This window comes from Camelus ferus, chromosome 22 (genome assembly GCF_009834535.1).
Source record: "Camelus ferus isolate YT-003-E chromosome 22, BCGSAC_Cfer_1.0, whole genome shotgun sequence".
Lineage (NCBI taxonomy): Eukaryota > Metazoa > Chordata > Mammalia > Artiodactyla > Camelidae > Camelus > Camelus ferus.
Window position 1 is genome coordinate 17,127,951 of NC_045717.1, and position 113,083 is coordinate 17,241,033.

The 113,083-nt window shown below is 47.8% G+C and overlaps 2 protein-coding genes across 2 annotated transcripts; both read right to left on the minus strand.

Moving 5' to 3' along the window:
• Positions 1-384: 384 nt before the first annotated feature.
• Positions 385-36,206, minus strand: SIN3B (SIN3 transcription regulator family member B). Its single transcript, XM_032465350.1, has 19 exons — positions 36,065-36,206; positions 35,717-35,823; positions 34,290-34,443; positions 27,596-27,796; positions 24,146-24,289; positions 19,302-19,424; positions 18,097-18,186; positions 17,537-17,655; positions 14,016-14,223; positions 12,486-12,602; positions 11,155-11,393; positions 10,240-10,423; positions 7,370-7,973; positions 7,012-7,181; positions 4,408-4,581; positions 4,035-4,127; positions 2,837-2,931; positions 2,405-2,609; positions 385-2,267 (listed from the first exon to the last, which is right to left on the minus strand). The coding sequence occupies exons 1-19, from the start codon at positions 36,167-36,169 to the stop codon at positions 2,037-2,039; spliced, it is 3,363 nt and encodes a 1,120-aa protein (XP_032321241.1). The 5' UTR covers positions 36,170-36,206; the 3' UTR covers positions 385-2,036.
• A 5,202-nt stretch (positions 36,207-41,408) lies between these two features.
• Positions 41,409-104,138, minus strand: NWD1 (NACHT and WD repeat domain containing 1). Its single transcript, XM_032465351.1, is given in 22 exon segments — positions 41,409-45,111; positions 46,043-46,148; positions 47,875-48,425; positions 50,155-50,431; positions 51,721-51,875; positions 54,614-54,704; positions 59,232-59,504; positions 61,980-62,188; positions 68,067-68,189; positions 70,928-71,125; positions 75,598-75,756; positions 76,671-76,788; positions 77,584-77,743; positions 79,040-79,243; positions 86,290-87,562; positions 88,162-88,459; positions 94,638-94,754; positions 96,510-96,544; positions 96,547-96,595; positions 100,493-100,590; positions 102,262-102,373; positions 103,883-104,138. Coding segments are annotated over 20 exon segments (4,710 nt in total). The 5' UTR covers positions 100,505-100,590; positions 102,262-102,373; positions 103,883-104,138; the 3' UTR covers positions 41,409-44,809.
• Between the last annotated feature and the right edge of the window lie 8,945 nt (positions 104,139-113,083).

Genomic DNA, 113,083 nt, shown 5'->3' on the forward strand with positions numbered 1-113,083 from the left:
CCCGCGGCATCTGCAGGCTTTTGGACCTAGTGTCAGAAGCAGGTGGGCAGGTGCATAAAGCTCACAGAAAACACCACAGTCTTCAAATTAGGTTTTGCACGTGCAGCACTCCAAGGAATACTTCTCATTTCTACCGAATATAAAAACTCAGTTGGTAATGAACATAGAAAACACTCTGGGGGCGGGGCCACACCCTAGAGGAAACAGGACCCCGCTACCCTGCTGCGCAGGCCCAGGGAAGTCATAGTAGGAGTGGTTACCCACGTGGGGCTTGAGAACTTCCAGGTGCACACACGTAGACACTCCCTTCGGGCACCAAGTTGCCCGGCAGCAAGAGGTCACCTCCGGATGGCTCGCAAGAAATGACTGACTGAACCTCACAGCTCTAAGTCAATATTTAATTTTTAACTTTAATGTGCAAATAAATAGAAAAGGAAAACTACATTCAAAACAGCTGCAAAGGAAGTACAAGCCCCAGAACAGAAATTCTTCAAAAACAGAAGAGATGCTCCCTAGAAGCATGCAGGGTGGGGGCTTGGTGGGGTCTGGCCCGCAGCCCAGGCCCAGTGGAGGCACATAAGGGGCTGCGGGCTCCCAAGGACGGCTGCCGGGAGGGTCTGGTTTAGGAACTCTGGTAAGTTTCCTTCTTATAAAACAAGGATGCGTACAAAGTGCATGGATTACACTTGAGAAAACATGGGCCAGGAGACACCCGGGCGGACACACTGGCCTTGGAATCACCCAGGCCTGGAGTCAAAGGCTTTGCAAACCTCGAGTTCCACAGGTAACTTCTAGAAACATGTTTCCATTTCCCAGAACCTTGGGTTTGGCACAGCTCAGCTGCGGGAGGGTGAGGGCTGCGGCTGGGCGGAGGCAAAGGGATTCTGCCAGGTCCACCTATCGGTTGAGCCCACTCTCAGTCTGATGGCGCGAGGGGCCTGGCCAGAGCTTCTCATGGGGCAGGAAGTTTAAAGAGCTGGTCCCCAGCCCAAATAGCCTGGCATTCTTGGCACAGAAAGCCTTTGCCCCTCACACCCAGCCCCGCCCCGGGTGGTGGCTACAGAAATGGAGGCGTCAGGGCAGGTGTGTGGAATTCCGTGAAGAGGGCTCTTAGCCCCAGAGAAGCCGTGGGACTTGGCCGTTGTGGAAGTCACAACCACTAAGAGAGCATAAAGGAATAAATATGTGTGCATATACATACTTCTAGAATGTCCATCTTAGGTACACAACTGCACCCCAGGGCCCTCCCAGGGTGGGGTCCCTCGAGCTCCGTGGGTGCGGCAGGCCGGGCCCCCTCCCCTCACAGGCCTAGAGTCCAGCTGCTGGATCAACATGGGGTTTGGCATCTCTTTTTCCAGAACAGGGTCTCCCCGGCAGTTCCGGTACCGCCCGCCCACCCCGTGTCTGGATGTCAAAGCGTTTGGGTGACAGGGCGCTTCTCACTTTCAAAGTGACCAAGGAGCCCGGGCACCGGCTGGGTCAAGCTGATGCCGAACCGTCAGATGTAGGTGTCACCCAGCTTGGGAAGTGTTTCCAGAAGCTCTCAGAACTGCCTGGAAAGGACGTGCTTTTCAAGCAGGTCCACCCGGGCCCAACTCCTTTGATGTCAGGGTCTCCCAAACGCTGACCACCCTCCCGAAAGTGAGCCCTCGGGCAGCTCTTCAGGACCAGCGGTGCCCCTGCCTGGGGGTTTGGCACGCGTGACGGGAGTGGCCCAGCAGGCGTGTGAATACAATCACCTGTGCCCTGGCTGGTGTGCTGGCCCCTCCCTCTAGTGGGGACTAAGCCCCCAGAGTTCAAGTGCAGTGGGGTTCAGGTTTGGCACAGGATGGGCCCAAAGGAAGCGGGGAAGCCGAGAGGGACGGCAGCATCGGGCTGCAAGCCAACACAACCTGCCTTTCCCCGGAGCTCACAGCCCGTAGCAGCAAGGCTGGGGGACGCTCTGCTCCCCTCACGTTCATGAAAACGCCCAATGGACACAAAGGCCAAGGAAGCGACCGCGCCAAGCTGTGTGTGGTGGTGCCTGTGCAGGCACGTCAGGGCGAGGCCGGGCGGCGGCTGTACTGCACTCGGTAGCGGGTCACTGGCAGGCCGTGCACGTGCACTGTCTCGCAGAGTGTCTTGCAGGGCACCATGTCCTCGTCCTCCTCGCCCATCAGCCAGTCCTGCACCAGGCCAGCTGCCTCCACTGTCACATTGTCCTCCAGCCAGCGGCTGTGCCACTCCTCAAAGTGCTGGTGGTGGCGCAGCAGGACCAGGGGCTGCACCTGCAGGGGGGAGTAGGGAGGGGAGTCAGGGTGGCCCAGTCCCCCCAGGTGGCCATGGCTGGCTCTCAGGGCCCCAAGCACCCCAAATGGCTGTGGGCCGGAGCCCAGGTTCCCAGGTTGCGGGCAGGGAGGGGCACCTGCTTGGCCCGGCAGAGGGTCCCGCGGCGGTACATGTAGTCCTCAGAGTTGACGATGAACATCATCTTGTGGCTGCTGAGCTTGAAGCGGCAGTCCACGTTGCAGGCACTCTCCACCCCGACCAGCCGCTTCCAGGAGCTCTTGGCCTCACCGCGCAGGGCGCGCACCTGCTCGCACTGCCACCTGCGGAACTTCTTGAGGTTCCTGGGGGTGAGAGGAGGATTTGCAGACTAAGGAGTCCTCATGGCCCAGAAACACTGGGAAGATGGCTGACTTCCCAGGGTCAGAGAAATGCAAATTGAAGCAATGGAAACCACCACCCAACCCCTTCAACCCAGGGAGAACTAAAACCCAGTCATGCTGGGTGCTGGCAACAGTGGGGGAGACCTCCCTGGGCCCACAGGAAGGAACTGCGCTGTGGGTCCTCTCACCTCTGCAGGAACACAGGCTTCAGGAGGAAGCCCTCAGTGGGCGAGCTGGACGCGCCCTCGGTCCCCACGTACTGCTCCACGTATCGAGCCAGGTGCTGGAGAGACAGGGAGACATGGCCCATGTCATCAAGGGTTCCTGTGGACTTGGTCCCCACTCCTCCCCAAGTGTTAGGAGGACGGCAGCTACTGAGGACCCAGATGCATGATGGAAACCAGCAGACTGCAGCTTCCTATGAAGGGCCCAGCCAGAGCAGGACATGAACATCCAGACCACGATTTCAACTATCTATGCCAGTTTGTGCTTGGGTGGACAAATCCCTGCTATGTGACAATTCTGCTGTATCCATCGCGTTGTAAGTTCACACTGGGAATGGGAGGCTTCTGACAGGGAGGGGAGTGGGGTCCAGGGCATGAACAGACAGGAATGGACATCAGGACATGAACAGCGGGTAGGAAGAGAGAAAGCCAGGTAGGGGTTGGGGGTGAGTAAAAGGTGGGGCTCCAAGGGGCCACCCAGGGGCATAGCTTATACCATCCAAGCAACCCTTCATCCACTTACTGTCCTGTTTGAGCAGGAGGCTCCTCCAGACTCAAGCTTAACAAAACCACATTTGCTGGAAACTTCTGCAAAGGACAGAGTGTGCAGGCCTCCACCCTCGTTTGTCTTAGAAATCACTTCCAGTGAAGTGGGCAGGGGAGAACACTGCGAGGGGAGCCCCCGTGGCTGTGGTGGGTGGTGCCCCTCACTCTGTGAAGGTGGCTTGGGACTTACGGGCCCTGCTCCCAGTGGCTTGTGGGCACCAAATGGAATGTGCACCTCAGAGTTTGGGCCAGGGAGGTTTTCTCCTGGTACCTGGGGCATCCAGAGCTCTGAGCTTCTGAATCTGAGTGATTGGGCTGGTCATGGGCACCATGAGGATGGCAGCAGGTGGCAGGGCCAGGGTTTGTGGGGAAAGCTGGCCTGGCTTCCACAGGGCCCTCCTGCCCTAGGACACACACTGGCTCCTGAAAGATCACCTATAATTCTCACCTCCTTCTGGGGTTCCAAGGAGGGCATTCAGCCTACACAGAGGCTTCTCTGGTGGACATTCTGTGGCCTGTGCTTGGCCAGCGTGTGCACGGGCTCCCGGGATGGGAGCCTCACGATGCTGCCCGCGATGGTGCCCTTAAGGCGCACACACAGGGCTGCGGTCCTCACCTGGACCTCCACAGGGTCCTCCGTCTGTGCCTCCTCGGTGTCCAGGAGCTCTATAGTCATGATCACCTGCCCTTTGCGCTGGAGGAACATCACCTGGGGAAGGAGGCGGATGGATAGGTTGAAGCCAGGTTGAAGCCCCAGGAGAAGCCCAGGTTGACAGAGGACGAGGTCTAAAGGTCATCAACGACCCCCTTCCACCAGCCTCCAAGCCCCATCTTTCCTCCAGGGACCACAGGTGGGGCGCCTGCTGGGGCCGGGGCCAGCATCCAGAGGCCCAGTGGAAGGAGCACACACAACTGGCCAGCCCTCCCCTGCCGTGGGCAAGCCCCTGTGCACCCCAGCCTTGTGTGGGGCTGCGCAGGCCTGGCCTCACCTTGAAGCAGTTCTCATCAGCCATGCACCGCTCGGCTTTCCACTGGTAGCTGGTCTCCCTGGCGGCACGGACACAGCGGGAGGACAGGTTCCCGCCGGCGGCACCCCGCTTCTTCTCATTCAGGTAGAGCTCCACCACCTTCAGACAGACGTCGTCGCTCACGAGGTGGTGCAGCTGCCGGGGAGGGTGAGCCAGTGGGTGCCTGGTGTGTGTGCCCCCAGCAGGGGTGAGACATGCCCCAGCCCCACACAGTGGGGGTGGAGGCCAGGATCCAACCTCCATGCTGGGTGTGGGCCAGGCCAGACCAGACCAAAGGAGACCAGATTATGGCAAACCAGAGCAAATTGTATCAGACCACAGCAGACCAGACCAGACCAGAGCAGACCAAACCAGACCAGATGAGAGCAGAGCAGAGCAGCAACCTTGCCTGGGTGAGAAACACCCAAAAAAAATACACAAGAAAATGTACCAAAATGGGGGTGGTAATAACCTAAAAACAGTGCCATGGCAGATGGTTATTTCCTCCTAAATGTTCAGCTATAAACACAATTAATTTCTTTAATTTTTAAAAATACATTTAAAACCTTTAGGTTTGGGAAGAGACAGGTATTGGAAACAGCCGAGGCTGCAGGGTTAGACTGAGCTGGTGGGAGTCGGCCCCTCCGTGCACAAGCCGTGGCCCCGACAGGCTGCAACAGACTCAGGGCCTCGGGCTTTTCTCTGTGGGTCTCTTTGCTGAGTGAACGCCGTGACGTGGACACACGTGGGCCTCATACGGTGCCTGGCACACAGCATGTTTCCAGTCAACACTAGCTGCTGTTACTGAAAATGAGAAACGCTGATTAAAAAAATACACAAAAAGGCATAAGGAGTGTGGACACGACCCTGCAGGTGAGAGCCGTCACGTGGAGGGGCCCTGGGAGCCCTCACTGTGGCTCCAGCTACACAAACCCACTTCCATCGCTGTCTCTTTTTAACAGGTTTGTATTTACAAGAGACATTAGTGAAGATAGGCAGCTTCTCTTTAAAAAAAAATTGCATGAATCAAAGTATCTGGTCCAACCCCTCTGGTGCTACAGATGGAGCCTCTGTCCTGGGTGGTGGCCTGCTGAGGGGCTGACTCCCTCAGCCCAGGAGACAGATGAGAGAGATCACCTACTGGGCAAGAAGGGCAAGATGCAGAACGCGCGAAGAACCTGGAAACTGCCCCCAAAGCTGGCTGTGCCAGCCTGAGTACCCCTCCAACCTGGGGGAGAGGAGGAAATGCACACAGGTGGCCCACGGTGGATGCACAGCACTGCTCCAAGGGCCCAAACGGGAGCTCGTCCCTGGACTCCCAGGCAGATGATGAAGGAGCCACGGGCATCACAACAGAGAGGAATCTCACAGAATCACGCTGCCTGGATGCAGCCAGATGCTGCCTTTACACACAGCTTCAAAACCACGACTCTTTTCTCAGCGTCAGAAATTGGCCGTGGGTGTCCATGAGTGGGAGTGGCTGGGAGGGGGCACGGGTGGGACATCTGTGACGACCCACCGAGCTGCATGCTCACCATTCAGCACGCTTCTGTATGTGTTTTATTGACATCAATAAGAAATCTTTAAAACCTGGACGGAAATGCCACTTTTAGAATGTTTCCAGTGACCGTATCTGGCTGGGAGAGTAATGACGTTATTCTTTCCTTGGCGTCTTTTCCAGTTTACAGTGAGCAGCCTTACTTGATAATCAAGAAATGAAACTCACACTGAACAACAATTCCAGTGGTCACCAAGCGGGACCCATGTCCCGGAACCACCTCTGACTTATCTGGGCTCTGCTGTTTATGTTTATACGACCAACTTCCTCTTGCTGACCTTCAGCTGTAGGCGATGCTGAGGAACGTCACCAATACTCCCCCTCCAGAAGTGGGCTGAGGCTCTTCACATGTTGCCCAATCACCCTCACGGAAGGTTTGTCAACAGGAGCTCAAACACGCACATCCACACGCACATCCCTGCACACGAACATCCACAGCAGCACTAGCCATCGCCAAAAGATGGAAGCAACCCAAGTGTCCATCAGCGGATGCGTGGAATAACAAAGTGCGGTCTATCCACACAGTGGAATATTATTTAGCCGAAAAAAGGAATGACGTACTGACATGTGCTACAATGTGGAGGAATCCTGAAAACATGATGCTGAGCGAGAGAAACCACCGAAGTCCATGTGTTGTATGATTCCACCTACGTGAAATGTCCAGAACAGGTAAGTCCACAGAGGCAGAAAAGGGCTAGGGGAGAAGTGACTGCTAATGGGGATGGGGTTTCTTCTTGGGATGATGGAAATGTTCTAGAACTAGACAGAGATGATGGTTGCACAACACTGTAAATGTACTAAATTCCACTGAATTGTTCACTTTAAAGTGGTGAATTTCACACTACATGAACTTTACCTTAATTGAAAAAAAAAAAGGAAAGGTGCCAACCATGGGGCCAACCACAGGCATAGGAGCGAAGGAAAGGCTGGTTTACAACCCAGGGACTGGCAGGGACTTGCAGGGAGGTCCCGCCCAGCCCATAGTTCCAGCCTCCTGCCACCTGCTCGCTCACCCCTTGCCCACTCACCTGCCGGGCAATGCTCTGCACCAGCTTGTCCATGGTGAAGCCCACGTAGGCGTGGATGGTGAACATCTCTCGGAGGGTGTCCTCGTACTGTGTGGGGTCGATGCTGCCCTCCAGGAGGCTCCGCACCATGTCCAGGAAGGCCGGGTAGTACTCCTCCAGCTCCACCTCACCTGGAGGGGTGGGGACCGCGGTTGCCGAGGGCCCAGCACGCACAAGCCCACACCCAGAAGGACCTGGAGTCTTCACTGAACACGTCCACATCTCCCGCCACAGGCTTCCTAACGGCTCACCTGGCCCATCTCCCCTCCCGGCTCCCAGAGGCGAGCCTGGTGGTGGCACCCTGGGGCCCAGGGCTTACTCGGCTGCTTCAGCCGCAGCTCCATGGCGGGGTCATTGCCCTTCTCCCGGCGGCCTTCACAGAGCAGCTTCTCCCTCTCCTTCTCTGTCCGATACTCCAGGAGCTGCTTCTGCGCCTGGCGGTAGATCTTCAGGAGCCTGGAGCACAGGGTCTGATGGAGGCGCAGGAAGAAGTACCAGTTGTTGTTGGCGAAGAAGAGGCTGTAGACATCGTCCAGGGGCTTGTGCTGTGGCGGTGGCTGCTCGGTAGCCGGCGCTTCGCCCGCAGCCCCCTTCTCCTCTGGGGGGCTGCTCTGCGGCCCCGGAACTGGCTTCTTCCGGTCGCCGGGGTCTGTGCTCTGCCCCTGGGGGCTCCCCCGGCCCTCGTCGGCGGAGTCCTCGGATGCCCCCAGGTCCAGCTGCTGGGAGAAGAAGAGGCTGGGCACGAACTGGTGCACCAGCTGGTGGATAGTGCCCTGGTCCTCCTTCTGGATGGCCGGCTGCCGCTTCACATAGTAGCTGATGAGGGCGGCCGCATCCTCCAGGATCTGCCTGTCCTCGTACACGAAGATGAGGTGCGGCTCGCTGGAGGGGGCGCTGCGGCCCTCCGAGTGCTGCTCCTGGTGCTGGGGAGACGGGCGGCTGTTAGGCGGGAAGCGACCTGCTGGGAGAACTCCAAGTCGGGGGCCCAGGGCTATGGGACTCTAAGGGCATCATACCCTGGTCTGGGGCCCACCCCAGCTCTGGGACCAGAATGGCGCCAATCTCACTACCAAGGCCTGCAGCAGTGCCTCGAGGCTGGGGAAAACAAAGGGAGCAGCACCCCGATTACCGATTCCAGCTGACCCAGGCTGCCCAGTCCAAGCTCTCCCTGAGGATGAGGAAGACTTAGGGAGGACCACAGGCCCCTCTGCCCACCATCATTCACTTACAGACACTCAGCCAGACCCCAGAAGACCTGTGACTGCTCACACTTAGCCCCTCCCTGCCAGATCTGCACACCTGACACATCACCACCCACTAGTGTCCCCTGCCTCTGTCCTATCCCCACCTGCCTCCAGCCCCTCCATGGTCCTACTGCCACTTGGGCCAGCACAAGTCTCCCACCTGCCAGCTCTTGTTCTCCAGCCCATTCCAACCACTCTACTCCCTGAGCCCAGAGCCATTTGGCCCACAGGAGCACGGTCAGCCCCAGTCACCCCTCCAGGCCTGCCCAGGCTGCGCGGGAGAAGGACCTAGACCCTGGCACACAACCCTACTCTCCTCTGATGCCGTGGGGGTGCTGAGCTTGTCCTGCTGTGCACAGGACCCTTGCGTGCGCCCATCTGCTTTTCCTCCCTGGAAAACCGCATCCTTGGACTCACCCCTCCCCTCCATCTTTATCCAATGACTCTTCTTCCTGCAAACCTGAAGATAAATACTACTTCCTCCAGACTGCCTTGAGCCGCCTGCCGATGTCAGCCCCACACAGCGCTCTCTCCTGGTCTCCCGGCACCAGGCACAGAGGCAGACGCACCCAGGTCCTGGGGAGAAGTGTGTGGTCACCGTCCCTATAGGCAGGGAGCTCCCGAGGGCAGGACCAGGTCTCCCTGTTGCTCTCAATGACCAGCCCAGGGTGCAACACCGAGGGGCCTCAGATACCCACAGAATGAGTGACCAGCGGGAAATGGCCAGGGCCTCCCAGGCTGTCTGCCTGGCCAGGGCCTCGGCTTCCCGGGGTCAGTAACTCATGTTTCCTTCCATCAGAGGTCACGCTCCTTTATTAACTGTGGAATCTGCAGCAGCCAGAGATCTGTCCTTCTCACTGGCGGGGAAGGGCAGAGTCTGGGGGGTCCGGGCGGGGAGAGGTGGGGCATGGACGCTGCAGCTCAGCCCTGCTCCTGGTTCTTCAGTGTGATCTTAGTCCTACTGCTTCCTGAGTCCCCTTCTCATTCACACCCTTCAAAAACTCCTTTTTTGGAGCAAGTTCTGGTGCACATAACACAGACTGTCCTCTGCTAACCACACGACAGTGAGGGTCTCACTTCCCAGAGCATAAAGGACCATGCAGGCAGAGCTCACTAGGCCACCAGGCCACTCTACTGTCCCCTTTTCCTCAGACCCCAGGGAAGGACCTGCGGGACTCAGTGGTGGCAGTGGCGGGTTGATGCTGACCACAGATTCCGTGGGGGTCTTAGGCCTCGAGGACCCACTGGAGGACTAGAGCAAGGAGGCCAGACCATGGAGTGGAGCTTGGGGCTGAGAGGTGGGCACTGCCTGGGGGAGGGAGGCAGGAGGGAAGGGGGTCTTGAGGCTGCCGCCTTAGGTGGTCTCCACAGCCATGTGGAGGAACACGAGCTCTGGGCAGGACGGGCCCTCGGCTGTGTCGCCCCAGAGCCCGGAGGCCTTGGCCAGCGGCCTGGCTCCTCTTCCTCCAATTTCCTCAATGTAAGAGGAGGCACGACTGCTGACTGTGCAGGGCTCTGGGAGGAAGTGGGGGTAGTGAGTGACCCTACCAGGTGGGCACGTGGTCAGTGATGCTGTCCCATCTGTGACCTGGGCTCTGCCCAGGAAGTAGTGACCCCTCCTTCCCTGACAGCCACATCCAGCAGCCACTGCCTCCCTGCCAGGCTTCCCACCTTGGTCTCCCACAACCCTGCATGTATTTTTTAAAGCCCAAATCCTCAAGCCCGAGAGCCTGGCCAGCCTCAGTTCAGGCCATGAGCCAGATCACGCCGAAGCTGGGAAGAAGGCAGTGTGGCAGCTGGAGGCAGCGCCCCAGGGGTTGGAGTGGCCACGTTTTGTGCCACAGTCCCCGCATTGCCACAGAAGCAGCCATCCTCACCCGCACGCAGCCCTGCGAGGACAACAGACACAGAGGGCTGGCCGTCTGCCCGAGGCGGGGAGCCTCACCTCGTCGTACACGCTCTCTATCTCGTTGAGTAAGCTCTTGGAGCGAAGGGCCTTGGTGTCGTTCTGCTTGAAGTTCACGGCCTGGTGGTCCAGGGACTTGAGGTATGCCTTCTCATACTGCTCCCGCCAGATCTTGTTGAAGCCCTGCTGGGCCTCCCGCCACTCCTCCTCTTTGGCCTTGAGCCTGCAGGGTCAGAGGGGCTCAGCACAGGGACAGCCCGGGCGCCCACCCGACTCATCCCTGCCCACACCAGCCTGTCTTTCACCCACAGACCCGCCGAAAGCGTTCTAAACTCGGGCCTGCCAGCTCCTGGCCTATGCAGAGGGTTCTGTGCTGGCTGGAGGGAGGGGAGCAAGGGCCCTTAGAACCCACACAGACAGTTTAAGAGCTTCTCAAATAGCGCTGTCCTGGGACCTCCTCCCTGTCCTGGCCCACAACACAGACTGCACTCCGTGCAGCTGTTGGCTAGACCGCTGGGCTCCCTGCTCGACTTTTGAACCCCATGAGGAAAGGGACTACATTGGGCTTGTTCAGCTCTGCAGCCCCAGGGCTGGGCACAGCCCCTGGCCGAGGGCAGACACTTAGTATCTGTTAACCAGCACAGTAAGGTTCCCAAAATGTATGATTAGATAAAACCATGATATAGAACGGTCCCATTTGTGCCTTAAAATGGTTACTTTTCACGTTTAGATATGGTTATGTGCATGGCAGAAAGTTCTAGAAGGACACGAACAATCGTAACAGTTGTGCTTTCCTCTCGGGAAAGGAACAGGGAGGTGAAGGAAGACTAGAATACACAGCAAAGCAGGCTGAGACCCCCGGGACCCCCTCACATTACACCTGTGACAAACAGCACCAAGGAGCTCCTGGGGAGCTCCCTGTGGTGGGCAGGGTGGTCAGAAGCGTGAGGACACCTTTTTAGGACAACAGGGACAGCGGTGACAGGGTTCTTCTTAAGGCTCTCGATGATCTCTGGAGCCTTGTCGCCATAAATGCGGTGGATGGCGCGGCGTTGGATCACCTCCGATGTGCCCCCCAGACAGTCGTCCAGCCGGAACTTCTCCTGGTCTTCCGGCGCCATCCGGGACAGCTTCTTCTGCACGCTTTCCAGCACTCGGATAGTGGCCAGGTTGGTCTCCAGGACAACGTCTAACTATGGAAAAGAAGGCAGAAAGGGGTCAGCTGTCAGGGGGTCAGTGTGGCCCTGGGGACAGGCCTGGGCCGGCAGAAGGCATGGGCAGACAGAGCTGAGGAGAGGATGATGGACATCAGGATGTGGTGGCCCTGACGCGGGTCCGGGGATCCAGAGCGAGCACAGCTGGTTCCAGGGGTGTGGTCCGGACCTGGGCAATGGCACAGCCAGTAGAGGTGACGCAGGACTCGGCACCCACAGACTTGAGACCCATGGGCCGCTCGTCACTAGTGGACCCATCTGAGGGGTACACTTCCTGGGCTGACACTCTTCACAGGCTTCAAAAGCACGTTACACTCAGCAATAAAGAAGGGACGCATGGTACACACAGCCCCTGGGGTGACTCTCCAGAATACGTGCTGAGGGGAGCCAATCCCCCAGTTACATCCCACATGACTGATTCCATTTAGGACAAAGTGAATGAGGTGGAGGACAGGTCAGTGGTTCCTGGGAACTGGGGAGGCAGGAGAGTAGGGCTGTAAAGGGACAGCACAAGGGATCCTAGCCGTGGGGAAACTATTCACTCAGTGTCTTGCCTGTGGTGCTGGATACACAAAGGATACGCGTGCACACACTTATGCACAATACTCCCACCTCCACCAGGAGTACAAGTCCAACTGGGGAGATGTGAATATTACAGGCTGGGTCAATGTCAACCTCCTGGCTGTGACACCGGGCCAGAGATCCACAAGCTGTTACCACAGGGGAAGGGATACTGGGATCGCTGTTATTCTTCACGCTGCATGTGAATCTACAATGACCTTAGTACAAGTTTTTATTAAAAAATTAACTTAAGCGAACCTAATTTTAATGAACGAAACAGACACACACACTCACACATACTGAACAAGCAGAAAGAGAAAGCAGCGTGACCTAGAAAGCCCGGCGGCCGGTGAGGTGGGAAAGGGCCGCTCTCAGGAGCTGCCCCTGCTGGAGAGCACTGGGATCCCCGATACTCTGAAGGGGGCTAGAGGGGTGAAGGACCGTCAGGATACGTCCCCGGGTGCAGAAGTGGGGCCGGCTGGGAGGGCCCCGCAGCACCCACACACGCACCTCGAAACGCTCGTCCTCACAGCGGTGCAGCTGCTCCTCGTAGGGCGTCTTCTTGGAGCTGACAAAGGTGGAGTCCTCTGACCAGGAGGGGAAGGACACCCAGGTGTCGTTCAGCACCTGCGCCAAGAGGAAACGCCATCACCGGCGTGCCAGGGCCCTGCAGCCACGATGGTTTACAGGGTGGTCCCGTGTAGAAGATATAAGGATAAGTAACAACCCCTAATTTTACAGGAAGTTACCTTATCATACAAATAAAATTAAGTTTAAAGTGGTTTTAAGAGAAAACACGACTTTGGTCAAATGAACAGATCATACTATTTCAGAGTCGGCAAACTTTCTTTGTAAAGGGCCAGGTAATAAATCTTTTAGGCTTTGCAGGTCATCTGGTCTGTCAGGTCTACAGGGATGCCTCATTTTATTCAGCTTCACAGATTCGGCTTTTTAAAAAATAACATGGAGGTCTGTGGCAACTCTCATGGAGTAAGACTATAGGTGCCATTTTTCCAAAAGCATTTGCTCACTTTGTCTCTGTGGCACATTTTGGTAATTCTCACAATATTTCAGACTCTTTCATTATTTTTGTTAGTTATAGGGATCTGTGATCAGTGACTTGCTGAAGGCTCAGATTATGGTCAGCATATCTCAGCAATAAAGTATTTAAAATTTTTTTGTGGGGGGGGTAATTAAGTTTTTTCTCTCTTTCTTTTTTAGTCTTTAATAGAGGTACTGGGGATTGAATCCAGGACCGTGTTTATGCTAGGCATGTGCTCTACCTCTGAGCACCCTCCCCCAGCACTACAGTATTTTAAATTCAGGTAGGTATATAAGGTGTTTTTAGACATAATGGTATCGCACACTTAATAGACTACAGTATAGTGTAAATGTAACTTTTACATGCACTGGGAAACCAAAATATGTGTGGCTGGCTTTACTGTAATATCTGCTTTTTTGCAGTGGTTTGGAACTGAAGCCACGATATCTCCAAAGTACGCCTGTACTCAACTCTGCTTTTGTCCTGGTAGAGCAGCCACAGGCGGTGTGTAAATGAATGGGCATGTCTGTGTGCCAATAAAACTTTATTTACAAACACAGGCAGTGCGCCGGATTGGCTCATAGGCCATAGTCTTCTGACTCCTAGATGACATATCCTAGAATCCAGCAGGCACTCTTGAATTCTGGCAATGCAGTAACAGCCTATCTACTAACTTTGAAAAAGGGTTCACTGGTCAAGCTTAACAGAAACTGCTGAGGGCAGCGAGCCACGGCAGAAATAACTCTAAGTCTACACGATGGAGGAATGAGCCAACTCCTACGCTGGCGCCGTGTGCTCTGGGGCTGGCAGGAACCACCAGGAGAGTAAGAAACCACCACCTCTGGTCAGGCATTTTGTTTCGCCACATCCCCACACTATCCATTATTCAATGTCTGGGGGATCAACATTCAGTCTTCCATCCAGAACACTGGGTGCGGGAGGCGTGGGGTGAGGCACACGCACCACATAAGCTGACATGAGCCCCTGGGGAGTGCTACCTCCTTGCAGATGGCTGTCCTCCCGCTGCACTTGGGCTGCTGGTAGGTTTTGGGGAGTGCCCGGTAGCTGGATCCGATGCGCTTGCACGAAGCGTAGTCGATTTCCCGGCTTATTCCGTCCCCGGATCTGTCACTCATGGGGGGCGCGAAGGACAGCTCTTTCACCCCCAGGAAGGACTTGAACTGTGCAAAGAGTTCTGGAAATTTCCTTTGGAAATAAAAACAAATGGTTAAGTCGGCATCTAGAGATTTCAGAATGGCTTCATGTAGCCGGTTAAAGGTGGTCAGAATTCAACATCGGGGAGGAGGAGGGAGAGGCAGAACGAACATCAGATGTGTGTAAAGCCACTATGTGTGTGAACCTGCCCTGACCCCGTTGTCAATGACCAGGCCCCACCACTTGCAGAAGGTCCTTGAAACACGCCAGAGAAGATGACCAAGACTGGCAGAAGCTGGGGTAGTGATGTTCCTTGACTGAAAGAGGCTGGACATTAGGCCAGGGGTCAGTAAGCTATGGTCAACACACACACATCTGTCTGCAAATGAAGTTTTATTGATGCACAGTCACGCCCATACACTTGGTACTGCCTGTGGCTACCTGTGCACAACACCAGGAGCTGGGTAGCAGTGACCCTTGGCCATGACAGATAAAGTCTGCCATCCCTGCTCCAGAGCCCTCCTCTCTCGTGAGGGAGACTCCTCCCCAGAAAATCCTCCGTGGACAAATTCTCAGGAGTCATAGTGTAATGGTTGTGCCTGTCGACGGGAAGATTTTAATGCAACTGACCCCCAACGTCACCTGGATTTACATTTAAATAAATATCAATCCTACGAAAAGGGGGCAGGTGTTTGGACAGCTGCGGTGGTGATCTTGCCGTGACTAAGCCAGGTAGTCTGCCTTCATTAACTACATGCCCTCGAGGTGGCTGTCTGCTGCAGCCTGCCTGCAAGGACCCCATGCCAACCCAGCTCACAAGGAAAACTCACAAGCCAACAGAAATGCAGGGAGGGAAGCCATCAACAAAATCAGTGCAGAGGACGCCCAAGGTTACACTCTGAAGGGGAGGCTTACCCTGCAGTCCCTCTCCAGCCCCAACTCCAGCCATGCCGTCACCAGGTGGCAGCTCTCTGGGCCACTGTGCTAAGCCTCCCGTAGGTGTGCAAACCCAGAAAGAAACACACATGTGCAAAGAGGGAGCACCAGACTCTGAGCTCCAGAGACAAACTTCAATATGAGCTCGTGTCCAAATCCATGTAAAAAGCCAGCCACGTTTTAGCCAAGACTGTGTGATGCCGCCATCCTGCTCTGGGTGATTTTTCAGTGTTTACAGATTTTTAGCAGCCCCAGGAAGTTAGTCCAAGTGAAAAGATCACCCTGACCCATGTACACCCTCAGGACCACCAAGAAGCACTTCCTGATGACCCTGACTCAACCGCTGACGATCCCAGCACAACGGGCAGGAGCTCAGCAGTGATGACAGGGAGAGACTGGAGACAAACATCATTACAGAGCCTGCTGAGAAAACCGCGCTACACGCAAGTCAGGCAGTGCTGTGCGGGCGCTAAAAACGGTCACGTGGGTCTAAGAAATGCTGGGTCAGCGGCGGAGGGTGTAGCTCAGTGGTAGAGTGAGTGCTTAGCATGCATGAGGTCCTGGATTCAATCCCCAGTATCTCCATTATAAATTAATAAATAAAAGCCTCCCCCCCAAAAATGAACTTGCCCGTTACCACGCAAAGCTGTCTTACGAGAGCTTATCCCGGGGAAAGTGAGAGGCATTCAGTATCTTTCAGCTTTAAAATGTACTGAGACACATAGAATGTATTTAAGTCCATGAGTTCATACAATGCCCCAAAATTCGTCCTGATGAGACAAAAAAGCGACTTTTTACCCTGACACTGTAATTAAGGGAGAAATCAAGCATCTACCCTGGGCCACTGAAAGGTGAGAAATATTGCTGAGATGCTCTTCTGCAACCCCCAGTGGATGAAGACAAATGAATGCGCCACAAAGAACTCAGAGAATATTGCCTCCTGACGGACAGAAGGATGTGGGGGACCGTGGAGATGCAGTCAGCAAAGTGCTCCTTCACTGGGGAGGCGCCAACACAGAAACAGTCAGGAGTAAGTTCAGAGGGGGAACCCAGAGATGAAGAGGGACTTAGAGATATAATACAAAACAAAGCCCAGACGACAAGGGGAGACTGGGCTGTGTATCTGGTGGTGTCCGCCTGGGTGGCTACACCATAACTGGTGCAGGGAGGTCGCTCCCTAGCTGAGGGAGGGAGCATGACTGGGATGGCGCGTGGAGGGGCGACTGGGATGGCGTGTGGAGGGGCTCCTGGGGACCGGCAAAGGTCCATTTGTGACCTGGGTGGTGGGTGCAGCGGGGTTTGCCTAATAATGACTCACCAAGCCATTCTTCTGTTATGTGGTTTCCCAGATCTGTGTTTTATTTTACATTAAAAAAAAAAAGTTTAAAAAGTGTTCTTAATTAATAGAAAGGGGCTCGGATAGCACCTGCCTCTGGGGTTTTCTTGGGGGCTACACAGGATGCCGCACACAGTCATGAATAAAGTGAGCTCATGATGTTCGAGATGTTATTTTAAGGGTCTTGCACACAGAGCCCACCTGGAGCTTTCTGAAACCCTGTGTAGGTATGTTTATGACCCCCGTTTGATGGCATGGAAACTGAGGCTCAGACTGGCTAAGGAACTTGCTCGGCGTGACAGAGCTGGTGAGTGGGAAGCATACTGGAAGCCAGCAGACTCGCCTTCCCAAAGAACAGGTGCGGGAGCTGTGCACGCACTGCCACCTCCGGGGGCGGCCCCCACGGGGCGGCGGGCCAGGCTGGGAGCGGGCGGCTGAGCTGCTGATGGGGCTTTCACTCGAGCAGCAGGGATGCCGAGCGCTCATGTCACCCTTCCTGGCAATTTCTCATTGTTAGAATTTTAAAAACCATAACGAATGTCCAGGGAATTATGCTGGGTGAAGAGAGCTGACCCTGAAAGGTGACATACTGTATGATTCCATTTACATAATCCTTTCGCTCTGTGTGCTTTAGAGATGTAGCACAGGTTAGTGGCTGCCAGGGGCTTGGGGCTCAAAAAGGATGTGGGTGTGGATATCAAAGGCCAACATAAAGATCCTTGTAGTTCTGAAGCTGCTCGGTATCCGGACTGTGGTGGACATATGAGCCTTCACAGGTGACAGAGTTGTACAAACACACACATGCACAAGTAAAACAGAAAACCTGAGAAGATGGGTGGGTTGTGTGAATGTCAATGTCCTGGCTGTGATGCTGACTACACACATGTCACTGTGGGGGGGACGCTTCCCAGGGCCTCTCTGTGTCCTTTCCTACAACTGCAGGAGAACCTGTGTGACCTCCATAACAATTTCCACTAAAACATAAAATCGAAAAACCACATATACCATTTTCCAAAAACAATAGCAAAAGAAGGGTGAAAGGAGTTTACAGAAACAAAACCCACGTGGGGAGCCCAGGGAAGTGTCACTCACCCTAGAAACGGGCTGACCAGCTGCAGGAGCTCGGAGCCAGACACGAGTTCTTGGTTGAAGAGTGCGATGCAGCGGAGAAAGTTCTCATAGACCTCCTGGCTCTTCAGCACCCTGCGCACCTGCGGGGACAGTGAGCGAATCAGGGGGCCCCTGCCAGGCCCAAGCCCCACTCCTGAGCCAGCTCAATTAGGTGCACAGAGCCACCAACACAGGCATGCTCTAAAGGGACCGGCTGTGGTCTGCAGGGGACCGCTCTTGGTGCGGCAATTCCCGGCTCAGCACGTGCACAGGGCCATCTGGCTGGCTCTGCCCGCTGACTCCGGGCAGGACCCCCAGGACCATCCCTGCTTTAGGAAAGCCACACAGCTTCCAAGTGACTGACGTATTCTCAAACTTGGCATGGGCTTTGAGCTCTTCCTTTCCCACCTGTTTGCTACCTCCCGCCTGCTGGCTGCCACTGGCCACCTGCCACCTGCTCCCACCCCACCTGCTCAGATGTGAGCTGGGTGAGGCCAGCCTGGACGGGAGCAGGCCCAGAGGTCATCGGCCCTGCCGCTCACCTTGTCAAAGAAGGAGAACTCCTGCAGGGTCCCGTACTTCCCCACGGCAGCGATGGACAAGTCTTTGGTACCACGGAGTTTCATTTTCTTCTGTGGAGAGAAATGCTGCGCCATAGATGCTCTGCGCACCCGGCGTCCATCTCTGTTAGAGTTACAACATCGGCGACACTGAGCCCTCCCGACGAGAGCCTGGCAGGTGCGGGGTGAGATCTGCCCGGGACCCCTGTGGATACACTTCTCAGGACCACCCACTTTAGCCCCCATGTCCTAATTAAGAATAAAGGTCATACAAGCACCCTGCCAGCAATCCGAGTTCTAAATCTCAGCAGTTTAGGGCTTTTGATAACAGGCAGAAGCGTCACAGAATAAGAGTAAGGGAGACGTGCCCCTAGATACAATATTAGAAACCCCTCCCCTGCCTGTCTTGTCTTGGGGGCTGTGATGGTGACGGGAAGGGGACAACATAACCAGGATCCTGCAGAAGCCCAGGTTTTAAATCTCTGTGAAAACTTATGATTCTATGCTGGACTGAGACCTGAACTTGGCCACACTCCTGAGGCATTGAGGACGCTACAAAACCATCCCCCAAGTGTCTGAAGAATGATGGGGATGTGTCAAAAGGACACAAGAGCCAGCCCAAAGGGACCTCATTGGCCAAAGCCAAGACAGTTTAGGTATCTAGATAAACACTGAATGTTCTGGATTATAACCTGGAGTCCAGACTGATGTACATAATTAAATAAATGGAGATGAAGAAAAGGCTCTTCCTTATAGTAGAAAGACAATTACTAAATGCACAGAGAATGAAATAATTAGAAAATCATAGGATCTCAGTGCCTCTCACCCCTTAGTGGGGCACCCTGTGCAGTGCCAATCTGCACAGCTGTACGTGGGGCCCTGCCGTGGAAGAGCTGTGATGGTGAAAAGGAGCAGACTGAGCAGGACATCCTGTTTCTGAGGGAGAAGGTAACACTCCTCTCACACAACCTTGTGAACAGGGAAATAGGTGAGCGGCCACCTTAGAGGTGAGCTGACTCCCCCCAGGTCCCACAGCCAACAGATTTCAAGCCAGACCAGAGCCTGGACTCAGTCTCCTGCCTCAAGCCTGCTGCTCAGGGCCTCTGCGGGCTGCTCCCCAGGTCAGAGAAGGCCAGGATGCCAGATGCCCACACAAGCAGACGTCTCAGTACACGGCTGACGGTTACCTTTGCTGGCGCAGACACAGGGCGGAGGAGTGAGGGCCGAGAGCGCTTTTTGCTGTGTTCCAGATTCTTTTCGTGCTCACCCTTTTGGACACTGTTCATTTCACACGGCCCGTTTCCTGTGAACTAAGGACACACACACACACAGGAGGTGGTCAGCGGTGGAGACAGCTGGACCCGTCAGTGCTGGTTCTCGTTGTATCTGAGCACATGGAACCACCTTTGGCTCAGCCCCTGGCCCCAGGGAGCACTGTCTGCCACAGGCCAGGGGCTCTGTCTCAATGTGAGGTGATCATGGCCCTTAAGATGCTCACGTTTACTGGAGGAAAGACCCACGTACCCAGATCATCACAGTCCAACGTAGGGAAGCTGGGAGAAGGCTCACAAAAGGTGTCGATGGACAAGGGTCCTGCCAGGTGAGGAGGACTCAGTGGGGAGACACTGAAGTTGGGCCTCGGGGTTGGGGGCTCACCCAACAGACCACTGACAAGGTCTCTGACTGTGTGTTCGAGTGCACCACAGAAAGGGAAAGCATTTCGGGTGAGAGGACCCACATATGCAAAGCCCTGGCAGCAAGAGAAAGCAGCTGATAGCCGCCAGGTCACTTGGGGGGCCTTGCAGCCAAATTTGTATCACTTTGTATGAATGAGAAAATGCATCTTGGGGGCAGTATCATCACTTGGTGGGGAGCTTGTCGCTAGTCCTGTGAGGCTCTCTACACCAGGCATTGAGTAACAGGTCCGAGTGTTGGCAATATTTATGAAGAATGCTTCTGAAAGGATCTATTCAGCATTTGTATCCATATGAAAGTCAGAGCAGCTACGGTGGACAGACTGTAGCTTTTCTGCAGGACGTGGGCAGGGCTGGGGAGGCACCCAGGGCTGGGGAGGCACCCCGCAGTCAGCCCCACCACCCTGCCTGCACCCACCCCATCACGGGACCTGTACGCAGAGACACTGCACGAAGGACATGCTGTTGGCCTGAAGCATGGGCTGGATGAACAAGACATGGTGCATCCAAACAAAACAGGGGCAACCATCAGATGTGTTATTTAGCTCTGTGTCTCTGTGTCCCCTGCGTCACTGCTAAGGGTAGGCACACCCGATACACTGTTATGTGAAATGAGGGAAAAAAAAAAAACCCAAAACCCTAGGGGCAGAACAAATAGGACACTGTTTTTAAAAAAGAATAAACATTTGTTTGCATATTCAGATGACATTTTTGGAAAGATACATAATATAAGACACTTTTAAGTGCTTAACTCTGAGGAGAATGGGAAACTGAGGCAAGGAAGGAGGGAAGTCTACTTTTCATACTGGGTACTCTTACTAATGCTTGATTTTTTTCATGAATATGTACAATTTTTATAATAGTAATCATAATAATAAAGACCTTTTGTTTAACTACAGGCAAAACCTGTCCCTTAGGGGATTAAACTTCTTTAGAGAATCAGTTATCCGAAGACTCAAAGCTACTCCAAGAACCTAAAGTGGAAAAATTCTCAACTGGTATTCATCACAGATCCCAGAACAGGTGCAGACACCAATTCCTAAAGGAGGCGGGGGTGGGTGACGATACTTGCTGAGTAGGACCTGGGGTGGGGGAGGCCAGGGGAAGGGGGGAGCCCACCGCTTGCCCAGCCGAGCTCGCCCAGCTGGAAGGCAAGCGCAGCATCACTGATCTTCCCCTAATAGCTCAGACAGTTCTTATGTTTTAGTTAAATGTCCCAGTGTGCAAAAAACGCCTAAGGGAGAAGATCCCTCAAAGATCATTCAGGTAAGGGCTGGCAATTCGCCGTGCTCAGCTTGTATCTGTAAATAAAGTTTTACTGGCACACAGCCACACCCATCCGCCACCACATGGCCTGTGGCCAAGGACACTATCTGCTCCGCAAAACCTAAGATACTTACTATCTGGTCCTTTCTAGAAAAACTGCTGATGCTGATCTAGGCCAAACAGTCCAGTTTAATTAAGAGAATACCAAATTTCACCTTTAGTTTCTTTTTCCTGCAGTTTAAATAGAAATCTACAAATTAATATAAAGATCACTTTATACGACAGATTTCTATACGGACATTTTATTAATTTTTAAAAGTTGATTCAATCTTTTAAAATGTACATGACAGCTCTAATCCCCCAATGTACACAAAAACACTGCTGAATTGATAACAAATATCATTTAAAGAAACTGTGTGGGCAGGTGCTTTTCTGAGAGAAATACTCATTTTTCTAGGATGGGCTTTGCCAGGGTCCAATTTCGTAAATGCCGAGTTATGTCCACCAGGGGGCACGCTACCACAGCCCTTGGAGGACAAGCGGCTGTACCGGAACCCCACCCTGACCCCAGACTGTAACTCATGAATTCAGGCTGCTCTTGGTGCAAAGCTGCAGAGCCCCTGCGAGCAGCGCAGACTGCCAGCACTACCAGCTACCACAGGTCTGCTGTGCACTGTCCCCATGGTGCGGGGAGAGGGGGCTCCCCACCCGCCCCCAAAGCGGTTCCGACGTCTACAGAGGTGCACGACTCAGCAAAGGCAGGAAGCCGGCTGAGGAAGCTTCCGATCAGCCTAGGGGGCCATCCTCATCACCACTTCCTAGACGAGGTAGCTGAGGTTTGGGGAAATGGCCCCTGCAGTGGGGAGGGGACAAAGCAAGATGTGAACCATGTGTGCAATCGCGAGCCCCTGTTCCACGTGCCATACCCACCACCAGACAAGGGCTTCGATCACCCCTCCTCAGGTTCTCCCCAAGGGCAACCGGCAGGCCAGGTAGCAGGCTGGCCCTGGAGATGCAGAGGGAGGCCCTAGGAGGAGAGGACGAGACAGCAGCCTGAATCTAGGCCTGCTTTCCCGCACACCCGCAGCTGCTCTTCCCAGATTACTGAGCAACAAGCTGGGCCCCGCAACAAGCATTTAAAGGAAAACAGTTCTCTGAATCCCCACCTGAGCAGGGCTGGTCAGTCCCATGCGAGCAGGGAGGAAATGAGGTCCGGGAGGTGACACAGCCAGCTCAAGCCTGCCTGCAGCGCCCAGCGCCTGAGGGGACCCAGGCTGTGCACTCTCGGGGCTCTGCCCAGCCCCCGACCCCAGGATACCCAAGGCTCTGGGCGGGTGGGAAAGACTGGTTTCAGCTCTCGGACTTGAGGTCAGCCCACAACGGGCACAGAGCTTCCATGGCTCTGAATCAGGTGCTTCTGGGTGGAATCCCCTCTTAGGGATGGTGCTCTGTGTCCTGGGGACAGTAATACGGGGACAAATCCCAACCAGAGGTCCGCTTGATTAACCAAGAGTCTTGAATGGCACTCAAGCTCAAACTGCTGTCGCCCCCTGTGTCCCTTCCTTCAAGACCTGCTGCCCCCGTGGCCTGCGCCTCCAGTGCATCTTCATGACCTGGGAGAGGTGGTGGTGACTTACGAAGGTGGGGAGAGGGGGGACTCGTGTGCTCACATCCCAAGTTGTCATCAAGGGCAAAGAAGGATGAAAAGAGGAAATGGAGCACCCAACAACCTAGGAATAGAAGGACCTTCCTCAAGCCCTTAAGGGGTTTTTCATAAGCAAAGGCAGGCGCCTATGAAAACCTTACAGTTTACATCACGCTCAGCAGTGAAAGACGGAAAGCCTTTCCTCTGAGATCAGGAAGAAGATGAGGAAGCCTGCTCTCACCACTTCTAGTCACCATACTGCTGGAATTTCCATCACAGCAATTAGGGCACACTGTTTTTGTGGAAAGCAGTTTGGCAATTACTCAAAACTTCAGCATAGAGCTACCATATAATTCAGCAATTCCACTCCTAGGTATAGACCCAGAAAAATTGAAAACAGAGACTCAAACAAACCCTCGTATATCCATGTGCACAGCAGCACCATTCACAATCGCCAAAAGGTGGCAACAGCCCAAGTGTCCGTCAGTGGAGGAATGGATGAACAAATGTGCTTCATCAGCACAGCGGGGTTACTGGTCAGCCACAGGAAGGATGAAGTTCTGGTCTGACAAATGCTACATCATGGATGAACCTTAAAATCATTCTGCTGAGTGAAAGAAGCCAGATACCAAAGGACACATGTTGTATGATTCCATCTACGTGTGAAATGTCCAGAACAGGCAAATCCATAGAGACAGAAAGCAGGCGGTGATCGCCAGGGTCCAGGGGAGGAGGGATGGGGAGTGACTGCTCATGGGGACGAGGTTTCCTTTTGGGGTGATGGGAATGTTCTGCAAGTAGACAGAGGTGATGGCTGCACAATGTTGTGAATATGCTAAATGCTACTGAACTGTACATCTAAAAATGGTGAATTTTATGTTACGTGAATTTTACTTCAGTATTTTAAAAACTGTAAGTTCATAGAAAAAAAAGAAAAAGAAGAAATGGAAAGGGCAGCCCAGCAGGCCTCTGGGCACAGCAAAGGGAAAAAGGCTGATGACGGTGCAGTCTGTGCCCCCAACTCCCCATCCCAGGTCCCTCCCTCTGCTCTCACTGCCAAGCCTCAGCCCCCACCCCACCCCTGCCACCAGGACCCTCCAGAGAGAGAGGTGGTGGGCCTGACCCCGACCTGCACCTGCCCACATGGCCCTGGTTATAGGCAGGTCTCCAAGGGTGGACACTCTCTGCCTCCCAAACCACCAAGCCAGCCCTCACCACCCGGCTGTCTGTCCAGAGAAGCCCTTTTGAGGATCTGCTCCAGCTCAACGTGGAGGTGGAGCCTGCACTGGGGTCCCATTGGTGTCTGTGCCCTGTGTGGCTTCTGGAGGAACCCGGCACACGTGGGGAGTGGACAAACCTGGCCCGGCCCTGGGAGCCGCACTGCTGAGGAAGCGGCCTGGGACTGGGGCAGGTGCTCTGAACTCACCAGGGAGCGCTTGGCTTCGGGCAGGAACTGTCCAAACTCGGAGAGCAGGTCCTCCTGGCCCCGGAAGAGGTTGGCCACCTCGGTGAACACCTCCTCCTCAGACATGCCTCGGAACGGACGGCCCTTTGTGCTCAGCTGCTCCTTCTGCCGATTTTCAGGAAAGGGAAAATGAGTCATTAGCCAAGCAACCAGGAGGCACCCCAGGCTGTGACATTCAGGCATCCCACTGTGGAGGAGACAGAGGGACAACTCACAAAAGAATCGACTGGCAGACCCCATGACTGCTGCCACCAGGAGGGGCTCAGCCAGCTGCCCCGCTGACAACTCAGGGTGTCCCGCACCAGCTCCCACCCCCACCCTCTGCTCTAGAGAACAGTCCTGTGTGCTTGTGTCTTCACCCCACGGCACAACTCAGCCTGAGCCCCGGTCACGGATGGGGCCTGTGCTGGGAGCGTGGAGAGGACGTGGGATGGGCACGGTCATGGAAGGACTTGGCCCCGGCCCGTGCGCCCCTCGAGCAGAGGATGAGGAAGTGTGAGGTCAGGGGCAAACCCACGGTCCTCCCGAGGGCAAGAGGGCTGGTTCTGCTGGGTTGGGGAGCGAGGAGCTAGCATTGGGTCTGGAAGGCGAAGAGGGTGAAGAGGGAAGGCAAGAGACTTACAGGCCAAGGGACCTGTCTGCCCAGAGTCAATAAGACTCTGGAAGGAAGACAGACTGCTCTGGACCCTAAAGCAACAAGATGAGGACCAGAGGGGACTCAGGTCCGGAGGGCAAGAAGCGGCCTTGCCCTTTGGAAGTTAGTCCCCCTCAACTGTACACCCAAGAATGTGAGGAGAGAGAGGCGTTGGTGTCGGGCCCTCCCAGAGGGCAGGGCAGGGCAGGGCTTTGACACCACCCGCCCACAGCTGCAAAGGGGAAGAGACAAGGCGCCCTTGGTGTGCCCTCCCCTTCTGGTACCCTGCGGAAAGCTCATTTCTAATCCGGGCACACAGAGCACCTATTTAGGAGGGAGAAAAAACTGCCTCCACCCTCATCCGCCCAAAGTTACTGGGACACTTGAGAGCCAAAGAAAAAATCGGCAAAGACCACTGAGTTCAGAGAATAAACACAAATCATCTCTATACAGATGAAACAATGATCAGACTGAGTGATGCCTGAAGAAATATTATTTAAAACAGCATCACAACATTTCTACTCATCAGACTGACAAAGAGGATGAGGGCTCTGCCAGTCGATTTCTGATGAGGGAGTGAGGAACTGGGCACTCCCATGACAAGGCGGAAAGAAACGCCGGTGCCATCGGCAGAGTGAAGTGTGGCACCATCTATGATGCTGTCACAGGCACACATGCTCTGACCTAGGGACATACCTGCTAGGAGTTTCCCCACAGAGACAGTCAGATGCTCTAATACCTGTTTTGAACACAAATCTGAGACATGTACTAGGGAATGATTTGAGCGTGGTGTGGATTTTGCATTTGCTGATGCAGGATTCTGTCCGGGGCACCATGGGGTGACAGGGGAAAAGGGCACTTGGCAGAGCCGAGACACACAAACCCCCCACCCCCACCCCCCCTCAGATGTTAAGAGCCACGCCACTGTCTGGGGTGACAACATCCAGTCTCATTTCAGGAAGCCTCCTCCTGGTACCTCACGGTGACCCACAGGCTGCAACCTTCCCAAACCCACATCCACAGCAAACCTCAGGTCTTCTCCAAGGTCAAGTGCCGGAGGTACTGCAGCATTCACGTCACGCTCAGCCATTTGCTGTGTGTACAACGGCGCTACCGGTCTTTAGCAGGTGCCTATCTTTTTCTAATATGGTGCCAATAGTTTCTGAATGTCGTGCCCAGACCCCATTTTCCCATAAGTCCCGTGATGGGTGCGGATTTGCAGAGAGCGGTCATTTTTAGGGACATCAGGGCAGAACTGGCTGTGCTCATCCAGGTGCACGACATACGCATGAAGCTGTAGAAGGGAAAGGCTGCCCACGGCTGACCCAAGGCAAGCACTGTGCTTAGATCAATGACCTCAGTTAACCACATTTAATTGGGGTCGGCACCACTAGCATTACAGCCATTCTATGGATTAGAACCGCAAGGTTCAGGAAGGTGAGGAAAAGGGCTCAGAAGGGAGCGGGGCAGAGATTTAAAACATCAGTAATTTGTAGCCAGGTTTATTCAGAGTCTTTTAAAAATCTGAGCCAATGATCTAAAATCAGGATAATTCACACAGAAATTCAGATTGTACAGAAGATTTCATTTTTAAAAGTGGGTTCCGTTGCTTAGAAACATAAAAGGCACGGACACTGTACGTCTGGGTGAGGATGATGTCCAAGCTCTCTGCACAGACACCCTTGCTGCCGGCCTGCCTGTACTCCCTGTCAAGTTCCCTGAAGCCAGCTTCTTGCTCCAGCCCCTGGGCCTTTGCCCAGGCCATCCCGGCACCAAGAGTCCACCTTTCACCTGATGGCTCTGACCCCTGGAGTCTGATGAGGCTGGCAACCATTAACTCTGACACACCTCTCCTACACACGCCCCTTCTTTTCCTCCCTAATCATTTCTAAGTTCCTTCCACCCCTAAACTGAACTAGAGAGCAACAGCAACCATTCATCTCTGTCCACCCAGCGCCTGGCACCAAGCCCAGTTGTAATCAGCATAGATGGAGGGTAATTCTATTGTCTAAACAATAACAAAGCCATCTTACAAAAAGAAAACTTCCTGAGTTCTTTCTTAATCCTTTAATGTGTTTCCCCTAGTGAGGGTGCAGAGGTGCCTCAAAGAGCAAATTAAAATCAAAACAGAACTCCAACAGGCATCTGTACACCCATGTTCACAGCAGCGTTATTCACAACAGCCAGAATGTGGAAGCAACCCAAGTGTCTGGTGACGGTTGAATGGATAAACAGAAGGAGACATATCTGTATGGTGGAACATTATTCAGCCTTAAAAAAAAAAAAGGACATTCTGACACCTGTTATAACATGTATAGACCTTGAGGGCGTTATGCCAAATGAAATAAGCCAGTCACCAAAGGACAAATCCTGTACAATCCCACTCATATGAAGTCCCTACAATAGTCAGATTCATAGACAGACAGTAGAAAGGAGCTTGCCAGGGCCTGGGGAAGGGGGCGAGGAGTTAGTGTTCAATGGGGACAGTTTTGGCTCAAGGTAAAAGAAGTTCTGGAGGTGGATGGTGGTGATGGTTGCACAACAATGTGAATGTACTAAGTGCCCCTGAACTGTACACTTAAAAATGGTTAAAATGGTTACATTTTACATTATATATACTTTACCACAGCAGAAAAAAATTTAATGCAAAAAAAGAGCTAATCAGAATTTTACAGGATTTCGTGAATTCAGATGAGAAAATCTGAATGTTTCTGACACACCTAATATTGGATGATGCTACAAACACCCACAAGGAAGTGTGACCTAAGACTTCTTACCTGGTAAGTGTGCAGGATCTCCAGGAATGACCTGTAGATTTCTGGGTGGTCTAGAAAGCGGGTCTTAATCTTGTTCACGTAGCTGATGGCATTGTTGAATTCCACGGAATCTGACTCCAAGGGCACCTGTGGCTTGTCCTCCTTATACAGCATCTGCTGCTTGAAGTTCTCGGCACAGTCGCTGTGGTTGTGTGAATTCTCCTGACAACAACATCACAGTGAGTTACTGGCGGGTCCAACACCGGGAACAGACAGTGAGAAGCACCAGACTGAGCCACTGTGCATGGGGACAGGCAAAACTTAGCACAGAGCCAAGTTTTTCAACTGGATGCAGAAAAAGCTGACTTCTTGAGGCCTGGAGAGAGGGAAGCGGGGTGGGGGCACCTAGAACACGGAGACAGCCCCTGCTTGGCATGCTGAGCTCCCGTGCGTTCCTGGGAGGGTCTCATGAACTCACCTCTGCCTGATCCTTCTAGTAGATTCAAAGAACGTGAAACTGTGACTGACACACACACTCTACACTTCCAAAAATGAGCACTTGGGAGGAATTTACAGAAAGTGAGTGGTTTAACTCTTTTTGGAGCAGAGCTTTGGGCTGTTTATAAGAGAAGTCTTCCCACACCTCTTGCCAGCCAGCCCATTTCAGCAAGACTTTAACCTGCTGTCACAGCAGGTATGGAATGGGGACCCCGTAGTGAGGAGGGCCCACTGTCCAGGGCTGCGGGACTTTTGGTGCCAAGCAAGTCGTGTGACAAAAAGAGGTGCCCTGAGCAGGCATCGAGCTTTCCCTCTGTTTATGTGGTTTTCTGTCAACATAAACAGAAAACAGACACAGTCTCTCTCCCGGGAAGTCGGCACCCTAATTCACAATGAGACACGTCCCAAAGGAGGTGATATTTATGCTCCTAAACTGGTATTTTTGTTTGTGTGTTGTGAGGATGGCCTCCCTCTGCCACTGCCCACGGCTGTGCTGTCAGGAGAGACCCTGGCATCTTGCAGGTCCCCGCCCAGGTCTCGGCAGGTCGGGATCCCTCAAGTTCAGCTTGAGGTCTTTGTTTACTCAACACCTTCTCAGTGAGTCTTCCAGAACCATCCTGCACCAAAGTAAAATGATCCCGTCTCCCAGTCCTCTGAGCCCCTTTCTTGCTCTATTTTTCTCCGTGGCACATATCACCTTTCTACACATAACACATTTTACTTATTTTCCTGTCTGTCCAACCCTGATCAAAAGGCAAACTCCAGGAGGGCAGGGATTCTACTTTGGTCACTGCTGTATCCCTGGTGCCTGGAACAGTACTTGGAACAGACTGTGCTTCATCCACATTGGGATGATCAGAAGGACGGATGAAGGAAAAAATCGAGCCTACTGTCTCCATCCTGTGGAACCTGGCACTGCATCTGGCACCGACAGCCGACCCTGGGACTCCAGGGAACCCAGGCACGCTGCCGCCCACCGCTGCAGAGCTGTCATCACCACAGACACCTCTGCCAGGCACACCTGCTGTCATGAGTAGGTCTCCTACTGTGCTGGGGCTGCCATGACAAGTACCACAGACTGGGCGGCTTCAATGACAGACTGATCTCCCAGTTCTGGAGGCTGGAGTTCATGATCAAGGTGTCAGCAGGGCTGGCATCTCCTGAGGCCTCCTGGCCAGCAAACAGGTGTCTTCCTGCTGTGTCCTCGCATGGTCGTCCCTTTGTTTCACACGTATCCCTGGGGTCTCTCCATGTGACCAAATTTCCTCCTCCTTAAGGACACCAGTCAGACTGGATTGAAGCCCACTCTAATGGCCTCATTTCACCTAAATTACCTCTGTAAAGACCCTATCTCCAAATACAGTCACATTCTGAGATACTGATTAGGACTTCCAGATATGAACTGGGGGGGCAGGCCACAATTCAGCCCATTAACAATGAGTGTAGAGGCAGCTCTAGAAAGTCTGAGCCAAGGAAAACAGACACACAAAAGATCCAGAGTAGTCACAACTCTAAAGACGATTTCTCCCTGGCACTGGAATTTGTCCTAGGACACTGGGGATGTTCCTGCTGACTGCCTCGGCTTAAGCTCAGAGGTCTGCACTTGTGTTCCTTCAGGGAACATAGGCTTGGTGGTGGAAGGAGCTGGGCAGGGGTGGTGGCGGGGAGGGAGCAGCCTTGGAGCCAAGATTTGCTTCAGAGGAGGCTGTGTGCTCACTGGGAGCTCCCCACCACTATGAGAAGGCATTTGCAAGCACCGAATGCTTCTTCCAATTCCCTGGAGTGAGTCACTGGGATGAGATGGAGAACCACCCCTGGGGACCAGGGCTCGGCAAAAACTGCCAGACAATAATGGTGCAACCACGGTGGCAAACACGCTGGCGATTCTTCAGGAAGTTAAACACGGCCACCACGTGACTGAGCAATTCTACTCCTGGATATCCGCCCAAAGAACCAAACACAGGCTTTCAAACAACCCCTCAGACATGCAGGTTCACAGCAGCCGTGTTTGCAACAGCCGAAAGGTGGAAACCACCCACATGTCCATCAACTGATGAATGGATGAACAACATGTGTTCCATCCACACAGTGGAGTATTATTCAGCCTTAAAAAGGAATGAAGCTCTAGTACAACGTGGATGAACCTGGAAAACATCATGTTGAGAGAAGGAAGACCAGACAAAGAAGGATATAATGGTATATGATTCCATTTACATGAAGTATGCAGAACAGGAAAATCTACAGACAGAAAGGGGATTCGTGGCTGCCAGAGGCTGGTGGCAGGGGAGAACTGGGAGGTACAGTTTCTTTTAGGGGTAATAGAAACTTTCTGGAATTGTAGTAGCAGCTGCACAGGGTTGTGAATATACTAAAAGCCACTGAATTGGACACTTTAAAATGGTTACAATGATGAATTCTATGTTATGTAAATAATACCACAATTAAATTTTTTTAACGTAATCTGAAAAATGTAAAAACCACTGGCCAAACAAAAATAAGCTGACTTTGTTCCATGGGCCATAGTCTGCCAGCCCTAGGTCTAAACTTTCTAGAACAATTCAGGCTTTTGTCTTCTCTGTCTGCACTGGGTGTCCTGGACCAGGCAGTCAGAAACGACTTCTAGACACTGACGAGCCGCCTTATGTGGCCAACATGGCTGCCTGGGTGTCCACAAACAGCCCCACCTACTTAACACCTTTCAAACAGACATTCCAGTCACACAACAGCCCCCACTCCCAACTCCCCACCCCTCCAATCCCCAGCCTGGCTCATCTTGCCAGGTGCCACCTTCACCCAAAGGCTCGGGCATCCTGGAATCATCCTGGACTTCTCACTCTGACACCCCACCCTGGTCCACATCACTCTCTACTCCAAATGGATCACACGGAGCCCGCTCCTGGTCTCCCAGATCCTCTCCTGCCCTCTCAGTCCATTTCTAGTACAGCAGCCAGAGCAGCCTTTTCAGAACTCTCCACTGGCTTCCCACGCTCCTGGCTCTCTCTCTCCCACACTTTCTGCCTCAGGTCCCAACTCCACGAGTTTCCTGGCTGTTTCTCAGGCACAGTCACTCATCCCTACCTCAGGCCTTGACGCCCCCACTGGGAAGACTCCCCCGAAGACACAGGCCGGCCCTGCCTCCCTCATTCAGCATCTGCCCACAGCACCCCCAAGCCCGGCCCCTGCTGTCTTCCACGCGCAGCACTCAACTCCCTCCTGTACTTCTAGCTGCCCATACGTGACCATGCAAGCACCCTGAGAGCTGGGACTCTGAACGAACCCCAGGGCCTGGCACAGAAGAGGGGGTCTACACCTGCCCCGTGGAGGATGAAGACACAAACACAGGAGGTGACCTGCCAGGAACTGACTGATCTTCCAAATGACCCTCCCCGAGGGAGGACGGCAGACCCCTCCCTGAACGTGCAGGGGTCACTGTATTACAAGCTGCAGCTGGTGGTTCATCTCTTTCCCTCTGTCCAAGCAGCTGTCGTCCCAGCCAAGCACAAAAGGGCCAGCCCCCTGAGAGGCAGGGTCCGTCCTGAACGCAACCCAGGAGCCAAGATGCGTTACTTTCCCACCAACATCCAGTATCTTGTTCCTCCAATGTCCCAGAACAGGGGCACAGTTGTGAACAAGACAGACGCGGTCTTGCCTGATCTGGAGGACTCATTCTGCCAGGAAAGGCAAACCAACAAGAAACAGTGTATTTTTTAATTCCTTAGCTTAGCTATGCTACCTTGAAATACATAAAACAGGGTGCTATGAAAATGACTTGGGTGGGAGTTGGGGGCTCTCTGAGGAGCTGACGTTACATCTGGGGCCAACCAGATCTGAAATGATGCTGACTCAGGAGGCCGCAGCTGCGGCAAAAGGACATTCTTCCCGCCATGGTCCCCGCCCCTCTCTGGCTCCTCCACCCACGTCACGGCACATATTTGTCTATCTTCCCCTTAGACTAGTGTTCTCTGCTGAGGCGATTTTGCCCCCTGGGGACACTTCACAATGTCCAGAGACATTCTGGGTTGTCATACTTGGGGTTGGGGGGGTGCTACTGACATCAGCTGGATGGAGGCCAGGGATGCTGTTCACCACACTACCCGGGACGGACCCCACCAGAAGGAATGATCTGGCCCCAGTGACAACAGTGCTGAGGCTGAGATACACTGCACAAAAGGCTCCCCCGAGGCTAAGACTCACTTCTCTTCCTCAGCACCTAAGAACTCCTCCCTCCCTGTTGACAGGACTCATGATGAAGTGAAAAAAATGAAAGGAAAAAAAAAGAAAAATCACATAAACACAAAGCTGTACTTCAAAACAGTGAAACCAGAAAAACCAATTTAAAAAAATAAAGCCCCAGGGCACTTGAAAAGGACTCTTGGCAGCTGAGAGGACACCTTGTTCGCACCTGGTATGACGCAGGGCTGGAAACTGGCAGGTCCATGGATGTGACTGAAAGCAGGTGGGTGGCGTGTGCCCCAAGGGAATGAAGGACGGGGACCTCTCCAGCTGAGGAAGGGCCCTCCGTGTGGCTGCTTCCAGGCACAGCAAGACTGGGAGGCCCCGGTAAGCAGCTCTCAAGGTATCAAGGGAAAGTTCGCATCCAGCCTTTCTTCAAGTTAATAGACCTGCGGTCACCAAACCGCCCAGGGCAGGAGCAGACAAGACTGGTCCGGTCTCCTTATCTCTCCAACAGTCCTGGAAGCTGTGTGTGGGACGACAGCGGCCCCGTGGCTATTTAAAGGAAGGTGAGGTTCATGTGGAGATCCAGCCCCGAGAGCAGTTACTCCAACAGGGGCTGAGAAAGGCGAATTCCACACATGAGGTGCAGCTTAGGTCTCGGAGTCCCTCCTCATGAGTGATGGCAAGGACACCAGCAATTACGCAGCGCTCCGGATTCAGCAGACCGCTTCCGCGCACACTGCTGCAAATGAGACTGCTTTCCTCCCAGCCGTGAGCACTCTGCTTTTTTAATCCCTGCTAAGGCTTTTATCATCTGGAGGCAGGAGCGCTACCTCTGCATCCTGGCGCTCCATTTGCAAACATGAAATGGAAGCTCTGGGCTTCCAAGTTCCTTTTTAAAACTGAGGCGCGCTGAGTTTTGTGCTGATGGTGCAGTCTGCCTTGCGTAGAGAGAGAGCAGAATGTATGTGCCAGCTCCCCTCGGAGAGGGTCCAGCCACCACCACACTGCCTCTTACTGTTCTCTTTTCAAATCCTGACGCCCTAATGGATAGGACACTCTACAATCTCCTTCCTCAGAGGAGAAACCTACCAAATGCTTCTGGAGTAGATTTTATTGGTAACCTTCCCTGCAAAAACCCCTGGGGCAGAGATGGAGAAGGTTCAAAGAGCTGGTTCACTCACACCAGAGCTTCTCAATGCTGTGATTTTTGCCCCCAGGAGACACTGGGCTTTGTCTGGAGACATTTTTGGCTGGCTCGACAGGGTGAGGGCCCAGTGGGTGAAGGCCAGGGACACTGCTGAACGCCCCACAGTGCCCTGGAGAGCCCCCCCGTAACTAAGTGTTAAGCCTTCAATGGCAACAGGGCCGAGAAGAGAAAAAGACAGTGGTTACTTTATAAGAGTAAAGCTCAAACAGGCTTTTTCTCAGGGATTTTGCTGAGCTCAAACAAGAAGAGACTGCAGAGACAGAAGAGGCACGAACCTGTCCCACGAGAAAGAAGAGACCAAAGCCACAAGCCTGAGCTGAGTCAGTGATCCCGTCGGCAGGTAAATGAGGCACAGCAACGATAAAAATAGCAAGTCACACATGCATCTCCACCGCTTTACTGTGTGGGCGGCACCGAGGGTGATCAGAGGGACCACATGCCCAGGTACAAGTGTGGCCTGCTTAGTGTGCTCAGTGGGAAAGCCTCAAGCCAAGACCTCAGTGACTGCGGATGTGATTATTTTGACTGGACATAAAACTGTGTTAGGAGAATGCCTCCTTGGCACGCATACACGCACACACACACACACGTATACACAAACACATCCACTCTTGATTTAAATCCACCAAAGGGATCAATTTGGGATCAGAGGCTGCCTGTGTAGGTGTTTCCATCTATTTTGATTTGACTACAAGCACTTGAAGAAAAAGATGGGATCTTCACCAACTTTCCAGCAATGAAACCCACAAGGCGCGCTGCCCAGCCTGAGTACCTGAGCACCAGGGCGGGCTGCGCTAAGGTCAGGTCACTCAAACCACTGCAGCGGCGTACCTGGTTTGACAGGGGCGACTGTATGTTCAACTTGCCATTCTTGGGAATGTCTATTCTGTACCCGAGAGGAAGGAAAGCGTTGAATCCAACAATGAGGTCAGGGTGTTCGTGGAAGAGCTGTGACACCCGTCGGATGACTCCAGGGGTATCGATGCTGGAACAAAGAAGAAGAAGAGTGGGCAGGAGTGTCTTGCAGAGCAAATTCAAACAAAAGCCACTCCTGACTCCCCTAACCACACCGCATCACGGGCTTCTCAATGGACAACAAAGCACCCTAATACGTGACTGGTATGATTCTGCTGATGACGGTGATCCACTTCAGAGGCAGCCACATCTGGGTTCCCTGTGCCTTCCTGGCAAAAACCAGAGAATATGTGCACTGCACAGCACAGCTCCCGAAACACTGCAAGCAGGTGCGCTCGGTTCCGAAAATGTCAAGACGGCCAACTGCGAGTCCTGGGTTCCAAGAAGTGAGAGGAGGTCAAAGTCCTCTAAACATGAGATAAATTCCTCATTCTGGATGAATTAAGGATTGACTATGACAAATGAGTTGTTCCCTGCAACTGACTGTAATGCCTAAAAACCAAAGGCCCTGCAAGTAAAGAAGTGGCATTAAGAATTCAAGGGGGGAGAGGGGGTCCCCCTGAGGGCTGCACTCAGGGCCAAAGCCTTAACATCCTGCTTATGGAAGGAAACCAGGCAGGCCCTGCCATGTTTCCTCAGATGGGGAAGCAGCCCCGTAGGGATGTGACATGCAAGAATCTAAGTCAGAGGTATGGAGTTCTGGTCCCACCTCTGCTCCTACTATGGGTCTGGGCAAACCCCTGGCCCACTATAAGCCTCAGTGGGCCTACTGTCAAACAGTGTATGATAGTGGGGTTCCCAGATCTACCTTAACTCTCTTGATTCTGTGCGGATGCAAACTGCTAATGTGTTTTAAACGGCTTCTAAGTGCTAGGTTCCTTACTAAGCACATTTTATGCACATTATTTCCAAGCAGGCCTGGGACTCGGTTGAGGTCAGGAAGGCACTCACCTTGGGAACAAGAATTTAAAGGGGAGAGAGTGTCAAAACATTCAATAATCAAGATAAATAACATTTTCGTGCAGGGCTTGAAAAAAATCAAAATTAATTTTTAAAAACCCTCAATGAACGAAATTCATTTAAAAATCAACATTTTGAGTAAAGGTAGGATGGGACCCTGTGCTTGCTAGACTGCCTCCCTCACCTCACCCCATCCCTGCCGTCGTTCCAGAAGCCCCTCAACAGCTCCACCAAGGGGTCCCATTTTCTGAGGTTCTAAGAAGTTCCACGACCTGCGCAAGGTCACCCTGTTGAGGGGCAGCCGGGGCTGGGGACTCCCACTCTTTTCAGGCAGACTGCGGCCCACGGCGGCCCCCCGGGGTGGGTAGGGGCCCCACAGGTACCTCTGGCTTTTGAACTCCTTCATGATCTCCAGGAAGCCGTTGTAAGTGGCTGGGTCGCTACCGAATCGGATCTTCACCTGGTCCAGGTAGGTGAGGGCGTCCTCCACCTGCGGGGAGGGGGAGGGTCCCGGTGGGCTACGGTCGACCGAGGAGGGAAAGGGGCAGGGGTCCCTGGCGGGAGAGGGACGGGCCGGGTCCCCGAAGGGCGTAGGTGAGGAGTCGGGGGTCCCGGGCCGCGCATAGGGGAGGCCGAGGCGGGGCCGGGGCCGGGCGGGGCCCGGGTTGGGGGCGTCGGCCTGTGGGGGCTGGACAACCGAGTCCCCGAGGGAGGGCTGGGGCACGACTCACGTGCACTGGCAGTTTCTCGTGGCCGGCAGAGCCCGAGCGACCCCAGCGGGCGCCGCTCAGCCCCCTGCCCGCGGGGCCGCCGCTGCCGCCGCCAGCGTGCGCCATGTTGGAAGTCGGAGCCGCGGCCCGCCCCGCCCCCGCCCGAGGGCTGGCCGCGCATGCGCGGGCTCCGCCTAGGGGGCGGGGTCTGGCGGCTCCAGGGAAGGCGGGGTTCCTTGAGGGCTCACTCTAGGTTCTTACTCCTAAAATTGAAACGTGAATAATGCTTTATATACCACGGATAAACCAACCAAGACCTGCCACCTGCTTTTGTCCCACGTCACAAGCAAGCTCAGAGTGATTTTTACAATTTTAAAAGTTGGGGAAAATCCAGGAAACAAGACTATTCCGCGACACGTGAAAAATGTATGAAATTCAAATTTCAGTGTTTGTAAAATAAAGTCTTACTGGAACGCAGTCACGCCTACTTGTTTATCTATCATCTATGGCTATTTTTGCACTACACAGCCGGTGAATAGCTGCGACAGATGCTAAGATCTACACAGTCTGATGTATTTACTGAAAAATGTTGTGGACCCCAGCTTTAAAGGGTTGATGTGACAACTGTGTATGGCCACACAGCACCCTAATGTAGGGCCCTGCGGTGAACTTCTGCTAAATTGCTCTTGATTAGTTCTGCTCCTCCTATCTTCACTTCTCTAGTCCTGACCCCATCAGTTCCCCCACTGGATCAGTTCAGGAGCCTCTTAACCAGTTTTTCCAGTCCCAGGGCTATCAAGAACTGAGATCATTCCACAGCTGTTTTCAAACCCAAGGCCTTCCTTTTTTTGGTAAGTAGAATCCAAGCACCTACCTGCAGCATTGAAGGCAGTAAGAACTTGGCCCTTACAAACCTTTTCTAGGCAGAATTTTCCACCCAGGCAAGCTGTCCTCTATCTGTACAGCGCCTCCTGACAGTGCCTGCCTAGCCTGGCTGCTTACTGGCCCCGTGCATTGGCACATACCATTTCCTTTGCCAGAAGCCCTGCTCTATCTCTTCATTACACAGAAAACACCCTACACATCCTTCAAACTACAACCCAGATGTCCTGTCTTTCAAGAAGCTACGCTCCTCTGCCAGAGGCAGACCCCTTCTCTGCCATCTCACAGTCCCTTGTACACCATCTTCGTTTGGTATCTCTTTTTATATGTGAAGAGGTGCAGGAAAGCTGAGAATACATTGGCAATGAATGCATCATTTGCCAGTGGTCAGGAGTAGAATGGTGAACAAAATCTACAAGGCTTTTCTCTCCCACAGCCATCAGTCCTTCAAGAAGGATACTAATCAAATAATCACACACGCAGAGGGAGGGTATAGCTCAGTGGTAGCGCGCATGCTTAGCATGCAGGAGGTCCTGGGTTCAATCCCCAGTAATCTCCATTAAAAATAAGTAAATAATCACATATTGAAATATAAAGTTTCAGCTGTAACAGATACTTCAAATAGAAGGTACAAGTGTAATAGTTACTCTGTTCCAGTTACTATGGCTGTATAAGAAGCCATCTCAAGATTTTAAGGTTTACAATGACAAGAACATTTGTTTTGCTCTCCAATCTGCAACTTGGGCAGGCTTGGCAAGGATAGCTCATCCCTGGCCCTTCAGTGTCAGCTGAGTGGCTGGAAGGCTGAGGCTCGAATCCTCTGAAGATTTACTCACATGTCCATCAGTTGCTTCTGGCTGTAGGTTGAGGCTGGTGCTAGGGCTGTTGCCAAGAATACCTACATGTGACCTCCTTATGCAGCCTGAGATTCCTTACAATATGGCAGCTGAGTCCCAAGACCAGTCATCCTGAGAGGAGCAAGTTAGCCAGGTGGAAGCCTTGTAGCCTTTTTCTGATCCACCCTTGCAAGTCACACAGACTCAAAAGTCCCTCCCAAATTCAAGGAAAAGACAAACAGCCCCCAGAACCTGGGAAGTAGCCAGATTCTGCAATAACATGGGGGATAGGAAATAATGCTATGACCATTTTTGGACAATATCTTCTGTCACCCAAGGGACTTAACCCAGTCTGGCAGGGGATGAGAAAGTCTTCCAAGAGGAGGTGGCATTCTAGTTGAGTTTTGAAGTACATGTAGGCGTTCACTATGAAAGTCAGAGGGACTGGCTGTGCAAAGGCCCTGTGGTGAGAAAGAGTGTGGCACATTTGAAGAACTTAAAAAAAAGAAGAAAAGACCGGTGTTCTTGGACTGCAGAGGAATTGGAGGGAGAGAGAAGGTGCAGAATTAGAGTGGAGAGGACAGAAGGGACAGACCACTTATTCTTATGGGATGAGGAATGACTTAAGGCTTCCAGTCTTGACATTTAGTACTGGTAGAAACTGCGTATGGGTTCTATGCAAGGAGCTGTTTGAGCAGCTTTGAAATTGGAAGCAAATGTTCTGACTACTACTCTGCAGAGAAGTGATTGGAGGGGAGCCAGGGAAGATGCAGGGAGGCTGTTTCAGTGTTTCGGCAGGCAAGGATGATGGTGACTTAGGTCAGGATGGGAGCAGTTGAGGTGGAGAGAAAGGGGTGGAAGGAAGTGATATTCAGAACGTACAGTAAAGAGGGCGTGGTGCCAGGTGGATATAGGGATGAGGGGGAAAGAAGCATCAAGGATGCATGGCTCCCAGCCCACAAGGGAATTCTGTTCAGTCTCAGTGTATTCCTGTCTGAACCAGACTCTGAGGCCACCAGAATCTGGGCAGTCTTTTTCACAACACCACCTCCTGGCAACAATCGGCATGTGTGGGCTTCTGATATGCCATGGAGTCCTCACACAATGCTCCTCTCCCACAAGCATCACTTTCACTATTCCATTCTTTTAATAGGTCTCATAGAGTCAGAGGAAATCCTCACTCATTTGGCGAACAGGCAACCACAATCCAATCCCACCTCGGGTATGTATGAGTTCTGAAGGATGCATGGATTCAGGTATGCGTGTGTGTGAGTGCATGTGTGTGTGTGAGTGCATGTGTTCAACATGTGGCCAATTGTATACGTACATCTTTTCATTTTTATTTTTATAAAGCATAAAAAGTTGCTAAGCTGATTTTTTCTTTACCATTCTCGTCTACACAGATTAAATTGAAATCCTCACAGATAAACAACAAGGACCTACTGTATAGCACAGGGAACTATATTCAACATCTTGTAATAACCTATAATGGAAAAGAATCTGAAAAAGAATAAACACACACACACACACACACAAATGAATTCACTTTGCTGTAGGCCAGAAACTAATACAACATCGTAAATTAACTATACTTCAATAAAAAATTTTAAATGGTTTGTATAAAAATTAAAAAATCCTTAAACATTTTTTTAAAGTAGAAGAAAATGAAAACCTTAATGTTGACTGTTTAGATAGACAGTTCAGATAAAATTGGAACACAAATTTCCTTACCATTTGTCTAATTTAGTGGCATTAAGATAAGATTCTTAGATAGGTCTTGGGTTGGGTAGTGTTTTGGCAAGGTTAAGAAGACAAGATCAAATGATCCTATTTTGAATAAATCTAAGTCTTCTCAGGTGGCAAACTTCAGGACTAAAATCTCTAGTGTTGTGGCAGAATTCTAAGGCTGCCAGAGATTCTCACACCCTGGTATGAGCAACTTGACTTATCTCCCATCCTGGAGTGTGGGTGGGCCTGGGAACATAGTGGATGTCATGCCTACATTTAGGTGATGCTACATGGCCAAGGTGAAGGGAATTTGCAGGTGTATTTAAGGTCCCAAGTGAGTTGATTTTGAATTAATCAGAAGGCAGATTATTCCTAATGGGCCTGACCTAATCAGTGGCACCCTTTAAAAGATAATCTGTGGGGGGAAGGTATAGCTCAGTGGTAGAGCGCACACTTAGCATGCATGGGTCCTGCGTTCTATCTCCAATACCTCCATTAAAACTAACAAACAAACAAACCTAGTTGCCTCCCCCTCCCCAAATTAATTAATTAAAAAAAAAAAGATAACCTGGAGGTCACAGCCTTGAAGCAGTAGAGAGGTGTGATGATGCTGGCCTTGAAGGAAGAACCAGCCACGTTGTAACTGCTTATGGACCAGGGCTCTGAGCCTCTCAGTGAGATCTCAGCCTGGCTGACACCTTGTGGGACCCTGAACAGAGAACCCAGCCACACTGTGCCCAGACTCCTGACCCACAGCTACAGTGAGAGAATGAATGACTGTTAGTCTCAGCTGCTAAATTTGTGGTAATTTGTGGGGCAGAAACTGATAACTAATTACCAGGAAGTAGTCTTATTACAGCCGTTTACCCTGTGATGATGAGGTGCCAATGCTGGTTCTTCAAGTGGAACCAATGTACCACTCTGGTGGGGTATGTTGACAATGCAGGTGGGGCAAGGGTACAGCTCAGTGGTAGAGCGCCTGCTTAGCATGCACGGGGTCCTGGGTTCAATCCCCAGTACCTCCATTAAAAAAAAAAATGAATAAACAGATAATGGAGGAAATGACACATGTGTAGGGGCAGGGGATATATGAGAAATCTCTGTACCTTTCACTCAATTTTACTGTGAACCTAAAATCACTCCTGAAAATAGTCTATTTTTAAAAAATTTACCCTAAAAAAAGAAAAGAAAAAAAAACCACTACCCTAGATCTAATCAAGCCTTTTAAGACGAGGGTTGGCAGATTGTAAATATTTTATATTTTAAACAAATAAATAACGATATAATAAAAGATAAAAATAATATTATAAATGTTATATGTAATATAAAGATACATCATGTTTGCTATATAATATATAATATATGCAATATTAATATGTATAGTGTAAATGTAAGTATATATAATATAAATAAATATAAAGGGCCAGATTGTAAATATTTTTGGCTTTGGAGCCATACATGCTCTGTCACTGTAGCATGAAAACAGCCATAGGCAATATGTGAATGAACAGGCATGGCCGGGTTCCAATAAAACTTTATCTATAAAAACAGATGCATGGACTGTGGTTTGCTGACTCTTACTCTAGAATATATAAGACTGAAGAGACAAAACAACCAAATGTAGTGCAACGCGTGAACCAATCGTGATTGGGTCCTAGTTTGAAAGAAACAGCTAGTTGGGAATGTTTTAGCACTAATTAGGAAAGTTGGGGATGCCTATGGAAAGCTTTAAATAATGACTGTTAGTTTTGGTAGGTGTGTGGGGTTATATAGGAGAATGACCTTAATCCTTAGAGATGCCTCCTGAAGTTATTTAGGGGGTGAAGGGTCTTAAAATCTCCAGGACTGCAATAAGGGAGGGGTGAGTGAGGAAAGTGTGCAAATGCAAGGTCAGATCACGCTTTTATTTAAAATGTTGATATTTTGTTCATCATGCATTTTTATTCATTTTGATTTAAAAAGTATGGTAATACAATGTTTATCTTGAAGGTCGAGGGTTTGTTTTGGTTTTTTTTTTTGGCGCCTCTTAAACTTTGTGTCTGAGTTGAGTGACCCACTCTTCTCACCCTTGTCCCAGCCCTGATCTTGAACTGATTTAGCAGGAGATTGGCTGTGACAGGGCAATTGGGGAATCTCGAGAATGAGTAACTGTGTGTTTTTTGTCCTCAATATTGTAACTTTGCTGTGGGTTTGAATATTTTTAAGCTTTTAAGTCAACAAATTTAAAAATCTCTAGAATTTAAAAATAAAGTTAAAGTTAAAAAAAACCCAAACTCATAGATACAGAAAACAGTATGGTGGTTGCCAGAGGCAGGATGTGGGTGTGTATGTGTGTGTGTGTGTGTGAAATGGGTGAAGTTGGTCAAAAGGTACATTCCTAGGGGGAGGGACTGGGGAATGTAAGAGCTGTTTGGGTGACCAGCTGTCCTGATTTGCCAGTGACAGAAGGACTATCAGGACATAGGATTCTCACTTTTAACTGGGTTAGTCCTTGGTACACAGGGTCACTGTGATCACCCTACTTCTGATTTTTCCTTTATGCCCTTATTCTTCTGTTCTATTTGATTTGCTTACCATGAATGTGTATTATTATTATTTAAGTATTCACCTAATAAAGAAGCTGATTTCTCCCCCCGCCTCCCCCAAAAAAGTTGTAAGATAAATAAGTCCTGGAGATGTAATGTACAACATGGTGACCATAGTTAATAATATGTACTGTATATTTGAAAGTTGCTAAGAGAATAGGTCTTAAAAGTTCTTATCACAAGAAAAAAAATGGTAACCATGTGTAGTGATGGATGTCAACCAGACTTATTGTGATCATTACACAATACATACAAATATTGTATCATTATATTGTATGCCTGAAACTGATATGTTATACGTCATTTATATCTCAATTTAAAGAGTCTCAAGAATTTAACATAAATGAATTCCTGCTGTAGCTAGAGGGGCTCTATATTCCACTTGTCTTGGGACAGTCCAATTGATTGAAGTTGTCTCGGAATAATTGTTAAGAGCTCTCCCTTTCACTCTCAAAAATGTCCCAGTTTGGACAGTATATGTCAGTACAGTCCTGTTAGCACAATAACCATGCTCTCACCCTGTCTCCGTCAGGGCTGGGAGATCTCAGGCAAGTCACTCCACAGCAAAGCACGGTGCTTGTCAAACAGTCATAGCTACCAAACTCCTTCTCAAATGAAAACTCACTACAAAAACCCCACCCAACGTAAGCAACAGTATAGAGTAGACTTCTATTAGTAAAAATGTCTCTCCTATGTTCAAATTCGTATTTACGTACAAAGCAATTGTACACACATTTTAAGCCAGAAGTTGTAACTGAAATCATACTCAGTCACATCCACTTTATTTCTGCGTTGGGTAACTCCCTGATTCACAGAGACATGGTGGCAGAGTGGCTGTTTTTGTCAAGGGCTCCCCTCACAATCTAAGTTAAATGCAGATGGCAGGAGAACCCTACGTTAGTTATCTCCAACACCTTAAAACCTGCTGCCCAGCGTGCACTTTATTTTTTTTTTAATTGTTGTTTTTATTTATTTATTTACTTTTGTTTTTGTCAGGGGGAAGTAATTAGGTTTATTTATTTATTTATTTATTATTTTTATGTATAATGGAGGTACTGGGGATTGAACCCAGGACCTCGTGCATGCTAAGCCTGCGCTCTGCCACTTGATCTAGGCACCCTCCCCCAATGTGCACTTTAAATTTAAAGTTTAAAATATTTTTAAAAATGGAATTTGATGCTAAAATTTGCAGAACTACCAAAGCCCTCCTTGGAACCCTAGTTTGAAAAATGACTGAATGAGACTGTCAGTAGGGTCACATCCAGCTCAAAAGCCTCTATTTCTAAAGTTGCTTTTTCTGAAACTCTATCTGGAATTCCAATGAAGAGGAAAAGGAATAGCACCTTGAAGGTTTGGACTCTCTGGGGCAACAGCCCCAGAAGCAAGCGGTGCTTGTAGAAGGCAGCACGCAAAGAAGAAAGAGCCATTTAAGCAGAACGGAAACAGCTGGACTGTTGAATTTGCACAAGGTGGAGATGGTCCAAAAGCATGGCAGAGAGATGTCGGCAACTCTTCCCATCTGCTTCCAAGAGCCTCCAGTTTTTAAGATAAAAAGCATCTTGATCCTCCAAGTTTGGGAGCCAGGGAGTAGAGATGGAAGAATGATAACAGGTTTCCTGTTTTAATGCCAGCCTGGGTCATGAGTCAGCTCATGAACTAGAGACACACAGGCCAAATGTGCCTATAGATGTAAATCTGAGCCAATCACCAGCTTTAAAAAAAAAAAAGTGGTGGGGGAACATTTCTCATAAAAGGCTGGATTTCTGGCTTTACTTACGACAACAGGAAGCTCTGGCACTGGGATGCTTTCCCTGTGGCGGATCTGAGGAAGAGTCAGGATACCCATGTCCACCCAAGACAGAGCAGTGCCCTGTTCCTATTGTCACCATCACTCTCTGCTGCCCACCCAGGTGCACAGCAATCATCTAGATTACTCACTGGCCCCTAGGAGCATCTGAGTGTGGTACCCGTGGAATAGATGGTCATGCTTCTGAGTCTAAAATCGGAGCGAGGTGGTCCAACAAGGATCGGGACAGGGAGGCTCTGGGCTCTTATTTCTCAGAGCTCTTGCACCTCAGGCTCGTGACTTTGAGCAAATCACAGCTACCTCTGCAACGTTCAGTTCCCTTGTCTATAAAATGGACACAGAAACTCCTGCCCTCCCTGAAGTGTGGGCTGTGAGAAGGATCAGGCCATAGCACCTGGAGCATTATAAACTGAAAAACTCTGTGGTCCATGTTTGTGGTTTGGTTGGTTTCACATCCATCTTTCCCCCTTTGGCCTCCAGATACCAGCACTCCAGTTTCCCCTCTGGCAATAGCCTCTCCCATTCTCAGTCCACAGAGTTGGGCGGTGTTGACTCCATCCTCAGCCCTAACGGGAATTGGATCAGGCCCGCCAATCAGAGTATTGCATTCTCCCCAGAGATAGCTTTGTGTTCCAGGATGTGTGTGTAAGCCAGCTGGAGCTAACAGACTCAGCCAGGACTTTGGTTCAAACTGTTGGGTAAGGGAAACTCTCTTTTCTACTGAACTTGGCTGTCATGTTGTTAACCTGGGGATGGAAGGTCTGTGAATGGAGCTGACAAGGAGGAGAGAAGAGTAGAATGATGGTGGGAAGCAAGGTCTGGATCACATAATTGGAGGCTTTGGGTCCAGATATACAGCAACACATTCATTCCCTTTTCTTCAGCCAGATCGAATGGGGCGAACCTCACTGGAGCCCATGAGGGGTTTCTACACTAGCAGGCAGACTTGTGAGCGTTTGTTTGATTTGGATTCGTTTCCCTGGGCACTCCCTGATCTCGAGTCCTGGAGTGCTCCTGCAGCAGCTGCCAGCTCTTCTCTCTGCCTAGATTTGACCATCCACACTGCCTTCTTGAAGTTCTTGAGAGGGTCCTGTTGTGAGATTCTTGATGAAGGGCACTGGAAACGTTCACGGATGAGATAGCCATGTCTGCTGGGGGCAATGAAGCCATTGGAGGTTGGGATGATTCTGTTCACCACGGCATGGACAAACTGGACCGCCAGCAGTGCGCCTGTGGGGGGAGGGGGAGGAGGGGAAGGCACAAAGGATAAAAAGGGGGCCACAGATATCTAATCTCGCATATTCAAGAGTTAGCTGCATGGGGCCAAATCCCTGCTATGCCCCTTACTAGCTTAGGCATGATATCTAACCTCTCAGAGTCCCTCTTGCTCCATCTGCAACATGGGAACGATAACTTAACCTCCCTGCTGAGGGGAATTCTGAAGATCTGAAGATATCATGCATGTCAGGTGCTAAGTATCAGTTTCAGCCTAGAGTGAACTGAGTAAATATTATTTTTATTGGAGGAGGAGTAGGAAGAGAGGTTGTGAACCTGCCCAGGATGGGCTTCACGGCCACAGTTCACAGACCTCACCTTCTTAGCCATCTGTGACTTTTAGCCAGCACCTTTGTTACCAAGTTTGGGTTGAGGATTCTTGGGCTCCTCGGTTCCATACCAGAATGTAATGGTGAGGGATAGCCAGCCCCTAGCTGTTTGTAGCTTGCCCCCTTCTCTTTCACATCCAGCTCCATCGTACACCCCTAGGGGCTTCAGATACATACGTGTGAACCCCCACCCAGCTCACACATCCAGACTCCACGCACACTACTCTTTGCCCACCCTCTGAGCTTGGGGGTGTGCACACTGTGGACACAGCCCACTTTCAGAAGGATAGATCTGGGGAAGAGGCCTACACACACCTGAAAGAGGGCTCTGAGCCAGATGGGGAGGGTGTTCTGGAGTTCTGGGTACCCAGAACATGGGTCTAGAAGAGGAGGTATAGCTCCAATTGGGCCTGTTCCTGGGACTGCAGATACCTCCCTAAGAGGAGGGACCCAGCTAGGGGAGGACAGAGCAGGGCCCTCTAACAGCCAGGACCCAGAACAGGGCCCTTCATTGTCAGATCTAAGTTCAGTCCTACCCTCAAAGCAAAAAGACTCACCATCCAGCACACTCCAGACGATTATGGAGCGATCCTTCAAGCCTGCATAGACATACTTGTCATCCTTGGAGAAGGAAGCACATTGGACTCCTCTGCAGTAAGAATTCTGTTGAAAAAGGCAACGTGAGCTTGATTTCAGACGGAAAGACTCCCAGGAGTCCAGCCCCAAGGCGTGTGTGTAGGAAGCCAAACTTGTAAGCACCCCTTGGGGAGATGGATGAAGTTAAAATCTGGAGAGATGGGTAGCACTGATATTCCCAGGACCAAAACATATCGTCAGAGAGATTGGATTGAGCGAGTCAGTGACATTTTGCATTGGAGAGTGGGAATTACGGGATTTAATTTCACCAATGAGCTCGGTTATACAAGTATTAGCTCCAATTGTGTTTAATGAAAAGCTAGATGCTAAATGCAATTTGGGATCCTAGATTAGATCCTAGACAGAAGAAGTTACTTCATTGAAAAGCGTACAATCCCAATAAAATTGATAGTGAACAATACTGTTCCCATGTTACATTCTTAGTTTTAGCAGACGTACTCCAGTTAGTATATCTAGTCTAAGATGTTAACATCAGGGGGACCTGGTGAGTGGCGAGTAGGTGGAAACCTTTGTACTATCTTTGCAATTTTTCTGTAAATCTAATATTGTTCCAAAATTAAGTTGTTTTTTTTTAAGCTATGTGTTTAACTTCTGTGGTGACAGTTCTCATCTCAAAAAGGCAAACGATTACTTACCTCTCAGCTTTATAGTGGCTTCATAAAAAAGAGTAAGTCAGGTGGGATGAAGGCTTTTTAAGCTCAAACTACACATATTCTGTTCACTTAGTTACAAGATTGTCTCCCTTAGTTTATTAACAATTTTTATGTCTTGCAACCTAAAATGCTGATCTTTGTTTTGATTCTGAGAAACTGGAATAATAGCATCAATTTTACAAGACTGTTGTGAGGATTAAATTATAGAATGATATTTTAATATGTTTATTTTTCATAATATATAGTGTGAGTATGTAAATATATAACATAGCTCTTAATCACAATGATACAAGAATTATAATAACGCCTTAAGAGATGAATAGTGCAAACTCTTAGTATGCAAAGGAGTCACCGGTTTCCCTTTTCAGAACCTTCACAGCTGCTGTTCCTTCTAACTACAATGCTGTTCCACCAGACTTCCTTGGCCTTCTTAAATAGCAGCCCTTGCCACTCTCTACCCCCTCTGTCTTACCCTATTTTTCTTCAAACACTTGTTGCACCCCAACTCATCGTATATTTGTTGCTTTGTTTTTATTTCACAAAACATTTATCAGGCAGGGGCTCTTCTAGGGACTGGAGCCATCTCAGTGAACAAACCCACAAAAATCCTGCCTTCACGGAGCTCAGTGTCTCCTCCACTAGAACGTGGCTCCGAGATGTGAGATACCCTGTTTACAGCTGCTTCCTCAGCACTAGAAAGAAGCCTGGCATAAGTTGGACCATCCAAACCTTTGGGTGAAAGAATGGCCAGTCAGGATTAGGGTGAGGAGAGTGAGGCAAGGCTGTGCCACGGAAGGATTTGGACCTTGCCTTTATTTTAAAGGTTGATGTTTTGTTCTTCATAGGTTTTTTGGATTTATTTTGATTTTTTAAAACATCACGCTAAAATATCATTTCTCTGGATTGACGAGTATTTTGGCACCCCCTAAAACTCTGCTCTGGAGGGGAGGACCTCTCATTTGACTCACCCTAGTCCTGACCCTGGTCAGTGGGACATGGTGGGCACTTAATAAATGATGCCTGTCATCAGTGTCTTAACGCCAGGGCCTAGCATGCACGTGGTGTGGCAGGCCACGCACCGTGTAGCTCATCTCGAATTTCCACTTGCACGCCTGCAGGTCCCAGAGACACAGAAGGGCTTCTTCGGACCCACTGACTGCTAGCTGCTCCTTGTGGCTGACCTCCACGCAGGTGACTTGGCTCCCGTGGGCCTCCAGTGGGAACACCTTGGAATTCACACACTCGTAAAGGAAGAGGTCCCCATTGGTCATGCCGTAGATCACGCGGTAGTCAGCCAGAACGGCCACGCTGGCGATGGTGTCGGGCAGCTGGGTATAGAAGGTGTATGTTGGCCCGTCAATGACCGGACAGGGGTCCCCAGGGCTGATGTCCAGCACCAGGACCATGCTGTCATAGGCGATGGCCAGGTGCCCTTCGTCCTTACTAAGAGCCATGCAGTTGATGGCTTTCCGGGCCTCCGGAGGGGGGATGCACATCACATCCTGTCTGGAATTCAGGGGGAACACCAGGACGATCCCAGAAACGAGGCCCGTGAAAAGGAGATTGGCCTGTTCCGCGACCTCCAGGCACCTGACCTCATTGGAGGTGTCCAGGACATCTTGCTCCTCACCTGTCATGGGGAGAAAAGCACATCAAGAACAGATCATGGAGGGTGGGGAGGGTGTAACTCAGAGGTAGAGCACATGCTTAGCGTGCACAGGGTCGTGGGTTCAATCCCCAGTAACTGCATTAAAAAAATACAAACAAACAAACAAATAAATAAATAAGTAAATCGAATTATCTCCTTATCCCCTCCCCCCCTAAAAAAGAACAGATCATGGGAAGGCTGATTCCTATTTTTAAGGATTTTTAAAAATGCTTTCATCAACCATACTCTTCAACTCGGTGACTGTTAGTTTCCCTGCTTCCCCTCCTGACCTCCAATTATCCAAGCTTTAAAAAATGAAAACTGCAGCATCTCGCTGCCAGGCCTAACACCCTGGGAAGACTTCTCACTGCCCCCAGAACAGATGTATGTGCCTTTCAGTGGGCTTCATGGCCTCACGTGACCTCTCCTCCAAATCGCTTCCTATACAGACTTCTATAAAGGGCAGAAGGGCGATTATTTGTGTCTTGCAGGCTGTCTGCTCTCTGCCACAACCACTTGACCCTGCTGTTGTAGCCCCCAAGCAGCCACAAGTAATATGTAAATGAATGGGTGTGTCCAGATGTGGCTCACTGGCCCTGGCTTGCGACTCCTACTTCATTGCCTCCACATTGCTCTATTTCGTAGGATCCTGCTTTGCCCCAGGACTAGCAGTCAGGCACTTCTGTCTTGCTCACGGCCAACTCCCAGAGCTCCGCCCGGTGCTAGCACTGAACAAATGTCTGCCAAATCCCTGGATGCATGAACTTGGGCGTGCATTTCTTTTCTCATATTATTTTATCATTAATGAGGAAATTTTACACCTTCATCCACCCAGCTTTACCAGATCTAAGGCTTCCCACAGCCACTGAGTGAAGGAAGCACCTCATTTGGAAATGCCTGGGGGATGGGGGCGTGCCCACCACCCAGGATGGCACCAGGCCAGTGACTGCCTGATATGGGAGTTAAAAAGGCTGACCCCCTCGCTTCAAGATGGGACAATCCTGAGGTACAATTCACGCTCCAGGGTTCCTCATGGGACCAGGCTGAGCCTCCATCCTTGCACAGTCCTGCCCCTGCTCAGCCTGCTTCTCTTACTCCCTCTTGGGTTTCTCCTGGGGGCTCCGTCTACACACCACTTGTACAGGTATCTTCATCACACACCCTGCCTCCAGGGGAGCCTCAACTAAACAGGGATTGACAACCAGACAGTCACTTACCATCTGCGGGAAATTAATAAAATCAGATGGTCTTATTTTCTATTGGCCACTTTCAACATGACCGGAGTTGGGGTGTTAGAGACTGAATGTGTCTTACCCCAAAAGGCATGTTGAAATCCTGCTTCTTAATGTGATGGTATTAGGAGGCGGGGCCTTTGGGAGGGGATTAGGTCATGAGGGTGGAGCCCCCACGAATGGGATTAGTGCCCTTGTAAGTAAAGACAGGAGAGCTTGCTTCCTTCTCTGCCCTCTGACACTTGTGGATACAATGAGAAAGTGGCCAACTGCAAACCAGAAAGTGGGCTCTCCACAGACATCGATCTGCCAATACCTTGATCTCAGACTTTCCAGCCTCCAGAACCATGAGAAACATGCATTTGTTTAATCTCCCCACCACCTCCTGTCTATGGTGTCTTGTTATAACAGCCCAAACAGACCAAGAGAGGGGCTTCAATTCCTACCCATACAAATGACTGTGCTTAGATCTTACAAACCTTCTGCCAGGTCCCAAATGATGACTTTGTTTTTGTCCCCAATTTTAGGGAAGTAAATGTAGCTTCCATTGTGTGACACTGCAGTGAGGCCTGTGCGGTCCAGAAATGGGGTAGAGGCCCTCGGCTTCTGAGTATAGGTGAGATCCCAGACTTTAAAAGATGAGGACTGATGGGAAGCAGATGCCACCAAGGCCCCACCCTGGGCCAGCAGGCTCACAGGGGCCCCAACGCCTTCCAAGATGTCTAGCAGAGTCCCCTGCTCTGACAGACTCCACACCTGAGGATGGAAGCAGAGGGGCAGAGCTGTCTTCTTCTGGAAATAGGCTTAAGCTCATCTGTCCACCTAAGGTAATCTTTTAGGCTGCAGTTCCAGGGCCTTCACATCTCTTACCCCCTCAAGCTTCCCCACATCTCACTATCCAGCTACCATGGCAGTTCTCAAAGTGTGTTCTGGGGAATCCCTGGAGGGTACCCACCAGGTGGTTCTGCAAAAGGGGGTTTTCAGGGAGTTCCACAAAAGCAAATAACTTTTGTAATAATTTAAGAGGTCATTTGCCTTTTCTACTCTCACAAGTGAGCAGTGGCGTTTTCCAGAAGCTATGGAACACGTTATCACAACAGATAGGATAGTGCAGAATTGAATATGAGAATCCAATTGTCTTCTTTTAAGCCAGACAAGAAAAAGATTTGCCAAAATGTGCAACGATGACACTCTTATCACTATTTCTGTTTGTTGGTTTCAGACAATGTAGCTGTTTTCATAAAAGTGTGTTATTCTGTTGACATGTTATATTAACGAATTAATGGAGAAGTATTTTGAGGTCTTGTCATTTAAAACTTTTTATATGGCAATTATCAGCAGAGACTAAATGCAATACAGGATCCTGGAAAAGGACATTTGTGGGAAAACTGGTGAAATCGGATCTGAGTCAGTAGATGAGTCACTAATATTGTCCCCATGGTAATTTCTTGGTTTTGATAATGGAATCGAGGTGATGTGAGAGGTTAATGGGGTGGGCAGCTGGGTGAAGACTGGATATATGCATGGGAACTCGGGGCTCTCCTTGCAAAGCCCTTGTAAATCCTAAAACAATTCCAAAATAGATCATTTGTTAAAAATATACAAATCATATTGATATAACCCCCATAAATAGAGGCTCCTTGGGGTCTTCAATAATCTTTAAGAATCTAGAGAGGTCCTAAGACTAGAAGGTTGGAAAACTGCTACTTTTTCACGTGCTTTTCTCCCCAGCCTCAGGAACTTTGAGCTTAACAGAAATTTTCCTTCCCTCTCCCAAACCCTGCTCCACACTAAAGGCCAAAATCCTCCCAGTTTTTGAGGTTCAGTGGGAATTCTCCTTTGTTGACTATGTTGGTAATTCCCCCCAGGTCTGTCTCTGGGTCCCAGGGGATCCCTCCCCCAATATCCTCCCAATGACCTGCCCTGTTCTGCCTACACTAGTTGTTGAGGGATTCTGTGTTTTGAAGCCAGAAGATCCCTAAAGATTCCTACTTTTTGTTCCAGAGGTGGAGGTGAGGCTGATGGGCTGGGAATCTCCTCCTGACCTGAATGAGTGCATCCCGGGACCCAGTGACAATCAGATTATTTTCAGGACCAAAAACAGCCGTCTCCACTGTGTCTTCATGTTCAAGGTCTGTGGCCATGAATCGATGAAACCCCTGTGAGTCTGCCAAGAATATCCGCACGGATCTCCCAAAACCTAAAATGGCAGGGACTTGGATTATACCTTTTATTCCTTGAGAATAATGCAATCCCATCAACAAAGATTTTTTCTGAGCACCTACTATATGCAGGTGGAAAGAAAACAATGGTGAATAAGACAGACAAGGCTCCCATCCTCAAAGAGCCTCCAGTTGGCAGGGAGGGCGGTGCAACAGTGATCAATGATCTCCCAGAAAACAGTCAAGTTATTTATTATCACAAGACTGTGAGTTTCCAGAGGGCTGCTTCTGCCTCTCTGGGTTGCTCATGGTCCCCCAGAACCTAGCGTAAAGCTGGACACAGAGTCAATGTATTTTGAAGATGGAAAGAAGGGAGGGAGGGAGGGAGGAAAAGAAAGTGATTTACAATTGTAATAAAGGCAATGAAGTCAGGGACTGGATGCCATTAAAAAAAATGGCCACAGAGACACAAAGAGCAGAGAAGGCAACGTGAAGACGGAGGCAGAGACTGGAAAGATGTGGCCACAAGCCAAGGAATCCTGGCAGGAGCTGGAATAGGCAAAAAACCCCAAAAAACCTCTCTGGAGACATTGGAGGGAACCAGTCCTACCATCACCTTGATTTTGTTAACTGTGAATGGGACGGCTTTCCTGAGTTATGTGAGTCCTAACAAACCATCAAGCCTGAAAGTGATCTTGGGGACCCCCGAACTGCAATTCTATTTATGAAACTTCAGTGAAATCCTTGCCTGATCTTAGCTAAGTTAAGATCGAGGTACAGCTCCCAAGCAAAGGCTGGTTCCCAAAACTGGTTGGGGAAACTGCTGAGGCTCCTTTTTCTCACTGGCTGCTGGAAAGAGCCACCCTTTAAAATCAGCTGTAACAGGTTTCTAGGTCATTGAGATCCTCAATGTCTTTCGTCTCAGTCCTGATTCTATTTTGTGCTTCTATCCTCGTTGTCATTTGTCTTTTCTTCCTGTTTTCTGTGCTGCTCTATTTTACACGTACTTAAGCCACCTGAAATTCTTTCAGAAACAGGATGGAGGGTATAAATTACTCAATCATCCATCAGTCAGTCTTGGAACATAAGCACTCTACTGGACCTGCACTCTCCCGTGTGGTCACCGTGAGCCATATGCGGCTATTAACGTGGCTGGTCCAAACTGAGATGAACTGTAAGTATAAAATACATGCCAGATATCAAAAACTTCACACAAGAATATTAAAAAAAATAATGTGAAATATATAATTAAATTTTTCATACTGATTTCATGTTGGGTTTGGGGACCTATTGGATTAAAGAAGATATATTGTTGGGGGGTATGCATAGCTCAGTGGTAGAGTGCACACTTAGCATGCATGAGGTCCTGGGTTCAATGCCCAGTACCTCCATTAAAACACATTTTTTTTTTTTACTTAGTCCTCCTATACATCAGACACTATTCTAGATGCTAGGAATTTGGCAGTGAGAAGGATAAACAAAACTCCTGTTGCAAGAGCTTAAATTTCAAACAAGAAAATAGATATTAAATAGACAAATTATCTGTATATATAAAAGCCACAGTGGTGTTAGGATAAAAAAAAAGATATATTGTTAAACAAATGCCACCATTTCTTATTACCTTTTAAAATAGGGTCATGAGAACATTCACACTAATAAACATGGCTCACGTTTGTAGTTTGCATTACTGGACAGTTCTAGTCTGGAGTGTCTTTGGCCCCTGGAAATGGCTTTGTAAAAATCAGACTGATTAAGGGCAGTGAAAGTAATCTGTATGATGCTATAATGATGGATACGTATCATCAGACATTTGTCCAAACCCACAGAATGTACAACATCAGGAGTGAACCATAACGTAAACTATGGACTTTGAGTGAGGATGCTGTGTCCAATGCAGATACATCAGTTACAACAAATGCCCCACTCTGGTAGGGGATGTTGATACTGGGAGTGGCTGTGTGTGAGTGGGAGCAAGGGGGTACATCGAACTCTCTGTACCATCTGTTCAGTTTGGCTGTGAATCTAAAACTCCTCTAAATTTTTTTTAAAATCAGGATTTGAAGCATCTGTGGGTCACCTCCACCAGGTAGCCTTCCCTGATTGCTTCAGACTAAGGAAGGGAACCCTGTCACATACTCCTATAGCCCCTGATTCTTATCTTGTCATAGTACCAACCACTCTTTCTTGGGGCTACCTATTTGCCCATCTTTCTTGCTAGCCTGGAAGCTCCTAAAAGCAGGGTTTGTGTGGGCTGAGTGTACTCCATCCTCTCCCCGAGCCCCACTCTATCCCTATGACTATCCAGCAGGGATAACTACTCTCATTTCAAAGAAAACGGATCAGAAGCCCCAAAAGGTTAAGAGATTTACGCAGAACAGGGGTTGGCAAGCTACAGCCCCAGGGGCAAAAGTTGGCTGATCACCAATCTTTATAGGTGAGCTAAGAATAGTTTTTACATTTTCAAATGCTTGGAAGAACTCAAAATAAGATTACTACTTCATAACCCATAAAAGTGATATGAAATTTAAAATTCGGCATCCACAAAGAAAGTTTTATTGGCACATAGCCATACTCACTTTAAATACTCTCCATGACGGCTTTCTCATCACAAATGCAGGGTTGGGTAGTTGCAACAGAGACTGGCAATGATGCTTACCATGAGGCTTTTGGCAGAAAAAGTTTACTGACCCACTTCTCCCTTTCCCCAAGCCCCTCTCCACTTCCAACCTAATCCGGAGTTGCCGCCTCATGACTCCCAGTGAGATCCAAACTCTACCTGCAGCGAGAAGGGACTCATCTTCGGAGACCACCAGGAACTCCACAGCTTCTGGAAGCTTTTCCAGCAGGCTGTCTCCTTCAGAGGAAACCTGTGCAGAATCAAGGATGCCCATCAAGCATTCCACAGGGTTAAGGGTTCAGGGTCAAGAGCTTGAATTTGACGCAGGGCTCTGCCACTCAGCAGCTCTGTGATCCTAAGCAAATTCCTTAGCCCCTGGCTGCCTCAGTTTCTTCATCTGTTAGATGGGTGATAATATCAGAACTGCTTCCCAGGGTATCGTGGGCTAAAAAGTGCATAGGATGATTCCCTCCAGCACATGGTCAGCCCTCCCAAAGTGGCAGCTACTATTATTACTGTTGTTGTTGTTGTCCTAACCAACTCAGGGGCCCAGAGAACATCCCAGCGTTCTAGTTTTCTGCCCCTACAGGGGTGCTGGAATTTCAAAGAAGATCCAGAGATAGGTTGGAGCCGGGGGAGGACAATACCGTTCTCCCCATTCCTGAGTTGCAGAAAGGAACTGATTTTGTTCAGACCTAAGAGGAAGGTTTTTAGGGATTTTTTTGTTTTTGCTATTGTTTTTGTTTTAAGCAGGGGAAGGAGGAAATGAATTTCTACATGGCTGTTATTGCTAATTTTTTAAAAAATTGTGATTCTTTTAAAGCTTTAAAGTATTAAACAGTAATACGGTATACAATTAAAAAAACAAACATCCAGAGTGTGCCATGAGCATCTCCCCACCTTCCTCGCCATTCCTCCTTCTCCCTGGAAGGAACTGTTGTCTGTTTGCTGAGAATCCACTTGTGTAGATGAACATTTACACAAGCCTTCTTTTCTCCACCATCCGTCATAGGTATTGTTCTGCAAGTTTCTTGCTTTTTCACTTAATGTGTCTGGGGCAGTGGTTCTCAAATGGGGCAGGGGTGATTCCACCTCCACCACCACCCACCCCTCGCCACCGAGGACACTGGGCAATGTCTTAGAGACACTGTTGCTTGTTATGATGGCAGATGCTCTGCATCTAGTGGGTGGAGGCCAGGGATGCTGCCAAACACCCTACAATGCACAGGACAGTCGTCACAGCAAAGAAGGACCTGGCCCTGGATGTCAAGCACTTAGAAGCATAGATCCAAGAGCCAGACTGCTTGAGTTCAAACCCTGTCTGTGACACTTCCCAGCTGTGTGACCTTAGGCAAATGACTTCACCTCTCTGTGCCTCAGTTCACTCACCTGTAACATACAAATAATGGCAGCAGCTACATTTTAGTGTTGTTTTGAGGGTTACCCTAAGAATAACTGCACACCAATGTTTATTTCTCTCAGCACGCAGAATTCCTTAGACTATTTAAGTCAGATGTCAGAGGTTAGTATTGCAGACATATATCTCCAATTGTTGGCATAACTGATCACCATATTATCTGTAAAAATTCATCTAGTTGTTTGTTAGATCATTTAGCATTGCTCCGTAATTCTCAGGTGTTTTGTTCTTTCCCCCATCATTGCTTTTTTTCTGTATATCTAATTTCCATTCGTTTATCTTTAATTCGCTATCTTTCTCTGCTGCGACTAGTCTTCTCTGAAGTCCATCAGATGAATTCTTTATTTCTGAAATTCTATTTTTTTGTTTCTAGCATTTCCATTTTTCCTTTTTTTCTAGTTTTGATTTTGAAATTTTGAAATTTCCCATCTGTTTACACTTGTTATTCACCTTTTCTATTATTTATCCTAAATAATTTAAAGTTCTTGCCTGATTATTTAAACATCTGAGTCATTTGTGTATCTGCTTCTATTGGTTGCTTTTGTTCTTGATTGTGGTCCTGTTTTTGCTTCTTTGTCTATGTCATAATTTTTGTAACATGATGTATATTGTATATAAAAGGAGAGTAAAGCCTAAATAATATTTCCCCTTAGAAAAGGAGATGCTCCTTCTGTTGTGCCTCTAATGTGGAGGAGTCTGAGTCAATTCAGTTTGTACTTCAGGTGGGCCTGGGTTTGATCGCATCTTTAGTTGAACTGATTTTACCACTGTCTTCAAATATTTTGAAGGTGGTATCAAGTCTTTCCGCCCAGTAGGGCTGGGATCTGAGCACTGGTGAGATTCTAGAGACCCCTATTTCTTACAGCCCAGCCACCAGTTTCCAAATAACAGGACTGCAGTCTCTGCAGCCTGAGCACCAGTTTCTTGGGGTACTGTGGATTATCGTTCAGTCCTGCCTGTAGCTTTCTGCTCCAATTTACATTCTTGCCAGGAATCTGGTTTGAGTTCTGTCAGAAACAGACACTGAGAATAGTATTTGAGGACAACTAGTTTATTTGGGAGTTGATCCCAGGAAACACTGGCAGAGAATGGAGAATTGAGACAGGGAAGGGAAGGCAGCCAATAACATGGCTAGTCAAGCCAGTTACCAATGTGGGCAAACGGAGCTCAGCCCTGCTGGGGATGCTCTGGGGGAGAGTACACAGCGTGCATCAGAGCCTCCCCCACGGAGGGCCCAGGAGCTGGGCTTTTATCCACCACCTCCATTAGAGGTTGGGTGTAGGCTGCTCTCAGGACCACTGACCCAAAGGCGAAGTGTATTGGTAGGGGAAGGGGAGTCAGGGAAAAAAAAAAACCCAACCAGGTGGAGAGTCACAGGTGTGCAGCTGTAATGCAAGTGCCTGACATCAAGCTTTTTACAGTGAGGCATCCATTTCAAAAGACGTCCAGCTTGAATAAACATGCTGGCCGCTGCTAGCAAAACAACTAGATAAGGAACCAGGCTGCCCCACCCACGAAGGTCCCTCTTTCAGAAAACCCTAGGTAACCTAGATAACTAACCACTTGAGGGATCCTGCCTTCCCCTCCCTGCACCCTAATTCCTCCTCATATGTTTTAAATTTTCTAGTTAAAAGTAAATCTGCAAAGTGCTAGGCACCCCACCCTAGATCCCAACAAAGGCCCAGCCCCCAGTCTATGTTCACTCACTCCCTCTTTCAGTCTCTGCATGCTGTTTACCCTCCAGGACCTGTAAGTAATAAATCTTGTTCCTCAAAGTTCCTGATGCTTTCTTGCTGAAGAGCATCCTCTGACCATAAAAAGAACCACAAGATATGCCCAAGCCATAAATAGGGGCTCCAGTGGGAGAAAAGCCTGTGGAGCCCCCTACAAGTGATGTGTGCCCAGGTGAGCACCACAGGCATTCCTAACCAACAGGCATTCAGTAGGCTTGGGACCAACAGACTGGCCTTCAGGATTGAGGGGCTAGGGATGGGGCAGCAAAGGTAAGTTACATAAGGAGAAATCTGGGCTTAGCCAGCACCATATTTCCAATTCACTCCAGTGTTATCTTAACACCCCCACCCTGCCCCTGCTGCTTGGAAGCCTGAACAGGTGGCCATCTGTCCATCCTTTCTTGTGGTCCCAGATGGAGGTGCCATACTCCCTCCACTTTACAGATGGAGAAACTGAGGCTCAAAGAAGGGCTGAGTAGCCCAAGAATACAATTAGGTGAAGGCAGGACTGGTATTTTCAAACTCAAGTGCGTCTGACCCTGAAGTCCAAGTTCCTCACGAGGCTGAAGTCTATTACTGAAGACAATCAGTGGATGAAGGAGTAAAGGGAAGCAACGGAGAGGTCTGATGAAAAGACTTGGGTTGTCTTTCATGATCGTCTTTGGTGCCTTGACAGCTCAGGGAGGCTACGAGGCATGAGGTCCAGAAATGTAGAGCTTTGGGAAGATTCTTTCGTGGCCATATTCCTCCCTTCCGCCAACTCTCACCTACTCAACAGATCATATGAGATTTCCATGCTACCTCTCTGTTCCCAATAACTCCAGGCAAGTTCCTACCTCCCTACCACAATATCCCTCATTCCCTCGGTCTTCCCTTATTCATCTTGGAAATCCTTCTTCTGAGGCTGCCTCCCTGAGGGGAGGCTTCCCAGGTTGACTCTTTCAGAAGTGTTTGTTCCTTCCCCCAACCGAGAACACACTACTTCTACTTTTACTGAAAACACTCTGATCCTCTTAGTGTGGCTGTAGTTCATTGGGGAGCCTGGCTCCCTCCTTAGATTGAGTTCCTTGAGGGTGTGGTTGAACTAGTACTTCCGCAGCGCCTTGAGTGCCTGGCGTGGTGCCAGTGTTCCTTCATCTAAGACTCCCGTATAACTCACTCTTGGTGCCCCATCCATATCTCTTCAATGTATCCTCTGTTCCTGAAGCTGCTTACTGCACCCCTGCAACTCTGCATTGGGTTGTTTTTTCTGACCCCATCCCTCCAGCACACTTGGTCCCTGTGTTAATGCTCCTGGGAGCAGCCCTCACCCATCCTCTAATGGAGGTGGTGGGTAGAACCCCAGCTCATGACTCTTCATAGGGGACAGCTCTGATGCATGGTCTACACTTTTGCCCAGAGCATCCCCAGCAGGACTGAGCATCAACAATTATCCACATTGGCCAGCCCCCAGGAAACACCAATAGATGTTTCCTGGGTGGCACTGAACTGCAAATCCCTACAATTATGAAGCAAAGTGTCATTTATTTAAAAGATCAAAGATGAGATGGTTTCTCCCAACTTCTAGGACATCTGAGCACTTTGGGGCTGAGCTAAAGTTGACATCACATTCAGTCAAGTTGCTTACCAAAGAGATGGAGCCCTTGCTGAACCCAATCACCATCTTTCCTTGTTTCTGAACCGAGACCCCACAGGTAAGTGTTTCTTCTTTGACGCTGGACAAATGTTGATTCTTCTGCAGTTTTCCTGTGGCTGAGCTCCACAGACTGACCACGTCACCCCTGGACACGGTCAGCAGCATGGCCTGGGAAGTCAGCGCTGCTGTGAACATCCAGGGGTCAGAGGCATCTCCCAGGATACGGAAAATCAGCGCTGCAGTTTCCAGATTCCAAGCACTGACCTAGTGAAATGCCGAAAAGGAAGAGACATGACCTAGGCTGCAAGTTTTCCAGAGTCGAATGCAAGACCTGTTATTTTTTTATTTTTCTGTCATTGCAAATTTTTAAAAAATGTATGCAATTTTTAAAGGTTGCTTTCCATTTAAAGTTATTACAAAGTATAGGCTATATTAAGATCTGTTCTTTTTATATTTCATGAATTTTATTGCCAGTCCAAAAAAAGATGGGGAAGGTATCCTGGATTGACTCCTGGAATGGCAGAAGGACATTCATGGAAAAATTGATAAAATCCAAATAAAGCCTGGAGTTTAGTTGATAGTAATAATCAATATTAATATCTTGGGTTTGACAAATGTACTCTGGTTATGTGAGATGGTGACATTAGAGAAGTCTGGATCAAGGGCATACCAGAAATCTCTCTAGTATCTTTGTAACTTTTCCATAATCCGCAATTACTCTAAAATAAAAAGGTAAAAAAGGTTTTTATTGAAGTATAGTTGATTTACAATGTTGTGTTAATTTGAGGTGCACAACAAAGTGATTCATATATATATATATATATATATGTTCTTTTTCAGATTCTTTACCATTATAGATGATTACAAGATATTGAGTAGAGTTCCCTGTGCTATACAGTAGGTCCTTGTAAAAAGTTTAAAAAAATAGAAAAAAAAAAGCCATGCCATGTGCATTCATTTATATGTTCATTCCAAATAATTACTGATTAATAATTAAAGTAAGTTTCATCTTTAATCTAATCCCTCCAAACGTATCTTTTTATCAGCAGTAACCATCTAAATGGTAAACATTTCCCATTAATTCTATTTGTGGAATTTACACTAAAGAAATAAGGAGAGATACAAAGATATATGCATAAGAAAAGTTACCTCAGCTATTTGCAAGTGCAAAGAACTGGAAACAACCTATTGGACCAGTAATGAGGGATTAGTTAAATAAACTACAGCAGAGCCATGCAATGGAATTTTATAAAATCACTAAACACGCTGTTTTTGAAGAATGTTTAAGGTTGTGGGCAAATGAAAATAGTTTATAAAACTGCATTTATGGTCTTATATATAGTTTTATCCTCATTTTGTTTCATGCACACATGCACAAACACACCACATAAAGCAAAATCATATAAATGTTAATAATGGTTACCTTTGCAATTATATATTATGTATTATTTCTTTACTGTGTACTCCACACTTTTGCTGATAACAAAACTGATTTTTGTAATCAGTTTTGAAATTAACCAACACCTCTGTAATATTTAAGCCCGTGCTATCCAATAAATATATAATGCAAGCCACATGTGACTTAAATTTTTATTAGCCACCTTAAAAAAGGTAAAAAGAAACAAATGATATCAATTTCAATAATATAATGTATTTAACCCAATATATCCAAATGCTATCATTTCTACATGTAATCAATATGCAATTGTTACTGAAATATTTTATATTATTTTTATGATATTGAGTCTTTGAAATCCAGTGTGTGTTTTGTACTTACAGCAAATCTTAATTCAGAATAGTCATATTTAAATGCTTAGTAGCCACATCCAGCTGGTGGTCCCCCATACTGGACAGCATAGTTTATAAGCTACCAATATTAGTTATGTTAACAAACACCAATAATTAATAAAACAGAATAATTAATAGCTATTGATTATTTGGTGTTTACTATGTACCAAACACTATGCCAAGTGTTTTATAGTCATTACTCATGAGGTCGATGAAGAATTGAGGCAGAGACATGAAGTGATATGATCAAGATCACTCAGTTTGCAAATATGTCATCTGGGAGTTAGAAACAAATTTTTCCCTGTGCCTTAGTTACTATGCTTTAACCTACTATTCTATTGCATGCCTCTATTTGTAAAGTGATCAAATTACAAAGTTATGATTGACATAATGGAATAACCCAGCAGAACACATATTGTTTTCAGATGCATGTAGAACATTTACCAAGAGAGACCATAAAATAAGTCTCAACACATTTGAAAGGATTCACATCCTATAAATGGAATTAAATTAGGGGGAAAAAATAGAATGTTATTTGGGAACATCTCAAACATTTGGAAATGAACATCACACCTCTAAATAGCCCATGGATCAAAGAAGAAATCAAAAGGGAAGTGCTGAAAGTATTTTGAACCAAATGTAAATAACACAATATATCAAAGTTTATGGGATGCAGGTAAAGCAGTACTCCAAGAGAAATCTATAGCACTAAAGTGACTGTACGAAAAAAGATGAAAGGTCTCATATCTTAGGGTCAGAAAGAACTATCAAGATCATCTAACCCAACTATGAGGTTTGAAGCTCCTTATAGCACCCTCTCAAGTGGTTGTGTACCTCTTTTTACAGCCCCTTGCCCTGCAGGAGGGAGCGCCTCCCTTTTATAACATTCTATGCCATCTTTGAATGCTCTGGTCTCAGCTTTTCTTTGGAAACAGGGCAAATGCTTGTTACCTTTGAGCTAGATGCCAAATACACAACCTTCTTTGCTTCATCCACATGAAGGCTCCAGACCTGTGGTTCAGTGGGATCTTTTGAGCCTCCATCCCAAATGGTGAATTTCTCCTGGCCAGAGAGTAAGTTCCACAAGCGCAGGGTATGGTCCTTCGAGGCAGAGATGGCGAGCATCCCTTTGGCAAACACTTTCACACATCTCACCTCTCCTGCAGCAGGCCAGGGTGAGGGAGAATATATTAGCTGGGAACATTTTGACCTTCCAACTACCAAAACATCTATTGGCTTGGAAATTCCCTGGTTTACCAAAGAAAAGATGGATAGATTCGAACATATCTAGATTACAATTCACGGAATGTGGCAAAGCTAAACTGAATGCAACAATTGGTTGGGATTAAATCAATTGACCAAATGTTGAATTGTAATAAATAGAGATCACTCAGAGATACAAAAGTTCAACATCATCCAAGGAGTATTTAAAGTTAACAAACAAAAAAACAAGGTAAAGTTAGAGGAGAAGACGTCATAATCTTGGAGAGATATTTTTTCTAAGCAAAACTTGAAATTTAGAAGCCATAAAGGGGAAAGATCGACCAATTGGATTACATAAAAGTGAAAATTGTCAGGAGGATAAAATGTATTTGAAAGATACACATTGGGAGAAAATATTTGCAGTGTATAACAGATGAATGGAGTCCCTCCTTATTAAGCAAAGAGTTCTTACAAACAGGCAAGAAAAATCTAAATAACCTACCCACAAATTGGACAAAGAATATAAACAAGAAATTTACAGCAATAGTACAAGTGGACAATAGGCATTTGAAAAAGATGCTCAATCTCAGTAGTAATCACAAAAATCCAACATGGAACACCAATACCATATCACCCATCATATTGACAAAATCTTTATGGATTGACTACTGGAGTACTGGCAAAGATACAAGAAATCAGTTACTTTCATATCCGGCTGATGGGATAGAAGTTGATATAAATTTGTAAAAGGGTGATTTGGTGACATTTATTGAAAGTTAAAATGTGTACTCTCTGGGTTTTGACAATATGCTATAGTTAGGCAAGACATTGTTATCCTGGAAAGGTGGATGAAGGATACACGGGAACTCTCTGCATGGTTTTAGCAACTTCTGATTCTACAATTACTTTAGAATAAAAAGCTAAGAAAAAGAGGGAAAATGAAAAATGTGTATACAATTTGACTCAGAAATCCCATTTCTAGGAATGTGTTTTACAGAAATTATACTGTAAGTGTGTGAAGATGTAGAATGACTTAATTTTTTTGAGGGGGGAGGTAATTTGGTATTTATTTATTTATTTTAATGGAGGTCCTGGGGACTGAATCCAGGACCTCGTGAATGCTAGGTGTGCACTCTACCACTGAGCTATACTTTCCCCCTAGAATGCCTTTAACTGCAACACTGCATAAAATGAAAACTGAAAACAACTTACTGTCTATGAAAAGGGAGTTGGTTAAATGTGCTACATCCATGTAAAGAATATTATGCAGGCATTAAAAATAATAAGACAGTTGTACATACATATACATTGACCTGATCATCATAATAATAATTAATACAATAGCAAATACTTACTGAGTGCTTTCTGTGTGCCAAGCATAGTTGCAAGTGGTTGACATGCATTAGCCTCCTTTAATCTCATAACAACTCTATGAGGTACTACTATTCTCCCATTGTATAGATGCAGAAACTGAGGCACAGCTGACTATAGTAACTATCCAAAGCCACATGGTTAATAAGTAATAGAGCCAGGATCTCAGCCTAGAGCCCAGGCTCTCAACCACTACATCACCTTGTTACAATCTATTGTAACAAAAGCAAGTTGCAGCCCGGTATAGGAAATAGCATGATGTGATTTTTGGCAAAATCTCGAAGTGCAGAGCTGTGTCTGCATAAGCCTAGGGGAAAGCCGCCAGTAGCATATAACAGACTGTGAGCACTGATCACTTCCAGGGGGAAAGACTGAAGGGTTAGGGGAGAGTAAAGGAAGGGAATTTTACTTTTTTAGAATTCATACACCAGCAGTATTGGGGGTGATCTTTATTTCTTGCTATTTGGGTATTTTTTTAACCAAAATTTCTATAAATGGTAATGCTTTGTAATATACCCCCATACATAGGATGCTCTATCATTGTTAAAATGAATTAGATATATACGTACATATGATATGCAAGGAGGCAAAATGTGATGTTAACTAAAAAAAAAAAAAATAGGTCACACACGCTTACATGACTATATATAACCATATATGTACACGGAGTTAGGAAGAGATGGTCAGAGAACACCACTTCCATCACACGGATACAATAGCCAAGAAGAAAGAGAAGAATGTGGTACAAATGAACTCATCTACAAAACAGAAACAGACTCACAGGCATAGAGAACAAACTTACGGTTACCAGGGGGCAAAGGGGGTCGGAAGGGATAAATTGGGAATTCGAAATTTACACCTCTTGGGGAGTGGTGGCAATGTTAGCTATCTTGATTGTGGTAGTGGTTTCATGGGTATATACATCTATCAAAATTCATCAAATTTTACATCTGAAATATGTGTAGTTTACTGTATAGGAATCATACCACAATAAAGATTACATTAATTAATTAAAACTCAGGGAAAGAAGGAAGAAGAAAAGAGTAGAGTGTGGTAAAATAATTAGAAAGTGATGAGCTTTGAGTATTTATTACTTTTTTAAATGGAATTGATTTAGTTGTATGTTTCTACAATTTAAGGCTGAATAACAGCTGTGTGACATTGTGGCTATCGACAACCACCTCACCAAATTCCTGAAAATTTCCCAATTGGCTCTGAAACCTCAGTGCTAACCATCGCCAACACGCTACCACGTGATTGGAAACCTTTCATATTATATAGGTTTATAGCACGTTCAGTGTTTTCAGTAAGTTGAGTACTGAGTTTTTCTGATTACAAATAATAAGAGTTTCAGGACTTTGAAAAATGAGTCAAGGTCACCGTCGGTAGGTGGGCTCAGGCATTGAACAGAAGGCTCACACCCAGATACAGAGATTGACTAGACCTCTGGGAAAACAGCCATCCGGATAATGATAAAACAAAGGGAATCTTTTTTTAAAATTACAAGTAAAGTTTATTTTCCCAAAGGAACTTTATTCAGGCATACTATTAATTTAAAAAAAAAAAGAGCTCAAGAGGGGAATTTATATCCTGTTCTCAAGCACTAAACTTTTATAAACTAAAAATTTCTCTAAGCGATTTATCATTGGAAGGGGCAGTATACCTTTCTTAACGTTCTGAATCTGATGTTAATGTCCTCAGCTTAGACTAAGGTGTTGTTATTATAAGACCACGCCATCATATTCCAATTATTCTCAGTTGAATGTTGCCATGAGTTTTTTTCCCTCTGAGAGACTGCATGACTTAAAAGTACATCACATTCACTGTGGGGAAATGTGGGGAATCTTATTTGACAGATAGTCTATCAGGACTCACCCCACTCCGACCCCTCAGACAAAAAGAGTCAAATGAAAACACCTAATGCTGGGAGCTTTGGGGTTGGGGAGTGTTTTAATCTGCTACAGTCTGTTTGAAAACAATGACATGATGCTTCACGAAACCCATAGGAATCATCGCACCTTCCAATTCAAGGGTGCCACTCACTGAAAATAGTCAACAAGATGAAAAAAATACTGCCAGAGTAAAAACAGATTCATCCCAGTGTCATCCAAGTAGCAGATAATTAGAATTAGCCTAAATAGCCAAATGTTTTTCTAATAGCTTAATAAATTCTGGAACATGATCTATCAAGGAAAATGAAATATTTTTGCTGCATTTAAATATTACAAAGATGAAGATTCGATGGATCATAGCAGCATTATCCATAACAGCCCCCAATTGTAATTGTCCTTCAAGGGATGAATGGATGAAAAGCTCTCTTCCTTCCACACAATGGAATACAACTCAGCAATGCAAAGGAACAAACTCTCAACAAATGTAACAATGCCAATGTATTACGTGGAGTGAACGAAACCAGATGCAGAAGGTCACCTAGTGTACAATTCCTTTCGTATGAAATATCCAAAGAGGCAAAATTTGTAGACTCAAAAACCACATCAGTGGTTGCCATGGAGCTAGGGGTGGAAGCGGGGATGGACTGCAGAGGCAGCAGGAGGGAATCTCCCTGTGTTGATGGAAAGCTCCACAGCGGGATTATGGTGATGGTGGTACAACTTGGTAAATTTACTAAAAATTTACTGAATCGTACGTTTCATACATAACTTGTATGGTATGTAAATTATACCTCCATAAAGTTGTGTTAAAAAAGATTCAGTGAAAACAGATGAATGTTTATGGTACAACGTTGAGAAACAAATAATGAAATAGTGTACATGCTTAGATTGCCATGAGAAAATATTTTAACATCTTTATTGAGATATAATTCACAAGCATGAAATTCACCTATTCATGTACACTGTTTTTTCTTCTTTTAATGTTCCCAGAGTTATGCAACCATCACCACGGGCTAGGTTTAGAATATTTTCAAAACCTCAAAAAGCTGTCAATCCCTCCCCTTCCTCTCCTTATCATTTAAACCATCTTAAAGTGTATAATCAGTAATATCTAGTACATCCATGATGTTGTGCAAACATCACCTCTGTCTGATTCCAGAACATTTTCATCATCTAAAAAGGAAGCCCCACCCTTATCAGCAGTCACCCTTCCTCCTACTGCCCACCCCAACCCCCGCCCCCGGCCTCTGGCAACCACTAATCTGCTTTCTGTCTCTACGGATTAACCTGTTCTGGATCTTTCATGTAAATGAACCATACATGTGGTCTTTTGTGACTGGCTTCATTTGATAGCATGTCCCAAGCCCCAGCCTCACAGCTTCCTTGCTATTCGGTAAATATGCCTTTTTCCTGCCTCAGGGCCTTTGCACTGGCTGTTTTCCATGCTTGGGATGTTCTTCCCACTCTCCTGCCCTTTGCAAGCTTATTCCTTCATACCCTTTGTATCTTGGCTGAATGTCCCTGCTTAGGGAAATCCCTTCCCTAACTGCCCTATGTCGGTCCCTTTGGTTATTGTAGCTCACGACACTGAAAGAGTAGGAAACTAACAGAATGGCTTCCCCAATGCTAAAGCTGTTTGCTGATTCACTGTGACTTAAAATTCTTGCAATCTGTTTTCCTCTTTTCTCTGACAAAACCTCATCTCTGCTTCACTTGTTCAACTGCATTTGTGCTAAACAGTCCTCAACCTTCCTATTACACTCTCCACTCCCTATACATTCTTTACCCAGAATAGCTTATCCTTTAACCCAGAAGCTGTATTCCAGAAAAGTGCTCATGGGCTGATAGCCTCAGAAGAATGAACAGACTCTGGAGTTTCTCCATGATGCCAAGTGGATTCATCAAGATTAAGAGGTATATGGCCCCCTGGAAAACACCCGGATTGTTGTCGCCTTTCTGTTCCAACCAGTTTTTCTATAAAACCTCAGGACACCAACCCCAAGATGGATTCACAGTCTTTGAGGCATTAGCCTCTGCAACTCCCCTTTGCCTGGCAAAGCAATAAAGCTGTCCTTTTCTAATTCTCCCAAAACCCTGCCTCTGAGTCTCAGTTTGGCTACTGGGATTCAGAGGCTGGTTTTTTGGCAACAACAGCCTGTCTTCCTCATTAAGTTATCACAATTTGTGACTACATTTTTGTCTGGCTTATCTTCCCAAACACGTGGGCCTGACTTGGGGCTAAGATTAGTATAAGACAAGTGAGGTACCTGCCTTGGGTGCAAAGTTTAAGGAAGTGCCAAATAACTGAGTTTCCCTTTTGTCTCTAGGTAGAGTATGGTTTGACACAGCACTTTTTTTGCTTTTTGTTTTGTTTTGTTTTTTAAACAGTTATTGTTCGAAGCTACTGTGTTTGGGGTGTTTTGTTACACAGCTATAGCTAGCTGATGCAGGAACAAAGACCAGGGTTTTGATACAGAGAAGTGAATTGGTGTTGAAGGGACTCTGGGGACTGACTGATGACTGTGAGACACGAGGAGGAAGCTGGTCATGAACCTCGCTTCCCGAGCTTCACCTGTGTGTCCAGTTAGCATGTGGATCACCTGCTGCTCTTCCATGTCCCACACAGCCACGATGCCCTCCTGCGTGCCCACCACCAGCAGTTTCTCTTCCAGGCTCCACGCCATGGCAGTGATACCTGCAGTCACACAGAGACAAGAGCTCCTGGGTCTGAGTATTGAACCACAAGTACTCTCATGGGTCCCCACTTCACAGATAAAGAGATTGAAGCATAGATAGAGAGGGTTCCTTGTCTAAAGCCATACATCTAGAAGGGGCAGGACCAGGATTTCAAGGCCAGTGCTGTCAGAGGCCAGATTCAGATGCTGGGCTCTAATGTTTACATTGCTCTGTGGTAGGAAAATGGACTGAACCACTGCTCAGTCATAAGTGTGGCTAGCTCACCAGTTCCTTCTCGGGGGCAATTCTGCTCCCCAGGGCACCCTGGGAAGTGTTTGGAGACTTTTTATTGGTTGTTACAACTGGGGACCAAGGTGCTACAGCATCTGATGGGTGGAGACCAGGGATGTTGTTCAACATCTTACAGCACCCAGGGCAGCCCCCACCAGACAGAATGGTCCAGCCCCCATTGTCAGTCATGCATGGCTGCAGGTACCTTTAGAGAAGACTCAGGAAGGGGATTATATTGGCTGAGAATGAGGACCCTGCTTTTGACTTCTCTTTGAGTTCAGTCGGTCTGGAAAAATAAGAGCTGGTGCCCCAAAGAGAAAATATTTGCCAATAGTTTGAGCAAACACAGCCCAAGGTTCTCTGTTGATTAGTCCCTTGCTGAGGAGAGAGAGGGACCGAGTTACACGGAAGAAAACATCAGCCCAGATATCAGGAGACCAGACTTTCCCAATGTCCTCGAGTCAGTCCCTTTCCTGCTGAGTTTCCCCACATGTAAAATGGTGGGAGAGATGTTGAAATCAGAGCCAGTCCAGAGAATCCAGGATTTTGTTTCCACTTCATTGGGACAGGGCATGAGGAGATAGTTTCGTTTTTCTTCTCTTTTCTTTCCATCTTTTCCCCTTCATTTTTTTGTGACTCACTCACTGTGTGACCTTGGAAATGTGAACTCAAACTTCTCACTTTGAAAATGAAATTGAAGCCCAGAGTGGGTGAGAACTTTCTCAACTTCAGCATGACTAGAGCTCAAACAAGTGGCACAGTGGGTCTGAAACACAAAACATCTCCCTGCCCCAGAGATACCAAAACCCAAAAACTCCATTCTGAGATATAACTGCCTTTGCCTCTACTACGGCAGACATCACTAATCAATCACCATACTATCTGTGATTTGTCCATGCCCCTCTTTCCCCTACCTCCACTGCCATAGCTAGTCCATCATGCTTCCTCTAGCAGTAAAACGCACAGCCCATAGATTTGAGCTGAGTATGTGGTTACTCACACAAAGGCCATATTTCCCAGGCTCCCTTACAGTCAAAAATGGCCAAGTTCCCACTAGGGAGACATGAGCAGAAGTAGCAAGTTCTGCTTCTAGGCCATGCCCTTGAAGGGAAGAGGTCTTCCACCTACTTCTTCCCACTTCCCACTGGATGGAATGCCACTGTGGTGGTCAGAGCTAGAGCAGCCATTTTGGGCCATTAAATGGAAGCCTCACATTGAAAATAGCAGAGCCACAAGACTGAAAGAGCCTGGGTCCCTGACACCCTAAAGACACCGTACGGCCTTTACTTATGCCTGGACAGTTGTGTGTGAGAGAAATGAACTCCTGTTTTATTTGAGCCAGTGCTACTTTGGCCTTTGTTACAGCATCACAACATGTCTCATAACCCATACACATTCTTTCCTATTAAACCAAGTACAGTCTCAGAATCCTCCTCACCACAGCATTCCAGTAGCTGACTCTAAATCAACTCTTCCATGCATTGTATTTAGCGGCCCTTAGAATTTCTATTTTGGCAGCACTGTGCCTTGGAAGTGTAGCTTTCCCTACAAGGCCACGTGGCACAGAAATGGCCTAAGTCATAAGAACTAGCATTTGAATCACAAGCTGATTGTATTCAATGGCCTCAGGATTAATGTGAGAGATTGTGGGTGGGCAGACAAAGGGATGGATAAATGTAGGTGGACTGGTGGATAAGTGGACAGAGAGAGGGCTGGTTGGATGAGTGCGTGAGTGGATGGATGGGTATTAGATGGGTAGGTGGATAAATCATCTGATAGGTGAGTGGACGAGTTGATGAATGGCTGAGTTGTGTGGATGGGTGGCGGGTAAGTGAGTGGATAGAAGATGGCAAGATGGGAGAAATGGAAGGATGAGTGGTGTGGAGAGAGGGGTGGAAGGAAGGATGACTAAGGAAGTATGGATGACTGAGGGGTGGACGGATGGATGGAAGGGAAGGAAGGAGGTGGATGAAAGGACAGAGAGATGGAAGGAAGGAAGGAAGGAAAGGGAGGAAGAAGGGATGGATGAATGGATGGGTGACAAGTGGATGGAGAGAACTAAACCCTCTGGTCCCTCTGACATCTGGTGTCCCAGGGAGGACCAACAAGTTCCACCAGCTTCCGAGGGGCCAGTGGGGCACCAATCCCTGGCTTCCAGACTTCCTAGCTGGAGCCTATAAACTGCAGAAGCCGTCGGTCAGATGGGCACGGTGCTCTTGGAGCCAAGACCCCAGAGGCATCCCCTCGCTCTGGGCTCATTAGCAGTATTTACACAAGTAATCTGAAGTCCCTAGGGGGCAGAGGGAGCTGAGTCAGCATAAGACAGCAGGGGCAGGCCCTGATGGCACCCCTGGGGCTTCCCGGCTGGCAGAGGGGAGCCCCAGAGAGCAGCCCGAAACACCTGCGAGCCACTTGCCCCCAGCAGGCAAGGACTGGCAGGATTTTTGCTAAGCTGGGGAGACCCACCTTTGTGACAGCCAGTGAGGGTGGCCCGGAGGGGTCCTCCCGGGGGCTGGAGGAATCCTCCGAGGGGCACCAGCACGGGGTGTGGGCACACCCGGAACCAGCTCTGCGCCTGTTGGCATAGCTGTCCCACCAGTGCTGGGTGTGAGGTGGCGAAGTAATGGAGTCTGGCCAGGAGTTCTGTATACAGGACACTTCTCTCTGCAACAGAGGGGATGCCGGTTAAGGGGAGGGGCACTGCTTCCCCAGGATCAAGCCCCCGTCCTGTCGTCCACTCCTGCCCCTTTTTCTGTTCTCCAGACACACTGGCTCCTACTTCAAGTGCAGGTTTCCAGCCTCTAGGCCTTTGCCCGTGCTGTTCCCCCTTTTCTCATGCCTATCACCTCGTCATCCTCATCTTAACTCAAAGATGACTTCCATAAAAAGCATCCTTCAGCCCAACCGTCCGATCCCCTCCCTCCTCTCCCCCAGATCAGTTACAATTTGACATTTCTTTATGGGTTTATTTGATGGCTCAGCCTCTCCCTGCCCCAACCCCTCCACACTAAGCGCTAGACCTTGGGTCTCCCGAAAACAGGGGTGATGCCGGTCTTGTTCATTGCTGTGTTCTGAGTGCCTGACACCCTACAAGTGTCTGTTAGAGAAATAACAATCATTTCCCCAGCCCGTCATAGTTACGGAGTGGGTTAGCATCCTGTGGCTGCTGTAACAAGACAATCTGAGGGGCTTCAAACAACAGAACTTTCTTGCGCAGTTCTGGAGGCCAGATGTCCGAAATCAAAGTGCTGGCAGGAGGCAGGGCTGTGCTCCCTCCAGAGGCTGTAGGGAAGGATGCTTCCTCGCGTCTTCCAGCTTCTGGGGTCTCCAGGCATCCTTGGCTTGTGGCCACATCCCCCCGACCTCTCTTTTTTTAACTTTTAATTTTTATACAACTGTAAAAGGTATGAAACCTCCCTTTACAGTTATTACAAAATACTGGCTACATTCCCTGTGTTGTACGGTACATCCTTGTAACCTATTTTACACCCAATAGTTTGTACCTTGCACTCCCCCCATATTGCCTCTCCCTCCTTCCCTCTCCCCACTGGTAACCACGAGCTTATTCTCTATATCCAGAGTCTGCTTCTTTTCTTGTTATATTCACTAGTTTGTTGTATTTTTTAGATTCCACATATAAGTGATATCACACGGCACTTGTCTCCCTCTGTCTGACTTAGTTCACTTAGCATAATGCCCTCCAAGTCCATCCATGTTGCTGCAAGCGGCAAAATTTCATTCTTTTTATGACTGAGTAGTATTCCATTGTGTATCTATCACATCATCTTTATCCAGTCATTGGTTGATGGGCAGTTAGGTTGCTCCCACATCTTGGCTATTGTAAACAGTGCGTCTATAAACATTGGGGTGCATGTATCTTTTCAACTGAGTGTTGTTGTTTTTTCGAGTAAATACCCAAGAATGGAGTCACTGGGTCATATGGCCGTTCTATCTTTAATTCTTTGGGAAACCTCCGCACTGCTTTCCACAGTGGCTGCATCAATTTACATCCCCACCAGCAGTGCGAGCAGGCATGGCCCCAATCTCTGCCTCTGTCTTCACGTGGCCTTCTCCTCTCTGCGTTTGCTCCTTTTCTGGTTCATGTCTCCCTCTGTTTCCCTCTTATAAGGGCACTTGTGATTACACTTTGGGTCCAGTTAATCACTTTTTTCCCCCTATGAGGTAACAGTCACAGGTTCCAGGGATTAAGAGGTGACTACATCTTGGGAGGGGAGGGCCAAATTTTTCTGCCTCCCACATAGAGGTGTTCTCATTATTACCCCAAGTGTATAAAGGGGAAAATTGAGGCATGGAGAGGTTAAGCAACTTACACAAGGTCACACAGCCAGTTAAGAGGCAGGAATCTGACCCCAAAAGTTTGATTCCAATCGCCAGTGAAGAGCAAGGACACTGGAGGGAGACAGTTCATTTTGTCCCTGTTGTTGGAGTGTCCTAATGTGGTGCCTGGGGCAGCGGTGACAACACCCTGTGCCTTGGTTTGTGGGTGGGTGGAATGGGGCAGGGCCAGGACCAGGGGCAAGTGCTCCACTGACCACGGGTGCAAAATTTAAGGTGGTGCCAACAAACTCAACTGTCAAGATAAATACTATCTTACAATGTAATTTTTTTTAAATCAAAATGAACGCCCCTCAAGTCCATTTTGAACAAAATGTCAGTCTTTTAAACAAAAACAAGGTCTGAAATGGCACCATGCCCAGGCATCCTGGAGCCTGAGGCAACAGGAGAAATCAGGAATGCAGATCTGCTCTCAGGAGCTGGCTGAAAGTGCTGGAATGAGGCGAGAGTGCGTGGTTGCTCCGCTCCGCCATCTGGCGGCAACATTCATTCCTACACCTCCTCCTTGAGCTGGGCAGCCCTAGGTTGTCAATCAAGGGATAAAGCAAAGAACCTACTGTGATTTGCACGTTTACATCTTCCCTTAAACTGGGCAGTTGTGCCCAACACTGTTTTCCTGGGAAATCACTCCCTTCGAGCTTTAAAACTCCTGGGGAGCGTGAATGCACGAGGAAGGTGTAACTGATCATAGGCACCCCCATCTTTCACTGGGGCGGGATCCTAGACACACTTTAACTCTGTCCCACATTTCCAGATGAGGGAAGCAAAGGCTCAGTGCAGAAATGGCTCATCCAACACCGTTCTTGTCAACAACATCAGCGCTGTCACGTGACAGTAACAGGTTCCTTGGATGGCGACAGGCTGTGCATGAACTGACTTGCAAATCTTTCCCAGCAGCCCTGGGTAGGAGGGTCAGCTAGCAGCCCTGTTTTGCAGATGGGAGAACTGAGGGCTGTAAGGTGGCAATGGGGGTGGGGTAGGGGTGGGGATGGTAAGGGACTTGAGAAGTCACACTGCTGGTAAACGGCAGAGCCCAGGTTTGAACCAACATGATGAGGCTTAAAGTCCATGCTCATGGACTGGTTTATGTGGTAGGGGTGAACATTTGGCCAGGAGCAGGTAGATGACATCCCTCCCCTTCTGGAGTTCAGAGTTCAGTGGAACAGACAAATGATGCAGAAGAAAGCCAGCAGAAATAATAATGAAGAGTTAAGCTAGATGGAAGCAGCGTGCAGTGATGGGATGTGCAGGGGCTGGTGGCGGCCGGGGCTGTCCAGCTTCAGTGGTGGCCAGACAGGCTTCTCTGACAAAGTAGCATTTGGCAGCTCTGACAGAGCTGCGGAAGGCATCTCGGAATTAAGCACCTTCATAAAAACCCTCAAATCATAACCAGCTGGGAAATGCATGATAAAAACCATCCTGACCACTTCACACTCATTAGGATGGCCATTATTCTTTTTTTATTCAGGAAATAAGAAGTGTTGGCAAGGATATAGAGAAACTGGAACCCTTGTGCTCTGTTAGTGGGAATGTAAAATGGTGCAGCCATTATGGGAAATGGTCTGGCAGTTCTTCACAAATTAAACACTGAATGACCGAATGATTTAGCAATTCCACATCTGGGTATATATCCAAAAGAACTGAAAGCAGGGTCTCAAAAAAATCAGTGTATACCCACGTTCACAGCAGCATCATTCCTTATTAGCAAAAGGGAGAGACAACCCAAGTGTGTATTGACTGGTGAATGGATGAGCCAAATGTGATTCATCCACACAATGGAATACTATTCAGTCTTAGAAAGGAAGGAGACTCTGACCCAGGTGACAACATGGATGAACGTTGAGGACATTATGCTGAGTGAAATAAGCCAGCCACAAAAGGACAAATACTGCACGATTCCACTTATAATGAGGTCCCTAGAGCAGACAAATTCATAGAGACAGAAAGATGGTGGGTGCCAGGGGCTGGGGGAGGGGGAATAAGGAATTAGAATTTAATGAGGACAGAGTTTCAGTTTGACAAGATGAAAAAGATCTGGAGATGGATGTGGTGATGGTCGCACAACAACATGAATGTACTAAATGCCCTTGAACTGTGCAATTCAAACAGTTGATTTTATATTACGTGTGTTTTGCCAGTTTTTAAAAACAAAAACAAGCAAACCAAATACCATCCTGGACAGAGTATTAACGGAAGACTCAGAGACTCTTCTAGCTCTAGGGCAGAGGGTGGGTCAAACCCAGCTCAACGACTTGCCCTGAGAACTAAGAATGGTTGAATCAATGTTTGTCATTGGTGCGATGACCGGAAATAACTTTGAACCCCAGCTGAGCAAAATGTTATCCCCCAGAACAAGAATTCCCTTCTTCTTTCTCATGAGTCGACCCAACTTACAAAAGAGTTGTGCTCAGTTATTAGCAGTCTATTTTGAATTTCATCAATAAAAAAGAGATCTGTGGGAACATGTTTTCTTCCTGGTTATATTAAGTGGTGACATAATTTCCTTGATTTTGTCTGAAATACCTGCCATCTACCCCTTCTAGAATAAGATGTTGAGCTGGGGCGAGGGTGGGCACTGCCTTGGTAGTTTTCACTCCTAAGCACTCCCAGCTTCAATTCAGAATTCTAGAGGCTGGAGCTGGAGGAAATCCCTCAGGTGTAGACAGGAAAGATGTGTGAGTTAATGCAAATCCAGGTGGCGCCTCAGTGAGGAGAGTGGCCTCCTAGAAGGTGCAGAGTGGACCACTCCCCACCACCCCTGCCAGGCCGGTTGGACTCACCCATGCCTCGGAGCTCCACGGCCGGGCGGCACAGCTGGAGGGCTTCCCGGACCAGGCCAACCTCAGGACAGTCCATGTGAGGGGCACACAGGTCAAAGTCATCCAACAGGCCCTCAATGCCCCCGGAGATGCCTCGGCAGGAAATCCAGTTCATGCTGCCTGTGGGGAGAAGGGGGCGCTGTGGGGAACACGCATCTCCCATTCCTCCCTGGGGTTCTCACTCTTGGCACTGCTAACTTTTGGGGCCGGATCATACTCTGAGGGGGGTGAGAGGGAGCATCTGTGCACTATAGGGTGTTGATCAGTGTCCCTGGCCTCCACTCACTCAATGCCAGTGGCATCCCCCAGCCAGGATAATCAAAAACACAAACATTGCCAAGTGTCCCTTGGGAAGCAGAATCACCCCTGGTTGAGAATCACAGGAATGAATAGATGGATGGATGGATGGATGGAGAGATAGATAGGTAGGTAGATAGACAGATAGATAGATAGATAGACAGATAGATAGATAGAAATGGTAGATAAACAGAGAGAGATTATAGACTGATAGACAAATGGATGGATGGATGGATAGATATAAAATGAAAGAAAGATAGATGGTAAATAGAAGTGATAAATATGATAGGTGAGATTTTTATATTTATATACACATATAGAGAGAGATGATAGATCATAGATAGATGTGGATAGATAGGGAGATAGACAGACAGACAGACAGACACAGTAGGTAAACAGAGAGAGATGGTAGATGATAGATTGACAGATAGGCAGACACTGGGTCTCTCTCATTCTAAGGTAGAGTTTCTCACCCTCTGTACTATCTGCTAGCACTCGGTCCAGCAGCACCTCTCCCCCAATCATGACAACCGAAATATCTCCAGATATCACCAAGTGTCCCCCAGAGTGGGGGTGGGTGATGGTGGCGCAGAACCGCCCTCGGTGAGAACCAGTGCCTTAAAAAGAGCTGAGGATTTTGACCTTCGACCTTCCCCGTTGTCAGGCTCCGGAAGGTGGGAGCACGGCAGAGGGTCAGGGACCCGCTCAACCCACTCCAAGACTGGGATGGCCCTTACCCAGCACCTCCTGCTTCAGCTCCTCTATGCGGCCCGAGTGGAGCAGGTGATAGGGTAACTCCTTCAGCTTCCGCAGGTTTGCAACCGTGTCTGAGAACCACAGGGGCTGAGGGGCCACCTGCAGAGGAGGAGGGGGCTGGCAGCCAGGCCACTAGGACACAAGCTTATTCATTTGCTCCACTAACATGGGCCGGGCACCAGGTGATGCTGGAGGGGACAGGGATACAATTCTAGACAGAGATGCCTCCCCCCAACAGGCTAGGCTGGAAAGGTGGAGCTTGGGGCCAAGGGAATCCAAGGGGCATTGAAGCTGGGTCTCGCAGGATAAGTAGGACCTGGTCTGGTGAAACGTGTCAGAAACAATGGCATTTCAGAGCAAGAGAACACCACGTGCAAAGGCCCGGAGGGAGGACACTGGTGTCAGGAGGAATGGGAGCATGAATTAAAACTCTGATGGGAAGTGCGAGGTTATAGCTTGGTGGTAGAGCACGTGCTTAGCATGTACACGGTCCTGGGTTCAATCCCCAGCACCTCCATTAAAATAAATAAATAAATAAACCAAATTACCTCCCCCGCAAAATAAAAGCAAACAAACAATAAATAAAATATTTTTAAAAAAATCTCTGGGACCTTGGGAATATGCTTCTGAATGTCATGATTTTGTTTTCTCTGGAAAGTTGAGGAGGGGATGGAGTTGTATATCCCTCATCTGCAGCTCCCCACACCCCAAATAATTCTCAGGGGCTGAGGGGACATCTCACCCTCCATGGGAAGAGAAGAGAAGATCGGAAGGGTGTCTAGGGTGGAAATGAGGGAAGGAAGGAGACGTGTGGTCCTAGCCAGGCCGTCCCTGCCTTGTGGGCCCAGCAGCGTGGAGGCTGCGAGTGGGGACCAGGGGTCTTGAACACCTCACCTTGCGGTCCAGGTTCAGGGGCTTTTCCACGAGCGGCAGGGTGATGAGTTTCTTGGTGCCCTGGCTCCAGGCCCCTGAGAAGAAGTCGGCTAAAACTCCATGATACTTGGCTTTCTCGGGCCCGGACAGGTAGCGCTCTCTGACCACCTCAGCCAGCTGTCTGCAGACAGGGGACATTGGCTGATGGATCTGGGGCGCCAGATGAGCTCAGAGGTGGTCACTGGCCTTCCAGGAGGTGGTTCCCAAATGCAAGTCCATCCTAAATCACCTTCCAGATGCTCGCTGGCTCAGCTGACCACAGGTACGATTTTTTTACCTACCATTTCTCCCTAAATTGGCCCATCTTTCTTTTTTTTCTTAAATAAATGTACTTTAAAAAGGGACACTTGGAACTTATTTACAAAACAGAAACAGACTCACAGACATAGAGAACAAACTTACAGTTACCAGGGGGGAAAGAGGGTAGGGAAGGATAAATTGGGAGTTTGGAATTTGAAGACACTAACTACTATTTATAAAATAGATAAACACCAAGGCCCTACTGTATAGCACAGGGAACTATATTCAATACCTTGGAATAGCCTATAATGAAAAAGAATATGAAAAGGAATATATATATATGTATAACTGAATCACCATGCTGTATGCCAGAAATCAACACATTGTAAACTGATGATACTTCAATTAAAAAAAGTTTTTAAGAAATATTTGAGTTCCTCAATAATTTAAACATAAAATAAGTTACTGTATGAGCCAGCAATTTCACTCCTGGGCACATACCCCCGAATAACTGAAAAATAGGTGTTCAAACAAAAACTTGTCTTCGCACATTCACAGCAGCACTCGTCATAACCACCAAAAGGTAGAAACAACCCACGGGTCCATCAGCGGATGCACGGATGAATAAAATGTGGTCCATCCCTACAGCAGAATAGTATTCACCCATAGAAAGGAGTGAAGCACTAATACATCCCATAATGTGGATGAACCACAAGAACGTTATGCTGAGTGAAATAAGCCAGACACAAAAGATCACATCGTGCGTGATTCCATTTATATTGAAATGTCTGGAACAGGTAAATCCATAAAGAAAGCAGATTGGTGGTTGCCAGGGGCTGGGAGAGGGAGGATGGGGAGTGACAGCTAACAGGGCTGGGGTTTCCTCTTAGGGTGATGGAAACGCTCCGGAAATAGAGGTGATGGTTGTACAACACTGTGTATGTGCTAAATGCCAGTGATTGTTCACTTTCAAATGATGAATTTTATATTATGTCAATTTCTCCTTAATTTAAGAAAACAAGTTAACTGTGTTAGAGCGGGAGGTGTAGAGACGCTTGAATGCTGGACTTGATTCCCTGGGAATGGGGAGCAAAGAAGGATCTGGAGCAAAGAGAAGGCCAGGCAGTGAGTCCTTGCTCTTGCATCTCACCCAGGATCATCAACCTGCTCCACCCACCTGTAGGCGATGGCCAGGAGTGTGAAGCCATCCACCGGCCGTCTGGCCAAGCAGTTACCCAGATCCCGACGCAGCCTCACCCACAGCAGGGGTGGGAACCGCAGCAGCTCTTTGCTGGGCGGGGTCCAGTCCTGATACACAGTCTGCAGGACCTCATCATCCAAGGACAGCACGTCCTTCAGCTCCGCCTCCGAGAGCCCGTGCCTGAGGGGAGGAGGGATGGGCATTGGAACACACCTGTGTCCCCTGGATTTGGAGGATGCAGAAGCTGAAGGAGGGACAGACATGGCAGGCTCTGTGGCGTCTTGTACATCGGTCACCAAAGGGTTCACAGTGGGGATCGGTATATGGACAATGCCCATGCCCAGCTGGTACCAACACCCGGTTACCACCGTACCCATCAAGTAAGATATTTCCTGGTCTTTCCTTCTCACACACACCTACAGAACCCTGAACCATCCCCTCCTGCATCTCGGATGAGTCAGGCAGCACAGGAAGGGAGAGGGGAGGTAACTTAGGGAAATAATACAGAAACCAACAGTGCCCACCCCATGTTTTCTTACCTGAGAAAGGAAATAGCTTTAAATAGAATGAGCAACTGAAGTTTTGGTGCTGGACTGAGAGAGCTCCCTTGTCCATTCTGCCATGTGAGGTTTCAGTGGAAAATGACTGTCTTTGAATCAGGAAGCAGGCTCTCACCATGCACCAAATACGCTGGTGCCTTAATCTTAGACTTCCCAGCCTCCAGAACTGTGAGTAGATTGTTCAGAAATCCAACCAGTCTTAGGGCATTTTTGTTATAGCAGCCCACATGGACTAGACAGAGGTGTAGCCATACAGTGAATATTATTTGACCATAAAAAGGAACAAAGTACTGGTACCCACTTCAACGTGGATAAACCTTGAAAACATCATGCTAGGTGAAAGAAACCAGGCACAAAAGACCACATTGTATGATCACATTTACATGACTGTCCAGAGCAGGATCCATAGAGACAGAAAGTAGATTCATGGTTGCCAGGGGCGGGGGGAGGAGGTATGGGGAGTGACTACTAATGGGGATGGGGTCTCCTTTCAGGAACGATGGAAATGTTCTGGAACTAGATAGAGGTGATCGTGGTACCACACTGTGAATGTACTAATGCCACTGGATTGTAGCATGTTAACATTTTAATTTTACCTCAGTTAAATCATCTCACTCTGCTAAATGCAATGAGGAATCCTGAATTGGCTCCAGGACCAGAAAAATGACATTGGTGGAAAAATTGGTGAAATCCAAGTCAAGTCTGGAGTCAAGTTCATAGTCACATACCAACGTTAAAGTCCTGGTTTTGACAGCAATGCTATGGTTATGTTGGATGTTAACCCGAGGGAAAAATTGGGGGAAGGATCTAGAAGAACTCTATATGATCTTTGCATCGCCTCTGTAAATCCAAAATTATTCCTAAATAAAGGTTTATTTAAAAAAAATTCTCATTCTTGCCTCCTGGGAGAAGGAATTTGATGAGGGATGAACACAGAGGCATGGAGACAAATCAGGGGCTGGGGCATTTGTTAAGGTGGAGAGGGGGATGACCTGGAACAAGGTGAGGTAGGTGGAAATGGAAAGAATGGTTAGTTCTGGGTGTTTTAGAGGCAGAGCCAAGAGGACTTGCTGACTATGGAGGGAGGTGGGATGTGGAAGGAGAGGAAACGAGAATGATTCCTGGTTATGCAGAAGGTGATTACATTACTAAACGGGAAACCATGGATGGGAGTAGGTTTGGGGGTCAAGAACCTTTGCTAGACACATGCTACCATCATGCTTGGGAGAAATGCGCCCTCTCAGGTGCTGGCAACTACAAACCTGCTTTTTTGTCTCCTTGGGTTTACCAATTCTGGACATTTCACATAAGTGGGATCATGTCATACCATCTGCGCTCAACACTGACAACCATGCCTGGGCACGTGCCTCAACCCAGTCTGTCCAGGCTTCAATAGCAGGAGTCTACAACAGGGGGCAGGAGACCCAAAAGGGACATAAGAGCAGGTGAAGACCTGTGAACAATCCTGGGGGAAGGGTGGCGCCATTTTTCTGTCCTCCCCAAAGCTGCTCACTGCAATCTTAGAACCTGCCCCTCTTTGCACCTTCTCATCTAAGTTTGCAGCTGAATCTCCAACCCAGCTGGAGGGAGGCAGGGCAGAGAGCATTCCTCCATTTGTCAGATGGGGAAACTGGGGTTTCTATATTCATGTCCCTGAACGGCCAAGAGAAGAGGAATTCAACTTCGTCCCTGCTCTTGAAGATTTTGTGTCTCATCAAGTCTAGATCTATGATGTCCAATACAGTGGACACCAGCCACACATGGGCACTTAAACTCATTAAAATGAATAAAATTTAAAATCTAGTTTCTGGGTTGCATAAGCTCCTTTCAAGGGTTCAATTGCCACATGTGACTCATGGTTACTGTGTTGGACAGCGAACACAGAGCATCGTCCTCACTGTCAATGTTCTATTGGATGGAACTGGAAGATTCTCTCTGTTGGAGAGACTGGAAGATGTATCCACAGTCACAGCCAAACCACTAAGTTGAGAGCCTTTCTCTGCCCCCAAAGACATCTCCTTAACAATGTGGACCCAAGGGAGGCACCTCACCGGCTCACCACATAAGACCCACCTTGCCTGTATTGCAGACCTGCATTTGATCCTGGCTGAGGGATCATGGCCAGTGAGGTACCTTCACAAGCATGATCTCATTACTGCTTCCAGCAGCCGTAGAGAACGGATGCTCTTCCAGTCATTCCCTCTGTAAAGAGGGGGACTGGCGAGGCCACAATGCGTCCCTGGCACAGCATTTCTCAGCCTCCCGCTGTTGACAATAAGGGTGGGATGGCTCTTTGTCATGAGGACTGTCCTGTACTTTGTAGAATGTATAGCAGCATCCCTGGTCTCCACTCACTAGGTGTCAGTAACATGATAGGGACACGACAGATAGACAGATATGATAAATGATGGTATATAGACAGATGTAGGGGGTGTAGCTCAGTGGTAGAGCATGTGCTTAGCATGAATGAGGTCCTGGGTTCAACCCTCAGCACCTCCATTAAAATAAATAAATAAATAAATAAATAAATAAATAAATAAACAAACAAACAAACAAACAAACAAACTTAATTCGTCCTCTGCCCCCCTCCCAGGAAAAAGATAGGTGTAGATAGGTGGATGGGTGGATGGACAGACAGATATAATAGATTATAGATAGATATGACAGATTATAGGTAAATGTAGATAGATAAATAGCTGAATGGATGGATAAATAGATATTATGATAGATGACAGAGAGACAGGGAGACAGAGAGAGAGACAGCCAGACGGGGTCTCTGTCACGCTACGGCAGGGTTTCTCATCCTCAGTGCCACTGACATTTGGGGCTGCATCATCCTCTGGCGGGGGCTGGGAGGGCATCTTGTGCACTGCAGGGTGTTGAGCAGGGTCCCTGGTCTCCACCCACTAGATCCCAGCAGCCCCCCATCCCCTAGTCATGACAATCAAAATGTCTCCATTGTTCAGTGTTCACCTGGGGGGGCACAGAATGTCCCTGGGTAAGAACACTGGTCTAGAAGAACTCAGATCTGCCCCGAGAGCCAGGTGCTCAAGCATCACTCTAGGCTAACTCCATGTGTAAACATAACATATTTTCATGGAAGAAGAGGCACCGAAATCACTCACCCTTCATAAATCACCTCCCTTGCCAGCCCTGGAGGACAAGTGGTTCTCCACCCCAGGGGACTCCTGGCTTTACTAACTGAACCAGACATGCAGCCAAGAAGGCCAACTGATGTCTATATCCCTAGATTTTGCAACCAGGACTCAAGAAGGAGCCAGCACGATGGTACCAGATCTCCGAAATGGGAACTCATGATGCCAGCAGAAGCTCATGGCAGGCAGGCTACACTTACAGAGGAGAAAGGAAGAGTCTGGAACAGAAGATGACGTGTAGAGAGGACCCAGAAGGACAGGGGATGAGAAACCTCCCCTGATTCTGCAGCTTTCCAGTTCCCATGGCAACCCCACTTTCCATGTAGACTTCATCAGTTTGGCCTGATGGCCCACTCTCTTATTCTGGAGCATTCCTCGGTCTGTCTTTGAGCTCCCTGTAGAGTCCAGGCCAGTCCCCCACTCTGGGGGCATCAGTCACAAAATCTGGGGTGCAACATGACATCTGAGGTATGTCCTCTGGAGCTGGCTAAGGTGTTCGTCCTCCCATCCTGCATTCCTTGGGCTTCCCCCATGGTTTTGGCATAAACCCTTATTCCTTACAAGATAGCATAAGTGGGTTTCTTTTCTTGACAAACAAAAAGACCCCCTCACTGGGCTGATCGCTGCCTCTTTGACTGTTTTGTGGCAAAAGACAAAGGTCTTAAAGAGAAAACTGCCCCCTAAACTAAGAAGAAGCAAAACTGCATTGTCTGGCATTTCTGAGGATGGGCTTGAGTATCTTCTGACAGCCATTTGCATTAAGGCAAAGCTTCGTTGCTTGGTGTGCCTGCTAATTGGCTCCATCCCACCCTCCTGGGGGATGCTGGGTGTGTCTGATGAACACACTCCTCTCTCCTGCTCATTATTTCTGACTCACCTTCCACACCTGGCATCTCTGACCATCATGACCCAGGTTTATTGGAGTTTGAAGCCCTGAGACTTTCCCTGAGCTGGAGAAACCACATTTATTATTTTTTTTAATTTTGTTTTTTATTGAAATGTAGTTGATGTACAATGTTAATGTCGGGTGTACAGCAAGGTGATTCAGTTATGAGGAGCAACTGCATTTAAATATTCATTCCTTTACACAAATGAATTTATTTACAAAACAGAAACACACTCACAGAGAAAACAAAATTATGGTTACCAGAGGGGAAAGGGGGTGGGAAGGGATAAATTGGGAGTTTGAGGTTTGTAGATACTAACTACTATATATAAAATAGATCAACAAGCAAGTTTCTTCTGTAGGCAGGGAACTATATTCAATATCTTGTGTAAGCTATATGAAAAAGAATATGAAAACAAATGTATGTATGTATATGTATGACTAAAACATTATGCTGTACACCAGAAATTGACACAACATTGTAAACTGACTATACTTCAATAAAAAAGAAAAGAAAAAATAAAAATAATAGATATTCATTCCTTTAAATTATATAAACACATTGGAATCGGATTTTTCCTCTTTACTTTTTGCTGAATCTCATGCTACAAAGCCTGAAATTGAATGTAGGCCCATGCTTGTGGTCAATTCTTCAGAGAAATTTGCTTTACTTCTTTTTATTTTTTTGCAGGGGGGTAATTAGGTTTATTTATTTTTAATGGAAGTACTGGGGATTGAACCGAGGACCTCATACATGCTAAGCACGCATTCTACCACTGAGATATATCCTCCCCCTTAGAGAAATTTGCTTTAAAACGATTTTTCTGACATCTCCCCACACTTTGCTTATTAATTACAAAGGGGAACGTTGCAAATTTACAGTAGGAAAAAAAATCCGTGCCCAGGAATGTCCAAACATCACCTAGGTTTAACCTGAACGTCAACACGAGGAGACAGACCAACCCAGATGGAGCAACAATGTACCAATTCCCCTCCACCCCAAGTGTGGTCCCTGGACCAGAAGCATCAGCACCGCCAGGGAGCTTGGGAGAAATACAAGACCTGAGGCTTCAACCCCAGACCTGCTGAATCAAAGTCTTGATTCAAAACCAAGACCTGAGATGTGCATACCCATGGAGGGTTAAGGAGTGCTCAGCTCCAAAACAGCTGGCTTGGACTCTTCAAAGGGACAAAGGCAGATGGTAGAATGTTCCAGATTAAAGGATGCCAAAGAGACTTGACAACTCAATGCAACATGTGATCCTGATTGGGGCCAAGGAGAGGGGACAGTTATAAAGGATACTTTTGAGACCACTGGCAAATTTTGACTATAAACTGTGTATTAAATAATATTATTGCATCTATGATACATTTCCTGAGTTTTATCATTGTCCTGTGGTGATGCGGTGTTCTGATTGTCCTTGTTCTTGGGATATATGTGAAGTACTTAAGGGTAAAGCGGAGTGGTGCCTATGATCAACTCTCAAATGGTTCAGGGAAGAATTACATGTGTGTGCATGTGTGTACATAGAGACATGATAGATAGATGGGAAAAAAGAAAGAGAGAGAGAGAAAAGAGATGGAGAGAGAGGAAAAGAGAAAGCTAATATGGCAAATTGGTGATTTCAGGGGGAGGGTGTATGGTAGTATTTCCCAACTGGGACCTATTCTGCCTGCAGGGGACACTTGGCAATATCCTGAGATACTTTTGTTGTCCCAGCTCGGGGCTACTACGAGCATCTGGTGGGTAGAAGCCTGGGATTCTGATCAACGTCCTACAGTGCACAAGACGGCCCCGCCCACTGCAAAAACTGACCTGGCCCCAAATGTCAATAACACCAAGGCTAAGAAACTGATATATAAGCGCTCTTCATGTTATTTTTGCACTCTGGGAGTTCTTCTAGTCTATCACTTGAAAGCATTTCTAAGTAAAACGCTTGCCAAACAAATATCCTAGACAAATGCATAGAGACAGAAAGCAGATTAGTGATTGCCAAGGGCTGGGGGAGGGGGAGTGATGGTTAGGGGAAAGGGTGTCCTGGTGGGGTGAGGAATTGTTCTGGAGATGGCTCGTGGTAGCGCCACACTGTGGATGTTCTAAATGCTGAACTGTCCACTTTAAAAGAGAGAACTTGATGATATGAATTGTACTGGGTTGCATAGTGTTCCCCCAAATTCATGCCCATGGGAAACCTGAGAATATGATCTTATTTGAAAGCAGTCTTTGGGGAAGTAGTCAAGTGAAGATGAGGTCATACTGGATGGAACAGAGCCCTAATCCCACGAGTGATGTCCTTCCAAGAAGAGGAAAATTCAGATAGAGAGAAGGTCACAAGATGATAGAGGCAGAAATTGGAGAGATGTGTCTACAAGCCAAGGGATGTGGAGGGTGGCCGGCAACACCAGAAGCTACGAGAAAATTCTAGAATGGATTCTCCTCTAGAGCTGTCAGAAGGAGCATAGCTCTGCAGACAACTTGATTTCAGACTTTGGCCTCCAGAACTGTAAGAGAATAAATTTCCATTGTTCTAAACCACCCAGCTTGTGGCTTGTTATGACAGCCCTTCGAGAAGAGTGCATGCATTCTATCTCAATGACCAAAAGGTGAAAATAACAGAGACTCACCGGGAAGACATGATGTAGCCCAGCACATGGGCCACCAGGAGCTGCCCGTGTGTCTGCTCCAGGCGGGCACACAGTTGGTGCATTGCTTCCTTAGCGGTGGAGGCTAGTGGGGCGGGCACGGTGAAGGAGGCCCATTTTCGGGCCTCCTCGAAAGCCAGCCTCAGCCGCCCCGGGTGCCCACACTCTGGGAGGCTGGCCCAGAGCAGGTCCCTCTGCATGGGGCTCAGTGTCCTCCTCGAGGCTGCCAGCAGGAGCTGGATCATCTCTTGCCCTTGGTTTCCGGAGAGGGGTCTCACCTCCCAGTAGGCCCCTGGGTCCGTAAGCACCTGCCGCATCGTGTCTAAAACCCCCCGCTGTCCTGAGCAGGCTGAGAGGATGAGGTGGACCCTCGGGGGGCACTTGGGAGGCAGCCAGGGGACCCTCCGAGCACGGTGGACAGAGTCCACCTCATCCACTGAGTCCAGCAGGATCACAAGGGACTCGAAGTTTCGGCAGGAGACGGTGTGGAGGAGGGTGTGGAAAAATTGGACCACCCTGGTGTGGGCCTCCAGGACCTGGGCAGGGGGCAGGGGCAGCCCATAGGCCAGGCACACCTGGAAGCAGATGCTCTGAAGCAGGCCGCGGGCATTGGAGCTCATCTGTGACGTCCCCAGAAGCCGCAGCATGGTCACCGTCTTGCGCCCGAGCAGCACCGGCATTTGCTCAGCCAACTTGCACATCAGAGCCGTCTTTCCGATGCCTGGGGGTCCAAAAATCACCAGAGGCGGGTGAGGATGGCTGTTGCTCTCCCGGAGCCACTGCCCCAGCTGGGCCAGGAGCTCCTGGCGCCCACAGAAGGTCCGGGTGGCCTCGGCACTCAGCCCCAGGTGGTGGCGGATCTCCTGGTAGAGCCACGCCAACTCCTGCCTGCCCGCCTCTAGCTCCCGGAGGCACTCGAGGACCTGATGGTTAGCTCTGGCCACAAACTGCTCCCCAAGCTCCTTCAGGTACCGGGCATGAGCCTTGTTTTTGGGGTTCACCAGGTCTCGACTCCATGCCAGGTGGTGGGCCTTGAGAACTCCAGGCTGCATGTCGGTGATGCGCCCCTTAAGGCTGCAGAGAAGGTTCTGGGCATCCATGTCCAGGCAACCGTCTGCGAGCCGGTCCACCATCTTGAGGGCACAGTCTTCCAGGATGTGTTTGTTGAGGTCTTGGATCTCTCTCAGGAAGACGGTCACCCCCTGGTCCCTGTCTGTCGAGCTCAGCAGTCCCCGTTCAATTTCCCACTCAATGACTGCAAAGGTGGAAGAGATGGGAAGAGAGTGTGGTCAGCTTTACGTCATCAGCTGGCTCGAACAAGGACCCTTAGGAGACACATTCCTGGGATGGTAACATTGGTTCTCAAGCTTAACGTGTGCCAGAGTTACCTGGCATAACCGTAGACAACATGCAAACGAATGCGCTCGAGTGCGTTCCAATAAAACTTTATGTACAAAAACAAGCCGTGGGCCGGGTTTGGCCTGAAGACCGCAGTTTGCCAGAGTCTCCTGGGGGCTCACCAAAACCCACATGACTGGGCACCAGCCTCCAGAAGTTCCAATCCCGCACGTCCGGATGGGGACCCCTGGGTTTGCATTTCCAGCACATTCCCAGGCAATGCTGAGGCTGCCGTTCCAGAAGCCACACTGGCATAGCACTGATTTAGCTGTGATTAATCAATGAAACTGGTGTAGGCAACATAGAGATCGTGCGTGAGCAGCAGCTCCGTCATAAAACAGTGCCACCAAACTCAAAAAGTTAACATGGCGTTACCATAGGACCTAGCAATTCTGCTCCTAGGTAGGAACCCACAAGAGCTAGGGAGGACCCCAGGGGGAGTCCTGGCAGCCTCACCTGACCGGTGGTAGCGGCGCCACTGCTCCTGGGTGATGAGGCCCAGCCTCCAGGCCTCCTGGGCTCCGGAACGCAGTGCAGAGTTCAGGGTGGCCTCCTCGGGCCCACGGGCCTCCCTGATGCCCAGGGACTGCAGCAGGTAGGTAGGGGGCACAGCATTCTCGTCCTTCCGGAAGTGTCGTGCCACCAGCTCCAGGTCACGTGGCCTGGCAGTCAGCTGAGCCCTCAGTGCCTCCCACTCCTTCTCATCAATCAGGGCGGGGATGGGACAGGGGCCGTACTGATCACCTATGAGGGCCTGGCAGAGAGGGGAGGGGCATGAGTTCAAATCTCGGCTTGGGCACTCAGCTCTGTGACCCTGGGCGAGGCACACCGAGCCCCTAAAACAGGCCTGCCAGTCATGCCATGGAGATAATTATAGTAATGTAAGCAGATAGGTTAGGAGGTCCCCAGAGAAGGAGAACCAGAAATGGCTTTCTTGATGTAAGCGAAACCATTTTGGCCTAAACCATTTTGTGATCTCAGCCCAGCCACAGTGCTGGCCCTTCAACGGGTCTCAGTAATCAGTGATCTTAAGGGAAGTGAGGCAGTGCAGGAACAAAGGAAAAGCAGTCAAGAAACAATAGTTCAGCAATAAAACACAATCCTAATTCCTCCTCAAGTGATATACATAATAATCTGTCTTTGAGTTCTGCAGGAATTAAGACCCCACACCCACGTAGGGGATGGAATGATGCTGTTGATCCCCCAGACTTCAATCAACTAAAGCTTGGACTCTGTCGACCTTTGCCCCAATTCTATGCTGAATTCTATTCTACTCAAGCCCCTTCATGAATATGCATACCCCCTTCACTTAAAAATTCCCCAATGTTGCTGTTCAGGGAGACAGTGCTTTGGGAAAGGTCCCCAGTGATCTCCTTACTTGCTGCAAGTAATAATAAATCCTTCTCCTGATCTTCGGCTTGGTTGTGCCCCTTGGGTCACCACCACCAAGAGGCGAGCCCAGGTTTCAGATAACATTAAGAAGTGCAGGCAGAGCCTTAGAGGACCTGCATACAGAGGCACCTGAGAGCATGGGACATGGGACAGGTAAATTTTGAATCTGATGGAGCACCAAGTATCACAGAACATTTTGCTGGAAAAACTCCTGTGGTTTTGTGGGGCTGAATAATGGCAGAATGGAAGTGGTTCGAGGTCGTGGGTTTAAGAGTCAACCAGGAAAGGGAGATGGTTAGATCCGAGGATAGAACCTCTGAGTTCTCAGCACAATCATCCCCCAGATCTACACTGAGCCAAGCCCATGACAGCTGCTCAACAGACATCAGAACATCAGTGACCAAGACAGTCTTGGTCCTAGACCAAGGAGTCTTTAACAGGAAAAGCTGGCATCAATCTAAGAGTTGCACCAGTGTCAAAACTGCAGCTGTCAGAGCACTAGGAAGAGATGGTAAGGTGGGTTACAAGTGGGCTGTGGAGTCAGAGAAATTCCCCTGAGGGCATGAGGATCAAGCTGCAGAATAAGACATGAGAAGGAGTGCCCTGGGCAGAGCAGTTGGCAAGCAGGGGAACAGCACGTACAAAGACCCTGGGGCAGGAAGTGTGGCAAAGGACCAGTGGGGTAGCTTAAGCACTGACAAGGAGGTGGCAGTAAAGAGAGATAAGGCCATCTGCGGGGAAGATTTTGTAGGGCTTGGTGAGAACTTAAGATTTTGATCTTACTGCTGAGAACACTAGGAGGCTCTCTTTCTGCCCCAGCATGCTTGGAGAAGGTGCAAACTGGAACACCAGAGAATTAGGCTGGAGGAGGCCAAGGACCTCGGGCTCAAAGTCTTGAGTTTCCTCATTATGTAAAATGGAAGTGTTGCAGGAAAATGGGGCTCAAGAGGATAATCATGTCCCAGGTCTCAGGCGAGTCCCCGGGATGCACCTCACCAAGTGAGGGTCCTTGGCTTCGTGCAGGAAAGAATTCAAGAGCGAGCCATAATAAAGTTGAAAGCAAGTTTATTTGGGGAGATACACACTCCACAGACAGAATGTGGGCTGTCTCAGAAAGCAAGAGAGGCCCCGGGAGATGGAGTTGTCTTGGAAGTTGAGAGCAGCTTAGGAGATACACATTCCATAGGCAGAATGTGAGCCATCTCAAAAGGAGAGGGGCCCCAGGGTGCGGGGTGGTCAGTGTCTATGGGCTGGGTAATTTCACCTGCTAACAAGTGGGAGGATTATTCTGGGGAAGTGGAGGGGATTTTCTGGAATTGGGCTACCACCCACTTTTTGGCCTTTTACTGGTCAGCCTTGGAACTGTCATGGCACCTGTGGGTGTGTCATTTAGCATGCTAATGTATTATAATGAGCATATAATAAGGCTCAAAGTCTACTGGAAGTCAAATCTTCCACCATCTTGGACTTAACTGGTTCTAATCAATTTATGTCTATCCTCAATGACTGTGTCATTCTTTTAATGGTTATGTCCTGCCCCCTTCCCTCCTGTCTCAGAAGCAATCACCCCTCCCCTCTTCATTAGGTTGTTTCAGAATATTCAAGGTGTGTGCACCCAGGAAACTTGGATAAATAGAATCTATGATGATGGGATGTTGAAGAGGATGCTACTCTCCAGGGGCCCTTTCCTGCAAGAAGAGCCTTAGAGGAGCAAAAGGAGTTGAAAAAGGCTTAGTTAGCCAGCCAGCCACAAACCAGAGATCTCGAGGAGACAGATGGTACAAGGTGCTCCTGTATGTGGGACAAGAGCAAGGGGAATGGGAGGAACTTGAGAGAAAATCAAGAAGCTGTAACTGAGCAGGACCCTACAGGGCTTTCCTGGGACAGAGCCCCCCCCCCCCCCGCCCACCACCTCTGACATCCTCTGCCTGCCTCTTGTCTGTAGAAGTACTTTAGCCAAAGAATAAATTTAATCAGAGAAATGAGAAAGTGCAGAAGCAAAGGAAAATAGCCAAACAAGACAAAATAATAACAGTTCAGCCCTTAAGCAAAGTCAAGGAATTTAGCTCCTCCTCAAGGGCTATGGATAATATTCTAAGCCACATCCTAAGGGCTGTTCTGCAGATAGTGAAACCCCCACCAGGTGGAAGAAGTTATCTATGTGATGACCAGACTAGTGGTGACATAAGCTGCTCCTCGCACAGTTCAGAAACGTGGCCTCAAGGGAATGGGAACAAATTGACCTGGAGTTGAAGATTAACCAGACTTAAAACAGTCAAGATGACGCTGATCAGACCACTGCATGACCAGTTTCAAGATGACTGTCAGAGCTAACTGTGCTGTTCTGCAAGTAGCCTCCCCCAGCCCCCAGGCTTGTGCGCCCCTGAAACTCCCCTTTAAAAACTCTTGCTCCCTGAGCAACAGGGAGTGTTGGTTCTTTGGGACATGAGTCTGCCTTCTCCCCAGACTTCCTCAATGAAGCTATCTTTCCCTTTACACACCACTTGTTTCTCAGTATTGGATTCTTAAATAATGAGCAATGAAGCCTGAGTTTGGTAACAGAGCCACCAGGAGCAATTCTCTGGAGATGCTGGAGTTGCAGGTGGCCCGAGAGACCCAGAGCCTCTAGAAGGAAATGCCATGGGGAGCTGTCCCCTGTTGCATTGCCTAATGACTTATTTACTGGAGAGATACCTCTCCAAGGGGCTCCACCACATCTCTGATTTTTTGTGGAAAGCACCCCAAATCAGAGCCACTAAAGGAGAATGATGCCATAACTCTTGGGAGATAGAGGGGAGATGTCTGCTTCAGGAGGAAAGTAGGAAGTGGGTAGAGGTCAGCCTGCAGCCCAAGGAACCCTTCTGGAAGGATGTGCAAAGTCCCTGGGCCGGTGGGGCCTGGCGGATGCTCAGAGATCATCCTCCCTCCTGTCCCTCATGCCACCAGGAAGCTGCGTTGTGCTTTTGGCCGCCTGCAATTTGGGTTGCAAAATCAAATTCCTCCTGGAGTTCTTTTTCTCCCCATCTCCTCTTTTTCTTTACAGTTTTTTTTTTTTTCCTTTTCTTTTTCCCTTTGACATTCAACGAAATGATCAATCCTCAGGTTCATTTGAAAAATGAAATTAGCAGGCTGGAAACAAAATTTTGTGAAGTTGATGCACAGGGTATCACCAGAGGGTAGAGCCTTTCAAACATTAGGATGTATTTTAAAGCAATAATAATTTTTAAAAAGTGATGCAAACTTCCAGTTACAAGATTAATCAGTCCTGGGATGTAATGCACAACATGATGACTGTAGTTAACACTGCTGTAGGGTATATTTGGGTGTTTTTGTTTGGTTGGGTGGTTTTTATTTGAAGTATAATTGATCTACAATGCTGTGTTAGCTTCTGGTGTACAGCATAGTGATTCAGTTATATATATATATATATAATTTTTCATATTCTTTTTCTTTATAGGTTATTATAAGATATTGAATATAGTTCCCTGTGCTATACAGTTAAAACCTTGTTGTTTATCTCTTTTAGATATAGTAGTGTCTGTGAATCTCAAACTCCTAATTTATCCCTTTCCCTCCTTCCCCTTTGGTAACCATAAGTTTGTTTTCTATGTCTGTGAGTTTGCTTCTGTTTTGTAAATAAGTTCATATGTGTCATTTTTTTAAGATCCCACATGTAAGTAATATCATGTGATATTTGTCTTTGTCTGTCTGGCTTACTTCATTTAGTATGACAACCTCTAGGTCCATCCATGTTCCTGCAAATGGCATTATTTCTTTCTTTTTTATAGCTGAGTCATATGTAGGGTATATTTGAAAACTGCTAAGAGAGTAGACCCCTAATGTTGTCATCACAAGGGACAAAAGCCTTTTTTCCCTTTTTTTTTCTTTTGTATCTATATGAGCTGATGGGTGATAACTAAACATACTTAATAATCATTTCACAATGTACATAAGTCACCATGCTGTACACTTTAAACTCAGGCAGTGCTGGATGTCAATCATATCTCAATAAAATCGGAAAAAGAAGAAAAGGTGACACCAATAAAGAAAGAAAAGTGTAGAAGAAAAGAATGAAAACACAAGCCCGATTGTACAGATGAAACTTGATACGGAGTGAAGAAAGAAAGTCTGCTGCCCAGGTTTTAGTATTTTTTAAGGAGACCTAATCTCTAAGGCAGCGCTAAAACCTTCGGCAACGCCGGAAGCGATCTTACCCATGCTGTCCAGTGCGGTGGCCACTTGACACGTGCGGCTACTGACCCCCTGCAGTGTGGCCAGTGCAACCAAGGAATTGAACATTTTAATTCTACTTGATTTGCATTAATTTAAATTTAAATCACCACATGTGGTTCGTGGCTACCGCATGGGACAGTGCAATTTTTCAGGCCAAACAGATTTCGCCTATTTGTCTTTAATTCCCTAGAAAACAGCTCTCATAATGGGGACCACTCTCGCCTACTTCCCACATTCTTATCTCCAGGAGAGGTTCAAGAGGATTTTTCTTTTTATTGGGAACTTGCTAAAAGCTTCTTGGTGACTAAGCAAGTGTGTTTGAGCAGAGAATACTTTGACTTTTTCCCTCTTTACTTTCTAGGACAAGGGTGGACAAACTTTTTCCATCAAGGGCCAAACTCAGTATTTTCAGCTTTGCAAGCTGGAAGGTTTCTGTAGCAACTACTCAGCTCTGCCATTGTAGCTGGAAAGCAGCCTTGGGTGATATGTAAATGAATATTTACTATTTATATATTTGTGTGGTATCTACATATTCATGAAATATTTACATGTTCATGTATATTTACATATTCATGTAATGTGTGGTTGTGTGCCAATGAAGCTTTATTTACAAAAATAGGTAGGGGGCTGGATTTGCCCCCATGGGCTATGGTGTGCTGACCGTTGCTCTAGGATTTATGAGCCAAAATGCCATAGTTCCTGGTGTATCTGGAACTTGACGGTGTAATAAATCAAAACTCTGGAATATCATTTGCTGATCATAACTCAGACTGTTCACTGTGAGCTGGGGATTGTTCTGGTGTCAGAGGGAGGGTAGCTGAGGAGGAGAGAAGACCCCATAACGTGGAAAAATTGGCCTTGCCTGGGGTCAGAGGAAGTTTTCCCTCAAGGTAGGCTCCAGATAGGGCCACAGAGCCTGCTCCCAAAACCATAGGGCCCATATCCTGTAGATTTCCACCTTCTCTACAGTTTTCTATGATGTCAAAGTTACCCAGACAAAGTAGAGGAGGTGGGAAAGCTGAGGAAAGGTTCAGAGCAATTCTAAGATGCCTTTGGGCTTCAACATTCTGCTCTCCAACTTACCTGCTGCTTCCACTTGACTGCTAATGTTTGGATCCCAGCTAGCTCTGCAGAAAAATGAGTTCTGTGATCCATTAGCAATGCCTGCCACAGGCAGGCTATGGAGACCGGGTATGATAGCAGAAATGCCACCCACTTCCCTCCACTGACAGGTCTGGCTGAGAAGTAGGGGCCATATCCTGGTGTTAGAACAAGAAGAGCTAATCCATCCCTCCCAGGAGACTCACAACAAAAGCTGGCCCTATGGACGTTTTCCGACACCGGTCAAGCTCCTCCAAGCAGAGTTCCGTGGTCATGTGGTCAGTGGCCTCGCTGTTCCTAATTCCCCACCTCAGATCAACCACCTGGAAATTGCAAGCATGGGTTTGTCAGGAAGGTGACAGGATGGGTGGGTTGGTTTGTTTGTTTCAATTCCCTTTGACAAAGGCAACGTTTCTTTTAATAATTTTTGACAGCCTCTCCCCAAAGAAGGATGTCTGGATTAAAAGAACTTGAATGACACCCATAATCTCAATGTAATCATGAGAAAAATATCAGACAGATCCAGACTGGGGACATCCCACAGGACACCTGAGGAGACCTTTCCAAAACTGTGATGGTCAGGAGTGCAAAGGAAAAAAACTGAGAAGCAGTCTCAGACCAGTGTAGACTGGGAAGCCTTGACAACTAAATGCAACAGGGTTCCCTGGCCAGGGGCCTCGACCAGCGAGGACATGAATGTTAGACCTGGTGATAGCCAAGTATCACCTGGAGGTTGGTTATTGGTAATGCACTGATGTCCATTCTTAGTTATGACAAATATACCCTGATAATGGAAGATGTTCACAATAGAGGGAAAAGTGGGGCATATGTAAGCAACTTTTCTGCAAAACTAAACTCCAAAATCCAGTTTTCTTAAAAACATTAAAAAAATTTTTTAAAAAAACTTGGGCATTTTCAAGCTGTTCCTTTTTAAACAAGGACATGTCCACACTTGTTTGCAAAGCTTTCTTTGCAAAGGAGTGTTTTTGTTTGGCTAAAATCAGACGTGGCAAAGTCTCCTTGGCAACCGCACACTTGCAGTCCAATTTTGCCTGCTGGCTGGAGGGGACCCAGGCAAAATGGTCCAATTCAAGTAGTGAAGCTGACCCCGTGGAAAGCTGGGCTGAAGAGAGGGGGATGGGATTCAGAATGGTCCCTGCCTCCTTAAATTCTTTGGTCCAGAGGGAAAGACATAAAATTCTTAATAAACTACAGCGTGGGGTAAAAGGACTACAATTCTGCAGGTGGCTGGAGGAGGAAAGGGAGAAGGGGAAAAAGTCAGCCACCAGCCTCGGCCAAGAACCTTAGTCTCTCCCCACCACTGTCTTGAGGATGTTTACTGTGTTTGCCACACAGCACCAGGTGGATATTAACGGAATGAGCATGGGGCATTTCATCTGTTCTCAGCGCCTATGTTTTCCTTTTTAGTCCCTCTGCGTTGAACTATGTCTCATGATCAGAGGCAGGCAGAGTGGAATTCCCATCGCAGCCCTGCTGCTTTCTTAGTAACATAAAAATGATGGTGGGAGCTGTTGATGCGATGAATCACCATCATAAATGGCAAAGAGGCAGCGTCAGCTGAAGCCGAGATGCCAAAGATGGTTTGTCAGTTTCGGCTTTGAGCCGTGGAGGCAGTGGCATTCCCACCCTGGGACCAGTGCACGAGTCATAGGAGACTCTGGAGCCAGTGGTGACTGCTCAGCTGGTACACCATTTGCGTCCCAGAAAAAAGGTGCGTCTCACCTCCACGTCCCTCTTCCCCCCACCCCAAGAACATCCCAGGGCCCTCTTACACGCCCCCCTGAAGATGCCCCAGTGCAGGGAGAGTGGGGGTGCAGGATAAAACAACAAAAGTGACATGTCCACGGAGCAGGGTCTCAAGGCATCCACTCCTAGCACTGTGTCACACCGCCCCTGCTGACCACGATGCCCATGTGGCAATCCCTCCTCCTGTCTTTTACAGAGACTTTCATCTCCGTGGTGCATCACCAGCTCGGAGCCCCTCTGAGCAAAGGGTCCTCCCGTATGACACCCTTGTTCCCTGACAGTGAGGCAGTGAGGGGCCAGCAGGCAATTACCTCGAACATTAGGCCGTGCTTCTGGCAGAAGGTCTGCACTTCGGGGTAGGCAGAGCTCTGTAGGGCTTCCCTCTCTGCATCCATGTCTGCAAGGAACAGCATGGAGGATGAATTGGAAGAACCCAGAACTCTTCCCTGGCCCACAGCTCTATTTTTAGCTTCATTTGCTTCCACCAAGGCTGCGCCCCTCCACTGGCAAATCAAAAGATACAAAAAGCACGAGGTCAACCACGCCAGGGACTTTGCTGGTGTTAGTGCTAAAACCGACATTCCAGGAAACCCCTTAAACCCAGCTAACCAGGACGGTTGGTCATTTTAGGTTAGGGCTACCAGATAAAATACTGGACTCCCAGTTGATTTGCATTTCAGATAAACAGTGAAAGATCTGATAGCATAAGTATAGCCCATTCCGTGGATTCCAGAATTTGCATTTCTGATAAGCCCTGTTCATTTTGCATTTGAGATAAACAACAAATCATTTGTTAGCATAAGTATGTCCCTTTCTGCGCACTGTTTGGGATATGCTTTTTTAAAGTTTAAAAAATTTTTTTGGTGGCAGTGATTAGTTTTATTTATCTATTTTTAATGGAGGCACTAGGGCTTGAACCCAGGACCTCATGCATGCTAAGCACGTGCTCTACCACTGAGCTATACCCTCCCACCTTGTTTGGAATATACTTATACTAAACGATTACTCGTTGTATGTCTCAAATGCAGATTGAACTGTGTGTCTTGGTTTTGTTGTTGCTGTTTGGGTTTGGATTTTTTTTCATTTTTTTTTCTTTGAAGTATAGTCGAGTTACAGTGTTGTGTTAGCCTCTGGTGTATAGCATGGTGATGATTTTTTTTTTATTTTTGCTAAATCTGGCGTCCCTATTTAGGGTAAACCTGGACTCTTAAGACTTTTTCCCATCCCTGACTTCACTGTGCCAAGTGTCAGGCTAGCCTCAGTTTCCCTTCTCTGTAAAATGGGGTGCTGCCCTTGCAGGTCTGCAAGCTCTCCAAAGTCAAGAACCTCTGCTCATCTAGGTCATTGCTAATTTCTCCACACTCAACACAGGTGCTCACTAAATGTTGGTGGAACCACTGAGGCTTACAAGTAAAAGCATTTACTGCAACATAGGTACTCAAGAGGCATTTGTTTTCTCCATGTAGCCAGGGAAAAGTCACTTTAGTGTCCATGCAAGGGCTCCCAAAGCCACTGGTACAAAGAAATTTCCCAGTCCCCAGCACAGGACCTGATCTGGATGCCAATCTTTGGATCTGTCTCCTACCCTCTTCCCATGGCTGTCTTATAAATTCCACAGATAAGTTACACTTGACCATAAAATATCAACTTGGAAGTTACTTTATGCCCAGACACTGCCCAGTATCAAGGGCACAATGGCAAACAAGACCTACGTGGACAGCACAGTATATCAGAGCCGGGCCCCTGCTGGCCTGGGAGAGCTGATTGCTAAATCATCAGGAATTTTGTTCAAACCGCCACTAAGAAAAATGAAACCACCTGAACTTAGGATGGAACACATTACAGTAAAAGTGGAAATCACAAATACTCAGAACTCATCACTTCTACATTATTTTACTACGTTTGACCATGAGTTTGTTTACAACTAGGGACTTCGTGTTTGGAAAATCTCAGAGAATGGTGAGCTACCACACATCTCTGCCCTGATTCTGTGTTTATAAAGCCACACTGGCAGCTGGAAATTGACCATGGTGGGAGAATTTACACCACGGAAATTGGCAGACAGTATGAGTCAGGTGTTTTGGTGGTTTTTTCTGTTTAATTTTGGAGGACAGATTATTAAAAATTTATCAGCACACATCATGTCTTCTTTCTCTTCATGGAACTTACAGCCTGATTGGAGGACTCAGGCATTAAATAAACACTTAAACTGAATAACTACAGCTGATGGGGCCTGGGGCTTCATGAGTTCCAGGATCTGCTGGAGCCCAGTATGATGACAACACGTGGTCAAGGTGAGAATCACACCAGGTGAAGTTGGGGAGTGAGGAGGGTCCAGTCATGCAGTTTTGCAGCTGTAGGAAGACTCTGGGATTTTTATGCCTAGCATATAGAATGCTCATCATTAATAATAGTTGAAATATTGTTTGCCACTCCCAACAACTCTATCAAGTCAGGCTCTGAACCTGCCTTATCGAGGAGGAACAGAGGGTCAGGGAGGCTCTCCACCAGTCCCTAGCATGGGTCACTGATCAGGCTGCATTCACATCCAGGTCTCTTAGAAGACCCTGCGAGCCCTTCCCGTTACCCTGGCACTCCCTGAGCTCCCAGCCCGGCCCTGCCCCTTACCTGAGACCGTAGAGCTGATGAAGATGGCCACGCTGCTGGATGGAGGCGCCGGCAAGGGGCCTGCCTGACCCTGGAGAAGCCGCCGGCGGGTGCCCGGGCTGAGGGGGCTGATGATCATGCTGCCCGCCCACCTGGACAATCCTTCCCAGGAACGGGCCTGGACCTCAGAGACCTCACACCAGCGGCCAGATGGCCTTCCTGAGAGGCCAGTCGGGCAGGGCCATCTGGAGTGGGGCACCTGTCTCACCCTCTGAGGCCCCCTGTCACCTCTAGTGCCCCTGGGGAGCTGAACCAGCAGCTGTCCGCTGATCTGCTTGGTCTGCCAGCATCAGCAGGGGGATGTTGGATAGTGGCCACCCACCCAAGGCCCTTGGATGTTGGCTCCTCCAGGCACTAAAGCCTTTTACCCCTCAAACAACAGCTCCTCGCTCCGGGAGCTCAGCGCTCACCACAGCAACTGTGGTTTCCTGGCGCTCGGCATTGGGGACCAGCCAGCCTCCCGAACACCTGCGTCCCCAGGGGCTCCATGAAAGTTGAGCCTGGGCCCAGGTGTGCAGAGGGAGGCAGTGGGATGCTGGGAGCCATGCCCAGCTCTGGGCCTGAAGGATGAGCACTTAATGGGAGCCCCTACCCCATCTTGAGCTCACTGTCCCCTCCAATGACCTTCTGGCCACCAGGTGTACTAGTTAAGCCAGCAATTCTCAGCTGGGGGCCATTCTTCTCCCCTACCCCCCAGGGGACATTGCAATGTCTGGAGACATTTTTGGTTGTCACGACTGGGGGAGGGGGAGCTACTGGCATCTACTGGGTGGAGCTCAGGGATGCTGCTTCACACCCCACGATGCACAGGATGGTGCCACCACAGAGAATGATCTGTCTCCAAGTGTCAGCAGTGCTGAGAAACCAACTTTAAATTAACCCTAGTCGAATCTCCTCGCCTGCAGAGGTGTGGAGCCTCTGATAAGAATGGAGATTAGCCAGTCTTCTGAGGAGCAGTTAAGGACCTATCCAATCAAGGACCAAGCAGTTAAAGACCTATCCTATCCTGAGATGTGCTCTTTGACATAGTCAAAAAGTACCACTTGCAACAACGTGGATGGACCTTGATGGCATTATACTAAGTGAAATAAGTCAATGGAAGACAAATACTGCATTATCTCATTTATACAGAAAATCTAAAAAAGCTTAACTCATGGAAACCAAGAGTAGAATGGTGGTTGCCAGGGACCGGAGGGAGGGGGAAATGGGGAGATGTTGGCCAAAGGGTACAAACTTCCAGTTATAAGGTAAGTCCGAGGATATAACGTACAGCATGAAGATATTAACAAAACTGTATTATATACTTGAAAGTTGCTAAGAGAGTTAAATGTTCTCACCACAAAAAAAGAAATGGTAATTATGTGACATGATGGAGCCATGGTAGCTAATGCTATGGTGAGAACCATTCTGCAATATATTAGTGGATCAAACGGACACGTTACATAACTTAAACTTACACAATGTTATATGTCAGCTATATCTCAATAAAGCTGGGGAGAAAATAATCAAAAATATGACCAGGGAAAGACTTTCTCACAATTCTACCTTATTGAAAATGCTTTGGCAATCTGAGTCCTGCCCACCCGTCTCTCAATGTTAACAAACCACAGAGAGGAGGAGTGTATACCTTGGTGTCCATGGGCCTGGTTGGAATGCCAGCTCCTCCACCGCCTTCCTGGAGGACTTAAGCTAGAGGCCTTTCTCCTGGGACGTCAGCTGCATCATCTGTGAAATGGGAGTGAGTATCACCAGGGGTGGGCTAGGGCGAGGAGAGAGAGGCACTCACCTCCGGATTAACACATAAGGAAGCATGGTGTGCCTGAAAATCAAAACGAATGCCATCTATCCAGAGAAAACTATACTTTGAAAAGACACATGTCCCCCAATGTTCACAGCAGCACTATTTACAATAGCCAAGACGTGGAAACAATTTAAATATCCCTTGACAGGTGATTGGATAAAGAAGATGTGGTATATATACACAATGGAATACTACTCAGCCTCAAAAGGAATAAAATAATGCCATTTGCAGCAACATGGATGGACCTGGAGATCATCATTCTAGGTGAAGTAAGCCAGAAAGAGAAAGAAAAATACCATATGATATCGCCTATATGTGGAATCAAAAAAAAGACATGAATGAACTTATTTACAAAACAGAAACAGGTTCACAGACATAGAGAACAAACTTATGGTTATTGGGGGTAGATGGGGTGATAAGGGATAAATTGAGATTTCAGGATTTGCAGATACTAACTACTATATATAAAATAAACAACAGGTTTATACTGTATAGTACAGGGAACTATATTCAATATCTTGTAGTAACCTATAATGAACAAGAATATAAAAACAAATATATGTATGTACGTGTATGCCTGCAACATGCTGCACACCAGAAATTGACACATTGTAAACTGACTATACTTCAATAAAAAAGAATGCAAAAATAAATAAATAATTTAAAAAAAAATTTCATAACAAATTAACAACCAAAAAAAAAAAAATGCCAACATGTCCATGATGAACAAAATGTGAACAAAGCATTTGGGAGAAAGCTATGTAAAGTCCCCACTTTATATACGTGCACTCGACGAACAGTTCCATCTAACAGTCTGAACTTTTTCATCCCTTTTTCTTCTCTGCCTCAACTTCCCTTCCCTGCCTTACCCACCCAGCAAAGACTTTGCTGTTCAGGGGTCCCCATGAGCACCCTAGATTTGAAGGATGCACTAGAAGGCCTGGCAGAATTCACAAAAGCTGTCCTACCCACAGTTGTGGTTCATTACAGTGAAAGGACACAGGTTAACAGTGGTTGCCTTTGGGCAAAGAGTTTAGAGGCCTTGATTGGAAGGGAAACGGACTTACTCATTATGTAAGTTTTTATACAACTTAAGATTGACCATTTTAAATGTTGCATTTTCCATACTAAATGCCAGTAAATAACAGAAATGATGCCGTCCCGGTAGGACGTCCTGGTTGGAGCTCTTTCAGAGCTCCAAAATGTCTCTTCTAAGTAAGAGAAAATCAGCTATACTCAAGGTATCTTTGATGCTCCCTCCCTTTTGTAAATGTTTTATTGTTAAAACAGTGAGCTGAAAGGAGACTGTGAATGTAAGAATATTCGTTCCGTGAAAAAGATTAACAAGCAGGTTCTACTTGAGATTGGGTAGTTATGAGGGCCTTTTTGAGAAAGCCACCAAAAAAAAAAAAAAAAAATTAAAAGATACAGATTAGAACAGCCAAGGGAAGAGTCGGTGCATGGGGCAGTATCCAGGAGAAACCTGCGTGAGCTTCCGATTGTCCCCTCCCAGCGGAGTCACATGGACAGCCTTTAATTCTACAGCAGCAATGTGCAACAACATGCATGGTGTACTGCCAACAAGGGAAACTCACCTGAACCTTGGTGCCCAGGGTTTTCACTGGGCGTTGGTCACAGAGACGTGGCTGACCTCAGTCTCCAGTCCCTCCAGAGTTCCATCTGATACCACACGGTCCAGGACCCCAACTGTAAGGCACATTGTTAGCATAGACTATCTGGCATATCCCAAGGGCCCCAGGTAAACCAAGACACTTTTATCAGGCAGGGCATTCCAAGGGCTTAGAGGTCACCTCTCAGGAGCAAGGGCCTAAACTTTCATGTTCAGAGTGTGGACAACTCAGGCCTGTTGAGTTAGTCCTTTCCTGCACAGACCTGATAAATATTGTGACACTGAGTTTGAGAAGGAAAAGCCGGGCTGGGCTAACAAGCTAACTCACAAATCTAAATGTAACAAGTGTCGGATTACTGATCTGAGTTCTGCTGGGCTAACTCGTAAATCTAAGTTAATTAGTGTTGGTTTGCTGATTCCCTGTTCATGTTTTTTTTGCTAGCCAGCTGGATTTTCAGAGACATATCTGGCCTTGAAATGTTGGTTTGCTGCCTCCCTGCCTCTACTTTTGTGATAATGATGCTGCTAAAGCTGTTCCATGCCTATTGGCCGAATACCCCAAGCTTGTAATTAACCCTATAAAACCTCACGCGCACGTCTTGGAGGTGCTCAGAGCTTCGGAGCAGAAGCCCCTCTGAGCCTGCCGGCGTAATAAATCTGAGCACTCCAACTCTCCAAGTGGTGCTTGTTTCTTGCTGGCCTGTCATTTCCGTAACAAGTTGACTGTCACCATTTTATGGATGAAGAGACTGAGGCTTAGAGTGAGAAATTTCTCACTAACCTGGAAAGGCAGAGTCTGTAAGTGAGTGCTGGTCTGGTCCCCTGTCTTCCAAGGGCCCCCAAAGCCAGCCTGGCGATCCAGCCATCTTCCCACAATCCACTGAACCTGCTGGTTCAGACACACCCTGCTGATCTCACCCAGGCCCCAGCTCTGGAAGACAGCTTTGGCCCTGGCCTTCTCTTAGCACCTCTTTACCAGTCTCCTGACCTTGAATTTGCACCCCCTAAATCTCCCTTTCTTCTCTCATTTCCCTGGGACTCCAGTGCATGCCCACATTCCCTTGGTTACCAAGGTTTTGATCTTGATGCTCACACTGGGCTTGCTTTCTATTCTCTAGCCCAGAGTTTGCCAGTCTCAGCAGTGCTAAAATTTGGGACCAGATCATTCTTTGCAGTGGGGGCCATACCGTGCATTATTATTATTGAGGAGCATTCTGGCCTTGACCCATTGGATGCCAGGAGCAGCCCCTCCCCCACCAAGTTGTGAAAAAATCTCTCCAGACATTGTCAGTGTCCCCATGTTGGGGCAGCATCTTGCCTGGTTGAGTACCCTTGGTCTAACACAGCCAATTTATTTCAATCTCAGAGCCTTTGCACATGCTATACCTGAACTCTCCATTCTGGTTTTTTTTTTTTTCCTTTTCTTTCTTTCTTTCTTTATCAATTCTGCGTCCTTTCATGTCATTCACATTTCAGCTGAAATGCCACCTCCTGAGAGGCTCTCCCTGACCACCCTGTTACTCAATGACCTCCCAAATCACTCCCAATACCATCCACCCTATTTTAATGCTCTGCACTGTACTCACCATCGGCTGATGTTTCTTCTTTGCTTGTTTACTGCTTGTCTCTCCTGCGAGAATGTGACTTCCATGAGGGCAAAGACCTTGTCCGCCAAGGTCAGTGTGCTTGGCACATAGCAGGTGCTGAGTAAATCATTATCACATCAGCAAGCTCGTCCACAGTCGTCCATCTTTCTTGACTCCTGTTTGTCACCGCAGACAACTAAGCAAGACTGGATTCCCCAGGAAGGACAGGGGTTTCCCCTGGGGGCTCCAGCCTCCCTCTGGCTCCTGCTGGTGGTGGATGGGACAATATAGAACATTCTGGGCAAGTAGTTTGGAGAAGGAAGTTTTCTGGGCCGGTGCTGCCCGGAAGGCAAGCTCCCGGCAATAATCCTAGTAACTTTTGTCTTGGTACTTCACAGGACTCTCCCTGCCAATTCTCCCAGCAACTGGGATAATGAAAGAAATTGTTTGGCCCTTGGGCCCCCGACTTAGCTGGGCACTTAGCCAGACTTGGTGGTTAACCATTGTGTGCCTGGTTAATAGGCTCATCCCAGCCAGATGCCCTTTGCGGAGGGCAGTCCTCACAACAACCTTGAGAGGCGGACATCACGATCCTCTCCCACCAGGGAAGGAAATGAGGTCCAGAAAGATAAACCCCCCACCTGGGCCACTTGGCCTCCCTGGGCTTAAGTTTTCTTAACCACCTCCTGGGTGGGTGAGAGGAGGAAATGCATTTACAAAGAGAGTGAAAAGAACCCATGAAATGTTGGCTGTAGTTAGTTACTGTTTTTCAGGTTCACTCAACCAGTGGCAGAGTCAGGAATCAAAGCTTCCAATGTCATTGTTTCAGCAAGTGAAACATTGAATGAATGAATGAATGAATGAATGAATGAAATCTAAGTCCCTAGAGCAAGTTTTCTCAGCCTTGGTTCTGCTGATACTCGGGGACAGATCACTCTTTGCTGGGGGCCATCCTGTGCACCTTTGTATGTCCAGCAGCATCCCTGATCTCTACACATCAGATGCCAGTCGTGACAACCAACAACAAAAATGTCTCTGACGTGGCCAAGTGTCCCCTGTCGGGGGGAGTAGAATTTCCACCTCCTCCCCCTGGTTGAGAACCACTGCTCTGTCGTGTTACCATATTCACGTTACCATAATCATGTTTTTATATTTCGAGGTACTCTGAAGTTTCAGGTGCTAACATACATACTGTCTCCTGTATTCTCAGCCACCTGGGGACTTCAGTTTGCCACCTTGGTTTCCTGATGAAGAAAATAAACTTCAGGGAAATTCAACAATTTGTCCAAGTTCTCTAGGCAAGGGAGTGACAGATCTAAGAGGCAAACCCCATTTGTTGGCCACATTGGAATCTGTGGGTATTTAAGAATTCCTGGCAAAATTTTTAAAGCGTGATAATGGTATTGTGGTTAGTTTTTTTCCCCCCAAGTCTTTAACTTTTAGTGACTCAGAATAAAATATTTACAGAATGATAAGATTTATAAAATGACTGGGATTTGTTTCAAAATAATAATCCCAGATGGTGAGATGGATGGAGTGGGGTTGGCGGGGTGGGGTGGGGTGGGTGATGGTGGTCAGGGCTGAGGCTGGAGGCTCCTTATACCACTCTGCCTACTTTTGTGAGTGTTTAAAATTCTCTGTAGTAAAACTGTAAAATATTCTTCCATCTGTGTTCTTAGGGAATAGTCGTAATTATCATTATGTGTTGAGAAGGAGCGAAGTTCTAAGCCAAGGGATTTCCAAACCTCCTCTGCCTTCTCCGAAGCCTAACGTTATCATGCTCACCTTACAGAAGAGATGTGGATTAACCCAATTCAATTCTTAGCCTGGAAGGAGGAGCCTGGGGGTACCATGAGTAGGGAAGCAGCGCCCTCTGGAGGCCATGGCTGGGTCTGCCGCGTGAGTGAGCAGAAGGGGCTTGAACCAGGGACGCGGTGGGAGGGCGAGGCAGCAGAGGTGCTGGCTGACCTGGGGCGCAACGTTGGAGGGGGGCGCCCCAAAACAATCCAGCGGTAAAGATAAAAACTAATTTTACACTTTTAATTGTCATAAGACGATAAATAACGCTTTAATGCAATCTTTCAAAAAATCAAAAACAATGCAGAAAAATCCGCAGCAAATTAAGTATCACAATTTTAAATACAGTGAGGTGACTATGCAAATACAGGGTTGAATCCTGTTTTTATTAAAAATTTTGATACTTTGTTCATCATGCATTTCTGGCATTGATGTTGATTTTTTAAATATTACTTTAAAAGATTATTTATTTGCAAATCAAAACCACAATGAGATACCACCTCACACCCACTGAGACAGCTATCATCAAAAAGGTAGAAAAGAACAAGCTTTAGTGAGCTTGTGGGAAAATTGGAGGGTGTGGGGAAATTGCTTGGTGGGAGTGTTAAATGCTGTAGTCGAGAACACGTGGAGAACAGTTTGGCAGTTCATTAAAAATTTAAACACAGAATGACCATATGATGGGGCAATTCCACTCCTAGGTATAGACCCAAGAGATTGCAACAGGTGTTCAGACAAGTCCTTGTACATGCTTATTCAGAGCAGCACTAGTCAAAATAGCCAAAAGGTGAAAACAACCCAAATGTCCATCAACAGCTGAATCCATAAAAAAAAGATGGCAAATCCATATGCTAGATTATTCAGCCATAGAAAGGAATGAAGCACTGATATGATACGAAGTTGATGAACCTCAGGAGCATTATGCTGAGTGAAAGAAGCCCAATATTAAAACATCACATATGGGGGGGGGCGGGTATAGCTCAAATGGTAGAGCACGTACTTAACATGCACGAGGTCCTGGGTTCAATCCCCAGTATCTCCTCCAAAAATAAATAAGTCTAATTACCTCCCTGAGCCAAAATAAACTAAGTAATACAATAATAAATAAAAATATTTTAAAATATATATAAAAAAGAAAATGTCCCCCAAAATTTTTTTAAAAAGGTCATATACAGTACAATTCAGTTTATATAAAATGTCCAGAACAGACAAATCCATACAGACAGAAAGCACACTGGTGTTGCCAGGGGCTGGGATGAGGGGATGGGGAGTGACTGCTCATGGAGACGGGTTTCCCTTCAAGGGAGATGGAAATGTTCTGCAACTAAACAGAGGTGCTGGTTGTACAACATTGTGAATGTACTAAATGGCACTGAATTGTACACTTTAAGATGATTGATTTTATGTTATATGAATTTTACCTCCATTTTAAAAAATAGATTTAAATAGGAAAAAATATTTATCTTGATCACTAGCTTTTGTTTTGTTTTGTTTTGGGGACACATTCTGAACCCTCCAAGTGTTGCCTGGAGGTGAATGTCTCTCCCCAGCCCTGGCCCTGCTCCCCTCTCCCTCTGGGTGTGGCCACCATGATCATTTCCAGTTTACAGACTGGGAAGTTGAGGTCACACAGCTAGTATCAGTGGGAGTAGCAAGTCAGCCCTCTTCATCGTGGCTGCACATCTGCAGATTCAACCAACAATGAAACGGCAAAGAATTCAAAATTCGTCGCCATTTTACAGAAGGGACTTGAGCATCTGTGGCTGTTTATATCAGTGGTGGTCCTGGAACCCATCCCCTGCGGATATCGAGGGATGGTTGTATTTGAGGTCCACTATCATCTGTATTTTTAATTAATCATTTTATGTGGTCTGTAAGCCACCAACCCTTCCTGATAGTTACATCTAGCTGCCTGTGTCCGGGGCTGGTCTGCGCCCCAGCCTGGAAGTCTAGCACTTAGCCCTGGACCCAGCCTAGCAGAGTCCAGAATGACTGCCCAATGGAAATCAGCAGGCGGCCTTATTTTTTTTCCTCAGTGATTTGTAAGCTTTGGGGAGTCACAGACCACACCTCAATAAAAGCTTTGGTACCTGTTCTAAAAAATGACAGGGGCACACAATTTTGGCTACAGTCTCAGGGATTCAATTCAAGAGGGACCAATGAAGATCAGGTTAAGCTCAAAGTCAGACATAGAAAACAAATGTATGGTTACCAAAGGGGACAGAGGGGGTGAGGGATAAATTAGGAGTTTGCGATTAATATATACACACTACTATATATAAAATAGATAAACAACACAGTCCTAATGTATACCACAGGGAACTATATTCAGTATCTTATAATAACCTATAATGGGAAACAATCTGAAAAAGAATGTATATATGTATATGTATAACTGAATCACTTTGCTGTACACCTGAAACTAACACAACACTGTAAATCAACTATACTTCAATTTTTAAAAAGCTCAAAATCAAACAAATACTCTGAGACTCAACCATTCTTAAGCCACCAGCATAATTGCTACTAAAGAGACACACACCCACAGGCAAAAAAGACACTTATCAGGCACATATAACAGCTGTCACTACCTGATTGCTTGCCTGATGACAGATAACCTAGAGCTGTCACTCTTACTAACTTATTTAATACTCAGGTGCTAGGTTTTATCTCCATTTTCAGCTGGAGAGATGGAGACAAGGAAGGCAAAATAACTTACCCAGATTGAGTGTGATGGTTTAAAAAAAAAAATCAACCTATAGAAAAGCTCACATGGTGAGGAACTGAGGCCTCCAGCAAACAGCCATGTGAGGGAGCCAGTTTGGAGATGGAGTCTCCAGTCCCAGCTAATTCCACGACTGCAGTCACGGCTGTCATCCAACTGCAACCTCATCAGATACCCCAAGCCTAAACCACCCATCCAGGCTCTCCAATTTCTGCTCTCCAAACTGTAAGATAACATTTGTTGTTTTAAACTGTTATGTTTTGGGGGGGAGACATTTGTTACACAGCAATGAGTAACTAATACAACAAACTAGGAAGCGGCAGAGATGGGATTTGAACCCAGGTCATCTGGTTCCACAGCCCAACATGCATCATAATATAGAAAATGAGAAACAATGTGGACGTCCATCAATAGGAGATTGGGTAAATAAATTATGGGCTATTTATTTGGTCATTAGAATTCTATACTGATTTCTAAGCAACTCCTTACAAACAACAGCAATATTTTATATATTTTTACATACCTATCAATAATTTATTTTTTATTGAAGTTTAGTTGATTTACAATGTTGTGTTAATTTCTGGTGTGCACCATAGTGATTCATTTATACACGTATATATAGTCCTTTCCATATTCTTTTTCATTATAGGCTATTAGAAGGTATAGTTCTTGGTGCTATACAGTAGGGCCTTGTTGTTTATTTTGTACATAATAGTTAGCGTCTGCAAATCCTGAACTCCCAATTTGTCCCTTCCCACCTCCCCCAATATTCTTCAAATAAAATCTCTGAAAAAAAATGTTTTAAAAAGAATTCTATGCTGCCATGAAAATGAATGAACTAGATCTTCAGGGCTTTGCCATGAGGTGTTCGTGTTATATGGTTATGTGACAAAATCAAGGTGCCCAAGGGAGCCTGTGGCATGATTCTATTTTGGTCAAAACAGACAAAAGCTTTTTCCCCCCACGTGTGTTTATATCTTCATAATAAAAGGACAGTTATAGTGGTTACCTCTAGGAAGGCAGGTTATGGGTGAGAGACAGCAAGTCTCTGTCTCTCTTTTTTACTTTATATACTTCTCCAAAGTCTGCATTTTTAGCAGTCAGACTGTATTACTTTGATAAAAAAAAAATGTGAAAGCTGCACAAACAGAAGTCGTTGCCTCTATAGGGTCTGGAAGAGACGGGCATCCCGCCGGGAAAGAGTCTAGAATGCTGGGTCGGGGAAAGTGCCCATCTCTACATCCAGACAGAATGAGCCTTGTCATTCACTCATTCAGTGGCACGAGCACCTTGCTGGTGCCTTAGCAGGAATCCAGACAACAGCACCAAATGCACTAGGAATCACAGAGTCCACCGTTCACAGCAGCACATGCACAGAGAAAGAAAAAAGAGGTGGGGAAAAAAGCCAATGTCATTTGATATTATTGCTGAAGTTTGGTGAAACAGTAAAAATATATATATATTAATTTTTTAAATTTTCAACCCTTGAGCATGTGTTTTTCCCCCTCATTCACTTTCTCACGTTATGCTATAATTCACACGCTGTAATAGTGAGTCTGGTCTGGGGGCGGGGGGGGGGGGGGCGCTGATTTTGGCGCATGCGCAGATTCCTGTGACCGCCGCTGCAGTCAGGATACTGCGAAACAGCTTTATCAGCCCCCAAAGCTCCCTTACGCTGTCCCTTTGTCCTCACATCCCTCCCCAGCCCTTGGCAACCACTGCTGTGTTCTCTGTCAAGATAGGTTTTTCTTTTGGAGAATGTCACATGGATGAAATCATACGGCAGGTGCAGTTCCGAGACAGACTTCTTTCACTCAGAATAACGCCTTTCAGATTCATCCGCATTGTCACGCGTATCAGAAGTGCTCTCCTTTTCATCGCTGAGCAGGATTCTATTGTACGCAGGTATCAGTCTCTGTCTACTCCGGATATTTGGGTGATGGATTAGTGTCCTGGGGCCGCCATAACGAAGTACCACGAACCGGGTAGGGGGGCGGGGGGGGGGAGGTGCTTAGAACAACACAGATTTATTCTGTCGAGTTTCTGGAGGACAGAAGTCCAAAGTTATGGTGTCATCAGGGCCATACTTCCTCACAAGGTTCTAGGGGAGGTTCCTTCCTTGCCTCTTCCAGCATCTGGTGCTGGTTGTCAGTCTTTGATGGTCCTTGGCTTGTAGGTGCATCGCTGGGGTCTCTGCCTCCATTGTCACATGGCCTTTTCCTCTTTATGTCTGAGTTCAACTTATCCTCTTCCTGTAAGGACACCAGTCTTAGTGGATTAGGGCCCGGCCTGGCGGCCTCATCTTACCTCGATGACAACTACAAAGACCGTATCCCCAGATAAGGTCACATTCATAGATACTGAAGGTTAGGGCTTCAACATATCTTTAGGAGGTCAGTGTATCTTTTAGGGGGACATAGTTTACCCCATAATAGGTGAGTCCATGTTCTTTCAATATTTTGTGTGACAGAATAGGATGTAGTCATCAATCCCTCCTACTGAGCATTAAGTTCGATGGTCATCTCTAAAAAAATTTTTGAGTCCAGCTGGCATCTTTTTTCAGGGAACACGATTTTTATTTGAAGCCTCTAACAAGCTATGATTCAGATTTAGCTGTTTGGCAGACATTTTCTCCAAAATGAACAAAAGGGAAACAACTGTCAGTTCTGTTGCCAATGATAAGATTCAAGCTTTCAAGGGAAAAATCAAAACTGGGGGGAAACCGTATCTGTTACAGTGAGCTTGACCACTTCCTGACAGTTTTTAAAGGCTTTTCTGATGAGACAGATGGGTGGCGATATTAACAAGTGTAGCTTTCTGACGTTGAATGATGAAATATGACAACTTCTCCATGACTCAGGGAACCACTACTTTCCAAATGACCAATGTTACAATCATTATGGGGGGATCCATTCAGAGTGCAAGACAGACTTATAGATCTTTTAAAGTTTTTTTGGGGGGAGGTGTAGGTAATTAGGTTTATTTATCTATTTAAAGGAGGTACTGCGCACCTTCCAGTACCCAGGACCTTGTGCATGCTAGGCATGCACTCTGCCACTGAGCTACACCCTCCCTGCTCAAGACAGACCAATAGATTTTAAGTGGGAGCTACCAAAAAGATACATTCATGCCCTAACCACAGGAACCTGGGAATGTGACCTCAGTTGGCAAAAGAGTCTTTGCAGATGTAACTAAATGAAGATCATCCTGGATTACCCAGATGGGCCCTAAATCCAATGACAAGTGTCTGTATGAGAGACAGAAGAGGAAAAGACATGGACGTAGAGGAGAAGGCTACCTGATGATAGAGGCAGGGTTTGGAGTGATGCAGACCCAGCTGAGGAGCGCCTGCAGCCACCGGAAGCTGAAAGGAGCAAAGAGGGATTTTTCCCCTTAACGATGATGGTACATCTGAACGCCTGGGGATGAGGGAGATTGTGGCGTGTCCTAGGAACCACAGTTTGGTGAGGCTCAATATTATACATAAGATGTAACAGATTTCAATAAAAGCTATAAAAAATAACAAAATGTGCCCATGATCTAGCAAACTTTTTCTATAACGTGTAGTTAACTTTTTCCACCCAGTGGGGGTTTCAGTATCTATAATCAAGGCAAAAAACCCAGAACTGTCCATGACATACCTTACAGGTGGGAAAAGACCTTGATTACTTCATACTAGCTTTGCTCTGAATGTGCTGTGTGACTCTCGGCAAGACTGTGCCCTCTCTGAGCCCCAGTTTACCCACCCTCTACTGATGATCATACACCCCAGGCTCAGTATCCTTCTGAAGAAGATTCCAGAAGCAAAGAAGCTGCTTCCTTGGGAATTCGGCCACATCAAGGATATGGCTCAGAATATTATCTACAGCCCTTGAGGAGGAACTAAACATCCTTGCCTTTGTTTAATGGCTCAGTTATTATCATTTTGTCTTGCTGGACTGTTTTCCTTTGGAGGTGGGGCCTTTAGGAAGTGATTAGAGTTAGATTAGACCATGAGAGTAGGGCCCTCATTATGGGATTAATGCCCTTATTTAAAAAAGGGAGAAGATACCGGATCTCTGCTCTCTGCCATGGGAAGGTACCTGAGAAGACAGCCGTTCCCAAACCAGGAAGAGAGTCCTCACCAGACACTGGGTCTGCTAGCAACTTGATCTTGGGCTTCCAAGCCTCCAGAACTGTGAGAAATAAACGCTATTTAAGCAGCCCGGTCTGTGGTAATTTGTTTTAGCAGTCTGACCTAAGACACCTAATTATGGTCTGTTTTTATTGAGGCAGCATGAACACTTGAGGCGCGGTGAGATGCCCGTTTGTGGAATGGCACAGAGTTTGATACAACTATCTTGGTTTTATCTAGTTAATTGTCCTCTTCCTTTCTGCTATCAATTATCAGATTTTTAGACTTAGAAAGAGTCTTAAATCATCCAGTCCAGGGGTTGGCAAACTTTTCCTTCAAAAGGCTAGAAAGTCAATATTTTCAGCCACACGGGCCAGCCTCTGCTGCAATGATTCCACTCAGCTGTTGTAGCTTGAGAGAGGCCACAACAAAGTGTAAACAAATGAGTATGGCTCTATGCCAATAAAACTTTATTTGCAAACACAGGCAGTCGACTGGTTGTGGCCCTGGGCTGTAGTTTACCTACCTTTGACCTGATCCAACATTTTCATTTAACAAGGAGGGC

Coding starts and splice junctions, on each gene's coding strand:
- SIN3B (XM_032465350.1), bottom strand. CDS start 36,169: ATGGCGCACGCTGGCGGCGGCAGCGGCGGCCCCGCGGGCAGGGGGCTG. Junction 34,444..35,716: donor AAGGAGTTCAAAAGCCAGAG/GTACCTGTGGGG, acceptor TCTTTGTTCCAG/CATCGATACCCCTGGAGTCA. Junction 19,425..24,145: donor CCGAAGCCAAGCGCTCCCTG/GTGAGTTCAGAG, acceptor GTGTGTCCTTAG/TTCACAGGAAACGGGCCGTG.